The 120,778-nt window shown below is 37.0% G+C and overlaps 8 protein-coding genes and 1 long non-coding RNA gene across 19 annotated transcripts; 4 read left to right on the top strand and 5 right to left on the bottom strand.

The window, feature by feature from the left end:
- Window positions 1-1,551: 1,551 nt before the first annotated feature.
- LOC128208376 (uncharacterized) lies at window positions 1,552-6,551 on the bottom strand. Its single transcript, XM_052911936.1, has 9 exons — window positions 6,480-6,551; window positions 6,149-6,323; window positions 5,849-5,949; window positions 4,766-4,870; window positions 4,498-4,674; window positions 4,180-4,295; window positions 3,752-3,869; window positions 3,283-3,410; window positions 1,552-3,149 (listed from the first exon to the last, which is right to left on the bottom strand). Exons 1-9 carry the CDS (start codon window positions 6,541-6,543, stop codon window positions 1,842-1,844), a joined length of 2,292 nt encoding a protein of 763 aa, XP_052767896.1. The 5' UTR covers window positions 6,544-6,551; the 3' UTR covers window positions 1,552-1,841.
- Window positions 6,552-7,139: 588 nt separating this feature from the next.
- LOC128208375 (uncharacterized) lies at window positions 7,140-9,317 on the top strand. Its single transcript, XM_052911935.1, has 2 exons — window positions 7,140-7,165; window positions 7,388-9,317. The coding sequence occupies exon 2, from the start codon at window positions 7,395-7,397 to the stop codon at window positions 9,315-9,317; it is 1,923 nt and encodes a 640-aa protein (XP_052767895.1). The 5' UTR covers window positions 7,140-7,165; window positions 7,388-7,394.
- Window positions 9,318-9,658: 341 nt separating this feature from the next.
- On the top strand, window positions 9,659-29,039 carry LOC128209621 (leucine-rich repeat-containing protein 74B-like). Its single transcript, XM_052913732.1, has 12 exons — window positions 9,659-9,843; window positions 9,949-10,139; window positions 11,392-11,499; window positions 11,701-11,794; window positions 11,927-11,976; window positions 12,093-12,174; window positions 14,069-14,154; window positions 14,813-15,007; window positions 15,184-15,279; window positions 22,818-23,078; window positions 27,547-27,632; window positions 28,626-29,039. Exons 1-12 carry the CDS (start codon window positions 9,789-9,791, stop codon window positions 28,858-28,860), a joined length of 1,539 nt encoding a protein of 512 aa, XP_052769692.1. The 5' UTR covers window positions 9,659-9,788; the 3' UTR covers window positions 28,861-29,039.
- A 2,990-nt stretch (window positions 29,040-32,029) lies between these two features.
- LOC128209631 (brain-specific homeobox/POU domain protein 3-like) lies at window positions 32,030-50,514 on the bottom strand. 3 transcript variants are annotated; one of them, XM_052913744.1, is made up of 3 exons: window positions 50,381-50,514; window positions 44,247-44,327; window positions 32,030-33,695 (listed from the first exon to the last, which is right to left on the bottom strand). In XM_052913744.1, exons 1-3 carry the CDS (start codon window positions 50,411-50,413, stop codon window positions 32,808-32,810), a joined length of 1,002 nt encoding a protein of 333 aa, XP_052769704.1. In that variant the 5' UTR covers window positions 50,414-50,514; the 3' UTR covers window positions 32,030-32,807. The 3 variants fall into 3 exon arrangements, with proteins under 3 accessions (XP_052769704.1, XP_052769703.1, XP_052769705.1); XM_052913743.1 differs by lacking the exons at window positions 44,247-44,327; window positions 50,381-50,514 and adding an exon at window positions 36,004-36,266; XM_052913745.1 differs by lacking the exons at window positions 44,247-44,327; window positions 50,381-50,514 and adding an exon at window positions 34,504-34,639.
- A 14,856-nt stretch (window positions 50,515-65,370) lies between these two features.
- LOC128209703 (uncharacterized) lies at window positions 65,371-70,177 on the bottom strand. 2 transcript variants are annotated; one of them, XM_052913869.1, is made up of 3 exons: window positions 69,782-70,177; window positions 69,334-69,468; window positions 65,371-68,659 (listed from the first exon to the last, which is right to left on the bottom strand). In XM_052913869.1, exons 1-3 carry the CDS (start codon window positions 69,791-69,793, stop codon window positions 67,742-67,744), a joined length of 1,065 nt encoding a protein of 354 aa, XP_052769829.1. In that variant the 5' UTR covers window positions 69,794-70,177; the 3' UTR covers window positions 65,371-67,741. The 2 variants fall into 2 exon arrangements, with proteins under 2 accessions (XP_052769829.1, XP_052769830.1); XM_052913870.1 differs by having other exon boundaries at window positions 69,926-70,177.
- Window positions 70,178-72,101: 1,924 nt separating this feature from the next.
- LOC128207919 (motile sperm domain-containing protein 2-like) lies at window positions 72,102-92,066 on the bottom strand. 2 transcript variants are annotated; one of them, XM_052911110.1, is made up of 16 exons: window positions 91,963-92,060; window positions 91,815-91,869; window positions 91,035-91,193; window positions 90,709-90,795; window positions 89,966-90,120; window positions 89,450-89,510; window positions 87,118-87,156; window positions 86,762-86,886; window positions 86,212-86,295; window positions 84,064-84,147; window positions 79,832-79,944; window positions 79,482-79,581; window positions 79,063-79,159; window positions 78,714-78,837; window positions 77,235-77,334; window positions 72,102-73,288 (listed from the first exon to the last, which is right to left on the bottom strand). In XM_052911110.1, the coding sequence occupies exons 1-16, from the start codon at window positions 91,984-91,986 to the stop codon at window positions 73,100-73,102; spliced, it is 1,596 nt and encodes a 531-aa protein (XP_052767070.1). In that variant the 5' UTR covers window positions 91,987-92,060; the 3' UTR covers window positions 72,102-73,099. The 2 variants fall into 2 exon arrangements, with proteins under 2 accessions (XP_052767070.1, XP_052767071.1); XM_052911111.1 differs by lacking the exon at window positions 84,064-84,147 and having other exon boundaries at window positions 91,963-92,066.
- LOC128207921 (uncharacterized) lies at window positions 79,961-84,002 on the bottom strand. Its single transcript, XR_008256777.1, has 4 exons — window positions 83,667-84,002; window positions 83,062-83,220; window positions 82,731-82,819; window positions 79,961-82,290 (listed from the first exon to the last, which is right to left on the bottom strand). It is a non-coding gene; the product is annotated as an uncharacterized LOC128207921 (long non-coding RNA).
- LOC128207920 (aminoacyl tRNA synthase complex-interacting multifunctional protein 1-like) lies at window positions 92,035-97,797 on the top strand. 2 transcript variants are annotated; one of them, XM_052911113.1, is made up of 7 exons: window positions 92,035-92,053; window positions 94,410-94,518; window positions 94,765-94,878; window positions 95,844-96,017; window positions 96,242-96,447; window positions 96,643-96,811; window positions 97,438-97,797. In XM_052911113.1, exons 2-7 carry the CDS (start codon window positions 94,416-94,418, stop codon window positions 97,602-97,604), a joined length of 933 nt encoding a protein of 310 aa, XP_052767073.1. In that variant the 5' UTR covers window positions 92,035-92,053; window positions 94,410-94,415; the 3' UTR covers window positions 97,605-97,797. The 2 variants fall into 2 exon arrangements, with proteins under 2 accessions (XP_052767073.1, XP_052767072.1); XM_052911112.1 differs by lacking the exon at window positions 92,035-92,053 and adding an exon at window positions 92,471-92,541 and having other exon boundaries at window positions 94,403-94,518.
- A 6,045-nt stretch (window positions 97,798-103,842) lies between these two features.
- On the top strand, window positions 103,843-114,294 carry LOC128208951 (ceramide phosphoethanolamine synthase-like). 6 transcript variants are annotated; one of them, XM_052912687.1, is made up of 5 exons: window positions 103,843-105,139; window positions 107,438-108,326; window positions 110,308-110,430; window positions 111,342-111,422; window positions 112,177-114,294. In XM_052912687.1, exons 1-5 carry the CDS (start codon window positions 105,117-105,119, stop codon window positions 112,237-112,239), a joined length of 1,179 nt encoding a protein of 392 aa, XP_052768647.1. In that variant the 5' UTR covers window positions 103,843-105,116; the 3' UTR covers window positions 112,240-114,294. The 6 variants fall into 6 exon arrangements, with proteins under 6 accessions (XP_052768647.1, XP_052768646.1, XP_052768651.1 ...); XM_052912686.1 differs by lacking the exon at window positions 103,843-105,139 and adding an exon at window positions 105,261-105,613; XM_052912691.1 differs by lacking the exon at window positions 103,843-105,139 and adding an exon at window positions 105,833-105,988.
- Window positions 114,295-120,778: the final 6,484 nt, after the last annotated feature.

The raw sequence follows: 120,778 nt of genomic DNA, 5'->3' as shown, positions 1-120,778 counted from the left end.
TCATTTAGAACGCTGTAAATACACATTTTATAGATATTAACATTTTTTAAAGGAAGTACAATTTACGTAACAATGACCAACTTTGTGAATTAATGTTCTTTATCATAGACTAAATAAATAAAGTATTTAGATATTTGATGATTATCCTCTATACCAGCCTGTTTTTCGTTCAGGTACCCAGAAGGAAATGTGCGGCAAAAACGACACGCTGTTGAAATCCTTCTTCTCCACGTACTCAGACCACTTCCGGGTCATGTTCATGTGGAACAAGTACGGAGCAAGATTCAGGAACGCCAAGTTTACCTTGAAATACATTTCATATTACGATGGTAGGATATTCTTTGAATTGGATACATTCTCTTTTGGTTTGTTCTAGTTTGAGAGCATGACATGATCTTCTTATAAGTTTTGAAATCAACATTATGCATTTAGCGTATACATTTCTGTTTGAATAAATTTCGTTGTGGTTTATTCAACTACACTTCAAGTTACTTATCATAAATTTTACATGTATCATCAGGTCCTTGTGTCGACGACGGACAATCAAGAAAATGTGGTTTGAGCAAGAGATGTGTGCCAACAGAGTTTTACTGCTCGCTGGGCGAGGACCTTCACGAGTGTGGGTATACAGACGAGGCCGAGTGCCATGTCTCGAAGGTGGGGGAATTGACGTGGTGGGGTAGCTTAATAAATCAAATGAAGAACTTGGGAATAGTTATAGATGTAGTGATAGCCGTATATTTCGTCTTTCGCGTACTGCGAGCCTTACGGAATCATGGCTTTTTCAAAAATTGTGAAACGATTGACAAAATGCTTGCTTCTACATCCAGACGATCACAGCGGAATGAGGTAATGGGATGTCTAGTGTTTAATTTCATTAAGCAAATACATAACATTTGAGAACATATATTATTATCTTTCCGTCATTTTCGTAACCACAAATTGACAGGTCTGTATATATGCAAATTACGCCATATTGACTTCGTGTGATATGTCTTTTTACAGACTGAAACGACCGCAGCAGCGACTGATGCAAGTAGAAATGCTTTAACAGTCGACAATGTTTCTAGATGGAACTCACGCGCAAGTAGTAATTCGTCCGAAGAGAATGGTTATCCATCTATAGAACGATCGCATCTGATAATTCGAAATGATATTGTGTTGAACTTTGACAGCACGGGGCCGAACCGGAACTTCCTTACTCCACCGGAACGGTCCGCCCCTTTACCTAGTGTTGCCCCGCCATCATACGACGAGGTCATGAGGTCTCCTTACTGGCGGTCCATGAACGACAAATACCCACCACCACCATACTGCGCTTGAATGGTTGTAGTTAGAGTATTACATTTGTCACGCCTTTCAATAACGAAAGTTGTGTTTATGCTTTGAAAGTTTTTGCCGAAAATGACTCTATGAATTTGTTTTTTTGCAAAGGGTATGTGACTTTGATTAATTAGTACGGGGAAGATGTACACATTCATGTTTTTGTTGATATTGTTTTATTACACTTATACTTATGCATTTGAACATGTGCACATTATTTGCTAAGAATGTTACACTTTAGTTTGTGTAGTTTTATATGTTCATTTATATCACAATACTTTTACGCGTCTGTTCATTGTAATAAAGTGTCCTGCACATACACCTAAAAGTTGTCAAACCATCTAATGACCATATTAGAGGTTTAAAGGGCATTTTAGGTTGTCTTTATCAGATTTTTTTTTACAGAAAGCAAATAACATATGCGATCGAAACTACACATGGAATGTACAAATCACACAACAAACACCCGTTTTAACAATGGCATTTCAGCGGCAGTGATACTATCCAGAATTAAAGGCCTATTCAGTGTTTTCGGTGTTCTCTTTTCCAACAATTAAAGCGTCCTCGTCACTTTTAGGCTCATCTTTCGCTGGCATCTTCTTTGATAACAATGAAGACTTTCTAGAAAGTCGTCGTTTCGGAGAAGATGGGCGAGCTCTAGAATACCTCATTTTCAGTCTTTGTACAGAAGCCGTTTTTTCCTTCAGCCACTTTTCAAATGCACGTTCATTTTCTTGCCTCCGGACGACCTGAAATTGTTGTTTATTCTGAGTAGACTGCAACACCTTCTGTCTGACCCAGGTTCGTTTCGCTGTTACATACTCCTTCTGGGCACGTGATAGCGCATATGGGGAGTTATAACTGTATACACCTGTAAGCTTATGTCGCGATCTGTCCATGTTGGCGGAGCTGACCTTTCGAACAGAACCCTCCATTTCCAGGTTAACACCAAGTTTGCTGTCCGCTCCGATCCGGCCCTCAGTGGTCGAAGGCCTGGATTTCTCCGTATTAAATGTTTTCTCTCTTCGAACTGCATGAGGTGTCTCGGAATCAGAAGGTTTATTTTCGTTTTCTTTAAAATCCACCGTTTTTTTCTCTGTTTTTGCGGACGAAACGCTTACAACATTATGTTCTTCCTTTGGTTCTTCTCTTTTGCTTGCGTTATCAGTTTTCTCGTCAAGTATGCTAGATTCGTCCAATAATCCTTTGTTCCCTAATAGTTCATTATATTTGTTATCAACTGTTGGTTCAATTATTTTATCAGTAGAGTTTATAAGGTCATTATTAGTTATATAACGCTGAGGATTTCCTTCTCTTGGAAAAGGGTGTAGTCTTTCAAATTCTGACGAATAATGGCTTAACGACCTTCTGTCAATATCTTTAATGTGAGTAATAAGCGTTTCTCTTGGGCTGTTTTCAACTGTTTTTCTTTTCGGCACACATTTCAAACGCTTATTCGGTGGTTCGCTTCTTTCTAATGTTGTACTTGATCGAAGCATTGGTGAAGCCTTTTCTACATCGGTATTTGCTCTTGCTAGTGGACGCTTGATGTAGCCGATGTATGGTACAAACTTGTTGGGACTTGGTGGAGTGGAGGGTAAAGAACATTCCTTCAATGCTGTCTTGGTCCGGTTGGCCGGATTTATCGGTCCCATCCAAATAGACGCCTGAACAGCTACATTTTTTGTAACCGGCTTTTTCATTGTAGCAGTTCCTTTGCTTAATTTCATTTTCGACACATCACTTGAAGATTTAGGTCGGCTGTTGAGTGGTCGCTTCTTCCTTTCATCAGCCATGTTTTCCGGTAGTGGCCTCGATTCCTCATCCTAAAGTGGACAATATGTTTCATTTACCATGAGTTTATCGACATTTAATAATCAGCTTATTTAGAATTCAGAGACCGTTTAAGTCTAACAATTGATACAAATATTAACTGTGGCTAAAGTCATCCAAACAAACCTGAGGCTGGTGTCTCTTTTTCAGGCAGACAAACACAAATATAACAGCAGCCACAATTAGAATAACGCCTATAACGATTCCAATGATGATGTACACAGTGACGTCATCTGCATCTTCGGATGATGTTGCTAAATAAGAAAACATATACAAAGGTTTACTCTTAATAATAAGTTACTTACACCCTTTTACAGCGTTTTTATTTCGTATTAATTTGCGCTTTATAATATAAAGAAGAAACTAATGTTTGGATTGCACTTTTGATTTAATCAGGGAAATGAAATGATACAAACTGCATGTACTTACGACAGGTAACTGGAATATTAAAAAAAAACGTGAGACACATTTATAAATATATATAAAATAATATCATGTGAACTAAAACATTCAATACACATACAAATGTAACTTAGCATTCGACATAAACATTCTATAGTCAGAATTTAATACGGCAACATCTTTACACTCATACCAGATGGATTAAGGACGAGAATCTGCCCGCCAGAAGGAACGGCGGTCCCGTTTTGACCGTCCTGGCACAGCTCCGGGAACACAGTGGCGTGCACATACCCATCGGTAGACTCGACAGCCTGTGAAAAGAGATTATGTCAATACCGGTGTAACGAAAAACAATGACTCCATTAGAATAATGACCGGGAAAAGAAAAACGAACCCTAGACTAGGGCCTAGTATAAAAACAACAACATGTACGTAAACGACACTGGTCAATTATCTCGTTTCTGGTGAATCGTATTTAAGAATACAAGCATGGTAAAAAGGGTCTGTTATAAACTTCATAACTGGATTAGGGCGATCAAAATAAGTAGTTTTATTGGGTATTGTTCAGACGACAATGTTCCCTCGGGTTGACAAAATGCCCTGATTTCCGCAAGGTTTTACCCAGCACACAAAGCTGTATGTGGTGACGCCGTTCGTCGCCGTATCATTGTTGCTGGTATAGATAAAGGTTGTGGAATCTATCGTAGAGTAGTTCATTCCGAACAAAACCCCAGAGCCTGGAATTGAATCAGTGTCGCTATAAAGCAGTCAAGAGGATGATTTCTTCGTTTTAATTGATTTGTTTGTTTACATATATAGAAATGTTTTGTGTACCATGACCAGACAAATACTTGGCGAAATATCTGATAACCATAGAACGTTCTAAAAAACGCCTTTAAAATGGAATGTGTGAACATAAGTGCAAAAGTGAAAATATACTTGAAAATCCAACATTCCGTGTGGCGTTTTCCACTGCGATTGAGATAATACTTGTATCATTACACACGTTGACTATGGTCTCATTTCCGGTCTGACCGTTTGGGAAGGTGACGTTAGCGTCATAAACACCGCGTACCACATTTGGAAGAGTGATTTTCAACTCCTTCACGGCGACGTCTGTAACATTTCAATATATCATATTGGAAAATGGTTCATTTGGTATGTTTATCTGTAAGAAAAATAAAGGGAGGGTAGAAAATTGAGATACCTGCGCTTATGGCAATCAGTGTCCTTTGTGGCGACCTATATCCTGTGTTATCGCACGCGGCTGTCAGGTTGCTCGTGAATTCGTCACCTGATACAGCATCTGTCTCTGAAAATGGTACAAAAAATTAACGTTTCTTTATATAGTGTATGTTATCAATATGGAAATTATTCAGCTGATATTCATTTGTCAGTAATCAAAAGTGTGTGTCTCGAGACATAACTTTCTACAAATGATTTCATTCCAAATTAGTCATTGTATTGCTACTATTGTATATACGAAGATGCAGTACAGCTTGTGACATATGAATGAATGAATGAATGAATGAAGTGGTTGTTAGTCGTAATGCACCAGTCAATTGTAACCACGCCACCCCCCCCCCCCCAGGTCCGGGGGTATACCGGGGATAGCCGGGGAAATGGACCGTGTTTTTACTCTTCAGGTGGCCCCGCAGTGCCGGGTGAATGCGGTTGTTTTGTCTTCGCTTTAAATATAGCGGGGAATGGGCCTAACCTAGGGTCCCTGGGGTGCGGGGGCATTTGGCGGGGATTTAACCATCTGTTCGTCCCCGCAGGGCGTGGATTTTAGCCGGGGTTGGCTGGACCGAAAGTCAAAGTCCCGGCTATTCCACGGGGGGGGGGGGGGGGGGGGCTGTGGTTACAATTGACTGGTGCATAATCACAGATGAGTTGCTGTTCATGACAGTTTCAGTTACAGCAAATGAACCAATGGAAATGAATGGACTCACATGAGGGACGCCACTTTTTACAAAGGAAAGGGTTGGAAAGCGTGGACGATGATAAATAGAAAGAGCAGGAACGATACACGATAACCATACATCACTGGCACCGGATTTTCAAACTCAATTTTTTTTATTTTTTTTAAATAAAAAAAATCTTATAATTCCTCACTAAAAATTATAATACCGAATATGTGAAAAAATATTGAAAAACATTTTTTTTTTAAATATGCACTTTGTACTGTATATTATACAGTACAAAGTGCATATTTAAAAAAAAAATATTTTCTTACATATTCGGTTTTATAATTTTTATGGTTATCGTATTTGCTTGGTGATGGTGTTACCTGTAACTATGTATATGATGTATTTGGGTGATATCTGAGACGGAATTTCCAAACAAATGTAGTAGTCCAAGATTATATCCGTCAATATCTCTGTCTGAAACCTGAAATTTGAACAATTGAATATGTAAAGTTGAATAGGTATATTGTAGAGATGCTCTGAGCATATATATTTGTTGCGTTAAATATATGTTTTTTATTTAAAATCTGAGTTTTCTGCCTTTTAATGTTAATGCATAACGGCCTCAATCTTATTTCGGACTTCCGGCATTTTCTTAACACTTCGGGACATTTGCAGCTTACCCCAACACAAAGAGGTCGGCGGAATTCTGCTCACAGCTGAGTGTGACCGTTGGTTGGTTGACGTTTACTTTTGACCGGAAGTTCTCTACGTAAGTTTGGTTGTCACCGACTGTCCACGTGCCACGTGAAGACGTCACCCAGGTTCCTTTCGAAATAGGTAGCGTGCACGCCCCATCTGAGAGAAAACAATGATCCTAGCACTCTCGTGTATTATGAACTACTGTCTGTGAGTTCTGTTAAATATTTGTTTTAAGTAATAGGTATCTCATTATATTGTATACCATAATGAACGACGATTGTTGACTTATACTGCAAATAGTCGCGTACTTACGTGTTCTTTTCAAAGTCAGAAACAACAGATACATGAAAAAGATCCGTATTACATTAAAGAACATGTCATAGGATTTAAATCCACTAAATACACAAAACTATGTGAGTAAACGAGCGAATGAATACTCTCTAGATATAAACACGGATTAAATACTTGCCATTATTGTTTTTATTGTGTTTTTTTGTAAAGTGATATGACTTACTGTTATTTTTCATGAAACTTTATACAATCATTTATTTCAGAAAATCAATCAGTGGCAATCGTTGAAAGGGGTAATAAACACATGATTGACATATAAGAAATAAAAAAATATAAATATATTAAATAAATCATAAAATCATGATATCATGTGCATTATATTGGAGTGCGTGTATTTTGCTCTTGATGAGTTTCCAACTTTATAAAGTAAGACTTGAAGTCGAGCCATCCGCGGTATAGTGACAATGCCTCGCCAAACGGTGTACGTATACTTCACACCGACTAAGACAAAGGATCAAATATCGCTATATCGCCATATCGCCTGTCAATTAGCAGCTACATTGTAATGTATAATTAAATGATTTGGAATTCAATAAAGAAGGGAAACTATATCTTATTATGAAACATTAGAAGGGCTTCAGGTAAATGTTTTCTAGATTTCATGAAATTTGATTTCTTTCATCAAAGAATTGTTGCAAAGACCGGCGGTATTTTATGACATATATTTCTTGTTTTCTTTGTATTTTCCGATTGAATATATGAAACTTTGAAACTTGAAGTAAAAAAATAATATGTCATTGAATATTTCAATCTTAAACTGATTTTAAATTGTTTGATTGACGGATTTCGTGATCAAACTCATTCTCAGAAAGGCAAATTGATTGGCTGATTGATCGATTGATTGATTTATTGTATCATTGTTTAAGCAGGAAAGAAATGGCGGAAGCAGTGATCCCAGTGGACCGGCTGCCCATCCGGTGCCCTGTGTGTCTGGATACGCTCTCAAAACCGCGCACACTCCCCTGTCTCCACACATTCTGTACCGAATGTCTGCGTGCGCACATTGCTAACGTCACCATGGCAACGAGCTTCTCGGCGTTCCAGTGCCCCGTATGCCGCACGAGCACTCGACCAAGCCATCCGTACAACTCTCGTACCACTTGGGCGGACCAGTTTCCGGTAAACCATCTCATTTTGTCTTTGATGGATGATACCGTCATAAAAGAAGCCCAGGAGGACCTTTCCTGTGACATGCACCCGAGATGTAAGATAAACCTGATATGTCATGATCATGATACGTTATGCTGCCACATGTGTGTGTCCCTTGAGCACAGGAAATGTGACAAAGTTGTTGAAATAAGTGAAGCAATAAAGGGCACTGACCTTGCAAGCGAAAGGGCTGCGCTTCTGAAATACGTTGAATATAACGAGCATTTCGTTACTGACCATGAAGCAAAGTGTGTTCTGGCGGAAAGCAAATTAAACATTGAATATGATAAGGTAAAGAGTGCAATACAATATTCAAAGAAAGGATTGATAGAACACATTGAGAAACTGGAACAACAGGCCCTTGATGCTGCCGATACATTGCGCAGTGTGCAAAAGAAGAAAATAGACGAAGAAAAGACATTTGCAACTGAAGGGAGACAACTTTGTTCAAACTTGTTAACGAATTTGAAGTCAAAAGACAGTTCGACAATTACACAGTTCATTGCTTGTCATAAATCAAAACAAAGACTTAATAAACATTTTGGTACACTTTCAAGAGAGGAGGTAACGGACGAATTTGCATTTGCATTTAATGCGTGTAAGAGTGTTGAAGCAATTAAAACAGTTCAAAGTCTTGGCAATGTTGAAATGGCATCTACCAAACAAAAGGAAACATTGACTAAACCATTGGACACTGAACACTGCGCGGATGTGCCTCCAATATCTTTTTCAAGGAACTCAACCGAATTAAGTTACGTTGTATACCGTAAAAATCACGGAATAACACTGCCAAAAGTAAAGAAGTCCTCTACACATCTGGCGTTCGTGTGCGACATAGACACCTCCGACAACTGCCGTCAGTGGGTGTCCGGGGTCGCCTTTATTGACCATCACTTAAGCGTGTTATGCAGCCAGACCAGGACCGCTCTCTGTCTTGTTCGAGACACCAAACAAGTGTATGAAGAAAAGCGTCCAACTCCACCCTGGGACATCGCAAGGGAATCCGATACTAGACTGGTTGTGACGTATCCGCAAGAACGACTAGTACGGATATTCGAAGTCCACGGCCACGCTCCCGTGTTGAAGCTTTTCCGTAAACCTTCCTTGGTTCTCCTTCAGACTATATTCACGGAGGAATCGTGTTACGGTGTGGCGGTGTTACGTGGCAGCTACATTGTGGCATGTGAAGACCGTGTCCGGGTTTTCAATCACGCGGGTCTCTGCGTCCAGATCTTTCAGCAGGCGGCACGGCAAGAAGAGCCTTATTTTCGGCGCGCATTTGGTGTGGCCATAGACGTGTTTAGACAGTCTGTGTATATAACTGATGAAGCAAATCATACTGTGGTAGCACTGAAATTGGAAGAGGACAGGCTAAATACAGATCCGCGGTTTGTGTACAGCGATGCGAATCTCAGATGCCCACAGGGAATAGCTGTAAGTGCCTGTGGGGAAGTCTTAGTTTGCGGCTTTGTATCAAAGAACATTCACATCATTTCCCCCTCTGGCGAGACGTTGAAAACCATCCCTACCAAGCAGCGGCCGTATGGAATAGGGATTGAGTCCAAACACTCCTTCGTCATCTTAACTTTTTACCCGGAATCTGACTTGGACAATGAAGTGTCGGTCCACCTTTACAAGTTACAACATTAGTCATGTGTGTGCGTTTGCATTTTGTTATTTAAGTAAATAAAGAACTTATAAATGTTTGCCTTTTTGGTCACTACAAGTTAATAAACTTACATCATATAACACTTATAAACGCACTTTTCGCTTTCAGTGTCAAATGTTTAATCCACGTTTGATCTTTTCCAGCGGATTAACCTTTAAATTCATTAATCTCCGTGAAAGTTTGTGAACTTGGTTTAAACGCCATTTGATAGTCTACGGATAATTAAGAGGATATCGCTAAACATATCGTTATATAACCTTAAAAAATATTCGAGTCGATACTTAAAATGTGAGAGTAGAAATGCGGTTGCAGAATGCGGAATGGTGCTGTTTTCAATCAATAAATGGATACTTAGATTATCTAGATTAATATGGAATTTTTTTTTTTAAATTCATACGTTGAATTTTGATTTAAAGAAACAAGTGGTCGGAATACACTATTTATATGAAGTGATGTCGGAAAACGCTCTCAAACAAATGCAAAATGGCAGATGGGACGCATACAAAGGTAACTGTTGTAAAAGTTGGACACGTTCAGTTGTGTTGGCATTTATACTAGTATATTTTATCTAAACGGTTTAATACGATTATTGATAAGCATTCACTTCTTCAGAAAAGTTTGAAGAGCAGAAGACGCGAAGGGCGATGGCTCGTAAACTGCGTATCAAGTATGAACGTCTGTGCGCGATGCGCGGTTCGTACCCGCTGACGGCCGTGTGCGAGCAGCTAGAGGAAGACACATTCGATATCGGCGGCCAGCACCTCGGGCCCGCCCACTGGAAGATCGTTGCCATTATTTTACTGGTACGTAGAGTTAAGAATATGTCTCTCAATTTGTGATTTTATGATAATATTCACCATCATCATCATCATTATCATCATCATCATCATCATCAGCAGCAGCAGCAGCAGCATCATCATCTGTGCATAAGATACATTTAATCCGCTCATGGTTATAGGCCATTTATGTACGATTCATTTATCAATTTGGTTATATTCTTGCATGTCCAAGAGAAAAAAGAGGTAAACGTCTCAAATTCGAGTGGCTTTAGAAGTGTTATGTTCGGGGTATTCATTACTTTGTAATAATGCAATTCAATACTTCCTATTAACAAACCGGCATTCATCATTGAGCCCGAAGTAAGCAATTTATAATAAATAAATCACACTATTCAATAAACATTTCTTATTTTTCAAGCACATTGTCAATTGTCATTTACTTTAGAATTGCGTCCTTTGCCAGTTACACGTTCGAATCATATTTTTTTATTTTATCAATAATATAAATGGAGAAGAAAATTAATGCAATCAAATAATTAAATGACTGTATTTGTGGAAAGGTTTAAACCTATTCGGATATGTGCATAGCTATCGGAAGGCGAAATGCGCCTAGTTGCAGGCGAAAATGTGAAAATCGCCAGGTGGGAAGGAGGCAAAAATGCGCAGCATTTTTTTCTTCATATTTTCTCCCTTCTCTTGGCGCATTTTCGCCTCACCACTCGGCGAGAAAACAAAACTTTGAAAAATCAGCCACCATTTTTTTAATTTTGCTTTTCACTTTTGCATAAATTTCGATGGAAATGTGGTCGAGGGGTCCATAATTATGTTTCAATTTATTATTTCCAAAATCCATGGTATTTATTACTTTATAAAGCAATAGGCGTTCGCTAAAACTTTTGTTGAGTGCAAGTTGATTTTTCTCATCCTATAACACAATTTCAATTTTACAGTATTGACAACTTAGTAACTCATTTATATTTTGTAAGCATATCATGTATATTGCGTGTCATGTATATTGCGTGTCATGTATATTGTGTGTCATGTATATTGCGTGTCATGTATTAATAGTACGTCACTGTACCTGAAATACTAAGTTTGCATTGCATTATGGGTGTTGCTTCTGGTTCCGTTATACATGACAGCAGTTGTCGCACCGAGGCTGTTGCGTACCCTCTGCGCCTTCTGCACTTTGTCATTGATGTAGAATATGAGCTGGGTGGGTGTATGTGCTAGTATGTTCATGTAGTTATGTGTTTGACATGATGTATCTTTATAGAAGGCTGAATGGCTAACTGGCCTGGACGTACGGGACAACTGTCTGGGTACAGAGGGCGCTTTCACCATCGCCGATTTCGTCAGTGTCAATCGAACGCTTTCCAAGCTGGTTGGTATCATTAGTTTTGATAGCGCGTTAGTATTTTACTTAAATCTTAAAGGAATTGAATAATTTATTTCAAGAGCACCCTTTTGATGTTGTTAAGTTGAATGAACAACTGTACAATGTATATATGTAGTATAAAATAGGGGTAAGGTTAAGGTATAATGGCAGGGTAAAATATGTCTAAACTGTATATAATGTTTCTAGAACGTTGCTGACAACGGTATTGGAGTTGCGGGTCTGAAGGCGCTGGCGTCTGCAGTCATTGACAACGTGCTTGTGACGCATCTAGACCTCTCAGGTAACTAATTCGCACGAGAGAGCGTTTGTAAAAGTCATATGCATTTCAAATGAAAATAAAAGTCTGAGATGTTAACAAAATATATCTTAATTCGATTATTTTGACTTAGCTCTAGGAAATTTATTTTTGCAGGAAACGAAATATCGGATGAAGGTGCAAAGCCCATTGCTGAAATTATCGAAGTAAGTAGAATAGCAAATATAGGTTAACATTTCAAATAACCCTGGTAAAAGTAATAGACATGTATCGAAAAAAATGTGTTAGAAGAAGTGGTTATGTATACGATTTGTTGTTGCAGGCGCGGACGGGTCTGATGGAGCTGCGAATGAACCACAACTGTGTTCGGGAGGAAGGCGCCATCGCCATCGGGCACGCCCTTGGTACGTACACTTTGCCCCTCCCAACCTCGACAAGCGTTTCAAATGCGTTCATCTGAGCAAACGAATATGAGTATTTTTACAATACGACTGGACTTTCCATTGGCGTCGACCCTAGCATATGGTGCACAGACAAGATTTAACCCAACTTAGAGCTTCCTCTGGTTATTAAACGTGGAATAGTGTATTACAAATGACGTCCCCCCCGTACGACGATTTTATTTGGAGGCATGGGATCAAACCTGCAACACCTGGCCTAGAGGCAAGTGTTTCTAAACACTACAGAATTTCACATTTGGTAGTTATTCATAGATCGTCGACACCTTCCTGTTTCATTCATACAATTGGAACTACAGGGACAAGATCAAGATGATTTGTATTTGTAATAACTATTGATGATTATATTTCAAGAAAACTTTAAAAATCTACTCCCTGTTGGCGTCAGAAATCTTCAATACACTAATCAATGTTTGTGGTGTACAATTAAGTACATTGAACGTAAAACTAAAATAGTACAACTCTATATTTACAACTAGTACCCGAAAACCCACCTTGCCGGTCAACGGTAGGCTTTCCTGCATTTTCTGCCGAACGGCAATATCAAGATCCTTCTTGTGATCAGGAAGGATCTCTTTCCAGTTTGCAGTCCTTTTGTCATGTTATCATTCTGCAGTATAGCATATGCGGTTCCTATGCCTTTGTAAAGAAACTTCCTTTACTACAAGCATTTTTTTAAACCGGCAGTTGTACTTGAATTCAAGCAAGGACTCCTCAAACATTCAGCGAGAGAGATTCCCTTGTGTCAGATACAAGGTAGCATTTACCACATCTTCTCTTTCCAGAGAACCCCTAGCTTTCTTAGCTCTTTTAAGAACTCTCGACTAGTGACCTAGTGGTCTCTATCTCCCGAACTAAATTGAAGGTTCTCCTTTCAGAATTCTTGAACGTATATTGAAATCAGAAACAAAAATGACATTAAAATACATGCTGAAACACACATCAAAGAAAGGCCCTCCTGTCATGTGTTAATCCTCGAGACAGAACACTCGTGTTCCTTGCATTGCTTGTTGCCTCCTCTACTGTAACCAACAGTATGACCATTTCTCATACATACAAAGCCATGTCTCTTCAGTTTGCGACTGTACCAGAGTATTCCTAGACATTTTTCGTTTTGGAAAAGAGCTTTTTTGTACAAACAACTGTAAGTCCGGTTCAGGTATTACTCTTTCGCCCCATTGCGATTAAACCCCTTCAACTGTACGCAGATCCATACCTTCCCTTGTCGACTGCTATCACGAAGTCTCCTTTAGCCAGTGAAGATATAACGAAGAACAGCTATCTGTTAACATCGAAACTCGTGACATTGCCATTGATTTCACTGAACATCGTAAGCTCGATGCGTACTGGCTGTATATGACTTGGCTCCTCCTACTGTTTGCTCGAACCTGTTATTGCTGAATAACAGTTTGTGATTTAGTGCCCGGCTGCACAGGCCACGATAAGCACATCCTCAAGATTACCTCACCAAACCGGGCAATGGTCAATCAGAAAGTGATTTTGAATCAAATTATGTTGCTTCTGTTAGCGCTTTAATAGATGAATGTTTATATCAAACGGAAATTTTGTTTGAATAAACGGTATTAAATTTAATGTTTGTCACCTTGTGGTTCGTTCTATCTGACAGATGTACTTCCTTATAAAGCCCGGTATGTTGGAGCGTGAATTAATTTGATTCAATAAGAACTCAAAATTGTTCTGTCCTATGAGAAAATCTAATGACAAAACATTTTGTTGTTGAACCTTAACGAGAGGAAATGTAATATACCTTCTGCTTTGACACCAAAACATGTTGATTTAATTAATGCGATTATGTCACTCATATATGTTTACTTTTTAGCTCAGAATGAAAATATAACGTCGCTAGACCTTAGTTGGAACCACGTTCGCTGTAAAGGTGCAATAGCTCTTTCAAATAGTCTTAAGGTAAGATTGATCAGGGGAGTTAAATCTCGAATGAAGTTAACATTGTGATTCATGTAGCAGTTTTCTCCCCTAGCATATTTTATTTTGCTCTAAGTTGCAGTTTTCGTTGAACTATGTTCCTACGGCTGCAGTAATAAAGAAAAAGGCATATTCTTATTTTTAACAAAGCTTACAGCAATGCTAAGAACATATTTGAATATTCCTTTTCGATATAAGATATTCAAACAAAAATGTACAAACCTTTGAAAACATCTATTATATTAGGTTTCCACTTTTACAATCGGTGGAGATATGATTCCATTACTGGTATGTTTGTGTGTGTTTCTTTATGGTTTACCGTTATTTACTTTCAGCTGGCTTAATATATTGTGTTATAGCAGTTGTGCAATTTTATATTCGCATTTATAGATTTCCCAACAGAATAATTTCAATCCAATCAGCCTGAAAAAAATATTAAGAGAGAAACTGACAGAAATGGCCATGTCATACATCTTAATACAGGTTATGCATTCCTGCAGAAGTGACATTTCTGGAGGTGTTTGTTTGCAATCCAGAATAGTATCGCCTATCACATTTAAATGTAATCAAATTGAAATTGTACGGATATCTACGAGTACTTTTTTGTCAGAATGTCAATAATTTGTCATGATTGTTTTAGACGAACGAGAGCCTACGGACGCTTGAGCTGGCGTGGAACGGGTTTGGGAAGGAGGGCGCGGGCGCCATGGGGGAGGCCCTGGCGGAGAACGGGACGCTACGCGCACTCGACCTCACCAACAACCGCATAGACGGCAACGGTATGGCGCTCCTCATGCTGGGCCTCCGCCAGAACGACACACTCGAGTCACTCAAGGTTAGCTATACGTCTGCACATTATTGTATGTAGTGCTCGAAGTATCAAACTTGAATGCAGTAAGTAACACAACTTTGATGGTATAAATATGTTGGAGACAGCAAATAACACTTTAGGAAATATTTGATAAACTTGATATCGCCAATACTTAATGCAAACTAAATTATTTTATGTAGGTTGGTCAAAACCCATTCAACAGTGACGTGGCGAAGCATTTGCTACTTATTTTGGAGAAGGCAGAAAACAGTGCTATTACACATTTAGAAATGTCTGTGAGTATCCCTTATTCCTTTCTGAAATATCATAAAAATATTTAATCATTTATATACATATATATTATTTTTTTCACTAGTCTTCTAGACATTGGTTCCCGTCTTGAACGATATAAGTGACGGAGCGTTCACTATACCATACTAAATAGGGATGAGACAATACGGTCATCACGCGAAATGATACGTGTCGACACAACTTCATACCGATACGATTCAGATACCATACAGATACTTCAATTCAAATACAAAAAAGAAACACTAGAGAAACAAGAATGATTATAGTATTTCCAAAATTTATAGCTATTGAAATATGTTATGATATTGATGTGATAAGTATTTATCAGAACGAAATAAACAAGTGTGTGTTTCAAAAAGGAAGCTCTTAAAGTAATATATTTTTAATTTCTAAAATAGTTATATTACATGCTAAAGGTTCTCTAAGATATAATTCTTTTTGGGGATATAAGGATGGTTATCTATGACATGACTGTGTTTGGTCCGTTAAAATTGAATTGTAAGCGGTTTTAAAATCTCCAAATGCTGTTCTTACTTTCCTGTCGCTGTTGATAACACTCCTGCTATCGTTACTACTCCTTTAATCGTCGCCGTTTACATTTTTGTCATTACCACTCATATACCTGACGCCGTTATCACCACTGGTTATCATTTCTGTCATTGTTACATCTCTTATCGTCCCTAGTACCATTCCTGTCATTGTTAGCCTGCTAATCGTCCCTGTTACCATTTCTGTCATTGTTACCCCTCTCATCGTCCCTGTTACCATTCCTGTCATTAATACCTTTCTTCGTCCCTTGTACCATTCCTGTCATTGTTACCCCTCTCATCGTCCCTGTTACCATTCCTGTCATTGTCACCCCTCTCATCGTCCCTGTTACCATTCCTGTCATTAATACCTCTCTTCGTCCCTTGTACCATTCCTGTCATTGTTACCCCTCTCTTCGGCCCTTGTATCGTTCCTGTCATTGTTACCCCTCACATCGTCCCTGTTACCATTCCTGTCGTCAATACCCGTCTCTTCGTCCCTTGTACCATTCCTGTCATAAATACCCCTCTCATCGTCCCTGGTACCATTCCTGTCATTGTTAGCTTGCTCATCGTCCCTGTTACCATTCCTGTCATTGCTACCCCTCTCATCGTCCTTGTTACCAATTCTATCATTGTTACCCTCTCATCGTCCCTGGTACCATTCTTGTCATTGTTAGCCTGCTTATCATCCCTGTTACCATTCCTGTCATTGTTACCCCTCTCATCGTCCCTGGTACCATTTCTATCATTGTTACCCCTCTCATCGTCCCTGGTACCATTTCTGTCATTGTCACCCCTCTCATCGTCCCTGGTACCATTCCTGTCATTGTCACCCCTCTCATCGTCCCTGTTACCATTCCTGTCATTAATACCCCTCTATTCGTCCCTTGTACCATTCCTGTCATTGTCACCCCTCTCATCGTCCCTGTTACCATTCCTGTCATTAATACCCCTCTATTCGTCCCTTGTACCATTCCTGTCATTGTACCCATCCTCTCATCGTCCCTGGTACCGTTCCTGCCTTTGTTACCCCTCACTTCGTCATGTGTACCATTCCTGTGATTGTTACCCCTCTCATCGTCCCTTTTCCCATTCCTGTCCTAAGTACCCCTCTCTTCGTCCCTTATACCATTCCTGTAAGTGTTACCCCTCTCATCGGCCCTAGTGCTGTTCCTGTCATTATTTCCCCTCTCTTCGTCACTTGTACCATTCCTGGCATTGTTACCCCTCTCGTCGTCTCTAGTAGCGTTCCTGTCATCGTTACCCCTCTCATCGTCCCTGTTACCATTCCTGTCATTAATACACTTCTCATCGTCCCTTGTATCATTTATGTCATTGTTACCCCTCTCATCGTCCCTGGAAACATTTCTGTCATTGTTCACCCTCGTCCTCCGTCGCACCATTATTCTCTTTGTTACCCCTCTCATCGTCCCCAGTACCGTTCTTCTCATTGTTACCTCTCTCATCGCCCCTGTTACCATTCCTGTCATTGTTACCTCTCTCATCGCCCTTGTTACCATTCCTATCATTGTTACCTCTCTGATCGCCCCTGTTACCATTCCTGCCATTGTTAACTCTCTCATCGTCCCTCGTACCATTCCCACTCCTGTCATTGTTACCCCTCTCATCGTCCCTGTTACCAGTCCTGTCATTGTGACCCCTCTCATCACCCCTGTTACCATTCCTATCATTGTTACCTCTCCCATCATACCTATCACCAGTCCTGTGATTTTAATCTCTCTCATCGCCCCTGTTACCATTCCTGTCATTGTTACCTCTCTCATCGCCCCTGTTACCATCCATGTCATTGTTACCTCTCTCTTCGCCCCTGGTACCATTACTACCATTGTAACCTCTCTTTTCGCCCTGGTACCATTACTGTCATTGTTACGTCTCTCATCGCCCTTGTTCCCACCCTGTCATTGTTACCTCTCCCATCGACCCTGGTACCATTCCTGTCAGTGTCATCTTCTGATCGTCCCTGTTACCATTTCTGTCATTGTGACTCCTCTCATCATCCCTATTACCATTACTGTCATTGTTACCTCTCTCATCGCCCTTGTTACCATTCCTGTCATTGTTACCTTTCCCATCGTACCTGTTACCATTCCTGTCATTTTAACCTCTCTCATCGCCCCAGTTACCATTCCTGTCATTGTTACCTCTCTTATTGTCCCTGGTACTATTCCTTTCATTGTTACCTTTCTCTTCGGTCCTTGTATCATTCCTGCCATTGATACCTCTCTCATTGCCCCTGTAACCATTCCTGTCTTTGTTCACCTCTCTTCGTCCCTTGTACCATTTCTGTCATTGCTCACCTCTCTTCGTCCCTTGTACCATCCCTGTCATTGTTACCTCTCTCATCGTCCCTGGTACCATTCCTGTCATTGTGACCCCTCTCATCGCCCCTGTTACCATTCCTGTCATTGTTACCTCTCTCATCGTCCCTGGTACTATTCCTGTCATTGTGACCTCTCTCATCGCCCCTGGTACCATCCCTGTCATTGTTACCTCTCTCATCGTCCCTAGTGCCATTTCTGTCATTGTTAACTCTCTCATCGCCCCTGGTACCATTCCTGTCATTGTTCACCTCTCTTCGTCCCTTGTACCATCGCTATCATTGTTATCTCTTTCGTCGTCCCTAGTACAATTCCTGCCATTGTTACCTTTCTCATCGCCCCTGTTACCTGTCCTGCCATTGTTACCTCTCTCATCGTCCCTGTGACTTGTCCTGTCATTGTGACCTCTCTATCACCCCTGGTACTATTTCTGTCATTGTTACCTCTCTCATCGTCCCTGGTACCATTCCTGTCATTGTGACCCCTCTCATCGTTCCTGTTACCATTCCTGTCATTGTTACCTCTCTCATCGTCCCTGGTACCATTCCTGTCATTGTTACCTCTCTCATTATCCCTGGTACTATTCCTGTCATTGTTACCTCTCTTATGGTCCCTAGTAACATTCCTGTCATTGTGACCTCTCTCATCGCCCTGGTACAATACATGTTATTGTTACCCCTCTCATCGTCTCTGTAACCAGGACTGTCATTGTTACCTCTCTCATCGTCATTGGTACTATTTCTGTCATTGTGACCCCTCTCATCGCCCCTGTTACCATTCCTGTCATTGTGACCCCTCTCATCGCCCCTGGTACCATTCCTGTCATTGTTACCTCTCTCATCGTCCCTAGGACCATTCCTGTCAGTGTTACCTCTCTCATCGTCCGTGGTACCATACCTGTCATTGTTACCCCTCTTATCGCCCTTGTTACCGTCCCTGTCATTGTTACCTCTCCCATCGTCCCTGTTACCATTCCTGTCATTGTGACCCCTCTCATCGTCCCTGTTACCATTCCTGTCGGTGTTACCTCTCTCATCGTCCCTGGTACTATACCTGTCATTGTGACCTCTTTCATCGCCCCTGGTACTAATCCTGTCATTGTTACCTCTCTCATCGTCCCTGGTACCATTCTTGTCATTGTGACCCCCCTCATCGTTCCTGTTACCATTCCTGTCAGTGTTACCTCTCTCATCACCCCTGGTACCATTCTTGTCATTGTTACCTCTCTCATTATCCCTGGTACTATTCCTGTCGTTGTTACCCCTCACATCGTCCCTGTTACCATTCCTGTCATTGTGACCTCTCTCATCGCCCCTGTTACCATCCATGTCATTGTTACCTCTCTCATCGTCCCTAGAACCATTCCTGTCATTGTGACCTCTCTCATCGCCCCTGGTACCATACCTGTCATTGTTACCCCTCTCATCGTCCCTGTTACCAGTCCTGTCATTGTGACCCCTCTCATCACCCCTGTTACCATTCCTGTCATTGTGACCCCTCTCATCGCCCCTGTTACCATCCCTGTCATTGTGACCCCTCCCATCACCCCTGGTACCATTTCTGTCATTGTTACCTCTCTCATCGTCCCTAGTACCATTCCTGTCATTGTTACCTCTCTCATCGTCCCTGGCACCATACCTGTCATTGTTATCCCTTTCATCGTACCTGTTATCATTCCTGTCATGGTGACCCCTCTCATCGCCCCTGGTACCATTCCTGCCATTGTTACCTCTCTCATCGCCCTTGTTACCATTCCTGTCATTGTTACCTCTCTCATCGTCCCTGTTACCATTCCTGTCATTGTGACCCCTTTCATCGCCCCTGGTACCATTCCTGCCATTGTTACCCCTCTCATCGCCCTTGTTACCATCCCTGTCATTGATACCTCTCTCATCGTCCCTGTTACCATTCCTGTCATTGTGACCCCTCTCATCGTCCCTGTTGCCATTCCTGTCATTGGAACCTCTCTCATCGCCCCTGTTACCATTCCTGTCATTGTTACCTCTCTCATCGTCCCTAGTACCACTCCTGTCATTGTGTCCCCTCTCATCGCCCCTGTTCCCATCACTGTTATTGTTACCTCTCTCATCGACCCTGGTACCATTCCTGTCACTGTGATCCCTCTCATCGTCCCTGGTACTATTCCTGTCATTGTTACCTCTCTCATCGTCCCTGGTACTATTCCTGTCATTGTGACCCCTCTCATCGCCCCTGGTACCATTCCTGCCATTGTTACCTCTCTCATCGCCCCTGGTACCATTCCTGTCATTTTTATCCCTCACATCGCCCCTGGTACCATTCCTGTCATTGTTACCTCTCCCATCGTACCTGATACCATTCCTGTCATTGTTACCTCTCTCATCGCCCCTGATACCATTCCTGTCATTGTTACCCCTCTCATCGCCCCTGATACCATTCCTGTCATTGTTACCCCTCTCATCGCCCCTGATACCATTCCTGTCATTGTTACCCCTCTCATCGCCCCTGATACCATTCCTGTCATTGTTACCCCTCTCATCGCCCCTTTACCATTCATGTCATTATTACCCCTCTCATCGTGTCTGGTACCATTCATGTCACTGTTACCCCTCTCATCTTCCTTGTACAATTCCTGTTATTGTAACCGTCTCATCGTCCCTTGTAAAATTCCTGTCGACTTTTACTTTGTCAGTCACCAATTTAAGTTTTAGAATTTCAAATAGTAAATAATTTACAATTTTGTTTAAGTTCGTGCCTTCAAACAATTGGCACGAAGTAAAGTAATATACGCCCCATGTTTTTCTTTCCCGTTGTATAAGCGCTAGTTAGACGAACACATTTTGGATTTTAAAATTATGCGTTGTTCATTAAAATGTTGTTTCTTAATTTAATTAGTTCTGACTCCAATCATAACAAATACTAAGATATATTTCGACATTGCTAGAAAATATGAGAAAACCATACATTTAACAAACTACATGCCGGTACAGTAAAAAAAATCACACTCGAAAACCGACACCTAAACCACAAGGCCACCTGGACTTTAACAAAAATGATGGATATTTTGACCTCTTAACAATACATTGATAACATCAAGTGATAATGTCAATCAACCAATCACGTAACAAAAAAACTTTAAAAAGCCGTTATAAGGTGACCCATTGCGTTGGAGACGATATCGAAAATTTGGATTTTCAAAGATGATATTTGAGCAGATATCATCAGTTTCTGAAGGGTTTCAGCTTTTAGTATTTTAGTTTTTAACACTCCTAATGATTTGTCACACTATTTCGTCATACTACAATTGCATTGTACAAAAACATGAGCACGATTTGTATGCTGTAAACGAAACGATTCATCATCGCCTTATGGGGATTAAATAGTTTGACAATCGAATATCATGTATTTGAAATCACAAATAAGTGGTTTATTTTGATTTTTCCATTATTATGTTTTGCAATACTGTAGATTTATTATTTAATGTTTAATTGAAAGTAAATACCGCTAAAAATCATGTGCACATGTATATGTATTTATACATGTATAGCAATAGTAATATTCAAACAAAACAAGACACACAATATCGTTGTTGTATTCTTTTATTTCTAAGATTTATTTGACCAAAAATGAATATCTTCTGAAACAAACAAATATGCAATACGATAAGTCGGCTTTTTAAAGAGTAGAAACTGTAACGGGCACGAAAAATGGTGATGCTTACACAGATGCTGAGTAGGCGGAGCTTGCAAAGCCCGAATTCTTAACGATTCAGCGTAGTACTTAATACAAGCGGATGAGCCGTCCAATTGGCTGAAAATGTAAGCTGTATTCTAAATACGGAACGGATCTGTTTAAAGGTTGTACAGTATAACGAAACTTTAAAGAGTGATTTCACCATGGCGCTCGACCAACTCGTATCGCGATACGCTTGTGTATCGATGCCGCGGTACCGGCGCCGGCAAGTACCAGTACGGTAACAATACAATGCCGGATAGTGGTCTTTGTTATCTTTTCTCACGCGATTAACGCTAATAAAATTAACAATTTTATTTAATTTTAGCGCAAATGCAGCAAAAAGATGGGTTAAATTTCGGTTTAAAATAAAAATGTATCTCACATCCTGCTGCTCCCATTGCACCACTCGTAAAAATACTGATATCTGTAAAACTCTCAGTCTTCTTTCATACACCTGATGAAAATAAAATTAAGATTTATTTTATGAAGTGGAAGCACTACTGATTATGTATGTGGCCATTAGCCTACATTTTAATGCACCAGTCAATTGTAACCACGGCCCCCCACGTCCGGGGGTATACCGCGGATCGCCGTGGAAATGGGCCGTGTTTTTACTTTCCAGGTGGCCCCGCATGTGCATGGTGAAAGCGGTGGTTTTGTCTTCGCGCCAATTATAGCGGGGAATGGGCCTTACTTAGTTTCCCTGGGGTGCGGGGGCATTTGGCGGGGGGTTTACCAGCAGGTCGTCCTCGCAGGGCGGGGATTTTACCCGGGCTTGGCTGGACCGAAATTCAAAGTCCCCGCTATTACCCTGACCTGGGGGGGGGGGGGCGTGGTTACAATTGACTGGTGCATAAAGCATTGATGGTTGCAATGTAATCACATACATGTATAATCGTATAATGATTGTCATATTGATCGCCTCTCGTGTGTCTCCAGGAGGTAGCTGTGGACGAGGAGTTTATGGAGGTGCTAGAGCGGCTGTCAGGGAGGGGCCACCTGCACGTGAAGCACGGGAAGTTCACTCGCAAGGTACCCGTTAAGAAGTACGTGCCACCCCCGCCGCCACAGCGCGACCCGATCACCCAGATGTTTGACTACAAGTACGAGCGTGGATACCGGACGCTTGACCTGCTCATGCACTTGGACAAGGACAACAATATGGTCATCGATCGAACGGAACTAACAGACGGCCTTATGGTAAGAATGTTAACATTTAAATGACCAAACGCATGCTTGTGACATGAAGTCACTTATAAGTACAGGTTACTACATTACCTAACACTAAAATTATAAGTACAGGTTATTCACATTCATACATAAACGTTATACCATATGTGACCATATACCATATAGAGTCGCATATACCGACACGTCTTTTGCACGCGCGTAACAATATTTGAAAAAAAGGTACAACCCAAAATATTTTTTGCAAAGACAACAAAAACGGGGTCAAGTTTCATAACAATCACATAACATTAAACAATGGCCTTGATAGGCACCTGCTGTGTTTTGCTATATACATATACGAATTCTGTATGTTTTTTTGTTTTTGTTTTCTCATTTATTTTCACACAGAGTAGTAATAACACATTATCTTCATCTATATATAATATAACCTTCTATGCATTTTCTATCAGTATGGTTAAGCTCACACACGCACACGCACACGCACACGCACGCACACACACACACACACACACACATACGCAGTCGCACACACACACACGCGCGCACGCGCACGCGCACGCGCACACACACACGCACACACACACACACACGACAGTGATGTCCCCTACACTTAGATATTCATACAAGTAAAAACTACAATAGAGATTTAATATTTGTTAAATAATTCAACAAATACATACATTACAAAAATAAAAAAAAATAAAAAAAATGAATCGTTATGGCTATTTGTGTCTTTTACTGATTATGTTAGTTTCAGTATTTCCCACTTTTTATTGTGGGCTTCGTACTTATCGTTTTTTAAAGCAATTTGCTCTTCTATTTTAATCCTTAATTTAAGATACATCATATATGCATTAAAGGATAGATGTCTATTATTGCACTTGGTTGAGTTTATATAAAATTTCATTAAAACAATAAGGAAGTTGCAAACATTACTATATTTGTTTTTACATACTATTCCCAATAAAGCCTCACGTTTATTGATTACGATGTTAATTGTTGTTGAGGCAATAAAATTATTTAATTTGTTCCACAACTGTTGTGTTTCATAGCACTCCCAATATAGATGTTCTATGGATTCGACACCTGAATGGCAAAATGAGCATAATGTACAATCGACAAGTTTGTACTTAAAAAGTAATGTATCTGTTGGAATTATTCTCAAAAGGAACTTGTAATAAAAACTGCGTAAGGTGGTGTCTATTGTCGATTTGTATAATTATATTACTATAGATATGTTTCCATTCCATATGTTCATTTTCGCTTGCTAAAGTTTCTGTCCATTTTAGTTCTGAAGTTGGTGTTAATGTTGTTTGAAGTAATATTAAGTAAAGATAACTTTTTGATTGCTTTGATTGTACAACTTTTTCTTTGAATGGTGTGTTGTTAGTGTGGCTAATTCCATCTTTAGTAAGCTGTATTCTCGTTTACATCGGGATTGATTTAATGAGGGTTTGGTATCTTATGAAATCGGAGCTTTGTATGCCGTATAAATATTCAATTTGATTAAAATTTTAAAATGTATTCGTTCTATAATCAAAAATGTGCTCAAAGTACTTTATGCCTTTTTCATACCATTTTTTACAGAATATAGTGTTTCCTATATTACGAACATTTTTGTTATTCCAGATCACTGTTTTGGCAATTTTGATTTTATTAGAGTCGTGTATTTGTTTTATTTTGTTCCATGATTGGAGAACATCATTCAAAAATGTGCCGTTTTCTGACATTTTATTAATAAAACACTTATCCATTTCACTTTCAAATATAAGATTATTTCCATACATTTTCATTTTTTGTGAAAAAATAATTTCCATTGACTTTTATTAGTGTCATCCAGGTATCTTTTAACCCAAACAGCTTTTAAAGAGTCAATGAAAGCTGCAATATTTGTAAGTTTAAGTCCACCCTTTTCATAGTTATGATACAATATTTTTTTTTCTGTCTTACCATCCCACAGGAATTTGAAAATGGTTCTTATAATTTGTTCAACACATTGTTTGCTTGGATTCGATAAAACTGTAAATGGGTATATTAATTTTGGTAGAGCATACGTTTTCACAACTGTTACTTTACCCATTAACGTTAATTTCCTATGTTCCCATTGTTTCAGTGTTTTATGAAACTCAACAAGCTTTTTGTTGGTATTTTTGTCAATTGTTAGTTGTTGTAAAAGGTAATACCTAATGCTGTTGCGCATTCTGATGTCCATATAAATGGTTTAGATCTGCAATATTGTATTGCTGTTGTTTTTAGCGTACCAACTCTTTGTTTGTGTTCAGGTTTAGACCTGAACATTTTGAAAAATGTTCTAATGATTTGATCAAGGATTCAAAAGAATGTTCTGAACCATCATTAAAATAAGTTGCATCATCAGCGAAAAGTGATTGTTTAATTTCCACGTTATCTACATTTATTCCCTTGATATCAGGGTTTTGCTTGATATAACTTGATAGTATTTGTAGGCAAAGGATAAATAAAATTGAAGAAAGTGGACAGCCTTGTCGCACTCCTCTTTCAATTGTAAATGCTTCCGACAAATGACCATTATTTATAATTATACTTTGTATATCTCTATAGAATAGTTTAGTCCATTGTACCGTTTTGTATCGTTGCCAAAGTTAAAACTTTTAAGGCTATCAGATATAAAAGAGTGATCAATACTATCAAAAGCTTTTTGAAAGTCGGCAAAGAATAAGAGCCCAGGCATATTTTTTTTTTTCAAGATATTGCATGACCTAAATAATAAGTCGAACATTTTCGCCAATGTATCTACCCTTGATAAAACCCGTTTGCTCAGGGTCAATAATATTTGGTAAAATTTGTTTTATTCTATTTGATATTGCTTTCGTTGTTTTTTTGTAGTCAATGTTTAGTAAACTGATTGGTCTCCAATTTGATAGGTTTTCTAAATCTTTGAAATAAGGGAAATTATACCCTGTTTTTGGAGCGGTGTCAAATAACCTTTATGAAAGGGAAAATTTAAGGAGTTAATTAAAGCATTCTTAATGACATTCCAAAACATTTTATAAAATTCCGTAGTAAGACCATCTGACCCGGGACTTTTATTATTGTTCATGTTTTTTAATGCATTTCCGCATTCATGTATTGAAAGTAGGCCTTCACATGAGTTGCTATCAATTTCAGAAAGCTTATTATTAACAGAATTAAGAAATAGGTTCCTCATGTCTTCTTCTAGGTATGTGCTTTTACTATAAAGTTTCTTGTAAAATTTGACTTCTTCTTGTAGTGTATTTTTAACCCCTACCACCATTTCATTGTTTACTTTTAGTTTGTATACAGTTTTCTTCTCTGCGTGTTTTTTTTTCAAGACTTGCAAAATATTTGGTATTTTTTTTCATTATTTTCAACATGCATTGCTTTCGATCTTAAAATACTTCCATTTATATGTCTAGTTCGGATTTCATCAAGGAATTGTTTCTTTTGTACTAGTGCTTGCGTTAGGTTATCAATAGTGTCAGGGATGTTATTATTTAGTTGTGATTCAATACATTCTATTTCATTTATTAACTTTTCCTCCTCTGTTTTTAGTAAATGTTTTTTATATGAAGCATATTTTATTGTTTCATTTCTAATCGAACCTTTTATTATTTCCCATAATGTGTTTGGGTTTGCGTCGTTATTAAAATCTATCGTTTCTTGGATACATTCTTTTATCTTGGACTGATATTCTCTGTCCAGAAGGAGAGAGTTGTTTAATTTAAAATACCCGGACCTCTTTCCGCCTTTAAATTATCTATCGTAAATTGTATTAAAGAATGATCGGTTTTAAATCCTGGTTTTATAGTACTACTTTTTAAGTAATTTAATAGATTGTCTGATATTAAAAAGTAATCTAATCGACAGTGTATGTGAGGTTTATTATTCGAGTGCCACGTATATTGCATTTTTGACGGATGTAGCAATCGCCATATATCGACTAATTGGCAAGTGTTGATTATACTATTAATATCGTCTCTACATTTTTGGTGTGTGTCCATTTTGCCGTTCTTTTTATCTAGTGTATGGTCTAAAATGGTATTAAAATCGCCACCGATAATAAACGTTTTTTCATCATTTCCAAGCAGAAACTCATGTAAGGCTTTAAATATTTCCGGTTCATCTTTGTTAGGCCCATACATATTTATTAAAGTTAATTCATCTTTATTCAATTTGATATCTAGTGCAATAATTCTACCTTCTTTAATTTCAGTATATTGTTGAGTTTCTATATTAGCGTTTGGATTTATAAGAATTGACACTCCTTTACTATTTGTACTAGTCCCGCTAAAAATACAAGGTCCATTCCATTTTTCCTTCCATTTTGAAAATACTTTTTGTGAGCAATGCACTTCTTGCAGCAATATAATATCATAGTTTTTACTTTTTAACCACTCAAATACTTGTTTACGTTTACCGGTGTTGCCTAAGCCATGTATGTTTTTGTTGACTGTCCATGGCTTTCGCATTCGTGCAGGAGATGGGTATCGAGGTTGCGGACGAGGACATCGATGACCTGATGAGCAAGCTGGACGCCAACAATGACGGCAGCATCGACTATAGGTGAGCACCTCCCGGCTGGTCAATGCTGGTCATTTGACCCCATGTTTTATCTGAACGTTTCATTTCAATTATAGATATTTTACATTAGTTCAATTTGCCATATACATCTTTAAGCATGCACTCTTCGTGCATGTACCATTACAAAACTTAAGTTGTCGTCTGGAAGTCACTATTTTGGCATTAACGACGTACAGACATTTTATAGCAAAATCATAGTTTTACTAATTTTCTAAACTAGCCATATTTGTTAAACGTTTGCGGATCCAGGATTGATACGCGAACGTGAGTGCACAGTTTAGACGTCTGTAAAAGTTAACGGGGATTTATGCCAAATTTAGTAATAGCTACGTTTTGCCATTTGGAGTACTGAATATTTGTCAGTCGCAAGAAAATCATCTGTCATTTGTTCTATGAAATTATTTAAATACCAAATAACTCACAACTCAAAATGTGATTTCATTTTCTTTCAACCGTCCAGGCGGTAAGGATTATAATTGTAAATTGTATATTGAGCTGTTTTATAGTAGCCATTTCCTTTGCTTTGCAGTCAGATTATTGTATATTCTGCATTTGCACAACTTTGTTTGCTTTGCATGCTACGCCATTACCTTGCTAGATTAGTATAAAAACTTGAAATTTCCGAATCTTTCTTGTAATTAATAAAAATTATAAGTGAACACAATTAATAATAATAATAATAATAATAATAATAATAAATAATAATAATAATAATAATAATAATAATAATAATAATAATATAATAATAATAATAATAATAATAATAATAATGATAATAATAATAATAATAATAATGATAATAGTAATAATAATAATAATAATAATAATAATAATATAATAATAATAATAATAATAATAATAATAATAATAGTAATAATAATAATAATAATAATAATAAAACCTTGAAAATTATGCTGATGAAACTAATGATGATGCTAATATAAAGATTATAATTGTTTGTCCGTGCGTGCTCAGGGAGCTGGTTGAGGGGGAGAGGGAATACGGACAACGGGAGGGCCGCCACATGCACATGGACACTATGATGAAGATCCGCTCACTTGCTAAGGCAATGATGAAGTTTCAGTTCAAAAAGAGCGTCGCCGCCGCATTAGTAGAGAAGCAGGGCGACACGGACGCGACTTCCGCAGGCGGCAATACAAAGGGTGGCGGATTGATTGGGACTCCGGAGATAGATAAAACCAAGACTTAATGACTTCTTGTAGTTTTTTAAAAGTATAAACTTAATAAGACGATCGGTTTACTTTTTATACTGGCATGGTTACTAATTTTGCAGATTTTCTACAGTAAACTGTAACAAATACATGCATACGGTATGCATGGATTATATTCTACAAGATAATTAATGATTTCCATGAACCATACGTTCAATCGACCTCTTGTATAGCATACTATTCAATAGTTTTTCATCTGTATTGTTCTTACGTGTTATTCATTTTTAACTGAAACTCATAAAATGTGTATTTCCCTTGTTCTGGATTATTTATCAGTTCCTAGACTTGCTGTCGAATGTGACCAGCGAACCTATGTGGCCTTATATTTCAAGCTCCCTAAATGTGTGCGGCATGCTCTCATTCCGGCATTGTAGAGCTTTCATACCCTCCAGAAAATATTTCCCCCATTGTTTATGGGCAAAAAATACCTAAAGCGGTGTTCTTATAAATTGACAAACGCAGTTGTGAATTATTAATGAACTTCCAATCCATAGGCATTAAAGAAACATCGTAAAACTTTGACTTTAACACAAATTGTGCGATATTGTCACAAGATTCGGTGCCAAGATTTTAAAGGAATGCCATGAACCAATATTTGTGTCATGTCATTTGTTTCTTGTGTTCGGGCCTCGCACCTTGGTGGACAAACTTTTAAATGGAAACGTTTTCGGGCAGTGTCTGTCATGTTGGGTGAAAATGTTCCAAATAGTTATGCTGTTCAACATAATGCCTGTACAGAAATGCCTGCAGAACATGTCTCTTCCAGAACATGGTGATATGCCAATACCTTTTATGCTTTGTATTAGACAATATCTGGGTGTTTTTTTAGAATATAACAACCTTTAATTAGGTTGGAGTTTGTTAAATGAACTACCTTCCGTTTTGTTGCCGGAAAACCACCTCCGTCTGTAGGTGTTCTATATATTTATTCTATGCGCAAGACATTGGCCGCCGTGTAATTCAATTATACCTCTAATAAAGAAACGAGTAGTAAATAACAATACTTCTAACTAAGATGTAATTATTGCTTAACAGGAAATCAATTTATCTGCAAGGTCGATCGGAGTCCTAATTAGGCGTAAAAAAGGCAAATACGAGCCCCGGGGTGCCAGTCGTTCGCCTTGGAACCCGGGCCAGCCACTGCGATTGCGCCATGTAAATAATTTACGAGGAATAATGGCCCGGATTTATCAATACTAGAGATTCCTGAACATGGAATCTGGAAGACAAGAAAGTAGGTTATGTAAAAAAATATAAACCCATGTAATGAAATTCCAAATACGGACTTGTGGTCGTGCACCTAGACCGTCTATTTGAGGAGCGCACCTTGATGGATGGAGGCGACGCAGTGACTCCAACATGGCTTGGTTCCAAACCCTGGTCTCATATTCTACTCGCATTAGAAAAGCGTTGTATGTGCATGTGTAACTATAGATGCCACGTTGGCAAACGTTGAATTTAAGGAGTCAACGCAGTTTATCTCGTCCTATATAATTTGGTATACAAGACTACATTTGCCATTTTCCTCCCGGAAGACGATCGATAGAGCGATGGAAACAAGAACATATGGAGTTGCACAAAAACAGATGGGCCTTAATTAATTTGTTAATGACCAGTGTTGCATGTTTCCCAGCCAATGAAATTTCATTTTCTGTAGTATGAGACCGGTCTTAAAGTGGTCCAGATCAATGTGAAACTGATGTGATGATACCTAGTATAAATTGCTAATATTCAATAATTTCCAAAGTCTACAGTGTCTGTAACATTAAAATTATGCTACTTTTAGATACCATTAAACGTGAATTGTGGTCAGAACTTGTACTCACATGCATACCATTGGTTTGTCAGTTATGAAAACAAAGGAAAAGTTGATGACCTTCGACATGACATTCTAAAGAGTCCGTGGATTGGTGTGGGGTTTCTTTAAAGTCGTATTTCTACATACGGACAGCGGCGGCATTTAATTTGTTGAACTGAGGAACTCCATACTAGAGGAGCACTGTACACCGTTAGCAGTAACAAGAGAATGGCTTATGCCCCTGGTTTATATCGGTAATGAGAGGCGGACGGTCTCCTCTAAATACCAACCCGCCCCCAAGAGACCGCTTCTCTGACGTCCAAATGTCAACACACATATACAATGGTCTGTCCATGTAAAGAGCTCGTATACATTGCTTCACGCTATCGCTCTGATATGATAGCTGTTTAGAAGCTCATTTGGGACAAAGAGATAAATGTTGCATTTAGATGTCTTGTTTTAAGTATATAACCATGGATACCGACCAATGGCAGTTCGTATTTCGGCCTTCATCTCACATACTTTAGAAGACATTGCTTTTTAGCTAATATTCAGCGATATCCCGGGGTTTCTAATTTGTCAACTTAGTAAGAGAGACCCATCATTTTAGTAATGAGATCTCCAAAATTGGGTAACAAACATGTGAAACAAAGCCCTTGTAATTACATTTTGTTCAGTGTACTGTTGTGATATATGATGGCCCTGGCTCATTGTTACAAGTGACGTCGGATTTCAATGAGAATTTACTTAAACCACTCGCCAGGCAGAGGAACACGGTGATAGAACAGTGAGACGGGTTCTTAAAGTAATTTGCTTTTAATTTGATTAGTCTGAGTGGCTTTTATGTTCGGTATAGCACCTCCACACGCGTGTTATTCCGGTAATGGATTGTCAGGAACGTCCATGTTAAGTTTCAGGTCTGGTCCAGGACGATCTACCGTATGTATGTGTCGGTAACTTTTATCGACGGCAGTTGAAATATTCGTTTGCCATTGTGCCTCTGGTATAAATGTGAGGCAGAAACTTCTATAAGAAATGTTAATAAATAGTACGAAGGGACGTATCACAAATGTATATGTCCATTTTTCGCTTCCCGTGTCAATGCATACATGTACATTGTTCACCGCACTGTTATGTCACCTAAATGGAATTAATAAATAAATCTGAATAAATATTAGATTCTTAGAACCAAGAAACAAACAGAACTTAATACATTATGTACAGCCTGAGTATTTTCAATAAAACTCGTGGCCATATGTGATGAAATATTGTAATTTTAGATGCGTGCTTTGTTTTCCATCTCAATACATTAGTGTGTCCTGTAATGTACAAAAAAGTGACGATGCATATATGCATACATATTTATTTCAATATAACAAACGAAAATATATAAAAACAATCAAACAATCAACAAAATGACATGATAGACAATATTAATATGATTGTGAGGGCACCCATTTACAAACTTCTGCTGAGGTCATGTGAAAACGTGGGGAATGAATTCGTTTCATCTACATTGTTCTTGAGTATTACATGTAGTAAGAATTTACTGTTAAAGGAACCAATGACTAATACTCCACACACGTGTTAATACGGAATGTCTGTTCTGGAATGGTTACATATGGAAGTCTATACGCGTCTTTGAAACCTATTTCCTTCAAAAGAAGTCTATCAGAGAAACTGACCGTTAACAGTTTAAAATCATTTTAAATAAATAATAATAAATAAACAACAGTTTAAATAAATAAATTTGAGATTTCAATTGCATTAAATACCAAGAGGCATGAAAATATCCTCCACAGCGCGGTTTACAACACAGATAACTGACTAGTATTCTCTGTAGTGACCTTCACAGGGTATAGGTAATGTGAAGGTCATTTCAAGGTCAAGGACAGTCTCTGACCTCTGTTGACTAGCCATGCGGATTTCTCAGAATACCAAGCTCAGGTGAACAAACATTGCACTTTCAATTGCACACTTAAAATGATAGAAAAACGTTTCATTTAATGCACTATTTACATATTTACAAGTCAATTGCCTTTGACAAATTCGTTAGTGTGCAGTTGCCTTAGCTAAGCTGTGTGCACATAATCTCTAGAATAAATAAAACAATGTCTACAGTTCGTTTCAATGTCCCGCAACAGCTGAGAATTTCATTCGCTTTTGTTTTTGTCTTTGATTACAAAACCAAACTCTGACTACATTTTTCTTCAAGTCCAATTTTTCAGCAATTTGAGCAATTTTCTCACCAGATGGGCGTGGCTGAACTGCGAAATAAGCCTCTAGAGAACGCTTTTCGGGCGCTGCGATGGATGTCCGTTTGCGCTTTTTGTCTGCGCCGGATATAAGGCCATTTTGTTCGGCCTCGATTTTATCTCTTGCGGCCTTTTCAGCCTCCTCTAGCCACGTTTGAAGAATGGGTTTAAGCGCGATCATGTTATTGTGGCTCAGTGTCAGAGACTCGAACCTGCATATTGTACTTTGACTGAGACAGCCAACACCGGGTAACTTAAGGTTTGCGAGCGCCGAACCTACATCCGCCTGCGTGACACCGAGCTTGATTCTGCGTTGTTTGAAGCGCTCGGCAAACGCCTCGAGCTCTCTGGGGTCGCACTCTGTGTCGTGCATAGTATGGTGGACCTGGTGGTGGGGCGGCATGGCATGCGGGTGGTTCATGGGCGCCTGATGTGAGTACATGGGCGAGTACATCTGGTGGTGGTTGTGGTGAGAGCTGGGTGGTGCCATGTTATGGTGGTCAGGCATCCCGGGCAGTGGCATCCCGTGATTGGAGGACAGCTGGTCCAACATGGAGTCGGACGGCCCGAAGCCCGGTGGCCCCGGTGGCATACCCATCTGTTGGCGGGAGGGTCCGGACTGCGACATGCACATGTCGGTCACTTGCGGTCCATACAGGCTTTCGTGTTTCATGTTTTGGGGCGACTTGGATATGTCAACCGCCGCCAGCGCTTCCGCCCGCGCAAGAAGTCCGTCCTCGAATCCACCGAAAAAGTTGCCCTGAAAATGCAAAAACAGGTACATTAATTTCTATATTCCAAATATGTTATAGATGCATTCAAGCACAAAAACTCTTTAAATCATTTTTATCTATGTCATATTGTAAACGATGCTTTAACATTACTGTTTTAATAATAAAAAAAAAAATGTATGTATATACCACATGTACCAGAAGAATTTTACACATTTTTAATACCGCACTCTTTCGGGAAAGTTGATGACAAAAATGCGTATGTATTTCATATTGCATTAAATATTTGTACAAAATGAACGTGGAGACCCAAAATACATTCTTCTAATTTTATTTATGTGTTTGTTTATCTATATAACCATTTATTTATTTGAGTTACATATTTATCTTATTTCTTTGTTCATTATCGTATTCAGTCTTAAAATATATCTTATCCATCGCGTATTTATTTATTTATTTATTTATTTATTTATTTATTTATTTATTTATTTATTTATTTATTTATTCATTTATTTATTTATTTATTTATTTATTTATTTATTTATTTATTTATTTATTAATTCATTTCTTTATTTATTTATTCATTTATTTATTCATTTATTTATTTAGTTATTAATGTATTTATGCATTTATCTTATTATTTATTTATTCAAAAAAATATATTCATCATCCATCCATACATTCGTTTGTTCATTCGTTTATTTTATTCCTTTAAAAGTATTATTATTTTATTTGCTGATTTGATTCTTTTCTGAAAGTTCAACATTTTAAAGCTTAAAATATTAATCAGCGATATCCGTCTTGATTAAACAAAATCAGAATTAAAAATGTATATACCTCAATAAACATTTATAAAAACTTTGAGTTCTCTGCATGAATTCAAAGTCCTTATTGCATATGTAAATAAACGATTTCACTCCTGAAATAAAGTTCTTTGCACGAAAGTGCCTTCTTAATTCCTACAATTGTCACATCTAATGTAATTACAAGGTATGAAAGCCTGTTAATAAATCGTACAAATTCATGTGCAATGAAAGCGGTTGGAGTCTGAGTGAGCAGAATATTTAATCGATTAACTATTGATTGATCCGTAGTGCGATTAGAACGCAACAATACCGCGCTTACACCTGGCCCCGCGCCGCTAATGACCCGCAAGAGGATGCAAAAACACGCGAGAGGTGAACCATACCTCATCAAATATTGGGTTTTCTCATAAAAAAATCTAAAATCATAGATACAATTTTAATTATTGGTTTCGTCACTTTAGAATTTGTCAAAACGTCCATTTTTCGAGTGACCAAAGAGCTATAAACTCTCTAAAACTGATTTACCTTGATTACATTTTATACGCGCTCAATTTAGGTTAGTTAAAAATTCAGTTGACCCATGCACGTTGTAATTTTATGCAATGTTTTTATTAACATGGTTTACTCCTTTTTTGTCTCTCTTTTTTTTCTTTTGCATTTCTTACACACTTAAAGTGATTATTTGAAGACCGTTTTCTCTACTCGTGCTTCCAAGATTAATGTCGGAGTGAGGTCATTTGTCACCGGCAGTCTTCAGTCCCACACCCCCGGGTTCAGATTCAATTTACCCATGCTAACGTGCCAAAATATCGAGCGAATAGCCGAAATACAGACCCATTGTTCCTCAAGCTTAAAAAGTTACCTAATGCAGTATTTTCAGTGTTAGGAATAAAACAATAAATGGATGTGAATACATGTCGCCACATTTTATCAATCTTGTTCATGGAGAATAGTTTTCCAATCTATAAAAAAATGGTTCAAAGATCAATGTAAAAATATTTATAAAGATAGTAAATTAATATAAATGCCTTCAAATTTCTTATTATTTTGCTATTTGTTCATTTGTTTAAAAAAAAATTAAGATAATATTATTTGCTCGTTCGCTGACTCAAGAGTTATCGTTACATAATTTGCATAATCGCACACGAACTTTTAACATTATAATATTGTTATCCATCATATTATTTAAGTATGGAATTACCTTTGTATAAAGAACATTTCTTGAATAAAGAATACTAGAAGTAAAGTATCCAATTATATTCCTTGTAAACTGTATACTATCCAACCTCGACGGAAAGTAAGCGAACAATGAATCTAATTCTAGCTCTGAGAAAGATAAAAACGAAACTTCATAAAATATGAAACACGGCAAATAATGGCAACGGCGCTACAGAATAACTAATAAAGGTGATTAAAAAGCGAGAGCTCGATACGTTTTCATTTATTCATGAATCTGTTTTGCGAGGACAAAACTGTCTCAGGGTGATTGCCATGAGATTTACGAATTCCTGAAATCTGGGATTTTACGTACCGAGGACGACGTCATGCATCGCATGCGTTCCGGAGGTCGGTAGGGCGGCGAGTAGCGGCCGGGAAGGTGGCCCGGGTTCAGCGACGGGTGCATTCCGAAACCCTGCTTCATAACCTCCATAGTGAAACTCTCAATGACGGACAATTGGCAACTTCCGTCCACTATGATTTTTTTTTAAATTTTCACCCAAAATGTTATGTATCCAATTCACTGTGAATTCTTAATAAGACGATTATCAATAAGGAAATGAGTATCGCTTTTCCAATAGAGAAGTTCCGTCAATGGGGAAGGCACCTGTTTTAGTTTCCAATACCACGTGATTCCTAATTCATCTCCAATAAATGGGAAAGCTCTCAAACCCATGAGCCAATCACATAAAAGCATTCGAGCCCAGCCTCTCAGTATGGTATTTTTGACAATAGTTTATTTAAGTTCATTGTGATTTAGACAACCTACATTTGTCGGCGTTTTTGAATGCGCTTGCTACAATTTTTATTTAACTGATGTTTAATTGTATAATTGGGAGATCTGTGTTAGTTGGCAGATGTTGAGTGTGCTCCATATGTGGAGTTGCGAGGTGTGACGAGCTCACACCTACCAGCCCCAGCCCGGTGTCCCCCGGACCACCTTTATGGCCCTCTAACAAGGTAATTGAGACTGCATCAATTACCACCCCTCGCACCTGTAATCAAGATGCTTTTAACGACAATAATTCTGTTTTGTCACCTAATTAAATTGTCATTTTCAAGACGGCGAAGAAGCTGGCAACAGACCGCGAACGTTTTCAGTTTTTCTTTGTGATTGTATCAATGCGAGGGTTTGTTAACCCATATTGTACAGTGTCTTCGCTTTATTCTAGTTCCCTTTGAAACAAGTATGATTCATTTTGTTACCATTCGTCTTGTTGTGTCATTGCAACAGCAGTCTGATACACAAATCTTCCATTTCAAGTAATAGATTAAATGGCGTATTTTTTTTGTGTGTGTGTGTTTTTTTTAAATATGTATAGGTGGATAACAAAAAACTAAATTCTTACTGTTTGGTCTTCATAAATAATAAATAGAAATACACTTACGACCTTACTACAAAGTGTGAATCTTATTAATTATACAAGAATGTCCCCGTTATTTGAGTTCTTGGCCTTTGGAATTTCCAGACATCGTAGACAAAACCGTATGAATATTTAAATATGAAAACATTATGAATATTTTAACACTGTGGCGTTCTCCTAGTGTGTAACCTACATTCGGAGTTTTTTTATCAATGAAACCAGCCAGTTTGTACTTGGTGATATAAAAAAAGGATAAAATATTTACAGTGTATGAATTGTGTTCCAACAAATACAATAAACAATTCTAGTTCGTTATAATTAGTGTATGGTTAAAGAGTGTGTGTCTTAAAAGTATTACAAGTTGTATAGTTGTCTTAAATTCTTAAACCATTTTTACTTAGAACATGCATGATGAGCTTAAACTGGTAGCTGAGAACTAGAGCATTCATGACGAACTGAGACTGGTAGCTGAGACCTAGAGCATTCATGACGAACTGAGACTGGTAGCTGAGACCTAGAGCATTCATGACGAACTGAGACTGGTAGCTGAGACCTAGAGCATTCATGACGAACTGAGACTGGTAGCTGAGACCTAGAGCATTCATGACGAACTGAGACTGGTAGCGGAGACCTAGAGCATTCATGACGAACTGAGACTGGTAGCGGACATCAAGATGTTCTATGTCTATGTCTATATATAGAACAGTTAAATCATGTTTAGAATATGAAAGCTACTTAGATATTTACCAGGAAGTTAAATATTTTACTTAAGTCGATTACGTCTGTCTGTACATTCACTTCGTCTTCAAACTGGTAGATATGCCAGAAATAACATACCTAGAGCTGAAAGGTGTTGTCAATGCTGCAATTCTTTGGATATCGAAGATGAATTTCACTTTTCATGCATCTGTTCTTATTTTGATGCTCTAAGAAGGAAGTATATAAAGAAATACTACTTTGTAAAGCCGTCAGTGTATCCAGTTAATAAAGCCAACTACAGAACGGAACTTATAGATCTGTGTATCGTTACAGAACCTCTTAAAAAAATAAGATCAAGCTTATTTAATTGCAATAATTGATTACATTTATAAGCCATGTTCACCTTCTCATTTATTATTATTATTATTTTTTTTTTATTTTTTTTTTTTTTGGGGGGGGGGGGTTGTGTGTGTTTTTTTCTACATATTTGTATGTTGTAATGTGTATTTATTATTGTTTATTATAATTGCTAATACACGTTGTCAAGTTGTATTATAAAATGTATGTGTTGTGACGATGTACTATGTGCAAGTCAATAAACTGTCTGTCTGTCTGTCTAAAAGCAGTTTTGGCCACGAACTCTTTCAATACCGGACTTTTAACTTTCCAGAGCGGTCGGCTGGACATTTCTAAACATCGCTGACAATGCCATTATCCCGCTCTTAAATCATTTACTTTGAAAGAGAAATCATTAAAATCTGAAAATTATCAGTTAACTCAAATGCACGTAACTAAATTAAATTAGTGGACTGTATTGTTAAACAGATAATAAAATCCCCGGCCGACGACCATATTGTCATGTAACAGATAGATATCAATGAACGGTGGCGTGCTTCGCTATAATTTATATCTAACACTATTGTTCTCGGCTAAACTGCCATTAAAACACCCTATTTGGAGTTGAAAATGTCAAATTGTACAATGAGCTGATATTAGGGCCCCCGGGACCAGTTCTCCATTTTGGCGATTCGTATCGAGGTGCCGGGAGCGCTTGTCGGTCATTCAGCGTCCTGATGACTCGGAAGTCTCATGCACCTGCCGTTCCTCGGCTAATGTGGATTTCGGTGAGGGGGGCATTGTCTTAATATTTAAGCTGGCGTTTCAAGAGTTTAAAAAAAACTACAAACTTCGCTGTTAAAAATACAATATGCACAAACACAAAATGCATTTACTATTTGACAAAAACTGAAGAATCCAGAAAAAATATACTAATGTACCCGTATACACCTGACATTTTAGTGTTTTGAACTATTGCTTGAAATAAAATTAATGGTCCAACAATGAGAAATTTCAGTTTAATGCTTGGTATTTACTCAACAGATCAATTTCTCCTCCAAAGTAATATAATTAGAAAATAATTTGAAACGTTATAAAAGAGAGGATACTGTAATAATTCTGCAATGTTAGGTTCGGTGGCTAGATGATTGATCGGGAGGGGGTTTATTCCAATAACAGGTCCTTGACAAACATTTAAATGAAGAATGCAAATATTTGATCTAACGGACCTTCGTGAATAGCGCTCGTGTGTCAAGCATCGTCTTCTGTGACGATCAAATATTTACCCGTAATAAGCTACGCAAAATATGTCTTACATTGAACAAATAGTTCATTTAGAACAAAGACATTTCTTTAACTTCTTAGCATTATATTTTGCAATATATAAGTGTAGCAGAGGGAAATTCTGAACAAAAGAAACTTTCAAAGTCTTGCAAAATTGTTTTGTAAAATGTTTTCGTAAAAAAAAATGAACATCAATTTTCATCTTATTTGATATCAGTCGGCATTGGTAATACACGTCTCCGCAATATTTGTGTCATATCTGGGAATTATTTCCTTCAATTTTGAAATCTGTCTTGACCAATGCGGACCGGTGTCGCATGTCGACTAATCAAGTACGACTTGGCCGGCACATTTTGTGTCCGTTATGAATAATTGAACAGGAAAATAATCAAGTTGGACGCCATCCATGGAGGAAACTCCGTTAAGAGCCAATATGTTAAAAGCATCGTAAGTAAAATTGCAGACTTCACCACTGACTTACATAGACAAATACTTCGTTAAATTGTAACAAATTGAGCAGTCGGGGAAACAAATGCCACAATAAAGGCCTGAGATGATGTAAACCTGGTAGCCGAAAGCCAACACTCTTAGAGACATGCGAACCTGGCCATTTCGCGATATTGCATGTATAATGTAAGTTAAGACATGCTCCGAGTTGCATGACGTATATTGAACGGGTTAATGATTATAAAACTCTTTGGAAAATTGATACTATTTGTAATAAGAAAATAAAGAAATTTGTTTTTCATTGGAACTTATCCTCGCCGTTGCATGTGTATGGAGTTTCACAATATTTGCATGTGATGCTACAATAGTTTCCAGGTCATGAAAGACTTACATATTTTCAGAAAGAAGAAAGATATATGCCAAAGATCACAGCCAAGCTGTCTGATTTACATGCGCAATGTGTCCATATTTCTGGCACGGGACGACATCTAGCAATCAAGCGGAACACCTGTGCCTACGACTGCGGACCTGCAGCTATTGATGTTCCAAGGAAAGTCTCTGTAATTTGTATAATTGTTTAAGAAGTTTCTCAGACAAAAACTGAGACATCGTATTCATTTCAATTAATGCCACATCAAATTATGTCTTTAATTTGCATAGGGAAGTGGGTATCACTGATTGAAACGAGGGCCGTATTTTAGACGCCCGGTTTTAAGGTGCGTTCCTTTCCGGTCACCATGGGGATGAAGTGGAGACCAAAATATTTTTGGGAAATCATAGGTCTACAACAAATGACCCAACTACTACGATCGTCAACAGTCATAGACATCTCCGTTTCTTTCGATCACACTGTAATTAGATTCTTCGTAATTGTTTTGAACAGAATAAATCGAATTATAAGATTTAATTCCACAAGTAATTTTTTGTTTCGACATTCGGTTTCAATTCAATTCAATTCATTAAATCTCAATTCTAATTAAATGAAAATGGATCGTTTTAGGACAGTGATTGGATACTAATTAACCACAGTTAATTGAAACTATTCCTGCTTCCAAGCTCGCAAGAGACTAATGCTTTTCATTACGACACAAATTAGCACATGGCCAAAATATTGTACTCTCTGTTTTCTAAAGAATGAAATGAAACCGATTTTACTGGTACAACACAGGAAAGAAATTTCTAGGAAACTAAACGATCCTAGATCGTCCTAGCTCACCATACAACTACAGCACCATACGGCGACTAGGGGGCAGTGCGACGGGTCCCAGCTGTGCACGGACACAGGGACATGAGCACGGGAACCAGCAGCTGGCAAGCGCCATCTACCGACCGATACACTCAACCACTCATTTCAATAACAATGGACCGTTAACATCACAGACAGAATTGAAGTTTGTTGCGTTGTAATATGGTTGTTTTATTGGTTAAATATGAGATATTTGTTGATATTATGTTTATTGAAATCGACCACAGAAAGAAGAAAAATGAAAACCACCCGAGGGTCGAATTCTCTTTAGTTCTTTCAGAGATTGTGTATCAGATTTCTAGCTAATGTGGTTACTGTGTTGTTTTTCAATAATGATACGTTTTAGATATCTGTAAATTTATGCACGAGATTTATCTCATTTTCATCATTACATAACAGAAGAAACGAACAAGTCTTTACCGAATGACAATCTTTTGATTCGTTCGGTAGGCCTCGATCCCGTAATGTTACAAACCAAAGATGTTAAAAAGGTTTCTCTTTCCTTCCCGCCACGTGCCTTTATAGTCGATTTACGAATTAAAATATTAGGGCATATGCATCTAGAATCAACGTCACTTCCACTTTGTTTTCTTCTGGCACGCTTTTCGCACGCGCGTGGAAACATTAGCACGTGCTGGAACAGAGCGACACCTTCCGGTGAAATTGACGGGAGTTGTGATCTAATAAAAGTGCGGGTGATTGTCGTCTGCCTTAGCAGCCGATAGGATAATATCAGTTTGATAATGTTTCTAATGGCAACATGACAGAGGATTATGGATGGTAGCCCACTGTTAAACCCCCATAAATGGAACATCAAGATTTGTTAACATAGTTTCCACTTTGAAGACTTTGTCGTCCTGTTCTCAGGGAAACCGGATGATGTTCGCAATTAGATTAGGCACATGCACACACTGCGTCAAAATGAAAACTGCTATGGGAGGGTTTGGTAAGTTAAAAAAATGTTGATTTTTTTCTTCGATTGAAGTCAATACTAGCAACAATATATGCCCTGGAGTGGGCAGATCAGTGCTGACATGACTGCAGTGAAAACATATGCTTGTCGGTGACATTAACTCCCTGTGTCTGCCGCCCCACGGGACATCCGTTCTACTATCACTCTCATCTGTGATGTTTGTCTCATCGTTCATTAATTTGTGGCCAAATGTTATTGCAGAGCTACCCCTTGGGAATTTATTATTGCTGAAATTGATCAAATTAATCTATTTCCAAGCACTTTCATCCATTACAAGAAACGCTTGCAGCATTTTGTCCGCTGTCCCCGAATTCGTCGCCTGCCATGGAACGTCAGATCCCTTTCCCAACGCGCGTTTACCGCATGTACCTCTAATAAAGCCACAGCCTCCCATCATTCAAACCTCCAGTTACATATCTGTTTACCTCAATTTACCCCGGCACTGTCAAGAATGTTCATTTGTCTCTCTCAAATCAACCTCACCGTCGTTCCATGAAGGGCAAAGAGAGGCGATGTGGGTATAACAAGGTGACTTCCTCTGTCTGCCGCCCCAGGGTGTCAGGAAGACGGAAAACACTTCCGCAGTGCACGTGCATCATTGTTTTTGTTCAAGACACCAATTACCCGAACTCTAAATGGCCAACCGATTGTCTTGTATTGTTGTCAATTTGTTTATTGAGTACCGGTATCTTCAGTAGCCAATTTCTGAGATTATAGCAAAATTGGTTAATTTTGTCGTCTGCTGTTCTTCCCCGATGTGCTGGTATTGATCCCCGACTGGCCACCCCGCCGCTAAATGCTGGTCTCGAGGAAATTATCCAGTAAAACAACTCTCCAAGATAATTGCCACTGTCTTTAAACAAGACAAGCCCGCTGGAAACGGTTCCTTGTGGTGACGATGTTTGGAACTAAAGGGTTACCAACAGTAACCAATCTCACTATAGTACGCGCTCTTCCTTACTTATCTATTACTTTTTATATAAATGAAGCAGTTTAGGGATATGATTTTAATCAGATTGCACTAGTAACGAATTTGAATCGAAAATATCTTTTCAACAGACCTTCTTTTTTATCATTATGCATGGTTTGTATTGTTATACCTCAAAATAAATTTAGCTTTAGTAATTTGTTGTCATGATGTGTATTTTTATTTGATTTACAAACTGTACTTTTTTTGAATATAATATATTCAGTATTGACACGGTTGATAGAGTACGAATGAAGTACAATAATAGTTCTTTTCATTCGGCTTTTTTTCTAAATGTATACTAGTAATGATTTACCAAATGAGTAGTTCTTTTTAGCTGTGTGAACACCCTCATCTGGTATCACATTCATTGCTAATATTTTTTGTTATCCGTATCAGATATTGGTTTCATTGTAGTGGTAGTCGTAATATGATTAGTCATCATCGTCGTCGTAGTAATAGTAACTGAGGTAGTTGTATTAGAACATGTTGTAATACTAGCAGTAGAGTCGTAGTATTAGACGGATTAGTCGGAGTCGTCTTCATAATCGTCGCTGAATTAGTGGTCGTATTTCATATAGCTCTTTTAGCAGAGTAAATAACTTGTCGTACTTTGAGAAGAAGTCGTAGGAGTCGTTGTTATCGTGATTGCTGAATAAGTAGTTGTTTTAATAGTAGTTTTATTAGAATAATAGAGTAGTACTCTCGTATTATCAGAAATTGTCGTTATAGTCGCAGTCGTCGACTTCACAGTTGTTAAATAGGTACACGTAGTTGTGTTACTGAAGTTATAGATCTAGTTGTCAGGTAGAGTAATCGTCGAGGGGTCATAATTAGTCGTAATCGTCGTAGTTGAATTAGTGGCCGTTTACTGTGAGAAGTATGCATACCGGTATATTAGTTGTAGTCCTATCAGAAGGACTCTTAGTGGTTGTTGTCGTCGTTTATTAGATATTGTTATAATAGTAGTAGAATAGTAGTCGCAGTGTCAATATTATTATTATTATTATTATTATTATTATTATTATTATTATTATTATTATTATTATTATTATTGTTATTATTATTATCATAGTCATTGTCTTATTATATTATTTTATTTTATTTTTATTATTATTGTTATTAGGATCCGTTACATTTTGCGCTCCCACTATAGACAACTCTTTCTGTTTGTCTACGCTGAGCTATGTAGAGCTACTTCCCTTGTTAGATGACGGAATAAGATGGCCCTATAAATTACCTTGCTGTGCGGCCATATCGGATACTGATCGTGTTCCGGTCCCGGTCCTAGGTCCCGCACGCTCCCTATCGATGACAGCCCCTGAAAAATATTGTGATACAAGAGATTTAGTCCCCACGTAGGCATTTTTCACCAACATGTATATGTATGTATGTTGACCACTACTCTGTGCATTCTAATTGTACTCTAAAAATATGTCAATGATTGCTTTCAATCACAGTAGCTCAATATTCAACTGGTAATCAATAACTACAGATAGGTCTTTTAAATAATTACATAGGTAACTAAATGGATTCAGTTTGCTCAACCCTTATAATAAGAGTACAGCAAAACCCCATGCGTTGCAGTATCAGGCAGATAGTTGGAAGTATCAGGCAGATAGTTGGCAGTATCAGTCAGATTGTTGGTAGTATCATTCAGAGATTGTTGGCAGTATCAGTCAGAAAGTTGGCAGTATCAGTCAGATTGTTGGCAGTATCAGTCAGAGATTGTTGGCAGTATCAGTCAGATTGTTAGGAGTATCAGCCAGATAGTTGGCAGTTTCAGTCAGAGATGGTGGCAGGAACAGTTGGCTTGTGGCAGTATTAGTCAGAGACGGTGGCAGTATCAGTCAGAGATTGTTGGCAGTATCAGTCAGAAAATGCTGGCAGTATTAGTCAAAGATTGTGGCAGTATCAGTCAGAGATTGTGGCCGTATCAGTCAAAGAGTGTGGCAGTATCAGTCAGAGATTGTGAGCAATATCAGTTAGAGATGGTGGTAGTATCAGTCAGAGATTGTGGCAGTATCAGTCTTAGATGGTTGCAAGACCAGTGAGATTGTTGGCAGTATCAGTCAGAGATTGTGGCAGTATCATTCAGAGATAGTGGCAATATCAGTCAGAGATTATTGGCAGTATTAGTGAGAGATGGTGGCAGGACCAGTCAGATTGTTGGCAGTATCATTCAGAGATAGTGGCAATATCAGTCAGAGATTATTGGCAGTATCAGTCAGAGATTGTTGGCAGTATTAGTGAGAGATGGTGGCAGGACCAGTCAGATTGTTGGCAGTTTCAGTCGGAGATGGTGTAAGGACCAGTCAGATTGGTGGCAGGACCAGTCGGAGATCATTGGCAGTAACAGTCAGAGATGGTGGCAGTATCAGTCAGAGATGTTGGCAGTACCAGTAAGAGACGGTGGCAGTATCAGTAAGAGACGGTGGCAGTATCAGGAAGAGACGGTGGCAGTATCAGTAAGAGACGGTGGCAGTATCAGTTAGAGATGGTGGCAATATCAGTAAGAGACGGTGGCAGTATCAGTAAGAGACGGTGGCAGTATCAGTTAGAGATGGTGGCAGTATCAGTAAGAGACGGTGGCAGTATCAGTAAGAGATGGTGGCAGTATCAGTCAGAGATGTTGGCAGTACCAGTAAGAGACGGTGGCAGTATCAGTAAGAGACGGTGGCAGTACCAGTAAGAGACGGTGGCAGTATCAGTAAGAGACGGTGGCAGTATCAGTTAGAGATGGTGGCAATATCAGTCAGAGATGGTGGCAGTATCAGTCAGGTATAGTGGCAGTATCAGTTAGATATGGTGGCATTATCGGGCAGATAGTTGGCAGTATCAGTCAGATTGGTGGAAGTATCAGTCAGAGATTGTTGGCAGTATCAGTCAGATAGTTGGCAGTATCAGTCAGATTGGTGGTAGTATCAGTCAGAGATTGTTGGCAGTATCAGTCAGAGATTGTTAGCAGTATCAGTCAGAAATTGTTGGCAGTATCAGTCAGAATGTTGGCAGTATCAGTCAGATATTGTGTCAGTATCAGTCAGGTATAGTGGCAGTATCAGTTAGATATGGTGGCAGTATCGGGCAGATAGTTGGCAGTATCAGTCAGAGATTGTTGGCAGTATCAGTCAGAGATTGGTGGCAGTATCAGTCAGAGATTGTTATCAGTATCAGTCAGGTATAGTGGCAGTATCAGTTAGATATGGTGGCAGTATCGGGCAGATAGTTGGCAGTATCAGTCAGAGATTGTTGGCAGTATCAGTCAGAGATTGTTAGCAGTATCAGTCAGGTATAGTGGCAGTATCAGTTAGATATGGTGGCAGTATCGGGCAGATAGTTGGCAGTATCAGTCAGAGATTGTTGGCAATATCAGTCAAGAATGGTTGCATTATCAGGCAGATAGTTGGCAGTGTCAGGCAAATAGTTGGCAGTATCAGTTAAAGACGATGAAAAAACACTTTATCGAAATGTTCTGTAAATTTATGATCAACACAATCAAAATCTTTCTTTGAGTATATATAGACTATACTTAGTAAGCAAAAGTAAGTTTTCTGCTTTAGAACAAATATAAAGATCAAATACTTCGATATAGTTCTGTCTTTTCAAATGTCTTTACAAGTACATTTAATGAATATTGCACTATAGATGGCATTTAACTTTACTTTTTATCATAATCATTTGGTGAAATGAACCGCTTTTAAAATAGGAAAAAATGAATAATATATAATGGTTTGATATTTTTAAACTCGGATTTCAGGAAAGTGCCGCTTTGTGCATCCATTTCCTTGAAGGCAAACGCAAACATGAACCTGCACATTTTAAGTTTATTGGACAAAGAGTGAAAACCGTCTAGAAAAGCTTCTTATTTTGTGTATTATTATATAAAAAAAATCCCATCTCTGACTGATGATGTAAAAAAACAATCTCTGACTGATGATGTGAAAACCCCCATCTCTGAATGATGATGTGAAACCCCCCATCTCTGACTGATGATGTGAAAACCCCCATCTCTGACTGATGATGTGAAAACCCCCATCTCTGAATGATGATGTGAAAACCCCCATCTCTGACTGATGATGTGAAAAAAAAACATCTCTGACTGATGATGTGAAAAACCCCATCTCTGACTGATGATGTGAAAACCCACATCTCTGACTGATGATGTGAAAACCCATCTCTGACTGATGATGTGAAAACCCCCATCTCTGACTGATGATGTGAAAAACCCCATCTCTGACTGATGATGTGAAAACCCCCATCTCTGACTGATGATGTGAAAACCCCCATCTCTGACTGATGATGTGAAAACCCCCATCTCTGACTGATGATGTGAAAACCCCCATGTCTGACTGATGATGTGAAAACCCCCATCTCTGATTGATGATGTGAAAACCCCCCATCTCTGACTGATGATGTAAAAAACCCATCTCTGACTGATGATGTGAAAACCCCCATCTCTGAATGATTATGTAACCCCCGCATATATAACAAACATAAATTTTGAGTGATAAACCTTAAACTACTTACTAAACAATGCACTTTTGGAAAATATTAATTACTTATAACAAGATTATGAAACAAATACGGTGTTAAATGCCATAAAAAGTTCAATACATTGTCAGCTTTTAACTCATAACATTTTGAATGGTAAGTATTCCATTTTGATAATAACGTTATTAATATAAAAAAGAAAAAGTGTTAATTATACGTAGACATTGCAATAAAACGCATCTGTAACTTTGTTTAATAGAAACATTTAGGGAAAAAAAATTCAAAAAGTTTGAATAATTATGTATTTGAATCAATTTTCTTTCTATCATTTTGTAATTATGCCGATTAATTGTGTGTTGTCGTTAGAGTCGCGGATAACGTGAAGTCACGAAGTTGTAAATGGTTTTCTGAGCATTTTTATTTATTTATTTATTTATTTATTTATTTATTTATTTATTTATTTATTTATTTATTTATTTATTTAATTATTTATTTATTTATTTTCTATAGTGTTCTAAGTGTTTGCTCTTTTCCATTTGACCTAAACTCATAAGCGTATAATTGTTATTGAACGGTTTCTACACACAATTGTGTCGTCCTCGTGCATTGCTCGTGCCCATTGTGTACACAGGACAATAGGTGACCGATAGTGATCTGGACGGGATGTCTGAATAAATAAGTATCCATTATAAATTTGTCGCGGCAAGCATGCTTATTTCTAGTTCAATTTCATTTTTCGAACACAAAAATCATACCAGCCAAGGAGCCACATAGCAAGTTTTATCATGTTTACATTATTTTGCATTTTTGAAAATAGTGAATAAAAACTTAAATACACTAAATGAAATAGTTTCATTTTCTGTTTATTTTAATTACAAATTAAAAGAGTGGTCATGTTGTTTTTGGTTGTTGTTGTTGTTGTTGTTGTTACATTTCTTGTTTACAGAAAAAAGTAATTGTAGGACATTTTTGATACCAAGTGTTCTTTTGTCTTCAGCACAATGTATATAGCGGTAATTTCTAGTAATGAAATTATCGTGGTTTATGCATAAATCATGGGCCGGTGGTCACGACTCAGCATCATCGACGTAACACGCCATCAACCTGGAATCTCTCCCAGCAATTTTAGCCAGCTGAAGGTCTTAAAACACTTTGAAAGTAGTCTTTAATGTTTTTAAAAACGGTTCATCGTTAATTGATCCTTTTTGACACTTATTTAAATATTTCGAGATGAGTTTTTTTACAGTTGCAAGTAAAGACAGGACAATCCAGTTTTCCACCTCTTTACGAAGCGAAGACATCATAGAAATAAAAATAGACCCATCGGCCATGGTGTTCACTTTGATGCTTGATGACGACCATTGACGTGATACTAATATCATCTGAAAGTGTTACTTTTGCTTATTCAAATGACAAAAACACGCTAGCCGATACTTTTATATATATTTTTTATTCATATTATATATTTTGGTTTTAGTTTTCAAACACTTATCAGACATATAGAAGAGAAACTGAATATACCTTGTTTTGAAATTTATTTTATAAAATGATTCGTTTTCACCTAAAATCTTCTAATGAAAGAGAGAAATTAAGAAATATATTTTTGGTTGCTACTAAAATCTGTAAAATAATATGATTGCTATTAGTTGCATTTTATCCGGATACTGTATATTGTAGGTACTATACCAAACTAAACACGACAGTTTAATTTTGCAAAGGCAAGCAACATTGTATACGTACATTTTGGTCTTACGTTTTCTATACAAACTATTTCGCATGTTCGCGATGTTAGTACTTCGAAGGGTAACCGATCAGAATTTTTTTGCTAGATAGTTAGATTGTTTTTCCTCCATAACATACGTATATACAGGAGGGTGAATAATTTCAGCGAACATAGAGAAATAAAACATACTTAAAGCATGAACATTATATATACAATTATATGATATTGAAGGACATAATATAACCATATAAGAGTATTATATCATGGAAACACACAAACACACAGACACTAATTTGAAATTACTTAAAACATCTCAAATGAAACATTTTAGAACATCATTTTGTATCTTCAAGATGCAAGTCTACAGTCGCTTCAATAAAATATACATACTATATAAAATGATATAATTATATACATAAAAATAGCACAATTTTTATTTATAAATGTAGTAAAAAAATATTGAATCACAGGTCACATTTCATTCTTCAATTGTCTCACACATGTTTGTCTCAACTCATATCAAATCTAGAATTAAAAGTTATAACGAACTTGTTTTGTTGTTTTGTATCTTTAAGTCTTATCAATACATATTTACATTTCAATATATATAAAATGCTACCTAAATTGTTTCGGTGTCAAACAATACTCGAACAAATGAAATTAATCCGTTAATGTACATGTGCGTACCTGAACGCTTTGATGATCTAAAATATATTTTTCTTTTAAATTTAATCCATTCTTTTTTGTAAAAATAGTTAAAGCCGTTTTCACTATCCAAGACGTCTTGCGATAAAATGTATTCGGACTCGAACAAATATAAACAAAATAAATCAGACAGTTCTTGTGCATCTGTGCCTTAAGACTTGTGTGAATAAACGTGTTAAGATTTTCTTTCTTAAGTAGTTAATGCTTTTTAAATATTTACAAAATACATGGTAAAACCTCAGTAAAGAGGGCGTCTGTATAAATAAATAAGTAAGATGTATTGTTAAAGACGAGTGCGAAAAGAAATCAAAATTTCATGTTGTCATTCATAAAAAATGAGACCATCTTATTGTAAAGCTATTTCAGTCTCCTCATTAATTAAGCAGAATTTTACCTAAGCGACGATTAATAATTTAAACTGACCAGACGACAAGTGTTTACGACATCTGACCTACCTGATGAGGATGGTATAGACCGTACGACGACATGGAAGGTTTTAAAAACTAATCCAACTTTTTTAAAAAGAAAAATATTGTTTGCTCATTTAAAGGTAAGGAAAAGGCCTAGTTACTCGTAAATAATGAGTGAGCTCGCAGATCGGAACTTATTTCTCCGACATTAATAATATTACAATTTTCCGGATCAATCGGGGTATCCGGGCCACCCATTGGCTGCCGCATGGAATCGCGGCTGTGGAAGGCGTCCCGGTTACCTTAGAGACATAAAGATCAAAGAGTCCGCCGATATCTTATTCGGGACGCCTCTCACCTGTTCGCACAAATATGGTATGATCGTAGAAGGCTCTTTAACGGTAAAGTTAGCTCTTGGAACATATGTTGAATGGACAATCGTGGCTAGAATGAGATGCTAATTTGAAAGACAATATGTATTGATCAGGGCCAATCAGAGATGCAATCACCTGAGGAAAGTCAGAAAAAAACACTTGACATTTAAATCCTTTTTGCATTAGACAATTGGATGCCCGTTGTTTTAAGAATCTATTTTTATAGAAAGGACAGATTTTCTTGTTTTATATATATATATATATATATATATATATATATATATATATATATATATATATATATATATATATATATATAACGAAATCAATTAACACATTTCATATGTTTTATTTTATTTTATTTATTTATTTTATTTATTTAAGAAAAATTGTCATTCGTATACAAGTATAAATTATTTCAATACAGAAATGTATGTGCGATGGTCTATGTTTTAAATACTATTCTAAAATATATAATTCGCTGGTCTACGGCATGTTACCAACGGCGTCACTTTAAATACTTTGTTTGGTGCGAAAAGAACCTATGAAAAGCACACCTCGCACCTTAGAACAATGTCGGAATTGCGTGTCAGGGACTAATCACGATTGAATCTCCGTAATTCCAACCATGTGGCCGAGATTAAACCTAAATTAATCAAAACAAAGGACAGTTTGATATCTTCTTCCTAAGAAACCAATACACATCAGGCTGCGGTCTTTCAAGACGGTAATCAACTTGATGAAGACACAAGTTACAGGTAATTATATCGACTGGTTTCACCATCCAGGGTACGGTTATTGGGACCCCGGGCCATTTACCATACTGGCAAAGGTCTCTAGCCCTTATTTCATTACAATACAATTAAGCGACAATATTTCCTGATAATTTGATCATGTTTTCGACCACATCACACATCTGTTGTATACACCGTTAAGATCTTTGCTAGTTTATTTTTATTACAAAATTAATCATAAAATAGTTGTATCCATATTTCTTCCGTCTGTCTAATTGTTCTTTTGCGAAAAAATATGCACACAACTTGAAGTCTTACTTAGATATGTGTTAGTTGTGTTAATTGGAATTGTGTTCATGCTGTACGACTGTTCATCAGACTTTTTAGGCCGAGTTGTTCAGCTGAAGCTTTCGCCTTTTCAATTTCAGACAAAATGAAACCATTAACCTGTTGAACATATCGATTCCATAGAAAACTTTGCAAACAAGCGGGCACGAAGACCAAACTGGGCCTGGAATACAAATTGTGGTCTGCTCTTGTGTAAGAACATCGTAAATGACCCGGATTTGTTCAGAAATTAGAGATCGAACGCGCAATGGCTGAGCCCACAAAGCTCAGTGGCGATGTATTCCTCCCTCGGGCTTGGCGTACTTTGCATATCTATGAAATAATAATTAGCGTTGTTAATATAAATCTAAATCCTTAAAACTGATGGTTTGTTCATCTGATAGGATGTTATGGAAAATTTTGGTTTCTGAAATATTTATGAAAATTCTAGACACGTCTTTTGAGTCTGCTTCGTTTCAATAACTTTACGGCGGAATGGGAATTCTTTTAAGCGTAAAAGCTAATTTCATAAACTTATATTTTATTCATGGAAATACAAGCAGGTATTTGAAAATGGCAATCCCATTAATGAAGCTTCTGACACGTTCTGTACATCAAATATTTGCGGTATGATTCCGTGAAATTGATCGCAGGTTGATATGGACATGGACGTTTATGGTTTAGAAGGGACCGGGGTATTCGTGTATGAAAGTTTTACATATAATTCTCTCTAAAAACTAAAAAAGCCAAACATCAAAACAGTATATTTTTATTTATATAGGTATAACAGAATTAATGAGATCCGAGGGGACTGCGCTCCATGCGGGTCAAAGTGGTACAACCAAGTCTCCCGCTACGGTCGAGGAACCTATCGCCCCCTCGCCGTCATTTGTTCAAAAATAGCTTTAAGAGTTTCACATGCTGCTCGTCTTCGTCCTGAGATATAATCATATCTTCCATTTTTTATTTGTATTTTAGCTCGTTTGTGAGTCTACTTTGGGCAGTTTCGTAAGCTAGTTAAAGCTCATCACACAGTTGACGAATAGTTTTTTGGCGATCTTCGTAACTCTTGTTCTTGACATCGCCGCACTTTCTCTTTCGGAAACCTTTATTTTCCTCTACGTCTTTGAAACCAATTGCATGGTTCCCGACAGTGTAATTCCAAAACGTGTTAACAATCGAACGATGGCCCGAATTGTTCTCTTATCTGGCGTTGCCATTTTCTCTAACTCAGCAAATTATATGCATTCTCTGTGTTGCATGAAACTTATACGAGTTTGTAGCCAGATGTCGTCAAAAGTAGTGCAATGTTTTATATTCAAATTTGTTAACAAAATAGTGTCGTAAATCATAAACGAAGAGAACAATAAAAGAATGGTTCTGTAACAACGATGACTTACATTTTATTCGCTGCATAAACTAAAAAGAGAGAAAAACAAGTGGGGCGGTCTTGGCCAGGCTATGAGCACGTCACCTTGGTTCACTTTGCATGATGCATTTTCAACATAAGCTCAAAGGGAAGCTGAGTGAGCCCTACTTTGACATGAATGTCATACACTTTTTGTTGGTGTATTTAGAGTGTTTTATGTCTAGCCGCGCCCATTGGCTGCATTATAGTTTTACCCCTCAGTCACCCCCTGCAGAAATAAAGCACTTGATAACTACATGTAATACTATCGACTATACTAATTGTCTTAAATGTTTCTAAACTTCGAGTTAGTATATCGAAATGTTCTCCGAACACTTCAAATCGGACATTTTTGTATTATTATTGCCGTTCGTAAGACAAATTTCTTGAGTAATGGGGTCCATTATGATGTTATGGAAATGTTCACAACCCTCAACTATGTAACTGATGATATATATTCATATTGCACACACACATTAATGTGCAGAAACATCAGCTACTAGACTATTGTACTGTTATTAATTGATCATGAGATGCCTTTGATGCTGTTACTGATAGTTCTTCTTTTGAAATAAATTATTTGAATGAATTTGCCTTTCATGTATAAATGAAATCAACACTGTAACAATAATCCCACGCATTATTTCTATTGTCAATACGTTGCTGCTCGAAATATGAACAAAACCATTTTTGAATGAGGTATTTCTTTCAAATGTTTGAGGTTTCTTTTGATAGGAACAATACGGTTATCATACATTTGCCTGTGCTAAAACATATAATTTACTGTTCTTTTCATCTTATTCAAATTGTTGAAATACAAAGTGCGTTTTCGTATCTAATTATGCTGTCCGGTGGTTTATAGAGATTTATAAGCAATTAAAAATGATATAACATTGTTTCAAAAAGTGAAATAACAATTTTGTATGTACACTATTTTGAAACTGTAGCTCTCCCTCACTAACAAATAAAACGTGCACACAGGGCTTGGCCACAATTTCAATGACGTCAATACCGAAATGACGTATGTTCCAATACACGGTGACGCTTTTTTTAGAAAAGCAACAAGTGTTATCTATGTCCTTTTAAAGCATATAACAACAAGAAACAATGTTTGTTTCAATGTAAGATCGCAATACGTTTTCCCTCGTGAAACATCAAAAGTAAATATGTCACTCTCCGTTACGCTGCTCGTGAAAAACAGCTGTTTGTACTCACTCGGTAAAATATTTTACGATCTTGAACTGAAACAAACAATTATCATCTATTTAGTTCAATTTTCTTTCAAGATTCAAATCCATTAATATCTAAAAAGAAAAACATTCGGCGAAACGTCATTTTCGCCGAATTTCGGAAGCATGACAATTTTCCACCACACGTAAACTATTTGGCGGTTTTGTCTGTGGATTTGATGTACGTGAAGTTAGCGGCCTAGCGGCCTAGCGGCGTGAAGTTAGCGGCCTAGCGGCCTAGCGGCGTGAAGTTAGCGGCCTAGCGGCGTGAAGTTAGCGGCCTAGCGGCCTAGCGGCGTGAAGTTAGCGGCCTAGCGGCGTGAAGTTAGCGGCCTAGCGGCCTAGCGGCGTGAAGTTAGCGGCCTAGCGGCGTGAAGTTAGCGGCCTAGCGGCCTATCGTCCTAGCGGCCTAATATAGTTTCTTATTTCAAAGTAGGAATATATGCTTTTTCTTATAAACAATGATAAATTAAATGTGTTTGTGCACGAAATATCAATTTCAAGCGATTTTCAACAATTTTTTCAAAAAAGTCGATCAAGCGATCTAGCGGCCTAGCGGCGGCCTAGCGGCCTAGCGGCCTAATATGGTATCTTATTTCAAAGTAGGAATATATGTATTTTCTTCTAAATAATGATAAATTAAATGTTTTTGTGCACGAAATATCAATTTCAAGCGATTTTCAACAATTTTTTCAAAAAAGTCGATCAAGCGATCTAGCGGCCTAGCGGCGTGAAGTTAGCGGCCTAGCGGCCTAGCGGCCTAATATGGTATCTTATTTCAAAGTAGGAATATATGCTTTTTCTTCTAAATAATGATAAATTAAATGTTTTTGTGCACGAAATATCAATTTCAAGCGATTTTCAACAATTTTTTCAAAAAAGTCGATCAAGCGATCTAGCAGCCTAGCGGCCTAGCGGCGTGAAGTTAGCGGCCTAGCGGCCTAATATGGTATCTTATTTCAAAGTAGGAATATATGCTTTTTCTTCTAAACAATGATAAATTAAATGTGTTTGTGCACGAAATATCAATTTCAAGCGATTTCCTAGGCCGCTAGGCCGCTAACTTCACGCCGCTAGACCGCTAGGCCGCTAACTTCACGCCGCTAGGCCGCTAACTTCACGCCGCTAGGCCGCTAGGCCGCTAACTTCACGTCCATGTGGATTTGTTAGAATTTAAGGGCCGCCAACTATGGATTATTATGTGTTATATTATTAAAGAAATATTGAAATGCGATTTATATTCATAATTTCTGCTTTCCTGCGAAGAACAGCTCAAATTTGACCACGCACATTCATGTAAATTAAGTTAACCCTAAGTTAACAAAAGATAATTTTAACTCATTGAAAATACGTGCATACATATTTTATGAGTGAAATTCATTAATATTGGGGTTTAATTATGATCCTAAAGTTAACATTTCAAAATTGAAGATTCGGGGCGTGGTTTCAGCGATCTTACACGTTTTCTATAAAAAAACCTTTATTTTTTCAATTCTTAAATACACAATGACATTTTCGATTGAAAATTAAACATATTACCATAAAAGAAGTAAATACTGGCATTGACTCATAACATAATTAACATGGAAAATGTTGATAATTTTAATAAGACCGACGACATACTTGAAAACAACATGTATTATAAATGGGGTAGGAGTCTGTTATACAGCACCACGTTGGCTGTATAAATGTCAACAGTCAAAATTAAATAGTCTCACTTATACAAATCAGGTTAATGCAAAATTCGTGTTTTCGTAAGAACAAGAAAACACAAATAAATTAATTCACAAACGAATTATTGGGGAAACTTGTTGTATAAAATATAAATGCGTCCACATGCATTTCTGCCAATTTGTAATGTCAACCAAGATGTCGGAAAATAGCTCATTGAGCTAATGTTAATTGTTTACACACACCCGACTTTAAATAATGATTCTTGTATCTTGTATCTTGTCAACAAAATAACATTATTTAACACTGGTTATCTACGTTGACTTGTAAAACTGGAAAAGGTGGAAATGTGAGCATTTTTACTTATACATATATTCAATAATATTACTTGGTTATTTGTTGATACTTTGTATAAAAAGTTTATTTGAGTACTATGTTCTTTAAATAATACTTTATGTTGTGTAGTGCACGTAATATGTTACGGTCATTATTTTTTTCCTTGGTTCTAAATAGGATAAGTGGTTAGGTACAACTTCTTCTTTATGTTGTTTTGAGAACCGGGATTCTGTTCCAGACCGACCAATATCAGAGTTTATCACTTTTGTAGAAAGGTTTAAATATAAAATGGTCAAATTTAAGCATGTTCGCTCAAATAAAATTGTTTAGTCAAGTGACACTCTTATTCAAATCAATACATACACATGTATAACGAACATAATTATTTTTAACAAGTATTAAATGTTTAGTAAGTGCTAAAAGATTTTATGTGATCTACTATGGTCTCATAAGGTAGAAATACCGTGTTTCATGTACCTTTCTGTCAAAATAAACTCGGTATCCTTCATATATAAGAACCATTGTTTTCGACATTTATTCAGCCTGTTTTTGGTATATTCAAAAAATATATTAATTTTGGTACATTTTATTTGGGAGTAAGAGAGCATCTTAAGAAAATTACCAAAAAATCAGTGTAGGGTCGGTAGGAAAACAATTGGGTCAGTCGGGTTAGTTGGGAAAATTGATATATTGAAAAAAAATTTTTTGCTCATTGGCCATAAAATAAATTTGTATTACAAAGTAAGCCTTGCAAAACAGAAGAACAATTTTCATATTTCGTAACATTTTTTATATTTCGTAACATACTAGTGTTGTTATATCTATACTACTGTGTCTTTGTAAACATACCGCACAATAAAGCATATTGCACAATATTAACTTTATAAGTAACTGTAGTTATATATTTGTTAATATGCCGAATTATTGAATGATGATATGAAAACATTGATTTCATACATTTAACATTTATTAAACCGATTTGAAATACATGAATTGCAAACTCAACATAAATATGAGAGTGTTCTTGAATAATTCCATTCCTGTTTTCACAACATCAGTGCCTTGCCAGTTAAGTCGCTTTTCGTTATCTGCGTTCTGCTTTTATTTTTGCGTTTCTGTTTTATTTTTCTGCTATTTGCTCCTTTTAATGTGTTCTTTTTTTTCTTGTCTTTTATCTTAGTTGTTTTTGTAGTGTTTTCTGGTTGTCTTTCTTTTCTTTAAAGGTTCCATATGAATCCGCTTCTTGGAGAATACTACCTTAATTATGATTATTTATCTTCTTTTTAAACTTACGACTTGCTTATAACCTTATTAGTTGAGCCTAAGTAAGTTTAGTTTAGATTAAAGCCGATTTCCGTGTGTGTTTTTAATGCCAACAAGCTCCTGTATAGAGCAGAAGAGAGCAGCACAGCTATGACTTACCTTGGCACGACATCGTGGTTGGCAAATTCGTATTGTGATCGTGAAAAAGAATGTAATCCAAAAGTTTCAAAATTACTAACATCACCCTGACCACACTGTTGGGCATTAAACTATGGAGTGACGGGCTTTTGTTTCAGGTTACCAAGTTAGTGTTAAATACTGAAACTTTTATTAGATGGGCCTATATTTTATTCAAGATTCTTAGTGTATCTCTGGCCCCAATGCCTCGAGAACAATTGAAGAAGCCTCATGTTAATATAATGATCAAAGTTTATAAAATTTTGATTCGATTCTTTCAGTTATTTTAAGTGAATCAATAGCGAATGTCAGTTGGTAATAGTAAGGCTTTTGTAGTATAATGAATACTTTATTCCCTCTTTATATTAAAGGTCATCAAAAATGTATGGACAATTGTCCATCAGCTCGGACGGTTTCTAATTTTAAAACAAAATAAAAGATAAATCAAAGTATATGGACCTTACCCCAATCGCATGGTTTAATGACAAACAAACCCATAGTTCCATGTGTGCGTGCAGAGGTATGCTGAGGGAGTGGACTTGCTCATTAGTACTTTCATTCCATACGTACACCGAGCGACAAACATCATTATATATGTATGGCAACACAAAATGAGCAAAAAATAAACACATAACTATCTGACAAGAATAAGTTGTAGCTACATCAAATGCATACATATTATGTCAAGCAATCAATACATTGCATCAAAACGACAGCATGGGTATTATTTACAAGGTATTGTTTCAATGAATTGTTTTACATCCGAATAACTTCACCAGATTGACTTCCATGAAGGGCATCGTATAGCTATATACAGGTATACAAAGAACTCGTGGTATCTCGTGAGACGGACCATTAAACCGGCCCGGGCTGTAAAACTTTCAAATCTACCTGGATATCGAAGTCTTTGAGAAGATACTTCAATTATTCATTGGCCGGGACATATTGCGAACGAGCGAAATCTCGGAAGACTTCAAATGGAGCTAATTCAGGTCCCGCGCAATAATTCGGTCTCGCATCGATGTTATTAGGCTGCTCTGACGCATCGCAAAGCGCATGAATTTTTGATGACAGAAATGGCGAATTGTTTGTAGTTAATTTACCTGAAGTATCCGTTGTACCTGACGGAGTTTCAACAATTACTTTAAAATTCCCCTGATAAATGAGCATTTGAACACTTCTAATAAGTGTATAAAATGTTAAGAGCTCTAATTAAGCAGTGTTTGTGATGTATTCTATAAAAGGTTGAAAAACACACACCGTACAAAAATCAGAACGTTTAGACAATTCCAGTACAGAGTTTTTAATTTATTCTGTTCCATCAATTTGCATCAACTATGCAGTTCACAATAGCATTAAACATAATGAATATATTAAATAGCACTGCCATCAATGCACAAGCAAATACAGCTCTATGGTCATAATATTTGCATGTACACAACCATTCTGTTAACGAATTATAAGAGATAGGATGACAATCTATAGTCGTGAAATCACATGAACATAGTTTCAGACACCTATAAAACATATACTAATTTCTTAAAAGGTATTTTTTAAGATCATGCCAATTACATTTACAAATTACTTACAAAAAAGTGCATGCCATTAATAATAAGAAGTTTGTATGTGGTTAAAACGTTTATAATAAAGACTAAAACATTGAACTCGAGCAAATTACGTAAAAAATAAACTAAAATAGTGTTAAATAGTTATTGTTATTTTATTACTAAATTTGTGTGTACACTTCTCTGTTACCTTTACTTTATAGAGCATTATTTCTGCATTTAAGTATTGTACTTTGCAAGTAATATTTTTAGATAGGGTTCTGGGTGAGCAAAACGAAACGTATCTGACATAATATTAACATTTACATACTAGTACCTGCTTTGAGCATGATTACATAGTGGTCTTCGTATACGATTGGAGATTAACATGTAATTCTGTTTCCAATGTATTTAAACAAAGGGGAAAAATAGTTTCGGCAAATGCTCATATTTAGTTTCCAGACGTTAAGGTGCAATTCCGCATCTGAATTCGGCCAAAGCAGACCTATGCGATTGGTAGTAGAAGAGAACAATATGTTTCAACTACATTGCTTGTTTTAAAAAGCCTCTAAAATCGCAACCCATTCCGCCCTCTCCCACTAACACTGTTTTCTCTATTTATGTCAGTTTTTCACTGATTTATATAAGCTCTTTAGTAAGATTGTCCTACATATTTTTACGATGAATTGCGTGTGATTTCTGGTTTACGTATTTAAATTTAAACACAAGAGTTTGTTTTCTACATTATAGTACCAATTTCTACATTTCCTGTCTAGTGCCCGGTTAAAGATTTGTATTAATTATATTTAGATTCATACTCAAACACCTATACAAACTACCTCATACAGATTTCCATTGGTCACTATTAATGGTAACCAACCAGTTTCTCTATAAACAGCTGCATTTGGGGTGTATTTACCAGTGCCAATTAAAACCCTCATTACTCTATTATGGATCGCGTTAAAACAATGATATGATTGTGTACCCCAAACTGACGCTTCATGGGTAATGAAAGGAACAGCAAATACAATATATTGCACGTATTAAAATATAATCCCCCAAACTTTAATAGTTTGCAATTAGTAGTCCAAGCGTAATTGAAACATATATTGACTTATAACATATAATGTAGAAACACCACATATAAACTTAAAGCTAGTTTTTGGTACTGACGGATTTCTAAAATGCACAATATTACTTTTATCAATTTACTAGAACAATTACAAAATGAATTCAACATATATTGTAAATTTTCCTCAGAATCTGCTATTAACAATACATCTTCCACACCTTTATTGCAGCTCTTAATAACCACAGCTTAATCATTAATGTATACATAAAATAATACAGCTAATAGAGAAACTTCTTGCCGTACGCCAGAGTTCACAGTAAACCAATCAGTTTCGTAGCTATTAACAAATATTTGCGAACAAAGATTTAACTGCAGTTAACATTTTTGTAGATAAACCTTTTTTCAAGCTTATTCCATATTTCCATTCAAACAATCGAACGCCTTTTGAAAGTCTATGAAACCCAATTTATCACGTGGTATACACACACTGTTTGTTGATGATATGACCAATAATGCATTATGTTTGAAAGCAAAAATATTTATTTTTACTCTGATACTAAATTACTACCAAAAATTGAAAATTATTGGTTATCGGTGATGTCGTTTCTATAAAGAAATTCTGATACGTTGTTATTTGACCGTAAACTTCGTTTAAATATTGTTTTTGTATCCAGGAAATGATAAACATTAAGACATAATTAAGCTGATCATAGTTTGAAATGATGCCCATTAGGGTCTTGCTACCTTAATGCAAATAATTATTATTGGGTAAAGATACTTAATTCTATTAATGATCATCTTGGTTTTATGGATGTTAGTCAAAACATTGATGTAAATATACATTATATTCCTTTACTTCGATGAAGAATTCGTGACCAGTTTATTCAAGATTTGAATATTTCTATAAATGATATGCCTAAACTATCATTGTATTGTAAACATTTTTATTAAATTTATCTTGTACAAATTAAAGATGATAGATTAAGGAATTTTTTTTACCTGTTTTAGATTATCAGCACATGGAAATTGAAACTGGTAGATATTCTGGTAATGCAAGAGCTGATAGGAAAGGTAAATGTTGTAAGACTTTTTTCACATGATCTTTTGACATTTAAAACACATAAATGTAATATTTTCACTTAAATGTTAGAGAAAATGTACAGAAAATATAATAAGAACTAAACAAATCCACAGGCGATGATCATGATGATCATTTTGATGATGATGCAATCTATTTTGAAAATGTGCTCCTTTGCAAAAAAGATGACCAATCTTAAAAGTAAAAATATGCATCGAAATGTGTAAAAATTACGCTTTCGTTTACAAAATGTGAAAATGTGATTTGTAAAGCGGAATTCCAATAAATTTGCCTCAAACCTAGTCGGCTTTGCTTCTGACAAATCGCACCGCGGATTAAATCATTTTTAGATGGTCACATTATGTTTCCGTGAAATAACTTTTTCAAAATAGAATATCTAATTCCGACAAAAACATGTTAATGTTCCACTAAATTAGTCTACATATGACCCTTTTAAGAACAGATTTAAGCCATGTTTGATAAATTTAAATGTGTGTTTTTTCATTAACATAATCAGTAATCTGGAGGAAATATAATCACTGGTCACCTACAGTTTGAGGATCGGTTGCGGGTATAAGAGGTCCGACCATACGTCAGTCTGTTCACAACAACGTTTCCTCACAGCAGGACTGCACCTCGCGCAAAATCAACAAGAGGTAGGTTCAATGTTTACACGTATATATCCTATATAGGTTTTTGCAGTTATGTAAGTACGCAACAACTGCCAAAATATATGTAGCTAATGCCAGTAAAAGGTGCAAACAATATGGAAAGGCTAATGAATGAAGTAAACTGTAAACTTTGTATCAGAGTCGAAAACTATTCCAAACAACCTGATTATAGACAAATAAAATTGTTGTCCAGAGATGGTCTATCGACAAGTGTTTCGTTTGTCAAATCCTTGTCTATCCATCTGTGTTCCTGACGTCAAACAATCCAATCCTGGTCCTTACGCCTGTGTTCCCGACGTCTAAAAAGTTAAATACCCAATCCTGGTCCATACACCTGTGTTCCTGACGTCAAACAATCCAATCCTGGTTCACCCACCTGTGTTCCTGACGTCAAACAACCTATTCCTGGTCCATCCATTTGTGTTCCAGACGTCAAACAATCCAACCTTAGTTCACCCACCTGTGTTCCTGACGTCAAACAATCCAATCCTGGTCCATCCACTTGTGTTCCTGACGTCAAACAATCCAATCCTGGTCCACCAACCTCTGTTCCTGACGTCGAACAACCCAATCCTGGTCCATCCACCTGTGTTCCTGACGTCAAACAATCCAACCCTGGTCCATCCACCTGTGTTCATGATGTCAGACAATCCAACCCTGGTCCATCCACCTGTGTTCCTGACGTCAGACAACCCAGTCCTGGTCCATCCACCTGTGTTCCTGACGTCAAACAATCCAATCCTGTTCCATCCACATGTGTTCCTGACGTCAAACAGTCCACTCCTGGTTCACCCACCTGTGTTCCTGACGCCAAACAATCCAATCCTGGTCCTGGTCCATCCACCTGTGTTCTTGACGCCAAACAATCCAATCCTGGTCCTTGTCCATCCACCTGTGTTTCTGACGTCAAACAATCAAAAACTGGTCCATCCACATGTGTTCCGGACGTCAAACAACCCAATCCTGGTCCTGGTCCATCCACCTATGTTCTTAACGTCAAACAATCCAATCCGGTTCCACCCACATGTGTTCCTGACGTCAAACAGTCCACTCCTGGTTCACCCACCTGTGTTTCTGACGCCAAACAATCCATTCCTGGTCAATCCATCTGTGTTCATGACGTCAAACAACCCAATCCTGGTCCTGGTCCATCTACCTGTGTTCCTGACGTCAAACAATCCAATCCTGTTCCATCCACATGTGTTCCTGACGTCAAACAGTCCACTCCTGGTTCACCCACCTGTGTTCCTGACGCCAAACAATCCAATCCTGTTCCTGGTCCATCCACCTGTGTTCCTGACGCCAAACAATCCAATCCTGGTCCTTGTTCATCCAACTGTGTTCCTGACGTCAAACAATCAAATACTGGTCAATCCACATGTGTTCCTGACGTCAAACAATCCAATCCTGGTCCTAGTCCATCCGCAAGTGTTCCTGACGTCAAACAATCTAATCCTGGTTCACCCACCAGTGTTCCTGACGTCAAACAATCCAATCCGGTTCCATCCACATGTGTTCCAGACGTCAAACAATCCAATCCTGGTTCACCCACCTGTGTTCCTGACGTCAAACAATCCAATCTTGGTTCATCCACCTGTGTTCCTGACGTCAAACAATACAATCCTGGTTCACCCACCTGTGTTCCTGACGTCAAACAATCCAATCTTGGTACATTCACGTATGTTTCTGACGTCTAACAACCCAATCCCAATTCTGGTCCATCCACCTGTGTTCCTGACGTCAAACAAACCAATCCTGGTCCATCCACTTATGTTCCTGACGTCAAACAATCTAGCCCTGGTACTTCCACCTGTGTTTCTAATGATCCGCTTCATACGTAGCTGTAGACAAATATACATCTCGCTGGTAGCTGGCTGAGGTGTCACCTTTGTAAAACTGTCCTTATGTGGACACTCTACAGAAGCAGAAGCAACCTCAGCGCTCTGACACTACCGATATATCCAGGGAACAAACATTGTTACTTTCACTAAGCTCACTAAGAATGTGTCATTCATATGGAGATCCGCTTTTGGTCAATCAAGAACAAAATAGTTTAGCAAGGTCAAGTTCACAAACATGGGTTTTATTCCTAAATAGTGTCATTCTGTAAACAATTCCAATGTATAAGTTTCCAAGTTGTATTTACGCTCATCAAATATACATGTGAATAGAGTAGACATGACATATATTGATATGACATTATTATAAAGACACTAGAGAACAAATAAATCAGGCTATTGGAAACAGATGCTAAAGAATTAAAGAGTTGAATAAGAAACGACATAAAATACATTTAAAAAGCATAAAACTAGTTATAGTAAAATGATTAATAACGATAATTCAACCAGGTATGATATCTTAATTAGCCTTGACAAACACTCTCACACAACCATTATCGTTTTGAAATATTGAGGAATTCATCACCAATTTCATTTTGGTAACATAAACTTCATTTTCGGTCATATTCAGCTAAACTTTTCAACCGGCAAATGGTTATTGCATAGTCTAGACTTTATGAGAGGCGGTATAAACATGTCAGCAAACGAAATATAAACCCCGTTCTGTAACTCTGAAAGAGTAACCTTAAAAACAACAAAATTAATTACCTTTCCCCAATAGTAATAGATTTGCAAGAACAAAAACGGTCTTTAGTAATTTGTAAGTCATTCAAAGTGCCATAATATTTATCCGAGTGCCAGTCGGATGAAGGTTATTTTGATTCTATAATTGATAATGTTGTAACCATTAGAAAATTAAACTAGATGACAATTACAGGAAACTTAGACATTACACGGGGACAACAGAATCAACAAGTGCTTTAGTCAAGGTCCCTATCGTCATTTATCATTAAGAAATGAGATCCCGACGGACCACAAACCGTGTTATCTTTCAAGTTAAATAGAAATTGTTTGCAAATCTAACGACTTTGTCACATGTAGGAAAATGTTAGTAAACCCTATGTTATCGAAGGGTTGACAATGCAATGAAAAACAAGCCTCAAAAGACACGTGACCGGAAATCATAGTCACGAAAAGATTGGTAATGGTGGTGGTGGTAGTGGTGGTGTTAGTGGTGGTGTCGGTGGTGGTTGCAGTAGTAATAATAGTAGTAGTTGTAGTGAAAGTGGTAGTGGAAGTAGTGGTAGTGGTAGTAATAGTGGTGGTGGTGGTGGTGGTGGTGGTGGCGATGGTGGTGGTGGTTGTAGTAGTAGTTGCAGTAGTAATAGTAGTAGTAGTTGAAGTAGTAGTAGTGAAAGTGGTAGTGATAATAGTTGTAGTGGTAGTGGTAGTGATAGTGGTGGTGGTGGTGGCGGTGGTGGTGGTGATGGTGATGGTAGTAGTAGTAGTAGTAGTAATAGTATTGGTAATGGTAGTGGTAGTGATAGTAGTAGTAGCAGTAGCAGTAGCGGTAGCAGTAGTAGCTGTGACTACGGTGATGTTTATAAAGAGGCCAATAATTGCAGCGAAGGGCTTAAACAATTTGTAAAAAAGAGCGTCAGAGAAACTTAAAATGCGAGCTGGTTCGTTTAGAAATGGATTTATAAACAACGTATCTTAACACAGAACAGTGAAATTTTATGATTTTTCTTCGATTATTACGGCGGCCATTTTCAATTCAGAAGCATTTTGAACATAAAGTAAATAAGTATTTTCCTCCAGGAAGTTTAAGAATCCTTTCGAGTAAGTTTGAGATTTATAACATGATCATTACGTAGGCAATTTGTGTGTTGTGGTTTCGTTTGTTTTTTAATCATTATATAGTGACAATCATTTTCAGGTTTGTTTCTTACAGAATGTCCCTGTTTTTAGTAATAATAATAGTAAAAAATATCGAAAGACTCGAAATGCAAGGCCTGAAATGGAATCAATATACATGTATCAGTTAATTTACACGAAAACTTGCATGCTTAAACTTTATCCACTCACCCACAAGAACTCATACAAAGCTGATGGAAATTTGCAACATTATTGAAACCGTTGCTAGCATCACTTGATAATGTCAATCAACCAATCATGATACAACCTTTTGATGAATGGCAATAAAAACACAATTCAAAATTGTGCATTTCGAAGGCAATATTTGAGCAAATAATATTAACAGTTGTTGAATGGTTCTTTGTTTAAATACTCCTGATATGCCACCTTTTATTTCGTAATAAAAAATCCGTTAAAAGTGCATTTTACAAAACATAAATGCGTCCATTTAAGATGTTCAATAACTAACCTTGGGTTGGTGCTTCAAGGGAGACAAACTGATTTCTGATGTGGGTTTATTTGTGATGGGTTCTCCATGTAAGGACTTCTGACACATTTAGTGGCCTTTTCTGTACATGTATGTAAATGACCCTTACTGCGTCCAGGCTGAACACAACCCCTTGTGGCGCACGGTATAAGAACAATGGAAGTAGCATATATTGGTTCTTAGAAACGGGATTATACCTGACTTTAAGAAGTATATAGATGTATGTTTTAAAGATGCACTCTTACTAAATAAGATTTACCAAAATTTATGCAATTATTTTAATATACCAAAAAGGATGAATAAATGTCGAAAACAATGGCACTTAGGAATGATACCGAGTTATTAAGGGACAGAAAACACGGTATTTCTACCTTGATCAGAGTCAATCTTTAGCATTCACCAATCATTTCATATGTTTGCGTTTTTAAGCTAGTAAATATTTTCCATAAATGCATTAGTTAGTAAGTAGTTAAAGGTTTATCACTCAAAATGTATGTCTGTTATACGTGTGTATGTATTGATTTTGAATGATAGCGTCTCTCATTTTACTAACGAACGTTTATACCAACAATTATTCGTTATCAGGCCTTGTACATGCATGTCTTTAAACGGAATGTTGACATTAATGCAAATTAGGCATGCATAACGGACAATCAAATTTAAAAACTAAGAAAATAATAAAAACAAATTTAAAAACTAAGAAAAGAATAAAACAAATTTAAAAACTAAGAAAAGAATAAAATGAACACATACTACATATCATATAGAAAATAGGTGTCATCAAAATATCACAATGATCATGCTCTCTATCTGCATTGTCATATATAGGAAGAATGTCGACACAACGACTGAAAGCATTAAATGCATAAACAAGTTGCCGCATGTAGAACTTGTAGCACTTGAACGCAAAGACATTAACATGGTATGTTAAGGTTATATGTATAAAAACAAATAAATATCAGATAAAGACACTGGATGGCGCCATAGTAAATGCACCAGTCAATTGTAACCACGCCTCCCAGGTCCGGATATAGCGGGGGAAATGGGCCGCGTTTTTACCTACCATGTGGCTCCGCAGTGCCGAGTGAATGCGGTGGTTTTGTTTTCGCGCAGAAAATAGCAAATATGCCTTACATAGGAGTGTGGGGCCATTTTGGGGGAATTTTACCACCAGTTTGTCCCTGGCTGGACCGAAAGTGCCCACTATTCCCCGGACAAGGGACCCGTGGCTACAACTGACTGGCTTGTGTAGAAAAATCCCTACCTAATGACAATTTGTATCAAGTACCAGAATAAATTTCTGCGGTTGGAATGAACGACTTCAATTCGGATGGACCAGCTATTGAGAATTTGTTTGTAAAGTAAGTATGCATCCAATGATGGTTTGTGAAAGAAAATGGATACGGCTTTCGTTTAAGTCCTTTTCGTTTCAAACTAACACAGGCTGACTGTTGAAGATGAGACATGGTATTAAACAAGCTATTGCATCTGGACTTCATGTAGGGGAACTTGACGGGGTCGAGGGTGGGGAAGAAGTATTCGGCCGGCGCTAGGTAAACCCCGTCGGCGTTCCTCTGGTTCGCCTCGACGTCCCGCTTGTACTGCCGGTACTGTAGAGTGAGGAAGTGCGGTCCTGTACTGTCCAGTAGGTTCCACATGTGGAAGTATTCTGGCAGACTCTCCATCACCTTCTTCATGAACGGGTGACGTGCCCGGCACGCCAGCACCGCGTTAATCACGAGATGCTCGAAGTTCGAGTCTATAATGGGGTGCTCATATGGTTCCTGAGGTAGTATGCACGAATATTTCCGCGCGATACTGTCTAATGGTAACAGACTCTCCATATCCAGGTCGGCGTAAACCCCGCCGTATTCGTACAGAATTACATAGCGCATGGCGTCAGCTCGGCGTATATTTTCTAAGTAGCCATCATACGTGGGAAGTAAATGGGAGTACTTGTCCTGGATGAGCTGACGGGCGGAGGCGTCTGTCCAAAACATATAGCGCCAGGTCGGGTGGTTGTCCGCCCATGTACGCATCCAGCCCACGTAGTGTGCAGGGACGTCCGTCGTCTTCCACGTCTGGTGGAGGATGTGTTCAATGCGCGGCGGGCCGTCCGCCGGAAACTCCTCGGCCTGCCAGATACCCTGGTCCGGATACTTGGACAGATCCAGTCTGCTATAGCCCGGAATAACAACCTGTAAGTCACACAAAATGCACCTGTCTTACGGCTCATTGTATGAGTCTTAAAATGTGAAACAATCTCATGTGTGGACTCGACATAACTTAATTTTCCAAATAATGAAATGTTCCACTACGAGTTTGCCATTCCAACAAATAATTTCGAAATAATATCATAACTACTCGGTGTAACCGATTCGAAAAACCGTCGTTCGTTCGTTCACAAGACGGACCCATATAGTGGAGAACATGACATCACTTCACTAGCATATAACTATACATGTATATATGAAGTCTGCATGATTTATATATAAATCGCATGGTAATGCACCAGTCAATTGTAACCACGGCCCCCCAAGGTCCGGGGGTATACCGGGGATAGCCGGGGAAATGGGCCGTGTTTTTACCTTCCCGGTGGCCCCGCAGTGCCGGGTGAATGCGGTGGTTTTGTATTCACGCCAAATATAGCGGGGAATGTGCCTTACTTAGGGTCCCTGGGGTGCGGGTGCAATTGGCGGCGAATTTACCATCAGTTCGTCCCCGCAGGGCGGGGTTTTTACCCGGGCTTGGCTGGACCGAAAGTCAAAGTCCCCGCTATTCCCCGGACCTGGAGGGGCCGTGGTAAAAACTGACTGGTGCATAAGGCTCAAAACAACGTTATCATAATTCACCAGTCCGTGTCAGGGTTTACCTCATTGGTGTCAAATAAAAACGACTTGACAAGCAGGAACGCGGCGACCAGCAGGATACATCCGCCAAAAGTCCGGATCCTGCTGCGGCTCGTCGGGTAAAGGTAAGCCATTATGCCGAAGGAAGTGGCTCCTACCTGGAATACAGGTGTATATGCTGTATAACAAAAATATGAACATCAGCAGGTAATATAGGCATATCCGAAAATCGCAAGGGCTAATGGTTATTAGTATATACAGGTACTAAAAATTATCATCAGTAAACCTAATCCATGGTATAACGATCGCAAGTCAACAGTATCATGAGTATAATTCCTATAAAGAGAGATATAATACCTCTTTTCGAAACTTGAGGTCACCAAACAAAACGCGAACAAGCTAGCTCATGTACAATACAACGATCTGTAGAGGTAAACAGTCCACAATAAAGAAGATAAAACAAATACTGACCTGAGCCCTCATGCACAAAATGAAAGGAACTTTATATGAAATAAGAAAGTTCAACTATATCTCTGTCACATTAAGTTTATGCTTTTAACATCCTGGTTAAAAATCCATAATGTATAACTGTAGTTCACATTTGTTCTCACTTACATTATAGATCTACACTATGTTTGAATCACATCCGTTTTCGCATCAAATCAATAGAAAGCAACTCAATTGATCCATATATTTGCTCAATCGGCTGGGACCGGGTATGTGACACGAGCTTAACGATCAAATGTTACATCAACACTATTAAATACATAGTCATTCCGCGGTAAATCCTATTTTCTATCAGTGTTCATACTCGACATTTCTAAAGCTTAAGTATAAATATTTATTTGTACATGGGTTTCAAGTCTGTTATCCTCTACGCCAGGCCAAGCAATAGTACTGTATATATTAAAGTTCGATAAACCGATTCTGATTTATAAATTGCTTAATACGAAAGTTTATTTTAATTACTTCATAGATATAATTAATAAATATTATTTTACTAAAGTTCAAACGTTTAAACCTCCCGAATAAAAAAGCCTTGCTGAATCATTGCCGGTGAAGTAAAACACAGTTTAATTAGTATGATAAGTTGGCCTATTTTCCCATTCACAATGCATCTCTTAAAGCTGCACAGTCACAGATCAGCTAACATATATATACAATTCGGAAGAAAATCCAAAAACAAACTCTTTTCATCTGAGTAAAATAGCATAATTGTTTTCACAAAGTATTTCTTGTGTATCACTTTTTCATAATTTAAAATCGTTCTACCTTATTAAACGCTGGGTAATGAAATCCTAAATTGAATAGTACGGCAAAGCGCTTTATCATTAATTCCGTCATTCCAAATCTTTACTCCGGCCCTTTGACTCGAATTGTCTCAACCCCTTTAAAGGGACTGTACTCCGTATGATAAAACAGCGAAAAAAAGAAAATTGTCGAAAACTGACATAAACTTGGTATTGATGTGTACAATGCATTGGAACTTACTAACTGAAGTACCACATAGTTAACAATTAATTTATTTTTCGCATTTTTTTTTTCTTATTTTTCCATTAAAAAATATTACTGGGTATGGCTACCTAGTAGAATTCATTCCTTATGCGTGATTGGCTAGTCGATGTTATCACGTGATAAGACCATGTTAGGTATATAGCTTAAATATTCCCACTCTTTAGAGTAAGCCTTCGAAGTACACTGGATACAACGCTGGACAGCAATTTTGGCGACACCGGTTCGAACCCAGTCTCCGACTCGAGTTTTTTTTTACATTTTGGTATGTTTTTTTACAATATTGATATCAAAGAGTAAAACATTTTATAAAATTATTGTCCTGAGATTCGTTACAGAAAAAAAAACTTTTTGGGGGCCAATCTGGTGTACAGTCCCTTTAAACGTTGTGTTAGTAGTGATTTCCGTTTTCAGAATGAGCTTCCTCTTTTCATTACATGTACGTATTATATTACAAAATATCCATTTTTATACAGTGCAACACGGACTCTTATCTGAAGTATTTTTAGTTGATATCAAACTGGGAATGGTAAGCACATGTGAATGTCATGATGAATGAGCTTGGATTTAGGTAACACGTTCGAGCACGACCAAAACAAGTTTACACAATATTTTTGATAAATGGTTTAAATATGCACGCACTCTGCGAGATAAGAAGCATAAAAGCCTTGAAAATAACACTGTCTGATCCTCAATCCCCACAGGTGATTTTACGTCTGCACATTACCTTGGCATTGTGGAACCCTCAACACAGGACCTTCAATCCTGCACATAACCTTGACATTGTGGAACCCTCAACACAGGACCTTCAATCCTGCACATAACCTTGGCATTGTGGAACCCTCAACACAGGACCTTCAATCCTGCACATAACCTTGGCATTGTGGAACCCTCAACACAGGACCTTCAATCCTGCACATAACCTTGGCATTGTGGAACCCTCAACACAGGACCTTCAATCCTGCACAAAACCTTGGCATTGTGGAACCCTCAACACAGGACCTTCAATCCTGCACATAACCTTGGCATTGTGGAACCCTCAACACAGGACCTTCAATCCTGCACATAACCTTTACATTGTGGAATCCTCAACACAGGACCTTCAATCCTGCACATAACCTTGACATTGTGGAACCTTCCAACAAACACGTATGTGACCTTTATAATGGACCAGCATTGAGTCACTGGCAATTTTCCATTCTTACTCTGAACAGTTGTTTTAGACGATCTTATTGACATAATATATCACATATTCTGCTGCTACAAAATATGCAAGACGAACTTTTTGAAATTTTATTGTTCTTCATTTTAACAAAATTGAATAAACATTAATCAAGTCAATACAACCATATTATTACAGTATTTGAGCATTGCTCAAGCATTTAGCTTAACCCAGAATTAGTACATAGACTAGTCCACATGTATTTATCTTATCAAATGGTTTGACCAGACACAAGAAACCTGCATTTCCCTCAAAACATAAAGTGTGTCTTGTCAAATAAGTATACAGATACATATACAACAATTTCACAGAGCAAACACAACAGTCATGATTATAGTAATATTGACAAGCCCTAGACTAAAAAAGAACACTAATTAAATCATCCCCCTTTGAAAATAACATTTTCAAAATTATGTCAAAATAAACTGACTGACAACCTAATAAACAACAATACTAACTATGAAGTGTATCTCATATAATTCCATGCTTAAAGAAATTACATGTTTTGATTGTGTTTCACCTATGGTAGAATCAAGCTTTCTCCGATTTGTCATCATCATTCGAATTTTTTATCGCAATTTGGAGAAAATATCTATTTTAAGATCTCGCAACAGAGCAAGAAAATTTGAAAAACTATTAATTTTCAATAAGAATGCAACAGGTTAATGTCAAATGTCCCAACTCAGATATCCTGAACTTTTCGAGGCATTTTATCAACCTATTTTAAAGAAAGTTAAATTGTTCTAATTTCCCTATCAACTTTAAAGCAAAATGTTTAAAAAATTTGCATTTTACAAAAAAACGTTGCTGTTAAATAAAGGAGACCAGGTTTGACACATTTTAGCAAATTTTGAACATTTGAATGGAAAACATTCTTATTACCAAAATCCTTGGTTCTGTGATGATTAAACACACTGTGAATCATATGAAATAGCCTCTAATTTCCATTTTATCTCCAATATAGACATGTATAATCAAATCAAAAGCAATCACGTAATAGCACAGTTTTGGCAACAGCTTTGGCATTTTAAAATAAGATGACTTGTTGAGGCCTTTCACTTCTGATAGTTGTTTACACAATGTTGGCTTTGCGAGTCTGGTGAGCGTGAGCTGGTTGCAGTGTCGGCCCACATCAGCCAATATATGATGATGGCCAGCAGTATCACAGTCATCCCGGCCTGGCTCCAGACCAGGTATTGCACGTTCCGCTCTAATCTCATGGTCTTCTCCAACAACACGTCAACCTGCAACAACATTAACAATGTTCAGAATTACCTCAACATTCATTATAACCAGTACCATCTCTGATATTGTTTGATAAACCCAGCGGTTCACATGATGCTTTATAAAACAGAAATGGATGGGAAATACCAAGGGAATCCCTAACTGAACCACTGACTCACTATATGCTAATGAAGTAAAAAAAAGTGGGCGGAGCATAGCACTTAGCAAACAGTACCTAAGCAGTTTCGGGACTCTAATGGAAGTTTTAAACTGGAGAAATAACTAGAAAAATACTGAAAATTTTCAAATGAAATTTCACATGAAGAAAATATTAAGCTCTTGTTTTTAAAAAACATGTGATGCAAGCATTTTTGAATGAAATTATTATCAAAGTGAAAATCACCGATTAAATGTTTTTAGCATCCTTGGGATGTCAAAAAGCTTAAGAGAAGTCATTTGGATATGCATAAAAAAATATGTTTACATCACTAAAAATACTGGTGTTTTAAGTAAGGAAGTAGTAGAATTGTTTCCAGTAAAAAAAGATTTGTTGAACAAATTTGACACACTTTTCACACCACTTATGATAAAAATATGGTTCCTTTATTGAATATGATGTCAGAGTTATTCCTTAGTTCTGTTTTACTTTGAACTTTTATTATGAGTGAATGTGCTTATTTCTGACCAGAACAAAAGTACCACAGTTAGGTGCTTATTTTTATTATATAAATACTGTTAATTCTTGGTTGGTCAAGAATACTTTCGAAATCAAACCTGCCTCCAAATAAACAAGGCCATATAGATATGACGCGAACAAGCACCCATAATTGAAAAATATCAGGCTAAGGGGAGATGACTAAATAAATATGATGGGAATGCTTATTATTCTTGGGTTCTTTAATTCCAATCATTTCCATCTATCTACCTCCCAATTTCTCTTTGAAATCCTTAATTACATTCCAAGATTTGGCCAGGACTAGTGGAAAAATATCAGGTTAGGGGGAGATAACTTAATATGTATGCCAGATAGGATTATGATACTAGAGTACTGCAGTTTCTTTTATTGCCATCTACCTACATTTCGTTTCAATTTCATAGTACTTTCAGACCAACTCCCATTTTCAAAAAACTATCAGGTTAAGGAGAGGTAAAAAATGCTATGTAGGATTATTTTGGGTACTGCACTTCCTCTTAAACTATCAGGTTAAGGAGAGGTAAAAAATGCTATGTAGGATTATTTTGGGTACTGCACTTCCTCTTATTGCCATCTATCTACTTTTCAAGTTTTATTTCAGTCCTATTAGTATTTTCCAAGATATGGCCAGGACAAGCACTCATTTTTGAAAATATCAGGTAGAAGGGAGATAACTTAAATAAATATTGCCATTTATCTATATTTTAAGTTACATTTCAATCCCTTAACTATTTTCCAGATATGGCCAAAACAAGAACTGTTTCAGAAAAATATCAGGTTTAGAGGAGATACAGGTAACTATAGAAATATGTTGGACAGGATAATGGTTTTTGTGCACTGCACTTCCTCTCATTGCCATCTATCTATATATATTTCAAGTTTCATATAAATCCCTTTTATAAGTACTATGGTTTTAGTTTAAGAGTTATGGACGGGTGTTGCACTCTGCCCTTCTTTGGTAGCACCCTTCTGCCCTCATGGAGACCAGCATGTGCACCCTTCTGCCGTCAAAGCATTGAATGCTTAAAACTGTTAAATATTCCTTTTGCTTTGTTTGAACTTACAGTATGATCATGAATACATACAAACTGAACATAATTGGAAGTTGAAACCTAATATCACTTCAATTAAACTGAGTTCCTATTATTTTCTCTAAAATACGTAACGTTTAAACAAAACCTTCAAAGCGAAATACAATGTGCCCCTTTCTCCCTTAGTACCTCTTTGGCAGCACCTTGCCCTCTTAAAAGCCTGACTAAAACCCTAAACAAGATATGGCCTGGCCAAGCATTGATTATGAAAAATGGTTAAGAGAATATCACTTAATAAATATGCATGATAGGAATGTGGTTCTTGTGCACAGCACGTCCTTTCATTGCCAACTATCTATATGCCATGTTTCATTTCAATCCTAACAGTTGTTCTTCTCCTGACAACGGTGTGACGGACGGATAAAAGGACGGTTGGGCAAAGCGGCACATATATCCTCCACCATTTAGGGAGCATAAAGATGGAATGGTTTATGTGATTAACATGGTGAAAATAGAACTACCATCAGAAAAATAAGTTTTGGAAGACCACAGGTATGAATCACTGTAATCTTTTCTAGAGGAGTCAGTTCTCCCTGTTGCCAACTAACTTTAAAGACAATTCTTGAAAATTGTTTTTAATTTTCAAATCTTCTGAGAGAGCCATAATTTATATCAACATATCCTTAGTACGAAGAATGAAGGAATGGTTGGAGGTGTCAAAAGCCTTATCAATAATGTCTACTTATATTTACACCTCAACTTCCATTCCATAAATGAACTGCCTTCCGGCAATTGCGTTTATCAATCGATGAACGCAACATCTTCAGATATGTTCAGATCGTAATTCTTTGCATAACAATATACATGAAAACTATTGATCTTGTTATTGTTTGCATTGTGTCAGCAGGTCCTGTGAAATATAAATCAACATTTTTAAAAGTGTTAATTTATTATATTTTAAATGTATTGTTGCCATAAGTGTTTCAATTTCACGAATTAAAATGATTTCAAGTGGTTGATCTTTTCCTGCGTTATTGTGACGTCATTTGAAAAAATGTTTCCGTTTACAGTGAGGTCGTTCTATTTACAGAATGGGTTAATGGGGAAATTAAAGAAATTAGGCCTTGTTTCATTAGAGAAGATAGATTATCTTCCATGAAACATTGATTCATTGCATTGACAAAGAATAACTTAATATCATTACAATATATGTTGTAAAACTTGATGTGGAGCCATCAGAACCCAGACTTTTTTGGTGGTTTTCATGACTTCTAATGCTGCTTGACATTCATATTCTGTTAATCACCCTTCATAACCTACTTTATCTCCATCGTTTAATTTGACTAATGGTGTTGAAATAATTCATTGTTATTATCTATATCAATTCCATCTTTAGTATAAAGTGTTTGTAGAATGAACATTTAATATTTCTGAAGGTTAAGTTATTACACTGTTAACAACTTTTAATGTGTCTATTGTTCTCATTTGGCTGTGTTTCAAGGTTTGCAAAGATTTTAGATTGTTCAATATTTCCTACATGCAAGGAATTTGCTCTCAATATCATCCTATTTATTATTTTAGTTACTATTTTGTCAAATTCTCCCTACAATCTTGGAACGTTTACTATTATTTTGAAAGGTTTTCTATAATTTCATAGTTTTCATCAGCTATGCTGTTCTGGACAGCATATGTTTCAAAGTACTGTATACTATCATTTAGTTTATCCTGGGCCCATTTTGCTTTCTACATTATTTATATTTACATAGACTAAACAGTGGGCAGTTTTAAAAACAGGAATAGTGTTGCTGCTTTTACAAATGTGTTGCATATAATAAGAACTTGAAACGTAATCATAGTTATGGTTCTTGTATAACACACGTGTTTGCAATATAATATATTAATGCTTAAAGTCTCATTTGATTCTTTCCAAAGTTCGCTGATGTGATAATAAGAAAAATCTTTTTAAAAATTTGAATATTGAAGAGCCATAAATCTGATAAAATATTTATGTTTTAGTCATGTAGTTTTCATGAAAGATGGCACTGTTGTTGTAATTAATTTTATTAAGTTTGAAGTTTTATTCTTTTCTTTTTTAGTCTTTTGCAATACATTTACATCAGAAATGTTAGATCATTGAAAATGCTTTCATAAGAGGCTACCACAAGCCTGACACTAAATCAGCCATAATGATATTATATTACTATAATCAAATGCCTGTTCTCGCATGTGTACTACAAATACCTTCTTGTCGACCTGAGAGACAGGGGACCCCTTGTGTCCAGCACCAGCCCCCAATTCTGTCCCGCCCTCATCCCCGCCACTGCTCACAACACAACGTAACCTAACAAACACAAACATAATCATAGAATGTATTGCTGCTGAAACTTCAAAAACATACACTCCCGCAATACTAGTAGTTTATATTTATCATTTGCCATTAAAAAAATGTGGGCTACACAGAAAAAGCTTGCATGCATCTCTGTTTTGGTGAGCTTATTTGTTTGTTTTCAGAATTGAACAGGTTGGATTAGGCCCCTTGAACAAAAAAACTGTCTACAAAAATGACAGTATTGATCTAAAGAATGTTGATTCAACAAAAACAACCCTAACAAACATTGCCAACTTAAGTTTAAATGTTAACAAATGACTACCACAGTGTAATGGTTATTGTGCTCAAATGCTGTCGGCAAAATATATATATATACAGTCGAAACTCGTTGGCTCGATATCTCATGGCTCGATATCCTCGTTGGCTTGAACCAAATTAAAAGGACCGATTTTTATTTACTCTTTGTTCATATAAATTTCGATCGGATGGCTCGATATCTTGAGGGTCGATATTTCTCCACGCTCGAAGTGGTTTTCGCGGTCCCAAACAAGAATTTCACACTTTGATTTGGTTGCTTGGGTCGATGTCATTTTCGCGGGTTCAGTTAAGAATCTCACGCCTTGATTTGTTTGATTGGCTTCATTTAGCACAAGGCGCTAATCGATTAAAATTGCTTGACTAATATTATAATCATTGTCGAATTTAAATGGTTTAACAGTTTGAATAAACATGCCATCACTTTAAGTTATGTCTCTAATTGTTATCCATCCCTAAATTACTATGCATTTTGATATACCTTTTTAGCTATGTTTGTGTTACCCACTGTTTACAATTGCTTGTTTTCGCATAAAAGTATTTTTATTATAAATAAAAAATAAAATGATATTTTCTAATAATCGAATAAGTCATATTACGAAATTTAGGGTGCGTAACTATGCCCAATAAATTCTCTTGCGGAGATAGCGTAGCCAATAACAAATGAGGTAAATATGACTTTATGTAACAAATGAAAAAATAACATTCTGTAAGCAATCCCGCTTGGCTCGATATTCTCGAGGCTCGAAGTACTTTGGCCGGTCCTTAGAATATTGAGCCATCGAGTTTCGACTGTATACATGTATATATTTATTTTATTTATTTTTTATTATTATTAGATTTGTAAAATATCATGTTAAAAGGTTTTACAAACATTTCAGAAGTTTTGTATTTGATTCCATCAAAAGAGCACATAATTGACCTTTAACAAAGATTATCTTAACGGGATTATGTCCATAGGCGTAAAATCTCGTTGCCACTCATAGAGCAAGTATAAAAGTCCTACGAAGGTCAAATTGACAAAAACCCTCATAACTTTTGTTTTTCAAATTTTAAGAAACTTGTGTCTGTCGTACTTGTGTTCCATGATGTTGTCTTTCTGTGCAGACTTCCAGAGTTGAGAGAATGTCATGGTGGATTCGTGAGCCACCTCCATTGCCATCACCAGAAACTTGTCCTTGTGAACGGTGTTCTGGTAGCCTGTCGCAATGCACAATGTCCATGAATCATTTACATAGTTAACTACACAAAGTCTTCAACACAACAATCAGTGTAGAGAGAAATACACTCATTTTTCTAGCAATACCTACATAGTGCAATAAAACTATACTATTTTCCATCCAAAAGTCAGAACATGTTTTTAGAAGAACAATCTATACTATTCTTAATAAAGTCTGAGTTTCCTTTTTTTAAGACTTTGAATACCTTGCTGTAGATGTATGACAACTTCAGTCTCTGAGCCGGGCTTAACATAGCCAGAGCTGGGGCGTACTCTGTACTTTTCTGGTGATGTTGTCTTCACCTTAGAAATAAAAGATATGATGTAAACTCAATTTAGAGATTTGGCAACCATTTTACAAAGTTTCAGGGAATTATAAAAAAAAATTTTTTTAATAAATCCATAAACATATTTGTATGAAATAATGATTGAATGAGAAAATTCTAACAGAGGTCAAATTTCATGTCCCTTGACAATGTGCATTTATACTTATAATCATGACATGTTGTTAGACAGTTAATTTACATAAACATTGATTTATTCAAGTTTACACCATTATTGTTTCCATCAATGATACAAGATGCATCCAAGCAAACTTTAAATATTTTTAATGCTGAAATTATACCTTAAAAGCAATGTTGTATGGCAGGCTGTTTTTCAGTGTAATGGTGTCACTGGCTTCCTGGCTATCTTCCTGTATCACAAACTCTAGCTCTTCTGCTGGACTGAAAAAGGAGATAAACAGAAATAAACAATGTACTAGTGATAACAAAGAGTTTTGCACATTCAATCCAACCTTCCCATGGCGAAAATGACTTGAATTGTATAACTTTTCAATTAAAACAAAGAGACAGATAGGAAGTCTGATGGTAAGTATACAAGATCTTCCTATGAATTTCAAATAGGTAATATCAAAAGAGCCAAAGTTAATTTTTAATTTATGTTATTTGTTACATCTTATATGTCAAATCTGACCATATAGTGAGGAGTCTGCCCCTGAATGAGTTGTCTCCCTTGCCTCTCCGTTGGGACAGCCCAGCTCCCCGGCCAGCCTTCATGATCCCAGCACCACTGCTATTGTTTAGGTTCTGAAGTGGTAACTACAATAGATGTTGTTGTATACACATTGCAAAAAAAATTGTAGTTGTCTTTTTCAAAATATTTAATACTAATAATATTAATACAGTGGAAAATGGACATTTTGTAATCATCTTGTAAGGCCTAGCAAAAACAATTGTTTGTTTATAGAAATATCCCTTAAATACCTAGGTTGGGTAGGTACGTCAAATATATAGTTTATTTGGTGTTTTTAATGTTTAAATCACATAATGTCGAACATCATGGTATGGTGTTCTATTCTAAAAGCACGTTTTTGATTTGACAGAGGTATTTCAACAGCCAATCAAATAAGGCCTTAAAGAAGATCATCTTGATCCGTCAATACTGGCTGGGCACTTTCGTGTTTAGGCAGAAAGCATTGATTTGGGTTTTACTCTCTATTCACAAATGAATAATATAACTACGTCAGTAATGGAAAAAACACTGGGGTCGGTGTTTTTAAGTAGGTATGGTTGGGTTACCTGAACCAAACAATTTCTTTTGCTACACCTTATCAACAAGTGTATGATCAATGTTTACCTCCTTATTTGCAATAATTAATCTATTTCAAATTCATTCTAAATATGTGTCAATGCCTGTAAAAAGGGGTACAAAGGTGCAAAAATGACATTTGCTCTTTTTGGTAGTTATTAATAGAGTACATCATTAGAAACAATTTGGCGAAAATTTGAGGTCAAAATCTTAAGTACTTTTGTTGTTATGACGATTTAAAGAAGCACAGAAGTCGATCAATTTATGGATGAAAGTGTCAAAAAGTGGCATATTTTTTAGATAAAGAAATGAAACAACACATGTTTTTTTAATGTCTTTATATAATTTGTAGTCATATATCTTACACAAAATAACATATTATTGAACTAGTGACAAAATTCTTGTAAAATTATGATTGAAGTTTTAAATGGCAATCAAAATGTTACCATGACAACCACAATACGATGCAATTGAATATTAAAGGTAAAAGGGATCACACACGCCGCTCTTAAAAAGTAATCAAATAACCTAAGCATTGGCAAACACTTTACAAATATATTTAAAAAAAAAATATTCAAAATGTTTAAGACTTTGTTGCTATGGTGATTTAAGTCCAAGGGGGGTCAGTGTACAAAACATATTCTATCATCGAAATATGAAGAAAATGTACATCCATAAATAGGTATTTTCATGTATCTATGCATTTTGTAGCTATGCTTATTATACACATTATAATTTCACTAATGGACAATCCTGTAATTAAAAACAATAAATGTAACAAATATACACAGAAACATTGCCATGGCAACAAAAATACAAAGTAGTGTATTTATTGTCTCTGTACATGTGTTTGAATCATTATTTCTTAAAGTATTATAAGTTTACATAATGCAATATTGTATTTATATGTATAAAACATATTACTACACTAAGAAACAAGTTGTAACCATGGCAACCACAAGTATCAATTTTCAATACATTACATGTACAAATCAATTCTAGAAGAAAACTTAATGACAATAAAAATTGATGATATTAGCATAAAAAAATATCACTGCATCATTTGTTAATTGTCAATGTTACTGTAATTTGATGAAAAAGAATATTAGGGTTCTAGCAAGAGTTATGGAAGGTTTCTGCCCCCTGTTCTTTTTTGGAAGCACCCGTCATGAAGAGTAAGATTGGCAACCTCCTGCCTTCATAGAATTAAAAGCTTAAGACAGTCAAATATTGATTTTGTTTTGATAACAACTTTATATTCATAAGATTATAAATACACACAGGCTTTAAATATTTGGCACTTGAAACCTAATAGTACTTCAATTAAGCATTATACAATATTCCTAACATTTTCTGTAACATTCAAAATGTTAAAATTCTTCACAGCTAAATGAAGGGTGTCCTATTGACACATGGAAACCTGTAGCTTTTCTGTGGCTCCCTGTCTTTCTTTAACCTGGCTAAACCTCTAAGAGGTTTGTTTATATAGTAACAGTAAATGTCAGCTTCTAATTCATACAGATTTCTTGTACTGAGAAATAATGTTATTACTTATTTCTGAATGTCAAACACTAGTCCAAACAAACAACTCTAAAAAGTTAATTAACAGGTTGTACAGTTCAATGCTTTGGTTGAGACTGTCTAGGGCGCACTGTCTTTATCAATGTCAAATCTGCTGTATTCTCTGATCTTGTCATGTTAATACCACTGCCATTCAAGATCCATCCCCTTGATGCAGATTTTGGAAAGGAGTTCAGGGTACACAACTGCTCTGGTTTTCATCAAGGTAAACTACACCCTCACCGATGCAGCAAACCTGCACTGCACAAAGCCAGGCATGTTTGCTGAAAGTATGGATTGATAGAAACTATGTCTAGTTCAGTCATATTTTGACATCACAAAAAAAACCACACCAAAAAACAAGCTTATATAGAGATCAAGATATCATGCCAGTGTTTTGACAATGGGAGGAGTTACTTGGCTAGTTAAAACAGTGTTTATTTTTGTTTAACATTGTTGAAAATTTAAAATGTAATATAAAGATAACATACTTATGAAATTTCACATATACATTCTTCCTCTGGCAACAGGTATGCAAAGATGTATTTTATCAATTTCAACAGTTATTGAGTTATGGTCAAGGTTAATTTGTAATTGACAACAATTAAAAGGCTAACGCTGAGATGAATACTCTTAAAAATCTAGTGCTCAATTCTGTTAGGTAAGTATTTTCAAAATTAAAGCATTTTACCTTAGGGCTTAATGTGAAAAATTTATTATCTACCTGCTAAGACAAAGTGCCAATTTCGGCTTTTCTTCTCCAAGCCATGGTACTTGAAGTAGTGATCATCATGCTCACAACAGTTTGTTGTCCTGCAACATTTGATACACATCTTTATTTTATACATGCTATTTTTGTTTATCTAAACTATTGCATGATTTCAAAATAAAATACGGAAACCAGTTAATTATTCGGTATTACACAATATGTCTTCTGATTACGTATAACAAGGTTGTCATGTGTGCAACCAAAAATCTTCTCCTTGCTTGGAAAACTGTCAATTAACAACCATTTATTAATTTGTGAACTTAAGTTATAAATAACTAAAATATACCCGAGTGCTCTGCACATACTCCAAACTACGATGACACCGCATTTCCATCAAGTTTTGAACAATATTGGACCAATCGGTTGGGCATGATTGGGGAAGAACACTGGCAGGCAATGTCCCAACTGTAATGGAGGGGGCCGGGCAGGTAACATGGAAACTGTCCTGAAATAAGATAGCAATATGATGTTATGTAGTGCAGTGTGAGCTCTTGTCAATTCATTATTGTTGTTATCAAAACTCATAAACAGATTTCAATTATCTACAATGTTATCGTGGACAGATTGAGTTTTTCTAGTAAATGAAGGTCATTCATAAGTTACACAAATCCTTATTAAAATGTCATCAGTGTCGTTGACATGTACATCGGAAACACTTTACTGCCATGACTACAAAAACATAGGAATCGGTATGATGAGAAATTTATATAAGTATACAAGTTCATTCATTATTATGGACAATGTGGTATGGAAATTAAATAAAACCGCCAGTTCAAGCCATTTGTTTACTTCCGGGTTTATGACAATTGACGAATATTTTCGCATTTTTCTATATCATTTTAACATAATAAAATTAATTAATTAAATTTATACAACTGCAATGATATTTACCTGTCAAAGCTCGACAGAAGCATCCTCGAAAAGCAGCAAATGAAGACAAAAACGTAAATGTTTGAAAATTTCTTGTTTGTCAATTACTAACCGGAAATTACGTATATGCATAAGGGAGATAACCTTGTTGTTATTATACTCGTCGCTATCGGTAACATCGTTGTCGGAGAATATGTATATTTTATGGATGCAATTTTAACAATTGTTGTACGTTAAATTTAGAAATCTAACAAAGAAATGGTGACTTATACCAATTAAAGTCAGTGAAATAAATGAACAAAACTTTAAACACGTTTTTCTCGAAATTGAAATTGCCGACTTTGTACCCCTTTCTACAGGCGTCGTCACATATATTGGTATTCAGTTCTGCTTATCAAACTAGTATTATTATTCATACTGCTTTTGTGTCCCGTATACAGTCAACACTCATGCTCCTCTGCATTGAGCCCTCCAAGTCATTCTTGTGCTCAGCAAATGTAACCTGCACACATACACAAAGGTAACCTGCACACACATACACACATAATATGGACAACATTGGAAGGTCAAGTCTTATGTTGACTGTCTATGAAAATGAAAACAATTAACATCACCATAATTGCTATAAATTCTCCCATACCGTGTAATGGAGAGGATAACAAGAGCTGTCACAGAGACAGCACGCTCGACTTTTCCACCGCTTTTCAGTGTAAGGATTGAAAAGTTTTGGCGAAACATGCATGGATCAGATCAGATCAGATAAGATTTTAATTCAATACATGATGTGCTGAGATATTAACATAAATGTGGTAACATTCAAAATTTTAATCAGAATTTTTAAGTCTTATAATAAAGGGCCATTATTTGCAAAATACAGTTATCTAACTTGGTTATTCAATAAGGTTGGGTGGTTGAATACCATTGTATAAAGTCTCAATGCAATACATCAAGTAGTTGCTGAGATATTATCCTATGTGTGCTAACATGCAAGACTTTAACCAGAATTTCTAAGTCGAATAATAAAGGGCAATTATTTTGCATTAAATGCAAAAAAGAGTTATCTTACTTGGTTAATTAAGAAGGTTGGATGGTTAAGTACCATTCTATAAAGTCTCAATGCAATACATCAAGTAGTTGCAGAGATATTATCCTATGTGTGCTTACATGCAAAACCTTAACCAGAATTTCTAAGTCAAATAATAAAGGCCCATAATTTGCATTTTATTCAAAAAGTGTTATCTTACTTCATTAATTTAGTAGGTTAGATAGTTGGAAATACATACCTTAAGTTTTATCGCAATACATGATATATTTGCTGAGATATTGACTTGAATGTGGTTACATGCAAAACCTTAACCAGAATTTCTAAGTCCAATAATAAAGGGCAATTATTTTGCATTAAATGCAAAAAAGAGTTATCTTACTTGGTTAATTAAGAAGGTTGGATGGATAAGTACCATTGTATAAAGTCTCAATGCAATACATCAAGTAGTTGCTGAGATATTATCCTATGTGTGCTTACATGCAAAACCTTAACCAGAATTTCTAAGTCAAATAATAAAGGCCCATAATTTGCATTTTATTCAAAAAGTGTTATCTTACTTCATTAATTTAGTAGGTTAGATAGTTGGAAATACATACCTTAAGTTTTATCGCAATACATGATATATTTGCTGAGATATTGACTTGAATGTGGTTACATGCAAAACTTTAACCAGAATTTCTAAGTCAAATAATAATGGGCAATTATTTTGCATTAAATGCAAACTAGAGTTATCTAACTTGGTTAATTAAGTAGGTTGGATGGTTAAGTACCATTGTATAAAGTCTCAATGCAATACCTCAAGTAGTAGCTGAGATATTAACCTATGTGTGCTTACACGCAAAACCTTAACCAGAATTTCTAAGTCAAATAATAAAGGGCAATTATTTGCATTAAATGCAAACTAGAGTTATCTAACTTGATTAATTATGTAGGTTGGATGGTTGAGTACCATTGTATAAGTCTCAATGCAATACCTCAAGTAGTTGCTGTGATATTAACCTATGTGTGCTTGCACGCAAAACCTAAACCAAGGTGTAACGCCAAAGCCAACGCTTGGGTGAGTAGTATAGCTTTCCTTATTCTTCGAAAAGTCGAACTAAAAATCTGTTGTTAAGACAGTTGAAAACAGGGGCATAACTCAACAATTAAGAAAGTCAGAATTATCGGCCATGCTTTTCATGGGCATATTCTCTCTTGAAAACCTTTGCTTTTTTGTCGAGCTAAAACAAAAGAAATTTGACTTTAGAGTTTTGTATATATTCATGTTTATTATTCTGCTGTTTGAAAAGGCACAAGTGTACAATGATGTTTAATTTACATTATTTAATATCGCACCAATATTTCTACAATGTTTAAAAGCATGGTGACTCACACACCCATAGGGCCAGGTGCATTTGCTAATATGTTATGATTATCTTATAAGCAGAATATTTTCTTTGTTTTATGCACATTTGACTTACTTACTGGGGGCACATTTTAAACGTGATGATTGGATATCTAAGAGTTTTACACGTTCTGTACCTTTTTCTTGGCAGAGTCCGGGAAGTCTGGCTCCCCTCCACCTGTGTCAAACATCTCTGGCTCATACTTGTATTCATATTTGTCCTGCAGATACAGACATTACTAGAAATCACTCAGGAAGGCAGGAAAACAATGTACACAGTTTTTTTAAAATCATTTCAATGCAGGATTGAGGTGAACTTTACATTTTGCATTTAACGAGATGGCATATAAGTTAATTCTTTCTCTATTTTCACTTCACTAATCTATTTCACCTTTCACCTTTTCACAAGGAATCCTGTCACTTTATTTTTGACTTTAGAGACACATACGTTTGTTTTGCTGTCTTCAACTTGTATTTCTTGTAGCTATTTCTCTCAGAGTCATGAGCGGTTGGAACCCTTGTACCCATAGTACTGCGACATTAGAAAAAACAATATGATGCATGCTTGCAAAACTAGACTACTTTCTGACATCATAGCCTAGGATGAATCCGATTGGAAGGAACATCCTAATTGGTACAGTACCATACATCTACATTGGAAACATAAGGTGATGGAAGCCACTTTACCGTTCCTCCCATGTGTTCAAAGAGCTCATCCTTGTCAATGTACTCCAGGACATCCACTTTTGTCACAAACTTGATCCGCTTCACTGCCTCTGCATGCAACATCTGCTTAATCAACTTCCACGCAGCTGTCAGACACAACATACTGATAACTGCTATGTGTAGGTGCATTGTACAGACTATATCGATAACACTGCTTTAAGAAGATACAGTTAACATGCACCTATATTTGGCTTTAAATATTATTATTTCAATAAAATGTGAATAAAAGAATCGGTGCAGGTGTATTACATTCACATTGCAAGTGACTAAATGTAGGATAAAAACATGAGAGCGTAAAAATGTGAAAAAGCACATACCACTGAACAACCATGGCATCTCAAATATCAGCATGTAGGCTGAAATAATTCAAAAGAACATTGAAATTAGTTTGCTTTTTTGTTATTATTTGATTATTTTAGTAAAAACCTACATCAGAAAATCAAAATACTGACAGTACTGCTGGAAGGTGACTTGTATCATGAATTTTACAATTGTGCCAGTATTTTATTCATATCATGGGGCTATTCTCATATTGTTTCGAATGTTCACTTACCCGGTATGCTTCTTAAATAATATCGACTACATTGGTATATGAAGCATTCAAATAATTTATATTCAATAGTTTGTATTTTTCTTAAATCCCATGATACTTATTAATTGTATGTTTATTTTTGTCTTGGCTTTTCCTTTCTTTATAACATATGTTCACTTTGTATTATATCAAATTAAATTTTATATTTTATTGTTTAATAATGAAATATTATTTTCAATATTAAAAATATATTAAAAAACTATCACGTAACTAGAAAAAAAATCATTTGAGTTTCTCATATGGAGGTCTCCCCGTGAACATCACACATTTGCTCTGAATAATGTTCTGCACTTGTCAAATCCTTTTCTAATTTTATTTGTGTAATTTTGTTATGTATGTATATAAGCCTTACTTTGGTAACAGTATCCTTTATATTCATTCCATAATGCACAGTTTGTAACTATTTAGAATGAAATAAAATGTGAAACTTGGACGTTATCTACAATGCAACTTTTATTACCCAGAGATGTTGCGGACATTTTGTATCAATCATAAAAATACATTTTGGACATTTCGTACAAAGATCACATGTTATTAACCTGTATATATAATGGGACATATCATTATCTCTGAAAATATTTTCCTTGCCATATTTCAATCTCCCTCTCCAGGCAACACCACAAAGGACAGTGTCGCCTTGCCACTAGTCCCCTGCAGTACTAACAGTACTTAGTGTTTGCAATAATTATAATTGACAAATGTGAGGTAACAAAGGAAAACCCCTCAAAGCTTAAGTTTCGCTATTGACCTGCCCAAGGTCAGTGGTCCCAACATTTTATTTCCATTTGTGTTCTGTCTGACTTGTCATTAAAAATGGTAAAATGTTGGCTAGTTTACTTGTCAGGTAATTTCTGTAGTATTTAAGCAAAAAAAAGTACTTTATATGGTAGGTATAAAATAAAAAATATATATTAGACGCCACCTGAAGGCCGGGTCTTTAGGTATACATTTTATTGCATTTTTCTATGGTTAAATTTAACTTATATAAGAAAAAATATTTTTAATGATATTAATTGTCATTCAACTCAACTTAAAATGAATGGTCAAGAACTGTGTTTATCTTTATAACCATGTAAAAAATTCCAAAATGGCATATAGCTTTTTCAAAAACAGCCAAATTAATACAAATTGTGATAATTTATCACTATTTGGTCTTCGGGTAAATCTGTCATAGTTCAGATATTCCAGTGTATATGCAGAATGTTTAAAAAATAATGTGAATATATATTAATATTCATTAAAACTCATTCAGCCAGATCTTTGATGCCTTGCATCAACATTCTTCCTGTTAAACTTATTAATGTTAACAACATTTACAAGAGCTGAAACGTGCATTTCAGTAATCTACGGCTTTCTGAAATCCAGGTTATTATGCCAATATTCTTGCATTCATTTATGATTTCAAAGGTCACAACCAGACAGTATGTACTCAGTATTGGATATGTAACCCTGTAGCAGAAAACAGCTATACCAAACTGAAAGATATATACCTAAAGCCACATAATCAACAAAAAATCAATGTCCTCCATGCCGAACTCAAACATTACAATATATTAAGAAAAATATGTTTCTAATGTATTACCGTATTCAAGTACAGAATATCAGACTGGATAACAACCAAACATAATTTTATCTCATTCACCAAACTGTAAAAGGGCCCATTAAAATGTTAAAAAAGTAGTTTTTTCGGTATGCTGATTTTTACAATATGCGATCACTTCATTAATTCAGCTATTTTATTGGATACTAATTTCAGTGACATAAAAATAAAATTTGGCTGACATAAAATGGGATTACTAACAGCATAGCAGAAAATATGCAGTACATGTACATGTATGTGGAACTACTTTAATAGCATAGTGTAGGATTATGTGCAAAACAGCTCCTGCAAATCGGCACTTCAGTGACAACTAAGGTAGGTGATTATACAAAATAATCACCTTCCAAAAATATGATAGTGAAAATCATTTATTAAACCTTTAACGTTAACATTCTGCTTTAAAGGAGAAAAATACAATTTAAACATGTTAGTGGCATAGCTTAGATTATCAACATACCTAGTAAATCTGGGAAGTACATTTTGAAACAGTTAATGATGAACTTGATCAGCTCCATGTCCTACAAATTGAAAACAATCAATATACTCAAACATTGTACTAGTGTTTTAGAATGTTATTGCTTATACAGAATATAGTCAGATCAAATATTTGAAAAATAAAGAACTTAACATAATCAAAGTGAATGAGTAAAAGTACTATTGAGTATCTTGAATCAGCTCCATAGGGTAAGCAGAGTAATCATATAGTAATTATAGAACTGTTACATTTAATAAGGTTTCCCAAAAAATGTGCAATATTTATAAACAAGGTTTTCGCTAAAGTGTTTGTGCATCCAAGCTGTTTATGGCAAGTGCAGGTTGTTGTTGTTTTATTGCTTAAACTTTTTAGGTTTAATGGGCAGGGGCTGAAAACAGTCATGTATTATTTTATATCAAAAACAATTATTTTTGCCATCCCTAAATAATACTGCCCCCAATGATTATGACAATGCCTCCCAGTATAGTGATAAATTACCAGATTTGAGAGGCCAGCCCCAGCCATGTCAAAAAGCAGCACAATCTGTTGGCCAGGGTTTTTTATGCTCTGCTGCTCCATCAAGTAGCCAAAAAACTGCTTGATCATCGGCAACATCTGAGCATCCTTTTTGTACTTCTTTACTTGTACATACACTGCAAGGTATATATGAATATTAAAAGTTATGTATTGAGATTTTTGAAGTACTGTGGTTCATTTGTGTATGAAAACATATGGTCAGTGCGCAGTTAATTAAGTCCACAGGACAACTACTGTATCTATGCACCGAAGCTACAAAGATAATTGAACATACAATAAATTGGGCTGTTTGAACAGCAGCATCATCAATAACGTCATTTGGAGCTCCTCTGCCATTTTATGCAATGCAATGACGGGACTTAATTTATCAATGTTACATAAGTCTTAAAACAATAAAATGTCATCTGAGCAATCACAAACCTCGTTTGTTTAAGATCAGAGGTATTCCAAAGACATTGCATTCATGAATTCAATTGAAAGAATATGCACTCATCTACGAAAGCACAATATAGGTGGTAAAATATATTCTTTAGTGCTAAACATTGAACACTGGAAACAGTAGTGAACACTTGATATATTCAATAAATATTTAAATAAGTATGTTAGAGACTTATGATATCTGGCATTTTGAGCCTTATTGTTGATAAACCATTGTTGTTTCAAACAAACTTTTACCAATACCAAGTCAACCAGTTATAACATACAAATTCTGTTTCCATCTTTGTCATGATTGTGAAAGTAAACAGCTCCAATCTCCCAGAACTCTTGTGGAAAACTGGTTTCTGTAGTATCTGCAATAGAAGTAAACATAGAAACAACAGAATTTATGACAGTCCAAGTAACAAGACATTGTTTCAGATATATACAGTAAATGGGAACTACATTTACATTTATGGATGGGATGTCATCATGTAGGTCTAGGTTTTTTTTGTAAATTTTTTTGACAAAGGATCCCAAGGTAATAAAGAAGAGATATTTGTATTTTGAATCAAATAACAATATAAATAAAATTAAATGATCTTAATCTTACCATTCACTTCAAAGTCATGGCGGAACTTGAGACTCTCATGAAGATGGAGAACAGTTTCTTGAAGAGTCTCAAAAGATCTGATGAATGACACTACATATTTGTCATTTGTCCTGAACTTTTCCACATCACATTCATCATAGCTTCCAGCATCTATATCAGCTAAAATTTGAACCAGGCATTGAAGTGAAGTGCAAAGACAGATGGAATAAAGTTTAGTTTAAACCATTTCATTTTCAAAGGATTGTAAGACAAGTAACATATTACAACAGTATATTGATAATTTTTGTCCTTGTTCACAAGATGTTATGAGAGAGTAAAGTGTTGATTAAAGGGGAAAGGAGTTCCCAGGGACAACCCTCTTCTATGGCTTGGAGACCCTTTACAACTCCATATGCACCCAGGCTGGGAATCAAACCAAGGATGCCTGATAACAACATTTTCAGGCTATAACAACACCACGCTTTACAGAGAATCTAAAAAAGACTTACATTATCAGATTCCCAGCACAAAATCTAAACTTATCCTGAATCATCAATAACCATCAGTAGATTCTTGAGAATGTTGCAGACCTGTGCAGTAAAAGTATGTTGCTTATCTGTTTATGAGATTGGCAAATTGAGGAAAAGCTTTAGCTCCTTTTCTTAAAAAAAATGATTGCAAAAAACTATGTAGCAAAAAATGTCATCTTTACCTTCGCTGGCAGATATAATACCTGAAAAAAATAATTTCCTCATCACATGATAATGCATTGATGATTAAAGTTTAAAAAGCTGAACTCACCTTTGTGTTTTGACAGGAATAATTCTCTTACTTTTGAAGCTTTTTCAGATATCACCTGAAATATTTAGAAAATTTATGAGTTTGCGCAAGTCAGTACAAAATCGACAAAAATATGACGAAAGTTAGCCAAAGAAATCTACTAAATTACCTTATTTTGTTCGGACGTCTCCATTCCAAATTTCGTCTGCTTACTTCCGTGTTTACTTTATTTTGTTCTTTCATGAAAATCGCAATCTCAGGTAAAGTCAAGTATTCTCAACAATTTGTGACATATTATAAAGTAATACTCGTAACGAATATACTCTTGTTTATAAATCACAGTATAACTTTTTGTTATTTCTTTATAAATTAACATAGTTAATATGCCCTCGAATTTTACTGAATTATCATTGTCATACAAGTTCGCGATGGCCAGGTTAAAGAACACTAAATAATTTTTCATCTGCCATTAGAGTCATTAATGTCAAATCCGAACAAGAGGACCTAGACATTTGCTCGCCAAGCTGCAAGAATGTTAGTAAAAGTTGTGAATGAAATAGAACTTATAGATGTTAAAAATAGGAGGTACAGATAAGGTTAAAAATGGAAGAAGTCTGATAACTTGCTATGGCGAGACTTGTTCAGTCTGACTGACAGCCTGATTGAACTGCTCCAGGGTAGGCCAAACTGATATGTTGGCTGGGAAGATGTTCCAATGGAAGACAGCTCTTTTGAAGAAGGAGAATTTGTAAAACTCTGTGGCATCAGATACTTATTAGTTAAGAGTTGTGCTATTAAATGTCAAGATGGTATTGTCAGTAGGATAAGGTAGCCAGATATGGGGATGGCTATAAGTTTAGTAGTATAAGGTTATGTGTTATTTTGTACATAAAAAAGAGCATGTTATCTATTCTAAAATTAAGCCTACATAACAGTAGGGACTGCATCATGTCTTCGTTCACCTAAATGGCTGTCAACGAGTCTTTTGACAATTTTTATACTATGCCAGACGCGAAGTTACAGGCATACATAAGAATTGTTAAAATAATAAAAAAAAGTATCCATCATTGCTCATTAATGTAGCTAAATCATTTCTATGACACTTGATGTTTGGCCCATCTGTTCCTATTGTAAATTGACCCGATTTGTACTCAAAATAACACTGATTGTTTTGTGTTAAACGACCTACTACATCAGATATGGGAATATAATAATTCCACTTGGGTGCTTAACACAAAACAACATCAGAAAAAGAATAACGATTTTTAATTGTGCAGCTACCTTTGCACTTCTTGTTATTAGAACACTTGAGCACTTGGTGCTCAAGGTGACCTATTGTGGATCACCCAATGGCCATTGTCATTACTTTAAAACTTGAAACATCTTCTCTAAAAATCCCCAGACCCATGAAATTTGGTATACAGTGGACATTTACAAAGATTGTTCAAATTGTGTCCCTAGGGTCAAATACTTACTGGTATATAGTAAAACTTTTAAGAACGATTATTCACTGATCAGTGCTGTGTCATCTGTCAATACAAAATATTTGTGCTTGTTGTAGGGATAGCATATATTTGCTGCTTTGTCCTTTTGTCCATCCCTAATTTATACCTGGTCAGAAAGGCCAAATACCTAAAAGGTTTGTTCATAAAGGCCAGGACCAGTAAGAAAGTTTATACTTTTATCGAGTAAAGAAAACATATTCTTATGTATATGTAATGATACAGGATTGATATTATTTTTTTACTGCGGTGCAATGAAATTAAATGCCATTTTGTCAATACATAATTATACATAATTATCTTAATTTAAAATGTAAATGTGGTCCTTGCAATGTAAATAAGGTATATGTTTGAACAATCCAAATCCCCTCTCATTTCTATAAATGTCTTAATTAACCTGTATATATAATATACCTGACTTACATATAACTCGATGTTAACTGATATACAAAACAACGCAACGGAAATAAATTGGGCAATTAAAGTTAAAAATTTGTTAAAATCTATGGGATTCGCTGAAGTTTGGCTTAACCAAGGGGTTGTAAATACAAAATATTTTATACACACCTTTAAGATGAGGGCTAGAGATTGTTTCATGCAAAAATGGAATGAAGAATTATAAGAATCATCAAGAGCGTCAACATACATACTATTTGCAAATTTTAATTATCAGTCATATTTAGACACTATAGAAAACAATAAATTCAGAACAGCTTTAACACGACTAAGAGTAGCATCACACAGATTAGAAATAGAAATGGGCAGATGGCACAAGCCAAATATTCCTAAATTCATCAAACTGATTTCGAGCGAAAATGTAACTACTATTAGAAAACTATGCTGTTTTGTCTATAAGGGCTTTGAAATGCGTCAGTATAGACATTAGACACTTCTCCACTAACCATTTTTCAGTATTTTAAGCAAATGTGATATAACTTTACTTTGTTTATACATTATGATTGATTTTGAAAGTTGTTCTATCGGAAATGTTTATATACTGTACATGTTTATATTATATGTAACTCATGGGCTGTAAGCTTATAGTAAATAAAACTTATTCTTCTTTTATAGCATTATTGTTAGTGAACACTAAGTACAAACATTCAGTTTTCAGCAAACAATGTCAGCAGCCATGATACAACGCCTGGTCCAGCGAGCAAGGCAGGCAGATGAAATTATAGCCCAACTGAAAGCACACATTGAGATCGTGAAGAAATCTGCAGGTTTGATATCTCATGTTATGTACTTGACTGGTTTTATAATGTTTGTTTGTAATAAAATAATTTTAACAGCACTGTTTTTTTTACAATGCTCATGGTATAAAAGCAGCAAAAAAGTCAGTTTACTTAAAGATAAAGATCATTCTTGGCTACATAAAAATGAGTATGTTTATTAGTGTCAGTATATTATTAGTAATCTAATGCATTAAAGTTTTTACATACTGTTCATAACAAGACTGACATTTTCAGCTGTAAGTGTGAGTAAGCCGGAGGAGGAGAGAGTTGCTGCTGAGAATGCCTCGCTGCGGGAAAAGATCAAGCAACTGAAGATGACACTGGTTCTTGCTGAAATCAAGAATGGAGGTAGATTGTCAAAGAGATTTTATGTAGTTGGCATTTCATAAGTCTTGTATAATGTTATTGCAGGGAAAATTAACAAAAGTATTTGATATGATGAATAAGGCCTAAAAAAATATATTGTGTAGTTCGGGTCACCCGACCCTACCTGGAAAATACCGCCGACCCTACTGTTTTTTTTTGGTGGGACTTGCGAAAAAACTTTCCTGTCATACAGTTCATCAGGAAATTCTCCGACTGTTCGTCTTTCAGAGTAAGGTATATACAATGGAACAAAATGTCTCTGGATATTAGCATAGGTTTTTCCAAACATAAGATTGAATGCCGTCTAATTTTAATATACTCCACCCACCACTGCAGGACAAGGCATGACCCTTTTCACTTGTCATGTTTTTATCCAATGATGCAATCATAAAATAGCAGCACGGCAAACATTCTACTTGTATAGAAAAGAAATTTAAATTTTGAGAGTTCTGAAACAGGCTAGTGCCTGAAAAAATATGACTGTATTTTAAACTGGGACTGTTGCCATTTGTACAGTTTATAAAATTATTTTACTTCTTGGAGAATGGCAGATAAATATTTTTTGAGATGCTGAAGCAGATCAGTATTGTCACATTTAATTATCAATATGTTTTGCTTTCGGAAGGAATGACAACGAAACTCAGTTGGGAGAGCACCGGTCTATCAATCAAAGGGTTTGTTTATCCAGGAAAATCATAGTCACCGAATGTTGAGCCCCAACAATGTCCTAATATAACTGAAATGCTGTTGTAGAAGGACAAAAGCAAAGCAAACAAACCTGTACCAAACTAAAAACCTTAAAAAAAATCCCTACCAATTCTTGGGGGCCATGTTACCCTAACCACACAATTTATTTTTTTAGGCCTAACCAGGACTTTTAAGTCTCATCATCTACTTTCAATATAATACTGTTCACTGGATTTTTGACAGAAACTTGTATATTACAGTGAAGCAGATTCCCCTGCCCAAAAGGTCTCGGGTGGAAGCTGTTAAGGCCGATTCTCAGGGTGACACACCTTCTGCCCCATCCACCTCACAAGAGGAACCCAAACCAGTCGCACAACAGGCCAAACCAAAGAAAGAGCAACAGGCTAAAGGAGGGGATGCTTCAAAACCAGAGGGTAAATGTCATATTTTCAAGTTCACTTTGTGGTTGACTTAATTAAACTTATGGTAAATAAATTGAAAAAAAAGATTTAAGAAAATATATTATAATTCTGAATAAAAAGAACTAATTCTGTATAAAAAATATGACATTAATAACATTACATTTATGAATATATAAAGTAAATTTCACTTTCCTTGGCATTTTAATGAATGATTCATGTGAAACGCAATCATTCAGTTGCCAAAGCTGAAAAGGGCAAAAAAGGCTTGGCTGAGGTTGACAGACCAATTGATATATCCCGGCTTGACCTGCGGGTTGGGAAGATTGTTGAAGTGAAGAAACACCCAGATGCGGACAGCTTGTACGTGGAGGAGGTTGACCTGGGGGAAGGGCAACCTCGCACCATAGTCTCCGGACTTGTGAAACACATACCCATAGAAGAGGTTGGCACACAATTTAAGATGAGATTTATTGTGTTTGGGGCATAAATACATTACATTTTATTCATTTATTTGTTTATTAATTGAATTATACTTGTTTCGGTTTTCTTTCATCAGAATTGTAATTTAATTTAATTACTGAGTAACTTTAGTTTGACTGATATTAATAGCACTCTTGATAGTATAGTTATGTTACAGATGCGTGGTCGGCTGGCTGTGTTTATGTGCAATCTGAAGGCTGCTAAGATGCGTGGAATCCTGTCTAACGGCATGATCATGTGTGCCAGCTGCCCAGAAAAGGTGGAGATACTTGTACCCCCACCAGGCGCACAAGTTGGTGACCGTGTCAGGGCCAAGGACTTTCCAGGTAGGAGCAGCATGGGTGAAGGTTGATAAGAGGTCAATGGTCTATTTGTTATAAGAAGTCATAGGTATATCTGTTGTTAGAGGTCAAGGGTCCATTTGCTGTAAGAAGTCATAGGTATATCTGTTGTTAGATGTCAAGGGTATATCTGTTGTTAGATGACAATGGTATATCTGTTGTTAGATGACAATGGTATATCTGTTGTCAGATGTCAAGGGTCCATTTGCTGTAAGAAGTCATAGGTATATATGTTGTTAGATGTCAAGGGTATATCTGTTGTTAGATGACAATGGTCTATCTGTTGTTAGATGTCAATGGTTTTGACTACAGTTTAAGAAGGATTTGTTTGTGATTATATTTAAGCAAATGTTGATATATGGCCTTTTACAAAATCATATTTTTAAATGATTTACTTTGGAACAATTGTAGATAATTTGGCAGTCATATATCATAGGTATTGCTTCTCGTGATAGATAGTTTATGGTCTAAGGGAAGCAACTAAAAATTTACAAAGTAAAGGAGAAATATTAAAAATAGCCTTCCTTTATACAGTTTATGGTCTAAGGGAAGCAACTCCAAAATGTGAAACAGGAAGTATATTTGTAACCCACTACATGCTCTGTGTGTAGGTGAGCCGGACGCCCTCCTGAACCCTAAGAAGAAGATCTGGGAGACCTTGAAGCCTGACTTGCGTACAGATGGGGACAGAGTGGCGGCATACAAGGGTTCCCAACTCCACATTGAAGGCAAGGGCCCGCTAGTGGCCCCCACAGCTGCTAACACACAGATTTCATAGTCTGACCCTTTTTCAAGTGCTTATTTATCTGTACAATTGATGCAGTTAATAAAGATACTACTAACGAAATGTGATGCTTAGTTAATATATTAAATATGGGGAGACTTTAAGTTGAATAAATAAGATGCCATACTGCACACATTTTAATTTATTTTTGGAATGCCATAATATTATGAAATAAAAATTAATGTAGCCAGGTATGATCTTCTTATCTTGACTGAACAAATGTCTGATAGTTTAGGTAGGCGTACATGGGCAACTTATATCAAAGAAATATTGTTTACGTATGGTTTAAGCTATTCTGGGATTGCCCATGATGTTTGAGATATACATATTATATTTATGTCTCATTTTAAAACGCGAATTGCTGATTGTGGTAGACAAACATGGCTTGGTGATGTAAATAATCTTCACATTGTGATACTTATAAATGCTTTAAGTCTTTATTGAATGTTGAAAGATACCTTAATATCAGTTTACGGTTTCCTGTATGAAAATCATTGGCTAGATTTAGAACCTCTAGTCATAAACTCCACATTAAAATTGTTGTTGTTTTTTATATTGAGAGATTATTGCTTTTGTATGTATTTTTTATTGGACAAAGACATACTTGTTATTGAAGATGAATTTATTTTTTAAGTGTTCAATATTTAATGACATTGGTGAAAATTATTTGTTTTCTTGGTATTTTGGAATAGTGGCATTGTTCATTTCTATAACCTGATGGCATCGGAAAATGTTACCCATTTTAAATCCCCTGCTCTTTATGTTTATATACTGGTGTTTGTCAGAGATTGTGCTTTGATCTCTCTTTAATTGTCAATTAAAAGGGAAAGATGCTATATAAATATTATATTATGCAGTCAACTGTTTAAAGATCAGGCGTTCTTAATGTAAATGAATAATTTAACTGGCATTAAGACTGAGTTATCTATAATTACAAGTTTTGATATTTGGTGTTAAGATATCTTCATGTAATATGAAGATGTGTTTTTGGTTTAAACAGAGAAGAGAGAGTGGAGAATTTCTTTTAAGTCAAAAATATGCTGGAAACCCAAATTGTTCTTTATTGCAGCATAACTAGTACATGGAAAACAGCTACTTCAACTTTGATCCAAGTGGTCTCATTGTGTGTTTTTTACTGTGATATTGCTTTGTAAGATTGCAATTTGCCTAACAGTGAGATGTTAGTGAAAACGTTGAACATGTATGTAGTTACCTCATATGCTTTCATGAACTAGATTAAAATATTGGCAAACAGGTAAAATATATTGCTATATGAATATGCTGAAATTCTATTGCTTTTGTATTTTACATTTGGTTGTATTCAGCTTGTCTGCCTTTTTTAAATTCTGAGATATTGTGATAGCCTTTGTGCTGTCGCCCCCCTTTTACCTAGGTCACAATACACATAGGTCAACCTTTACCAACTGAAACACTATCAGTCCTGTTGTGTCGTCCCCCTTTATCAACTAAGCAACTTGCAGTCCTGTTGAGTTGTCCCCATTTATCAACTAAGCAACTTGAAGTCCTGTTGTGTCGTCCCCCTTTATCAATTGAGCAACTTGCAGTCCTGTTGTGTCGTCCCCATTTATCAACTGAGAAACTTGCAGTCCTGTAGTGTCGCCCCCCTTTATCAACTGAGACACTTGCAGTCCTGTAGTGTCATCCCCCTTTATCAACTGAGCAACTTGAAGTCCTGTTGTGTCGTCCCCCTTTATCAACTGAGCAACTTGCAGTCCTGTAGTGTCGCCCCCTTTATCAACTGAGACACTTGCAGTCCTGTAGTGTCACCCCCCTTTATCAACTGAGCAACTTGACGTCCTGTTGTGTCGTCCCCCTTTATCAACTGAGCAACTTGCAGTCCTGTTGTGTCGTCCCCCTTTATCAACTGAGACACTTGCAGTCCTGTAGTGTCAGCCCCCTTTATCAACTGAGACACTTGCAGTCCTGTAGTGTCGTCCCCCTTTATCAACTGAGCAACTTGTAGTCCTGTTGTGTCGTCCCCCTTTATCAATTGAGCAACTTGCAGTCCTGTTGTGCCGTCCCCCTTTATCAATTGATCAACTTGCAGTCCTGTTGTGTCGTCCCCCTTTATCAACTGAGCAACTTGCAGTCCTGATGTGTTGTCCCCCTTTATCAATTGAGCAACTTGAAGTCCTGTTGTGTCGTCCCCCTTTATCAACTGAGCAACTTGAAGTCCTGTTGTGTCGCCCCCCTTTATCAACTGAGCAACTTGCAGTCCTGTTGTGTCGCCCCCCTTTATCAACTGAGACACTTGCAGTCCTGTAGTGTCGCCCCCCCTTTATCAACTGAGACACTTGCAGTCCTGTTGTTTGGCCCCGTTATCATTTGAGCAACTTGAAGTCCTGTTGTGTCGTCCCCCTTTATCAACTAAGCAACTTGCAGTCCTGTTGTGTCGTCCCCCTTTATCAACTGAGCAACTTGCAGTCCTGTTGTGTCGTCCCCCTTTATCAACTGAGCAACTTGCAGTCCTGTTGTGTCATCCCCCTTCATCAACTGAGACACTTGCAGTCCTGTTGTGTCGTCCCCCTTTATCAACTGAGCAACTTGCAGTCCTGTTGTGTCGTCCCCCTTTATCAACTGAGCAACTTGCAGTCCTGATGTGTTGTCCCCCTTTATCAATTGAGCAACTTGAAGTCCTGTTGTGTCGTCCCCCTTTATCAACTGAGCAACTTGACGTCCTGTTGTGTCATCCCCCTTCATCAACTGAGACACTTGCAGTCCTGTTGTGTCGTCCCCCTTTATTAACTCAGACACTTGCAGTCCTGTTGTGTCGTCCCCCTTTATCAACTGAGCAACTTGAAGTCCTGTTGTGTCGTCCCCCTTTATCAACTAAGCAACTTGCAGTCCTGTTGTGTCATCCCCCTTTATCAACTGAGCAACTTGCAGTCCTGTTGTGTCGTCCCCCTTTATCAACTGAGCAACTTGCAGTCCTGTTGTGTCATCCCCCTTCATCAACTGAGACACTTGCAGTCCTGTTGTGTCGTCCCCCTTTATCAACTGAGACACTTGCAGTCCTGTAGTGTCGTCCCCCTTTATCAACTGAGCAACTTGCAGTCCTGTTGTGTCGTCCCCCTTTATCAATTGAGCAACTTGCAATTAAACAACTAAGATCTAGTATCCGAAGGTATACATGTAGGAAGAATAAAACAAAGACTACCTTGTCCCACATTCAAGCGATAATCACTACTGGATTTAGACAGGGGCGCACCCGGCGCGCCCGATCTAAAATTGTTAAAATTTACTTGACAATGTCAATATCCGAGGAACCATATGACAGTTATGCACTTGAATGCAATAGTTCAGACTTAAATGTCTCAATATTTTCTTTTGGACGAATTCCAGTCCAGTTGTGTCGCCCCCCTTTATCAACTGAGCAACTTGCAGTCCTGATGTGTTGTCCCCCTTTATCAATTGAGCAACTTGGAAGTCCTGTTGTGTCGTCCCCCTTTATCAACTGGGCAACTTGACGTCCTGTTGTGTCATCCCCCTTCATCAACTGAGACACTTGCAGTCCTGTTGTGTCGTCCCCCTTTATCAACTGAGACACTTGCAGTCCTGTTGTGTCGTCCCCCTTTATCAACTGAGCAACTTGAAGTCCTGTTGTGTCGTCCCCCTTTATCAACTAAGCAACTTGCAGTCCTGTTGTGTCATCCCCCTTTATCAACTGGGCAACTTGCAGTCCTGTTGTGTCGTCCCCCTTTATCAACTGAGCAACTTGCAGTCCTGTTGTGTCATCCCCCTTCATCAACTGAGACACTTGCAGTCCTGTTGTGTCGTCCCCCTTTATCAACTGAGACACTTGCAGTCCTGTAGTGTCGTCCCCCTTTATCAACTGAGCAACTTGCAGTCCTGTTGTGTCGTCCCCCTTTATCAATTGAGCAACTTGCAATTAAACAACTAAGATCTAGTATCCGAAGGTATACATGTAGGAAGAATAAAACAAAGACTACCTTGTCCCACATTCAAGCGATAATCACTACTGGATTTAGACAGGGGCGCACCCGGCGCGCGCCCGATCTAAAATTGTTAAAATTTACTTGACAATGTCAATATCCGAGGAACCATATGACAGTTATGCGCTTGAATGCAATAGTTCAGACTTAAATGTCTCAATATTTTCTTTTGGACGAATTCCAGTCCAGTTGTGTCGCCCCCCTTTATCAACTAACCAACTTGCAGTCCTGTTGTGGCGTCCCCCTTTATCAATTGAGCAACTTGCAGTCCTGTTGTGTCGTCCCCCTTTATCAACTGAGCAACTTGAAGTCCTGTTGTGTCGTCCCCCTTCATCAACTGAGACACTTGCAGTCCTGTTGTGTCGTCCCCCTTTATCAACTGAGACACTTGCAGTCCTGTTGTGTCGTCCCCCTTTATCAACTGAGCAACTTGCAGTCCTGTTGTGTCACCCCCCTTTATCAACTGGGCAACTTGAAGTCCTGTAGTGTCACCCCCCTTTATCAACTGGGCAACTTGAAGTCCTGTAGTGTCACCCCCTTTATTAACTAAGCAACTTGAAGTCCTGTTGTGTCGTCCCCCTTTATTAACAAAGCAACTTGCAGTCCTGTAGTGTCGCCCCCTTTATCAACTGAGACACTTGCAGTCCTGTAGTGTCATCCCCCTTTATCAACTGAGACACTTGCAGTCCTGTAGTGTCATCCCCCTTTATCAACTGAGACACTTGCAGTCCTGTAGTGTCGTCCCCCTTTATCAACTAAGCAACTTGCAGTCCCGTTGTGTTATCCCCCTTTATCAACTGAGACATTTGCAGTCCTGTTGTGTCGTCCCCCTTTATCAACTGAGACACTTGCAGTCCGGTTGTGTCGTCCCCCTTTATCAACTGGGCAACTTGCAGTCCTGTTGTGTCGTCCCCCTTTATCAACTGAGCAACTTGCAGTCCTGTTGTGTCGTCCCCCTTTATCAACTGGGCAACTTGCAGTCCTGTAGTGTCATCCCCCTTTATCAACTGAGACACTTGCAGTCCGGTTGTGTCGTCCCCCTTTATCAACTGGGCAACTTGCAGTCCTGTTGTGTCGTCCCCCTTTATCAACTGAGACACTTGCAGTCCTGTAGTGTCATCCCCCTTTATCAACTGAGACACTTGCAGTCCGGTTGTGTCGTCCCCCTTTATCAACTGAGACACTTGCAGTCCTGTAGTGTCATCCCCCTTTATCAACTGAGACATTTGCAGTCCTGTAGTGTCGTCCCCCTTTATCAACTGAGACACTTGCAGTCCTGTAGTGTTGTCCCCCTTTATCAACTGAGGCACTTGCAGTCCTGTAGTGTCACCCCCCTTTATCAACTGAGACACTTGCAGTCCTGTTGTGTCGTCCCCCTTTATCAACTGAGACACTTGCAGTCCCGTTGTGCTATCGCCCTTTATCAACTGAGAAACCTAACTGCTGTCCCGTTGTGTTATCCCCCTTGATTAACTGAAAAACTTGCAGTACCGTAGTTTTAGTACCAAACTTGCAGTCCCGTAGTATTAGTACCGAAACTTGCAGTCCCGTTGTATTATGCCCCTTTATTAACTGAGAAACTTGCAGTCCCGTAGTTCTAGTACCGAAACTTGCAGTCCCGTTGTGTTATCCCCCTTGATTAACTGAAAAACATGCAGTCCCGTAGTTCTAGTACCGAAACTTGCAGTCCCGTAGTTCTAGTACCGAAACTTGCAGTCCCGTAGTTCTAGTACCGAAACTTGCAGTCCCGTTGTGTTATCCCCCTTGATTAACTGAAAAACATGCAGTCCCGTAGTTCTATTACCGAAACTTGCCGTCCCGTTGTGTTATCCCCCTTAATTAACTGAGAAACATGCAGTCCCGTAGTTTTAGTACCAAACTTTGCAGTCCCGTAGTTTAAGTACCGAAATTTGCAGTCCCGTTGTATTATCACCCTTGATTACCTGAGAAACATGCAGTCCCGTAGTTCTAGTACCGAAACTTGCAGTCCCGTAGTTCTAGTACCGAAACTTGCAGTCTCGTAGTTCTAGTACCGAAACCTGCAGTCTCGTAGTTCTAGTACCGAAACTTGCAGTCCCGTAGTTCTAGTACCGAAACTTGCAGTCCCGTAGTTCTAGTACCGAAACATGCAGTCCCGTAGTTCTAGTACCGAAACTTGCAGTCCCGTAGTTCTAGTTCCGAAACTTGCAGTCTCGTAGTTCTAGTACCGAAACCTGCAGTCCCGTAGTTCTAGTACCGAAACCTGCAGTCTCGTAGTTCTAGTACCGAAACCTGCAGTCCCGTAGTTCTAGTTCCGAAACTTGCAGTCTCGTAGTTCTAGTACCGAAACCTGCAGTCCCGTAGGTCTAGTACCGAAACTTGCAGTCCCGTAGTGTTATCCCACTTAAATAACTGAGAAACTCGCAGTCCCGTAGTTTTGGTACCAAAACTTGCAGTCCTGTTGTGTTATCCCCCTTGATTAACTGAGTAACTTGCAGTCCCGTAGTTTTGGTACCGAAACTTGCAGTCCTGTTGTGTTATTCCCCTTGATTAACTGAGAAACTCGCAGTCCCGTAGTTTTAGTACCGAAACCTGCAGTCTCGTTGCGTTATCCCCCTTTATTAACTTAATTTAACTTCTGTTTTTGTCGAAATTCTTAACCTGGCAGATTAACAACAACACCATGTATCTCATGTTTGTATCTTGATCCACAGCATATATGTATTTGAACTTAAAAATAGGGCTCTAATCATTCTCCATGCAATATCATTCAAGATTGTATTACAATTACAATATACTGTTTTGGCAAAGCATATCCATTGTTAAATTCATCACCTTTAAATATCAAATAGACAGAGCATGACCTAGTAATTCGTCAAACTTAAGACAATTCATTATTGTTAATTTCCTCCACGGCTCATTGTCAAGCTTCACGCCTGTCATATTAAGTGCTTGGACGAGCTGTTTTCGTATGCGTCCGTTAAATGCTTTACTGTATAAATGTTGTGTAGTCATTTTTATATTGAGAAATTCTTTGCTTTTCGCAATGAACATCCGGCGTTCCTTTATTGAAATCATTTAAATCTGTATGTTGCAATGGACAGATAAGGGCTCTACTTAAGGCTGATACCGCAATAAAAAAAAATCCAGCCTTTAACTTATGATGATAAAAAGTGTACTCGTGTATTTGAACATTATCTTCATTTTAGTTATCAGTCTCATTTTAAACGGAATTGGAAATACATTATTGATAAAGAAAGTTGATTTTCTAATGGAATATGACATTCTTTTGTTAGGGAAACTTGTATTTGGAATGGTATTTATGCGGAGTATTTAGAGTACAGTTGCCTAAGTTACGACGGGTTTCTTTCTACATCATTTACACCTGTGTTTTAGCTATGCATGTTTCACTCTTGTTCGCTGTCGCTGTGATAACTTCAAAAAAGTTTATGTATATAATATACATGAATTAAGAAAAGAACATTTGCATACACAACTCGCAAACAAGATTTCATCCTACATTTCGAGGTATCCCAATACTTGATTCCTGTCGATGGTGTGGACTATTATAGAGAAGTATGTTGTTTTACATTTCGTAACTTGATATTGAACAAGTATTCTAAATTGATAATATCAAATTGTCCAACTAACGATATATTGTATTTTAATGGGTTAGCGCTTGATCGGCGTAGGATCTTGGCGTGTATGACAGTTTATTTTTAGGTATGTAATAACATCCTAGAACGCTTTTCTTTTAAAACTAAATATCAAGTACTTAATCTTGAACATATCCTGAATGTATGATTTATGATAACATCACGAGGGCGGTGATGATGACGAGCTTCATGTAAGGAGCGGTTGTGTCCCGTGGTCGAGGGGGACGTGATTTAAACATATTTTCTTGCCCTTTTCTTGCCTTTATCCATACGAAATAAGGAGTTTGTTCTTGCTGCACAACTGGACCTTTATTAAGCTTAATAAAGCTTGTAATTCCTGGCCAGATGGTTACATGATTTACCGTAACAATTCTCTATGTGGCATTTTACACAGGTACTTGACACAAACTTTTTTTAATGTTCTATATGGGCTATATACTATAATAAGATATCTTAATAAAAATATATATAGGCCGATTTTTGATTATGTGATTTGCGCCTGTGGCATTTTAGTGTACAGTACTTAATTTTAGCATAATTAATTTTAAACTTAGATAAGTGGTTTCAATAGCTTCAGTTAAACATGTTACATTTAAAATGAAATAAAGTCTATGTGGTTGTATTCGAACAGTGCTTATTTAAAATGTATGGTGATGTCGTTCGAATCGGCGACTATAGGCCTGTTGTATCGTACGATACATTTTTGCTCAACCGTGAAGTCGCAATCGAAACAAAAGTGTGCTGTCAAGATATTGTAGCCGAAATCTAGGTCAGTATTAGTGAATAGGTGCAGGCATGGCTGCAGGAGTGTTTAACAATAGTTTATGCATTTTCATATCTGATTTCAATAAAAACATTAACTCGAAGATTGTTAAAATGTTATGAAGAATAAGTGAAAAAGGGAAAATATAAAAGTGAATCCAAAGGTAAGGATGAGCGACGGCAGCTTTCGGACTGGGTGGTTTAAGGGTGGATTTTCTATTTCGTGTTCATTTAAGTTTTAAAGATTCTCGTAAAGTTAACTGAGATTTGACAAGGACCTCAATAGGGGACCAATTAAGACAGGCATATCTTGCAGGTGTATGAATATCTGGATCAAGCGTTGTAGAATGATAAGTGAGTTTTTACTGGTAACTGAGAGTTGTGTATTCAAACATTCACAAACACTGTATTATTGTTATTAGAAAACTACCTGTTCATAGTAAGGGAAACTGGAGTTTTATCAGGGACGGTTTCATGATTTGTTGTTAGAGGGGGCGCACTTTGGAAGGGCGACAAAGAACGTCGTACGCTCGCTTCGTAAGAATACGAACTAAATATGGTTTTTAATGGGTTAATTTGGGCTTGAATTCGTCCAAAAGAAAATATTGAGACATTTAAGTCTGAACTATTGCATTCAAGTGCATAACTGTCATATGATTCCTCGGATATTGACATTGTCAAGTAAATTTTAACAATTTTAGATGGGGCGCGCGCCGGGTGCGCCCCTGTCTAAATCCAGTAGTGATTATCGCTTGAATGTGGGACAAGGTAGCCTTTGTTTTATTCTTCCTACATGTATACCTTCGGATACTAGATCTTAGTTGTTTCCTTGCGACAACTCGGACAGCGGGAGTGTGGCTGAAATATTGTAGGTTTTATGAAGGTTGTTCGTGTGCTTTATCTAACGTCAATTTATGACTACACGTGATTGTAAGTCATAGATACATGTTGGGGGACTATTTCGATGCGGGAAATCCTTCCAATGTGTCGTGTATTGTTATCAGAAAGTCTGACTGAGGTCAGTTATCAGTAGCCTTAATCAGGTTTCCGTAGACTTTTCGTGAGTCAACAATCACTTCAAATACACTATGACATCAATGCTTAAGCATGGAACAATACGATTATTTTAGAATCTGAAAATGGCTTGATATGCATATAAGGTGGAATAAAGATGATCTATTATAATGAATACAAAACATTAGGAATTTAGTTAAATAAAATGTGTTTTAAACACCCTGAACATTTAAAACGGGTATTTTAAAGAAAAGTAATCATGAAGCGTTAACAGATGTTGTTGTAAAAGCCTGTCTCCGTGTTAGGTGACACATGGTTCAATAATATAAATAGTGATTAGCATTGTATCATGTAATTCCTAAAGGTTTACCAGAATTATTTAACCACTATTTCGATCGGTTTACCCAAATTTACAATCAGGATGTTCTTCATTGGTTTTCAGATTGACAGATTACGTTAGGAAAGGAATCAGTCGACTGGCTGGCAACTTCTCCACTTCAATGAACGGTGCGAGCCAGCGGGGCGGCATGGAGGGTGTGTGCGTGTCGCTGACGGCTAACCAGCGTACGTGCCTGCTTCTGCTGGTGGTGGCGGTGGTGAGCTACTACCTGATCATGGACATCACATTGTACCACCGGCTACAGGCCGTGGACCTCGTCACTGAGAAGAAGGTTCCCGGCCAATCATGGTCCCCCTTCCACCCGCTCTCCGTCAAGCTCATCTTACAGGACCCCACCACTCATTACGTGCTAACGCCCATGTCGGAGTATTTCAATGAAATCACGCATTTTAGTGAGGTGTTTTACTTCATATCGCCAAACATGATTACGTTCACTCATCTGTTTCTAGCTTTTGTTTCCATGAGATTCATCGTCTCCGACTCGCTGACATCTCGCCGTATCGGATGCCTCATTTACGAAGTACGGAGCTTCTTGGACGCGTTCGATGGGACGGTGTACCGGGCGCATGCCGCTAACAAGAATTACATGTCGCACCACAGCGAGCTCGGATTCTGGATAGACTCGACCAGTGACACCATTGGGGGGGCTGCTCTCATGTTTGGAGTGGTGTTTTGTCTCTGGTGGAAACACCAGCCGCGAAAAGAGATAAACCCTTTACCGTGGACTACAGATGATAAAAATGCCAACCTCATAGACCATTCTTGTGAAAAACATGACACTAGAACGTTCAAACATTACAGCAAAAAGTTTATATTTTGGCGGTGTTTTTGTTATGGGAGTTTGATCGGACTGTCCTCCGCCGTGTGGGACCAGACCATGTGGAGCTACACGGACGTGTTCATGGCCAACATGAAAACACCAGAACTAGTCGTAAGTATTCACACGATGTTCAAAACATGTGTGCGTAAATGAGCCCTTCGTTTGTTTGCTAACTAGTCAACCTTTTTTTTAAATTGGATAACGCGAGTGCAATAAAGATATTTGTGTCACTTTGAAGTATCTGGTCCGATTATTTCTACCCTGAAGTACAAGTTGATTTGTTTTAAATTAAAAGAACCTACCGTGGGCTTCTGAAATGATAGTACTTCATACACGATAAGATATGGTAGTCATAAATGTCGACCGTTGTATAAATGAAGTTTATGGGGTTTTTTTTAGTTTGAACTCCTCTTTTTATCTCGTATCAAACACGGCATTAAATCTCGTCGTATTGATCACGCGATATTCTCTTTATACAGCGGTCGTTGATAAGAGCGGTCAAATATATATTAGACATTTCATTTTAGTGAATCCGTATCTGCTGGTTCCTAATGCCCACCATGCGTTTGATTTTGTCTCTGTATCTGCTGGTTCCAAATACACACCAGGTTCCAAGTGTCCGCAATGTGTATGTTTTTGTCTCTGTAACTGCTGGTTCCCAATGCCCACCATGTGTATGTTTTTGTCTCTGTATCTGCTGGTTCCCAATGCCCACCATGTGTATGTTTTCGTCTCTGTAACTGCTGGTTCCCAATGCCCATCATGTTATGTTTTTGTCCCTGTAACTGCTGATTCCCAATGCCCACCATGTGAATGTTTTTGTCTCTGTAACTGCTGGTTCCCAATGCCCACCATGTGTGTGATTTTGTCCCTGTAACTGCTGGTTCCCAATCCCCATGTGTGATTTTGTCTCTGTATCTGCTGGTTCCCAATGCCCACCATGTGTATGTTTTTATCTCTGTAACTGCTGGTTCCCAATGCCCACCATGTGTATGTTTTTGTCTCTGTATCTGCTGGTTCCCAATGCCCACCATGTGTATGTTTTTGTCTCTGTATCTGCTGGTTCCCAATGTCCACCATGTGTATGTTTTTGTCTCTGTATCTGCTGGTTCCAAATGCCCACCATGTGTGTGATTTTGTCTCTGTATCTGCTGGTTCCCAATGCCCACCATGTGTATGTTTTTGTCCCTGTATCTGCTGGTTCCCCATGCCCATGTGTGATTTTGTCTCTGTATCTGCTGGTTCCCAATGCCCACCATGTGTATGTTTTTGTCTCTGTAACTGCTGGTTCCCAATGCCCACCATGTGTGTGATTTTGTCTCTGTATCTGCTGGTTCCCAATGCCCACCATGTGTATGTTTTTGTCTCTGTATCTGCTGGTTCCCAATGCCCACCATGTGTATGTTTTTGTCTCTGTAACTGCTGGTTCCCAATGCCCACCATGTGTATGTTTTTGTCTTTGTATCTGCTGGTTCCCAATGCCCACCATGTGTATGTTTTTGTCCCTGTATATGCTGGTTCCCAATGCACATGTGTGATTTTGTCTCTGTATCTGCTGGTTCCCAATGCCCACCATGTGTATGTTTTTGTCCCCGTAACTGCTGGTTCCCAATGCCCACCATGTGTGTGATTTTGTCTCTGTATCTGCTGGTTCCCAATGCCCACCATGTGTATGTTTTTGTCTCTGTAACTGCTGGTTCCCAATGCCCACCATGTGTATGTTTTTGTCTCTGTAACTGCTGGTTTCCAATGCCCACCATGTGTGTGATTTTGTCTCTGTATCTGCTGATTCGCAATGCCCACCATGGCATGTGTACCAGGTAGGTTTTAATATCCACCATGTGTGTGATTTTATCTCTGTATCTGCTGGTTCCCAATATCCACCATGAGTATGATTTTGTCTCTGTATCTGCTGGTTCCCAATATCCACCATGAGTATGATTTTGTCTCTGTATCTGCTGGTTCCCAATATCCAGCATGTGTATGTTTTTGTCTCTGTATCTGCTGGTTCCCAATATCCACCATGTGTGTGATTTTGTCTCTGTATCTGCTGGTTCCCAATATCCACCATGTGAGTGTTTTGTCTCTACAGAAGCTGCAGTCCGAGGCCCTACACTCCAGCACCACGAGCCTGCTATTCTGGTCCTGGCGGATGCTAGAAGGACAGGCGCTCGTACACTACATCCTCCTTGCCATCATCACGGACAAAATCTGGGTAAGACCCGTGATTACGGTAACTCAACGCTTCTACGGAATTCTAAGCAAGTGTGGTTGCCCCAAACATTTGGTCGTCGTCATGATCTTATAGGTATGACGTCACCATTGCGTCATATGTACTTCCGTTGTGTGGAAAATTCTCAATAAAAAAATAATGTTTTTATGACTGATAGACATGTTTTCACATGCTCAATACACTGTAAATCAAAAATATCATTATTCCTGAAACTGTTATACCTTGAGTATCTATTATTGCTTGATTTATCATTTAGAATAGAGATTTAAGCATAAATTGCTGCCCTATAGTTGAAAGGTCATTTTGAAAGAACTGTCATGGTTTAAAATTTGTCTGAAAATAATCATTTCACATTGAATTATAGAGGAAATGACAATGGTGGTGTATAACCTTAAACGTTCTTATAGATGTGTTAATAATACTAAGAAGATAAAATGACCCGTTTAAAGCAATTGTTTGTTTTACTTATCGAATGACAAGCGTTGCACAAGTTTAGAGATAAAAGACGAACGTGCACGTGCAGGCATGCATATTATCTGTACGTGACTCTGGCGTGGCTTACAATCTAACGTTCGATCGCGATCACGTATGAGGCTATTATTTCAAACCACAAGAAACCACAAAGCAGTGAGTTTTATAGGATTTGATTCGGATCCTTGAACATTGCTATTGCCAAACTACTCATTTTAGACATGCATATCAATCATTGAAACATAATGCACATCAGCCTTGTTCCATAGTTCATATGCTGATAAGCCTTTTTTGCAACCGATTGACGTCTTGACGTATGTACTTTATAGCCAGCGTATTCGTTTACCGCTAAAAATCGTTTAGGGTTAAAATGCTTCTAGATCTTTCAGCCCAGCTACATAGACGGTGTTTCATATTTTCAGGAGTTTCTTAGGTTTGTCCAGTACCTGGGATTTGTGGTGCTTGGTCTACTTACATTCTCCAGCTACTACCACCTATCTCAGGTAAGACAAATACCCGTATGTTGGCGGATGTCTCTGAGGCACTGTTCAGCTTCAATATATTCACTGATTTTTCTTAAGAATATTTTCGTGTTGTAGCATTGGTATCGATTCTGTTAGAGACGGGACAGTGCCTTGAAAAAACACGTAATGCTAGCCATAGACCGTAATCCATTTATGAAATTTAAACGAGACTTGCACATAAGCATACATTTATAGTCGCAGTTGATACGTTTGCAATTTGTTCACGGTGATATGCTACGCTGACTAGCCTTTAGTGATATATTTCACCATTATACGATTGAAATCAGCGAGTTCTTTTAATTTTATCATTTTGTTTCATTGCCTGTGCCTTCTCAATTGGAAAATTGTGTGACTTTGGGAAAAAACGCTGTCATTCAAAAATTGATGATATAATAGCAAATAAACATTTTTGACTTTGTATGCATTCATAATTCTGTATAAAGGCTGGTCTTGTAAAAATCATTTTTTGTTTTTCAAGCAACACATTGCTTTTTATGCACTAACGGAAAATGTGATTACCGAAATGGGAAAAGATCTATTGAATTACATGTACGACACTTATGCAAGACGGGAGACAGCCTTTAGATGCAAAAATATCACTTGAAATTGTATTTGTTTAGTTATGTTCCATTCTCAACCGTGTTAAATTGTGATCAGTGATAATGAATTCGTTTGAAATGATATACTTGAAGTCACGGTCGCCGTTGCTTACCATTGTATGCCTGTGTTTCAGTTAAAACATCTGCTGCAGCTAGTTCCGGTGGAAATACCGTCTCCCGCAGTTTTTGGCTCCTGATGGTTGTTTCCCCTGCGATGACCCTAGCAATAGTCATTGTTGCCACAAATATACACGGTTGCCACGGTGCTAGCCACGTGACGTCATTCTTATGTCACGCGGGCATTCTCAAGGAGGGAGCCAAGTATTAAACAAGAGATGTTCTCAAACACACATCTCTCACCTAAACGTGATACTCCATAATAGGAATTGTTTTTAAATCCGAGCCTGCATTAGACATTGGGAAATTGATTGTATGAATATATCCAACTGTAAGTCGAACGAATGTACATTTTATCCAGTGTGATACGATATTTGTTACTGATTACCGAAGACACATATACTACCAAAACATGAAACGCCAAAATTACATATATAATACTAGTAATATTATTAATACTATTTTGAACACAAGAAAATGCTGTTAGACATTGTGGAAATAGTTTTTGTATGTTTATTAGGACATGCATTGTATGCACACATGTATCGTGATCTCATCATGTACTGACGTCTTATTGTTTCATCACGTCACATTTTACTAATTTGAAGAGTCTCAAGAGAATGCGAAAAAGGCACTATTTGCCAAAATATTCACCCAGTTATTGTGCATATGTTTTCTGCAAAATATTTACATGCGATCACAGTCATTGAAGTATGCAATGACGCATTATGGGCCACCGTCAGTAGCATCACCTGTTTTTATGGATATGTATTATTATTATAATCAGGACCTTTATCGTGTGGCTTACATGTATTACATGATCACAACTTTATTTTCTAATTAGAAGACATTGCAGGTGTTTTATTTTTTCGGAACTCTTTCAAACAAGTGCGATTATAATATGTTAACTCGTTTGCATACATAAAGTTCTTGCCAGCTTTTTTCTGTTCTTTTCAGTATGTATTTTATCATGTGTGGTGATGTGGTTTTCGGTCTGTCGACTCCTCATCCTTTGTACATGCCTCCAGTGTTTAACGTTTCATGTGGGCGGATGTTCGCATATACTGATAGTTTTCCCCCGTAATAGTCTGTTTTGAAACCAAACTATCGATCTTTGTATAACGGATGAGCCTTTTTATGTACTAAAGACAGGGGGGTACACGTATTCCGAATCTGCAAGGGTTTAAGTGAGGTTTTGGAGCTTGATATGCAAGATGGCGGCGAAACCATGACGAAATAGGATTTTTGGAACCTGTTTGGAACTATGTGTTTTTGGAACTTAAACGTCATAAAAAGTATCAAAATCTCGCTTCCCGCATTTGTAAACAACAGACTGGCCGAAGGTTTTCCTTCAATAACTTTTTTATACCGTAACCTAAACGCATGAAATAAAAAGCCGAGTGAGGCATGGTTAATTGTAGAGCCGAATGCGCGTCATGATATTTTTGAAATATATACTTTATACCACTTACCAGGCGAAAACAGGTTCCAAAAATCCTATTTCGTCATGGTTTCGCCGCCATCTTGCATTTCAAGCTCCAAAACCTCACTTAAACCCTTGCAGATTCGGAATACGTGTACCCCCTGAAAGAGTTTCCAGACTACTATGCCTATCATCATATTTTGTTCAATCGACATCATTTATATTTTTTGCTTATTTCGCCAATTTGGGAAGTATTTTCTTCAATATTTTACGGGGTAGGGGCGATGACTTCAAAGGGTTCGTAGATAGCAGCTGGTTCCCGATCTCCTGACATAGCCGGTGGCGATGCCACCCTGGGCCAAAATAGACTTGGTCTGGTTTCACATAATATATATAGGTAAAACATAAACAGCCCCATGCCTTATTGATTTGGGAATTACTCAATACACATTGTAATTTCTTTACAATTTTCATTTACTTGCAAGTGGCACTCATCAGCATTATTTCATCCCAATTAAACACGTTTGTCTACTGTTTCTATAGTGTGTCTAGGGTTATTTTTTCTACAATGGCAACCATTACTACAAAATTATGTATTTTAGTCAAGATTTACTGTGAAAGTAGCTGCATGTACGATGTTGTTTGTTTATTTTTGTATGCGCAATTTTAATACTGTTGTTGATCTGCAAAAATATGAAAATAATTAAATATTTGTGGTTTGATTTATTCAACCCATGTGAAATTTGCCTTTTTCAAATGTGGTCAAAATTGCATGTAAACTCGTAATGTACCAACTACACTTGCCGTACACATAACTTTTAAAAGACAAAGAAAGTGGCATACATCACTGATACCTAATGTCCTCAGTTTGAGTTCCAGACTTTATACTCCAAAAATCCAAAGCTTTATTTCCGTTAATTAGAGCAACCTCTAATTTTACGAGCATTCAAGGTGAACTTTAGTGTACATGTGATAAACATCAGGTTTTACAATTATGCACATATATAACAACCAAACGTATGTGATCTCACTTGATTATTGATCTACATATATATTTAATCAAACTGCTAAATTTAAAATAAAGCATTTCAGGGCCTGAGTCCTGAGAAACTTAAACAATTATAGCATTTTGATTTCATTGAATTTCTACGGTATCTCAAAAGAAAAAGAAATTTCAGAGAGTTGATATATGGATATACGTCATATAGTAACAGTATATAGTGACAATGTTAAGGTGACCTAAAAACCTCAAACTCAGAAATGCGATTATTAAAATGATACATTATAGTATTTAAAAAAATGACAAAAGATGTGATTTTTTGTGTGAAATATGTTCTCATGCTCTTCCAACGACATTGAGTTTTGCAGTCTTGATTCTTGAGTCTAAAACTCTTACTCCAGACGATAGTGGATATGGTGACGACAGTAAAAATCACGCGAGAAATATATATAAGAGTCTCAACTATTACTCCAGACGATAGTGGATATGGTGACGACAGTAAAATTCACGCGAGAAATATATATAAGAGTCTCAACTATTACTCCAGACCATAGTGGATATGGTGACGACAGTAAAAATCACGCGAGAAATATATATAAGAGTCTCAACTATTACTCCAGACGATAGTGGATATGGTGACGACAGTAAAATTCACGCGAGAAATATATATAAGAGTCTCAACTATTACTCCAGACGATAGTGGATATGGTGACGACAGTAAAATTCACGCGAGAAATATATATAAGAGTCTCAACTATTACTCCAGACGATAGTGGATATGGTGACGACAGTAAAATTCACGCGAGAAATATATATAAGAGTCTCAACTATTACTCCAGACGATAGTGGATATGGTGACGTCAATATAATTCACGCGAGCAATATATATATATATATATATATATTGCTCGCGTAACTAAGAGTCCGCCCGGAAGACGTTTAGTATATTTAGTGATGCGACGGTGAATCGAACCTGCGACCCCTGCATTGATAGTCAAGTGTGTTACCACTAGACCACGGATCCGCCACTCAGTGGGAGGTGAGGTTAAGTGCATTTATGCTAATACACACAGGCTAATCAGTCACTCTGATATGCAACTAGCTAATTGTGTTAAAAATCATTAATTAACGTGATCTATTCTATGGTAGGGCTGTGAATCGTCACTCAACTCACGATACTATATAGATACGTATTACGATACGGAGTACGCGATTCACGATATATCACGATACGCTTATATATAAAAAAATAAAATACGTAGGACTTTTATGTTTGCCTATTTTGTAAATTGTTAATCATATCCTTACAAAAACTATACTAGTATATTTAATGTTTTTATTATTTTGTAAATTGTGTGCTATATTATTAAATGATTATTATTTGTTAATGTTTGTAGTGTTTCCATTATATTTTAATTCGGCCAGACACAATTTACAAATAACTAGTTTATTGTCTGACTTTGCAAAATCAAAGTTCTCCCAAGGATTGGACTTATATTTTGCATTTCTATAGGGTTTCTCTTCTACTACCGGTAGTATTTCCTTCTGCCATTCTTGACTTTGCAGACGACTGAAAACTGTCAAAACAGCGAAAGCCACTTCAGCCGCATTTTCGCATACAGCTAGCTCGCAGATTCCAGTTTTTTTTTTCATATCTTTTGTAAATCAAATTTAAAAAAGAAAATGAAATTGCTATGTTTTTAATAATTTTGTTTTCATTTTTCATTTTAGTTTGAAAAATAAACACTGTGTAGATAAGTAAGATAACTTGTTGTAACGTATTTTGCTAGCTCTACCTCATGCTGTTTGCGAAAATGCGGCTGAAGTGGCTTTCGCTGTTTCGACAGTCAAAAATGAAAGTTTACAAATTGACCGGATCGTGCAAAGATGTTTGGAAAGTGTTTAAAGCATACAAATCTGAAGTCGAGGTAACGAATCTAGCGATACGCGATACACACGATTTTTGGACTAGGGCACTTGTGGCCTAGTTCATAGCCGTAACCGCGATGTCTGCATTTTCAAGCCGCATCTGGGGGTTCACTGACGTAATGTATTCATACGCTGTATTTTGATTGGATTGCCGTTAGCGAATTTGAATAATCAAAGTAGTACCAGAACTGATTACAATGAAAACATCCAATAACAATAGTTCTCCTAACAAGACAAGCTAATTGTATGTTCTTTTAATGAAGCACAAGAAATGGGTACGTAGCGAGTGAGTTAATCGGGTTAACTACATGAATGTTCTTGCATACGGTCAGATTAAATGCAATAAGAATATGAACATATTGGAAAAGTACGCATCGACATTTTTCGTTCAAAGCTCTTTATTGATAGACTGGTAGCCGCTTTCTCTTTTATCCGAAAAGCGACCAGTATCAGCTAACCACGGTGCCCGTCGCGCATTCGAAATGTCTTGTGGGTCCGTAAACCGAATCAAGCGTGCGGTCTAAGTAGTAAACAACCAGGATATTTGTTGTTGTTTTTTTTTTAAAAAGTATTGTTATCCTTTGTATAGAATGTTGGTATTAATTTATTAACAGGGCTGTTCTTTTTTTCGACATAATTTGCATGTTTCCGTGACATTTTCTTTTTAAATACAAAGTTTATTATTTAACTAATCATTGCATGGCACTCAGCACTTTTTAAATACAGCATGATTTTTGGTATTGATTGTTTAAATACTATTAATGCAAAATAGAAACCATATGCCGCGTATCTGTATAACGTTATAACTTGTGTTTTTGGGGAAAAGTAAATTCGGGTACCAGTCTACTATATTGACTCATTTACTCTGATCAGAGCGGTCGAATGATTCACACATGTACATGTTATCACTACTTCCGGATGCTGATGATGTGAATTGTATACGTGTTATATTGAAGAAATTTATCAATAAAGTCGCCATTGAATGATTACCACCATCAAACGGATTTATTGTCATCTTACCGTGGATAGCATATTTAATTTGACACGTTGAATTTCAAGCAATACAAGTTCGTTTGATAAAATCATGTGATTTCAATTTTGCAAAATGGAGATAAAGAAATATCAAATATGCGCATACTTATTTATGAAGTTTCATTCTAAATGAAGCCAAATGTATGAATATGCGCACATCATTTGGCTTATGAATATGATGAGTGTTTACCTATGTGCATAGAAATGTCCTGGAGCCATTCTCAGTGTAAGTACATTTTGTTCACTGACATTGTGTGATAAACCATCGTTATTTGCCTGCTCACTTTTGATTTCTACTCTTATCATGCACCAGTCAATTGTTACCACCACCCTCGGGGTATACTAGGGAAAAGGGCAGTGTTTTCACCTTTCAGGTGTCCTCGCAGTGCCTGATGATTGCGGTGGTTTTGTCTTCCCGCAAAATATAGCGGGGAATTACCCTTACCTAAGATCCTTGGGGTGCGAGGTTATTTGGCAGGGATTTTACCACCAGTTCGTTTCCGCAGGGTAGGGCAGGGATTTTATAGGGGATTGGTTGGACTAAAAGTCAAAGTGTTTCCCAGACCTGGAGGAGAGTGGGGGGTGCGGGCGTGGTTACATTTGACTGGTGCATTAAGTTCTTTTTCTGAAGACGCTTTGTGCTCACTTTTTGTTTCCTAGCCAAGAATGAAAATCAGTATTCACCCAATGTTGTGGCATAGTGAAGTAATGTAGATTTAACCTCACAACAGTCTTTCTCAAATGCTGTCCAGGCTTTTTTATGCTTAAGAATAACCTACCTGGCGATGTCAGACCAGAAATCGTCTTGGCATGAGATTGGATTACTATGGATCAGTATGCACCAGTCAATTGTAACCAGGGCCCCCACATCCGGGGGTAAACCGGGGGAATGGGCCGTGTTTTTACCTTTCAGGTGGCCCCGCAGTATCGGGTCTTCGTGGAAAATACAGTGCGGATGTGGCTTAACCTAATGTCTCTTGGGTGCTGGGGGGATTTGGTGGGGACTTTGCCATCAGATCATCCCTGCAGGGCGGGGATTTTAGCTTGGGTTGGCTGAACCGAAAGTAAAAGTCCCCGCTATTCCCTGGACCGGGGGGGGTGCATGGTTACAATTGACTGATGCATAAGCTTGCGTGTACAGTCCCTTTAATAAAAAAACAAGTGAAGCTAATGTTGTATTAAATTTGAGACAAACAAAAGGAAGACAGTACAAAGTTCAAATGTGTGACCAATTTGAGAATACCCGGTACCTTACGTAATTTATAAATTTTCATGCGATTCAGACAATTTAAATGCTAGAAATCACCAAAAAAAACATTCCCTTGAATTATTCCTGTCATAGTTTAAACTCATAATCAAATTTCAATGCACAGCATTTGAAATAAATTTAAACAGATGAAAAACTGTTATTTTTAAAAAGCACAATACATTGTTTATCTTTTATGTGACCTAACATTAATATAAAAATTTATTCAGATAATAATTTAGAGACTTTTCTTGCACTTGAATGTGAACAAGAATGCTTGGGATTGAACACTAAGAAAAACAAATTTCAAAGAATGAAATTAAATGAAACACAAAATATACAAAAATTGAAACTTTTTAGACTTTCAAAACTTTAACATTTATACTAAATACGGTTACATAAAATGATGAATACATTTGTAGGATTTGATATCCCACTAAATGTAACCGTCGGCTTAGTTCATTCTAAACTCTCTCTCAGTGAGAAGGAATAAATTTTATTCACTGCAGTTGTTTTCCAACTTTATGAAAATAAGAACAATGGAAACAATCAATTTACTACCGTTGATCAGTGCAGATTGTGGGAGGTCATGGTTGATTTCACTGAACCACCAATAAGCCCTGCCGAAATTGGATTCTAATTGGTCAGTCAGGTGTTTTTGGTAGGCATGACTAGTATGAATCTTAATTTTAACCATCATTTATAAATGTTTACAAAATCATTGAATATTGAAATAACAAGCGAAATGTTAGTTTGAATGAAGAAAGCCATGAAATATGTAAAGTATTCAAAAAGAGATCATTTTCCAGCTTGTGTAAGTATCGAGAAAACTATTAAGTAAAATTATTTATTGTTTATCTGGAAAATGTTGAAATCTCATGTTTAAGCTTGATTGGTATGTTATTGCAATATGTTTTATTTATTGCAATATTAATGTAAAACATTTTTATGTTGACTTAAGTTTGTAGATAAAAACTAATGGTATAGGTAATATGAGAATGATCTCTTAAGTCTTTAAAATCCATTTTGGTATTGTGAGTTTTTTGCTACAGTCTTGATCAGTTTTGCTTTTGAAGATTTTCAAAGTAAATGCAAAACAAGTCCAGCTGTCTAGAAAGACTATGTCAAACCCTTACCAGATAAAATTTCTAGTGTTTTCAAATTACCACTTTGGCAATGGTTTTATCATAACATAGGATATTAATGCTAGTGGTTTTAAAGAAAATGCTAGTGTTTTTTGTATTCGGAATGATATATCATAAGTGGCACTAAATTGAACATAATTTATAGTTCTCATTTATAAAACACATAGCCCCAAGTATATGTTGATCTAAGATTTAAGGCTTGGATGGAGTCAGGTCAAGAAAATTGCATGTAACATTGTTAATACATTGTACTTTCCAACGCAAGAACTGTTTGTTTATTCAAGTAAATAAAGCAATCCCCACACCAAGGAAATGAAGTATTGCTTAACCAGCTCAACTGACATCATGAGTTGGACATTAAATTGCTGCAATTAAAGGCAAATCTAGATATTAGAATTATTCAAACTCTGATTTAGCAACCTTATTATAGTTTAATATATGAACTACTTTTGCGAAATGAAAGCTTTTTTTAGATTTACAAGGACGGGTAAAAGTATTTGTAGTAAAGTAAATGTACTGCAACACCTGATACATGTTGCCTAGGAATCCTACAAATTCTAGGCACTCCAAATGTTATAGTTCTATTCAATTCGGAGTGCCTGAAATGAAAGCTTCTTGATTCTTCATTCAACATCTTTCTGTATGACCAATGACCAGGAGAATCATGAACCTACAACCATTTGCAAATACTGAGATAGTGAGCTATCAGGACAGAGACAGAGGACAATACATGAATGGCCAACTGTTGCATTTATTGATGTCTTTTACAAATATTATCCAAAGTATGGCCCTGTGGTTTAAAGCTCCCCTGAAAAAGAGGTGACAGGTTTTCTATATAGGATAT

The sequence above is a fragment of the Mya arenaria genome, chromosome 11 (assembly GCF_026914265.1).
Source record: "Mya arenaria isolate MELC-2E11 chromosome 11, ASM2691426v1".
Classification (NCBI taxonomy): Eukaryota; Metazoa; Mollusca; class Bivalvia; order Myida; family Myidae; genus Mya; species Mya arenaria.
This window is presented reverse-complemented; position numbering and strand designations above follow the sequence as displayed.

Excerpts from the sequence above, each read along its gene's own strand:
- LOC128209621 (XM_052913732.1), top strand. The coding sequence starts at position 9,789 with ATGTCGGAAAACGCTCTCAAACAAATGCAAAATGGCAGATGGGACGCA. Across the intron at positions 11,795-11,926 it reads GACGCATCTAGACCTCTCAG|GAAACGAAATATCGGATGAA; the intron begins GTAACTAATTCG and ends TTATTTTTGCAG. Across the intron at positions 15,280-22,817 it reads TTACACATTTAGAAATGTCT|GAGGTAGCTGTGGACGAGGA; the intron begins GTGAGTATCCCT and ends GTGTGTCTCCAG.
- LOC128207919 (XM_052911110.1), bottom strand. The coding sequence starts at position 91,986 with ATGGAGACGTCCGAACAAAATAAG. Across the intron at positions 91,194-91,814 it reads ATTCCTGTCAAAACACAAAG|CTGATATAGATGCTGGAAGC; the intron begins GTGAGTTCAGCT and ends TTCAAATTTTAG. Across the intron at positions 78,838-79,062 it reads TGTCATACATCTACAGCAAG|GCTACCAGAACACCGTTCAC; the intron begins GTATTCAAAGTC and ends GCATTGCGACAG.
- LOC128208375 (XM_052911935.1), top strand. The coding sequence starts at position 7,395 with ATGGCGGAAGCAGTGATCCCAGTGGACCGGCTGCCCATCCGGTGCCCT.
- LOC128208376 (XM_052911936.1), bottom strand. The coding sequence starts at position 6,543 with ATGTTCTTTAATGTAATACGGATCTTTTTCATGTATCTGTTGTTTCTG. Across the intron at positions 3,870-4,179 it reads CATACAGCTTTGTGTGCTGG|GCTGTCGAGTCTACCGATGG; the intron begins GTAAAACCTTGC and ends CTCTTTTCACAG. Across the intron at positions 3,411-3,751 it reads TCTCGTCCTTAATCCATCTG|CAACATCATCCGAAGATGCA; the intron begins GTATGAGTGTAA and ends TTTCTTATTTAG.
- LOC128208951 (XM_052912686.1), top strand. The coding sequence starts at position 105,573 with ATGATTTACCGTAACAATTCTCTATGTGGCATTTTACACAG. Across the intron at positions 108,327-110,307 it reads TGAAAACACCAGAACTAGTC|AAGCTGCAGTCCGAGGCCCT; the intron begins GTAAGTATTCAC and ends TTGTCTCTACAG. Across the intron at positions 111,423-112,176 it reads GCTACTACCACCTATCTCAG|TTAAAACATCTGCTGCAGCT; the intron begins GTAAGACAAATA and ends CCTGTGTTTCAG.
- LOC128209703 (XM_052913869.1), bottom strand. Across the intron at positions 68,660-69,333 it reads TTTTATTTGACACCAATGAG|GTTGTTATTCCGGGCTATAG; the intron begins GTAAACCCTGAC and ends TGTGACTTACAG.
- LOC128209631 (XM_052913743.1), bottom strand. The coding sequence starts at position 36,123 with ATGGAGGTTATGAAGCAGGGTTTCGGAATGCACCCGTCGCTGAACCCG. Across the intron at positions 33,696-36,003 it reads GATGCATGACGTCGTCCTCG|GGCAACTTTTTCGGTGGATT; the intron begins GTACGTAAAATC and ends TTGCATTTTCAG.
- LOC128207920 (XM_052911112.1), top strand. The coding sequence starts at position 92,486 with ATGTTGGCTGGGAAGATGTTCCAATGGAAGACAGCTCTTTTGAAGAAG. Across the intron at positions 94,879-95,843 it reads TGCTGAAATCAAGAATGGAG|TGAAGCAGATTCCCCTGCCC; the intron begins GTAGATTGTCAA and ends TGTATATTACAG. Across the intron at positions 96,018-96,241 it reads GGATGCTTCAAAACCAGAGG|TTGCCAAAGCTGAAAAGGGC; the intron begins GTAAATGTCATA and ends GCAATCATTCAG.